General features: G+C 32.7%; 4 protein-coding genes and 1 long non-coding RNA gene across 6 annotated transcripts in view; all 5 read left to right on the plus strand.

The window, feature by feature from the left end:
• The first annotated feature begins 44,632 nt into the window (after positions 1-44,632).
• On the plus strand, positions 44,633-48,951 carry LOC132715615 (uncharacterized). Its single transcript, XR_009623708.1, has 4 exons — positions 44,633-44,759; positions 45,885-46,014; positions 46,470-46,554; positions 48,222-48,951. It is a non-coding gene; the product is annotated as an uncharacterized LOC132715615 (long non-coding RNA).
• A 1,793-nt stretch (positions 48,952-50,744) lies between these two features.
• Positions 50,745-90,752, plus strand: LOC132715607 (protein timeless homolog). 2 transcript variants are annotated; one of them, XM_060698639.1, is made up of 36 exons: positions 50,745-50,847; positions 53,346-53,458; positions 53,773-53,926; positions 54,684-54,801; positions 57,072-57,134; positions 57,765-57,866; positions 58,777-58,817; positions 59,076-59,190; positions 59,824-59,888; positions 60,693-60,761; positions 60,985-61,249; positions 61,731-61,843; positions 62,694-62,798; positions 63,329-63,432; positions 64,059-64,137; positions 64,605-64,744; positions 64,931-65,084; positions 65,590-65,670; positions 66,167-66,264; positions 76,663-76,716; positions 76,993-77,062; positions 77,410-77,617; positions 78,251-78,393; positions 78,942-79,021; positions 79,476-79,605; positions 79,987-80,066; positions 80,414-80,593; positions 80,932-81,135; positions 82,288-82,356; positions 83,354-83,472; positions 83,885-84,141; positions 84,771-84,920; positions 85,301-85,477; positions 85,961-86,271; positions 86,640-86,807; positions 89,084-90,752. In XM_060698639.1, exons 2-36 carry the CDS (start codon positions 53,371-53,373, stop codon positions 89,203-89,205), a joined length of 4,476 nt encoding a protein of 1,491 aa, XP_060554622.1. In that variant the 5' UTR covers positions 50,745-50,847; positions 53,346-53,370; the 3' UTR covers positions 89,206-90,752. The 2 variants fall into 2 exon arrangements, with proteins under 2 accessions (XP_060554622.1, XP_060554623.1); XM_060698640.1 differs by having other exon boundaries at positions 50,795-50,926.
• Positions 90,753-96,926: 6,174 nt separating this feature from the next.
• Positions 96,927-131,407, plus strand: LOC132715608 (uncharacterized). The gene is made up of 33 exons (XM_060698641.1): positions 96,927-97,463; positions 99,673-99,696; positions 100,385-100,579; positions 102,024-102,245; positions 102,708-102,908; positions 106,137-106,254; positions 106,677-106,849; positions 107,339-107,566; positions 108,376-108,489; positions 108,912-109,085; positions 109,426-109,662; positions 109,975-110,232; positions 110,618-110,734; positions 110,994-111,161; positions 111,663-111,890; positions 112,657-112,908; positions 113,264-113,371; positions 113,825-113,992; positions 114,529-114,759; positions 114,989-115,252; positions 115,512-115,643; positions 115,888-116,274; positions 116,502-116,771; positions 117,430-117,555; positions 117,990-118,074; positions 118,417-118,526; positions 118,893-118,999; positions 119,732-119,885; positions 120,419-120,544; positions 120,873-121,007; positions 127,163-127,375; positions 128,177-128,353; positions 130,376-131,407. The coding sequence occupies exons 1-33, from the start codon at positions 97,388-97,390 to the stop codon at positions 130,639-130,641; spliced, it is 5,844 nt and encodes a 1,947-aa protein (XP_060554624.1). The 5' UTR covers positions 96,927-97,387; the 3' UTR covers positions 130,642-131,407.
• LOC132715609 (ras-related C3 botulinum toxin substrate 1-like) lies at positions 122,920-125,285 on the plus strand. The gene is made up of 4 exons (XM_060698642.1): positions 122,920-123,422; positions 124,123-124,291; positions 124,612-124,757; positions 125,184-125,285. The coding sequence occupies exons 1-4, from the start codon at positions 123,240-123,242 to the stop codon at positions 125,241-125,243; spliced, it is 558 nt and encodes a 185-aa protein (XP_060554625.1). The 5' UTR covers positions 122,920-123,239; the 3' UTR covers positions 125,244-125,285.
• Positions 131,408-138,775: 7,368 nt separating the features above from the next.
• LOC132715610 (uncharacterized) overlaps positions 138,776-144,179 on the plus strand; it is a 12,706-nt gene continuing 7,302 nt past the window's right edge. Inside the window, exon 1 of the mRNA XM_060698643.1 lies at positions 138,776-138,935. Coding sequence (XP_060554626.1) covers positions 138,881-138,935 — 55 coding nt within the window. The 5' untranslated portion in view covers positions 138,776-138,880. The remainder of the gene's footprint in view (positions 138,936-144,179) is intronic.

Raw genomic sequence — 144,179 nt, forward strand, 5'->3', positions numbered from 1 at the left:
AACAATGGAGATCTATAGGATCAACAGTGGCAGATTTTGATAATGAATTGATTTAAAAAGAGTAAATAATATTATTCAGGCAAAAGTAACATTATATGTAAAAACTGGCAATTTAGTTTTCGTAAGCACGCCTTAAAATAAAATATAATGGAGCATTAAAATTGCTGATCATTGCATAATTTGTCTTGTCTAAGTCGTTCTCTGATAAAGATGTTAAAAATCCATGTCATTGTTTTTGTGGGTGTTAGAAACGCTACATTATATAGAAATGCTGGCCAAAGTAGAAGAAATGGTATTAAATTGAAAAAGGCATAAGATGTTGACAAGCATCATAATGTAAAGTATTTGTGTCGCCATATCATACGTCTGTAGAAGCTAAATTCAGATGTGGGAAATAAGAATAAAACATGATACTTGTAGTAAGACTTGTCACATTTGAATGTGAAACAAATATGTATGATTGTCATGCAATGCATAATTATGAACACATCAAATAAGCTATGTTAGAAGAAGAATATTATCTTATGTTAGGCTTTGTGAAATTATCTGATGAAGACAAACTTATATTTATACTCCCAAACAATGAAACTCAAACCCTATTAAAATATTATTTAACTTGCTTTTTCTCTTATTAAGGTGACAACAGACACTTTCCGTGGTACTCACATAAATGTCATTTAAACCAACTTATTTTAGAAATAATTGTTATTTATTTAATCTTTGTGCATTTAATGTCGTTGATCATCATAAAAAATAACATATTTGAAAAAAAATGCCTTTGTAAATAGTTGATTTTTAATAAAAATCCTAAAATTTTAAATCGTCATATCAAAGTCATTTTTTATTTTTTGTCATCAAACTTTTGGAAAATAAACATACTTATAATATCTGGGGAACCGTGTCTCAAATTTTTTCTATCTTTTCTCAAAAAAATATTACGTAACGTCAAACATTTTATGCGACTTTTTTTCACCATACATATTACGTAATTAAAGATAATTAAGTCGCTGATTGAGCAAACAAAAATCCCTGACACGGTTCCCTCAGTAAATGAATTCCCTTTCATGTGCTTTAAACCGCATGTTAATTGCTTGATTATTAAAAAAAAGTTATGCCGATTCAAAGTTAGTCCGACCCGCATCAAACGAAGTGTCATAAATCGGCTGTTCTCTCGAACCCCTGCGTTTCACGCTAAATAATTGCAAAATATACAAATATCGCACTCGAGAGGGTCACAAGTTGCGGTAACATACTCTAACAACATTTTATGTCCCAGTGGCATCTGACCAATTAAAAAGTTGCTGATAAATATCAGTTTATCACAGAAATTTCATCAAATCTTAACGTGATTTACCGTCCGTCTGGTATCGGTCGCACACGTCACGTGACTCTCGGTAAAATTTGAGGCACTCGGTGGGGGGATGGAATGTATTTGCGCACCGCTAGCGGGGTATTTAATTGTTTCACTTTTGAAGTTTATTATTATTATTATCATCAGCATTGTTATTATATTATACCAGTGTCACTCTGTGTATTCGTTTATGAAATTCCGTTAAAATATAAATTAAAATAACAAAAACTGAGCTTCTGACGGTCTTTTAAAGTCCATGGTAGATGTACAAATAAGAACGGGATATTATATATTTTTTCCTCCAAATTGATATAAATGCTTCATATATTTTAATAGAAGTAAAAGGTATCACTCGATCATTATGATCTGATCTTGACTTCTATTATCATAAATATCGTCTATGCATCTAAGCACGGCATAGAGATCCAGTTTCTACTGGGATATACAATAAATTCCATGCTTTGTCCCAGGTTTATTAGAACTGTGTTCGATTTACTGGCGAACAATTTATTCAAAGCATTCACTGATAATATATTTTATTATCTTTTTTTATTGATTCATAGAGAAATAATCATCCTTAGAAAACCTAAAATGGTTTAGAAATCTGTCAGGGGCACCTTACCACAAGTCATATAGGCGTTCACATAAAAAATGTTGTCTGTTTTTGTTGTTGTTTTACTCGACATTGTTAGAAAACGAGGTTGAATGTAAAGCAAGCCCTTGAATCCGTACAAAAGTCCATAAACTCAATGTAATATCTATCTGATTAACGAGACAGACAAATTATTTTCACACATTATGGGTATTTTAGCAACTATATTTTTAATCAACCCCGTGGTCGTGCGATTTGCCGCTATGCTTAATTATTTATGTTTCATACATTATGTAAATGTTTCATACATTATGTTACGTACATTGGCCGACAATTTCTTATTTTATAAAAAAGGCTAAATAAAAGGTAGACGATATTCGGTATTTGTACGATACATGAATTACGAGTAGTATGGACCACTATGGACCGGTAATTCAGGCATATATGGAACCTCATTGATGCCTCAACAGGGGGCGGAGCGTTATCGATAATTGACAGGTTATGTGAATAGCAGATAAAAATGCTACAGGTACCGTTTTAAAACGTTTAAAAACACATTTTTGGACTAACTGCTTCCAAAATTAAATCACGAATGTGTTCAGAAAAGATGGATAAATCTACTAAGCAAAAAATCTCATTTTCGGTATTTTCAATGATAATTGACTATGTTGTCACCTTAAGGATTTCAATGGTCTTTCAGAAGCTATAGGCTAGGTGAACAATTTAAAAACACATACTTTTTAACTGTGTTTTATGTATGCATAGCAATAATGCATTTGAAAGACACTCAATCTTTTAAAAAATACTACTTTTTTCAAGCAGTTTGTTTAAATCATTGAATAGTGAAACGTTAACAAACAACAATGTTCAAAAACAAATTATTTAGTTCAATAACCTTGTTTCACTAAAAAAATGTTATTTTAGTATGAATAATGATAACTGTTTTTATCTTTGTGAATATGACACATGACCATGAATTGTGACTTTTTATGTAAAAAATCATAGTTATAATTGTTGGTATAAATCTATTTTTTTAATATGCATGGAATTAAGCGGCTATTGCTCCAAATAGTTAATGTCATTTATTATGCTATAAATGATGGGACATTTTCAAAGCTATTGTTATCCGGTGACGGATATAACCTAGTATGCAACAACGACCAATGGTTTTTACACTTTGTTTTTCTTTTTTTTTTTTTAGTTTTTTTAAGTATCTGTTAAATAAAACACTAGCATTTGTATCATTAACTCGTATAGATGAACAACTTAAATAAACTTAGTAGCAGAAGAATTCAATGTATTTAATGTAATCATAACTCTTTTGTAGATGACAATTTCAATACTAGAGATTTGATGTGATATTTGTTTGTTTTTTCCTATTTTTTCTACCTATTAACTTAATAGAAGTCAGTGTTTTTAGATAATGGTTGGCACATTTATTTATCTCAATTATGTATCCGTAGAGATAAACAGATTATTGCATAATTATGATTAACAGATGATTTTATATTTTTATGCTCTTCCCGATGCATAAATGTAATCAACGACGAAAATGTATATGTTTATATGTTGAATGAATAAAATGTATATTGAATTCACTGTAAAAAGATATATCTTTTTTAACTTCAAATATGACTGATTTATAAACAATGAATTCCGATTAATCAATGATTTAGAATAATTTAACGCAATAAGGGTTATTTTTGCATATTTTGACGTCTTTTTGTTTATTAACATTGATTGCAAGTGCCGTTTGCGATGTGTAAATTATTTTCTTTGTTCACTTCACAGTATTTTTCTCTAAGATACATTTTCAAAATTTTCATATATAGGCATGCTGATTTAAAGGTCGCTTATGTAAATAACTTGTTCCTCATCACTGTGGGTTTGCATTCCATTCCGCTCCTGGTGGATTCTTGCATGAGAGCAATTCAGCTAACTAACGTTATGTTGGTGGTTTTTCTAGCGTGCCCAATCATATCTAGATTAATCCATAGATGGTCACCTGAAGTCTTCTTCTACCAGTAAAGCTGGTATGGCACAATATGGCCTTTACCATGCTGGTATTGATACTACTTAGGGATTATCTGAGATGTTGCATTTCTTATTATCTCATGAACAAACCGGATTTAACCGATTTAAAAGTTTCACCTTTTCATTTTTGTTTTCATTGCTCTCGAAGGATTTCACCTTTTCCAACTTTTTATAAAACCCGACACATCTCTTACTTCAATTTTCTATAGGATACTTTTTATTTTTCAGCCCGCCAAAACTTTATAATTGAATAATGTTCATCTGAATATACTTTAATATAGTATAGCTCTGCTCTTTAAATCAAGATCTAGTTGGCGGTCGTTTAATGCTTTTTAAGTGTAAATGTTCATTTACCTTCTCGCAAATGTGTCAAATAAGATAAATGATGGGTATTAAATGATGTCTGTTATTTCAGTTAATGTATTGTTTTACCTCTTATAAATGCTGTTTATAAGTTTGCAATTATCTTATGACATTTGTTCGCGCATGAAATCGTTTATTTTAAATAAAATTAAAAAAAAAACCCACACTATTCACTTGGTAGTTGTTGATGTTTCATAGTGCAACATTTTTCACCTTATTCAATGAATAGCCAGACAAAAAAAATAGATCTAAAATATTGAAATAGGAAAATGAAACAGCCATTTCAGCAACTTTCTATAGATTCCATTATATATACCTATAATCCCTGATCTAATTATAAATTTTTGAAATATTCATTTAGATAAACAAATGTGCAATTTCAATAAACAGTAATATTAAATGCAATATTTCAACAAAGTTATATAAAACATTACAGTATAACTACAAGCTTCTATACCATTTTGACCGTTTTTTTACGCCGCACCAGCACATTAAATGTCAAATGGCGATTTTTCAGCTTTACTGGTGGTGGAAGACCTGAGGTGTCCCTCTGTTCATTATTAAATGCATCTGAGTAGAACCGCCGACGTTCCGTAAGATGGTAAGATAGCTTCATCACATGAAAGAATTGAAAGTTCCTGTCGGGATTCAAACTTAAATAGGTGAAGGGCAACTGATGTAAAGTATATTAAATGTGACAGTATCATAAAGAATTTCTTTAACGAGAGAACTCATTGGAACATATAACTACAAGTTTTCAATAGAACGTATATCAAAATTGACAATATAACTCCAAGATTTAACAATATATTTATAAATCCAGTAAGTATAAACTAAAAATATATTTATATGAAGCATTTTGTCTACATTCATTATATTTAGAGGAGCAATCAAGATATACTACTTAACTTCTGCTAAGCACCATAAGTCAATTTTTATATTATCACAAGTATAAGATAGGTTTCTGAAAATTCTGATTCAGCAATGTTTTGAGATAGTCGAGTAACATGAATCCGTGTTGACTCATCCTTTGCAACTCGTTTTGTATGGTAGCATGGAAAGCATGCACCCCAGAACTTTCATGTTTTGATGGGGTGTACAATCACATGTCTTCCGCTAGGTTAGTGCGGCGCTTGGTGAACACCACATCGTTATCACCAGAGCCTGAGAAAGATACTGGGTACATGGTACACCCAACAGGAGGCATGCTGGAGGCCAGCAAAAGGTCACAACAACAGCTCAGGATCGGTTTTTGGTCGTTCAGGTGCGTCGTACAAGGTTTTTGACAGCAACTTCCCTCGAAATAACCTTGCTTATGCTGCGGGTGTCCGTGTTTCCATGCAGACGGTACGAAGAAGGATGCATGAAAGTACTGTGCGTTGGAGAAGACCATGCATACGTATCCCATTGACACGTCGACATCGCAAGGCCCGTTCGGAATGGACCATGGAGCATACACGGTTGGCCATGCAACACTGGAGACACGTTCTGTTTACTGATGAGTCAAGGTTCTGCCTAGACTTCACAGATAGGCGTGCTAGAGTCTGGAGAAGAGGTGAACGGTTTCAGGCTGTAAATATTGCTGAGCATGATCGCTACGGAGGTGTGTCAGTTATGGTGTGGGGAGGCATCAGCTGGGATGGGCGAACTGACCTGGTTGTGCTAAATAGATGCAATTGACAGGCCAGCGATACATAAACGACATCTGAGACAACCAGGTTAGGTACTATGCTGGAGCAGTCGGCGATCAATTCATTCTAATGAAAGATAATGCTCGCCCCCATAGGGCCAGGGTGGTCCAGGACTACCTAGAGAGGGAGTCTATTTAGCGCATGGACTGGCCAGCTCGCTCACCTAACGTAAATCCAATAGAAAACATGAGGTGTAAGACTTTCAGCTCGTCAGCTGCAACCCAGAACCATCCAGGAGATTGGAACAATGTTGGTCCAACAATGGACAGTCATACCCGTTAAAACGATCAGAAACCTACCTAATAGGGAGTATGAGAAGGCGCTGCCAAACTGTCATTGATAGTCGCAGGTCACACACACATGGAAATAAGTCTAATACTGTAAACTAAAAACAATTTGGAAAACACGCTGCATGTTCTGAAATCTTCAACGAGTGGGGAGTCCTTCAGCTGAATTGATAAATCAGTAAATCAACATTTAAAACCTGTCGCAAGGCGTTAATAAAATTATCCCAAAAAATATTCATACCAAAGCGTATGGTACTAAAGAAAAGTTGAGTAGTACATAATTATGTTGTGATTCATGTTTCGAATTGTAACAAGTAAATCTGTCAGCTGATATCATCTTTATTACCATTATGTATTTAGCAAAACGATAGGAATGTCAAGTTGATTTATCATTTTGTCCAACATGAAAGACAATTCAAAATCGATGCATCTTTCGAGCTGAATCAATGGGCGTAAAATATCTACTTAAATGTCGATAAATTTAGAACAATCATACCTTTTTTTTATCAAATTAAGTAATTCAATTTTTAACTGTGGTGATAGTTTAGTTGTATACATATAAAGTATAAATTTTGTTACTAAACAGCATTGCCATTTCAATATCTTATACAAAAAGTAGCAAAACTAAAGTATACAGCAATATACATGTACTTTTATCATTTCAAACATATTCTTGCCTTTTAACTTCATGTTTTGACATCTTTCGTAAGCATCCACTATGTTTTCTTGTATTTAGCATTACTGTAACAAGTTTAGGAAGTATTATTAGAGAGTTGTGCTAATAAAAGCCTAGAACTTACTTCTTTAATATAAATGTGGAATGACTGATTTGGTTGTAAAACTAAAGCATGCATTGCATTTGCAAGGTTGTACCAATGGACTAGACGTTCAGTATCTTCATCAAAAGTACAAGAGAGTATCCGACTTCTTACAAAATCTTGCCATGCAATATAATATACCTCAAGGGTCATACATTTTACAAAACTCTTAAGAGGATGAGTTAACATTTTTAATATACAGATCGCATACATTTTCTGTTTTGATAAAACATATGTCACAAATGACAAACTATTAGATGTATGGCCAAATGTATCACACACGTGTCATATATTCGATCTGCTACCTTTGCGGTTGGAACGATATGCTTATCTTACTAATATAGAAAATTTCTAATGTTTAACCCTTTATCTACAGTCTGTAAAACAAAAAATATGTTTCAAGGTTGTCATTTATCGTTTTATAATTGAGAGTATAGTTTATTAGGTGCACGCTCTTGCCGCTTATCTGTCAGAAAGATAGATAACTGCTAAAATAAATATGCGGTTAACAAAGGTTTTAAAATCAACTGTTTAAATTTATAATATGTTAGGTTTTTATGACATTTAATGTCATAAATGAAATTTGCATTCTGATCAACAAACAATTAGCAAATGTTTATCATATTCGTTTCATCTTTAAGAGTAACTGCACGAAAAATAACACCCATAATATTAAAAAACATAACAAAGTTACTTGTTTTATTCAGAATGTAATCAGTCAATGGTTGATTTTTAAACTATTTAAAATTATAAACACATCTTCACCTCAAGAGAAACAAAGACATTGTTTAGAAATATGCAAGTGTATAAAAAATAAGATAAAGGAATATGGTTGCATTTCTTTTCAATCCTTAATCTGGTGGATTGAACTATGATTAGCATTAGCCGCCAATAGTAAATAATAAAAAAAAAACCTTTAAAGTCTACATATTACATAATTATGGAACCTCTCAGCAAGCAAGCAAGCCTATTTACGCTACTAAAATGTCTGTAACAAGTAATAAAATGTTAAAAAAACAAGGACACTTAATGTGACAAATATAACAAATTCATTCATATAATTAAACTTCTAGTATGTTAAATATATGTCAAAATGTCGTTTTCACATGAACTATTTCGACACTGTTGGTGGGTATATGTATAAATCAACATGTTATGTATGAAAAAATCTTATCGAGGGGCTTCTGTCCGAATACCAAATTTTATAGTGTTTTAAATCTGATATAATAATTAATTATAATAATTTTGGATAACAAGTCTTTTCCTGCATAAATGCTGAACAGAATAGGGTCATGTATTTTTATCATGGGGATTTTTAGCACATTGTACATCCATAGTCAGCACGACAGCAACAATGGAGATCTATAGGATCAACAGTGGCAGATTTTGATAATGAATGGATTTAAAAAGAGTAAATAATATTATTCAGGCAAAAGTAACATTATATGTAGAAACTGGCAATTTAGTTTTCATAAGCACGCCTTAAAATAAAATATAATGGAGCATTAAAGTTGCTGTTGCATGATTTGTCTTGTCTAAGTCGTTCTCTGATAAAGATGTTAAAGATCCATGTCATTGTTTTTGTGGATGAGTGAAACGCTACATTTTATAGAAATGCTGTCCAAAATAAAAGAAATAGTATTATTTAAAAAGGTATAAGATGTTGACAAGGAATTTGTGTCGCCATATCATAGTAATACGTTTGTGTTAGCTGAATTCAGATGTGGGGAATAAGAATAAAATATCATACTTGTAGATATGGAAATATTGATGTAGACAGTAAGACTTGTCACAAAAAATAATTATCTAATGTTAGGCTTTGTGAAATTATCTGATGAAGACAAACTTATATTAAAATATTATTTAATTGGCTATAATATTTTGTACAATTCATGTTTGTTTTTAACCTTTTCTCTTATTAAGGATTTTAATGGTCTCTCAGAAGGTATATCCTAGGAACACAATACCTTTTTTTACTGTGTTTTATGTATGCATAGCAATTATGCATTTGAAAGACACTCAAACTTTTAAAATGTACCACGTTTTTCAGGAAGTTTGTTAAAATCATTGAATAGTGAAACGTTAACAAACAACAAAGTTCAAAACAAAACATTAAGTTAATTAACCTTGTTTCACTAAAAAAAATAGTATAATAGAGATGATTGATATTTCCAATAAACTGTTTCGTACCACATGTTGTTTCTTTGTGAATATGAAACATGACCATAAATCGTGACTTTTTATGTAAAAAATCATTGTTATGATTGTTGGTAAAAATGTATTTTTTTTTACTATGCATGTTATTAAGCGGCTATTGTTCCAAAAAGTTGATGTCATTTATTATGCTAAATGATTGGATATTTTCAAATCAATTGTTATCCGATGACAGATATAACCTGCCATGCTACAACGACCAATGGTTTTAACACTTTGCACTTTTCTTTTTTTAAGTATCTGTAAAATAAAACACTAACATTTGTATAATTATCTCGTATAGATGAACAACTTAAATAAACTTAGTAGCAGAATAATTCAATGTATTTAATGTTATTATAACTCTTTTGTAGATGACAATTTAAGTACTAGAGATTTGATATGATATTTGTTTTTCCTCTTTTTTCTTCCTATTAACTTATTAGAAGTCAGTGTGTTTAGATAATGGTTGGCGCATTTAACTATCTCAAATATGCATCTGTACAGATTAACAGATTATTGCATATGATAAACAGATGAGTGTATGTTTTTATGCTCTCCCCGATGCATAAATGTAATCAACGACGAAAATGTATATGTCGAATGAATAAAATGTATATTGAATTCAATTTAAAGAGACATCTTTGTTTACTTCAAATATGACTGATTTATAAACAGTGAATTCCATGGTTGTGTACAGAAACTTAATGAAATCTAGAGAAGTTAGTTACAATATATTTTTTGTGTGACACCAAGAGCAATAACTCAAAAGTCATGAACTCAATAGTTATGTTCTTCTGAATGATGTCTATATAACTCTCACTGTTCATATCAATAACTTAAATAGTTCTTGTGTAATCAGTCACATTTAAATGACGCAGACAAGCTTACAAATAACATCTGTTGTTACATGTATATTAGAGTTGCTTAAACAAGTACATTGTACATATAACAAATACTATATTTTTTCTACATACATATTGTAGTTATTTAAACAAACACCAACTATTGTAACGGTTATTAAGTTTATTTATAACATTGTATCTTTACAAAGTACAATTGAACAGGAGCAAAACTATTTCAAGAAAATCAAACTTGAGGAATATTTACTGACAATCAAAGAAAGAAAGGTACAAAGATTTAAGATTCAAGTAACAATTGACATTTTATATGCAATTAATCAATAATGAATAATTTGAATAATTTTTACTGCGTGACTAACGCAATAAGGGTTATTTTTGCATATTTTGACCTCTTTTTGGTTATTTTCATTGATTGCAAGTGCTGTTTGCGATGTGTAAATTATTTTATTTGTTCACTTCACAGTAATTTACTCTTAGATACATTTTCAAAATTTTCATATGTAGGCATGCTGTTAAAAGTCGCTAATATAAAAAACTTGTTCCTCATCACTGTGGGTTTGCATTCCATTTCGCTCCTGGTGGATTCTTGCATGTGAGCAATTCAGCTAACTAACGTTATGTTGGTGGTTCTTCTTGGGTGCCCAATCGTGTCTAGATTAATGCCTAGATGGTCATCTGAAGTCTTCTTCTAACCATAAGGCACAATATGACCTATACCTTGCTGGTATTGATATCCTTAGGGATTATCTGAGATGCTGCATTTCTTATTATCTCATGAACAGACCGGATTAAACCGATTATGCAAGTTTCACATTTTCATTTTTGTTTTTATTGCTCTCGAAGGATTTCACCTTTTCCAACTTTTTATAAACCCGACCCATATTCTTACTTCAATTTTCTATAGGATACGTTTTATTTTTGCCCGCCAAAACTTTATAATTGAATAATGTTCATCTGAATTTACTTTAATATAAAATAGATCTGCTCTTAAAATCAAGATCTAGTTGGCGGTCATTTAATGCTTTTTAAGTGTAAATGTTCATTTACCGTCTCGTAAATGTGTCAAATAAGATAAATGATGGTTATTAAATGATGTCTGTTATTTCAGTTAATGTATTGTTTTACCTCTTATAAATGCTGTTTATAAGTTTTCAATGATCTTATGACATTTGTGCGCGCATTAAGTCGTTAATTATAAATAAAATTTTAAAAAACCCACACTATTCACTTGGTAGTAAAACTGTTGATGCTTCATAGTGTAACCTTTTTCACCTTATTCAATGAATAGCCAGACAAAAATATAGATCTAAAAATATTGAAATAGAAAAATGAATCAGCCATTTCAGCAACTTTCTATAGATTCCATTATATATACCTATAGTCCCTGATCTAATTATAAATTATTTAACATATTCATTAAGATAAACAAATGTGCAATTTAAATAAACAGTAATATTAAATGCAATATTTCAACAAAGTTATATAAAACATTACAGTATAAATACAAGCTTTGATACCATTTTGACCGTTTTCTTTTGCCACACCAACACAGTAAATGTCATATGGCGATTTTCCAGGTTTTCTGGTGGTGGAAGACCTGAGGTGTCCCACCGTTCATTATTTAAGGCATCTGAGTAGAACCGCCGACGTTCCGTAAGATGGTAAGATAGCTTCATCAGATGAAAGAATTGAAAGTTCCTGTCGGTATTCAAACTTACATGGTACACCCACCAGGAGGCTTGCTGGAGGTCAGCAAATGGTCACAACAACAGCTCAGGATCGGTTTTTGGTCGTTCAGCCGCGTCGTACAAGGTTTTCGACAGCTACTTCCCTCGATATGACCTTGCTAATGCTGCCGGGTCCGTATTTCCACGCAGACGATACGTAGAAGGCTGCATGAAGGTACTTTGCGGTGGAGAAGACCTTGCATACGTATCCCATTGACACGCCGACATCGCCAGGCCCGTTCGGAATGGACCATGGAGCATACACGGTGGGCCATGCAACACTGGAGACACGTTCTGTTTACAAGAATGGACAGCCATACCCGTTAAAATGATCAGAAACCTACCTAATAGGGAGTATGAGAAGGCGCTGCCAAACTGCCATTGATAGTCGCGGGTCACACACACACACACACACACACACACACACACACACACACACACACACACACACACACACACGGTATTAAGTCTAAAACTGTAAACTAAAAACAATTTGGAAAACACGCTGCATGTTCTGAAATCTTCAAAGAGTGGGGGTCCTTCAGCTGAATTGATAAATCAGTAAATCAACATTTAAAACCTGTCGCACGGCGTTAATTATCCCAAAAAATATTCACACTCAAGCATATGGTGCTTAGGAAAAGTTGAGTAGTATATATGTTGTGATTCATGTTTCGAATTGTAACAAGTAAATCTGTCAGCTGTTATCATCTTTAAAACCATTATGTAATTATCGAAACGATAGGAATGTCAAGTTGATTTATCATTTTGTCCAACATAAAAGACAATTTAAAACCGATGCATCTTTCTAGCTGAAATAATGGGCGTAAAATATCTACTTTAACGTCGATAAATTTAGAACTATCATACTTGTTTATCAAATTAAGTTATTCAATTTTTAACTGTGGTGATAGTTTAGTTATTTACATATACAGTATAAAATTTATGAATAAACAGCATTGCCATTTCATTACCTTATACAAAAAGTAGCACAACTAAAGTAGCAATATACTCAGATCATTTCAAACATATTCGTGCCTGTTAACAAAATGTGTTGACATCTTTCAAAGGCATCCACTATGTTTTCTTGTATTTAACATTAATGTAACACGTTTAGGAAGTATTATCACGAACAGTCGGTGGGTAATTATGCTAATAAAAGCCTAGAACTTACTTCTTTGGTATAAATGTGGAATGACTGATTTGGTTGTAAAACTGAAGCATGTATTGCATTTGTAAGGTTGGACTGGACCAATGGACTAGATGTTCAGTATCTACATCAAAAGTAAAAGATATTATCCGACTTCTAACAAAATCTTGCCATGCAATATCATATATCTCAAGTGTCATACATTTTGCAAAACTCTAAAGAGTTAGTTAGCATTTTTAATATACAGATCGCATACATTTTCTGTTTTGATTGACCTGAAATAAAGTTATATTTGAGGAAATAACTGCACTTAATGAAAACAATAAAAAAATACAATTAAAAGTTTTATTGAAAACGAATTCTATTCAAAGCGGCTGATAGAAAAAATTAAGTAAAGCAATGCAATTACAATCACACGATTTATGTAGCTTAACGCAAACTGGTTATACATGTAGATGGCTAAGATAAAAGTCGGAAGAGTTTTATTGTATTTTTATTAAAGTCTGCATTTATTAAAAATCGGACGTTGTCCTATCAAATAATATACCGGTGCTCAATGTTGTGTAAGTATTTGAATATGTGGAGGTTCATTACGTGTATTTTTTATAAATCCACCTTTTATGTTATAGACAAGGATCGTTTTTAATTTACTGACCGGATCAATATTTCCAGGTTGCTGATCATAGGCATTATTTTTTTTCCTGTCAAATGTTTGCTTATTCTTTTCCGACTCCAGTTTGGGGTTCCATATATTTTTTTTTCCATTTCTCATTTTCAGACAATTGTTCACAAGACAATATTCTAAGGATTATTAAACAGTATTCAAGTGGATCTTACTGGAACCACCCGACTAGAAAAAGCTAAATAGAAAGGAGTGAATTTCCTCAAACACAACAATAATGTTATTTTGAACGCTCTTTAAGGATCGGAAATTCGAGCGTATAACATCTCTGATTGTATGTACGGAGCGACAATTTACGGCCTCCAAACGGCACAGCTCATGTGGCGATAAAATGGCGAAAAATATTTGACATGAAATGAAAAAAACTCGCGAGTGTTCATACGGGGGGGGGAGAAATTAAAAGAAACTTGTTTTAACCCCATTTCTACTATTAATAAAATTTTCAATGCTTTTGACAGCAAAACCCTTAACACCCCACCCCAACACAAAATCCCACACACTCACAGGGGGGTCAATCCCACCAACAAAACAATCTACACCCTCCCCCCTGCACAGAAACAAGGGGTAACTTTTTTATATTACTGTACAATAAAAAATAAAAAAAAAGTAGAAATATACAAACATCACAAAAAAATTAGGAACAACAATGCTTCAGCGCATTTAAAAAAAAGTGCAAAAAACCCTTTAAAAAAATTTTCACAAAATTTTCAAAGATTCACTTTTTCCAAAATTTAATGGGTACTTTCCAAAATTTTTGGTCCTATCAGCAAAAGCCGTCAGAAAAAAGTCCTCTTCTTTATTAAAAGGAACAACATAACAACCAACAGAGGATTCAGATGATCTTAAGGTTCGTTTTTGACACTTGATGAGACAAAAGCTCTATTAAATATGATGGTGCGTTTTCCTAACGAACAGTTATACATGTATGTCAGTATCTTGAAACTGATTCGTGCTTTAATCGGAAGCCAGTGCAGATCAAATAATGCCTGTTTAGAACATCATACTTGGAACGACCTAACACCAGTTTGGCACACATATTTTTGAATACGTTGAAGTTTGGCTAATTCATTTTGAGATATGCCGTATAGAATGATGTTGCAATAATCTAAATGGGATATTACTAAAGATAAAACAAGTGTTTCAGCGGCTCCCTTTTGTCAGATACTTTCGAATGCTCTTGATCTTGAAATAATTTAACATAGCAGTTCTACACTTTCGTTTTAATGTGAATCTTTGAGCAAATTTAGAGACTCATCCAAAAAAGCAACCCCAAGATACCGTTATACAATGTTTGTGATTCAATAACATTAACCACATATATTGATTTCTTTGGTGTTACAGCTTATTCAGCTGTGGACGACTTCCGAAAAAGATAAACTCTGTGTCTTTTGAATTGTTCATTTTTAACTTGTTGCTGTTTCATCCTAATCATTTATATGCACTGCACAGTCCTGGAGGTCTGAAATTCGCGCTTGCTTCAGCGGTAGGTGATGGTTTTAAAACGCTTATTATGCAACGTGGTCGTCGGCAAATCCGTGCACTGGAAATGGAGGGGTACAATGTCAAAGATAGAATCCTGCGTACGTCCAGTAAAAGCCCAAGGGGCCCAAACAGCTTCCCTTGGGGACACTACAGTCAAGTCCCCGTTCTGATGACACATTCGAGTTAACACTCACTCGACAGCTACGCGGGCCCCAAATAAATCTATCCATTCCAGCGCAGATCCAAAAACGCCAATTTATTTCAAGAAAAAACAAAGGGGGTTTTAAAAACAGCACAAATCAAGCTATCAGGGAGGACCTCTTACTCCCTTGCTCAAAATTCGTTTACGGGTCTAAAAGGGGTGACTCACAGGAAGAAAAGACGATAGGGCCCAGATTTTTGGAAGGAGATCGTTTTCCCTTACAGTTTTTTTGTCGATAAAAGGGGGCTTTTTTAATCAATTTTGGACAAAAAATGGGCAAGTTCTGACGGTCCCATAGTTGGCAAAATTTAAATTCAAGACCAGATTTTTCAACAGAGGGCCGACTATTTCCTTTTTTCCCTTTAGCTGGAAAAAAACCTTGCTCAGAGAAAAATTTACAACGGGAATCGAGCAAAATTTATGAAAATACAAAACAAACCAACCACAAAAGGTAAAAAACAAGCATTTTAATCTCATCCTCTGTAAGACTTTCGAAAGATCCAAACGGTGGTACGTCTTTGACCAAAGGTTTATAGTTTTCAAAAATCTTTCAGAGACTCGCGTATCTTCTTTATCTTGTCCATAAAATGGTTTGCGAATTTATCCGCAAGGGTGTTTTCATCTTCCACGGGTGGCATTGGGTTTTTCTGACTTGCTTCCGGTAAGATCTTTCACAAACTGATAAAGCTTTTTAGAGTTACCTTTTGATTCAATTACCTTCTGACTAAGTGTTAATTTTTTCACATTTCTAAGTTCAAAGTGATATTTGTGAAGTGCGGACTTATAAATTTCATAGTCCTTGGGGTTGCCGATGTTTGCGCCAAAGTCTCTCTGATCGACGCATCACTCGTTTCAGGGACATAATACTTTCACTGAACCAGGGCTTCGGTGCTCTACATATTTGAATTTTCTTTTCATAGGTGCATGTGTATTAAGGAGTTTCTGCGATCTCAGTCTCAAACTGGTCAAAAAATTTTCCACAGAATCAGTACATATTGTCATTTGATTAAGGTCGTTTAGCGAAACCCTCATTGTCCATAATCTTTAAAGTGCCGGAAAGAAATAGATTTGCTCACAATGTTCTCCTTTTTTACCCTCGTGACTACTTTAACAGCACTGTGGTCTGACAAAAACGGACCTGGTTCACATGAGAGTAGATCAACGCCATTTGCGGGTATTATGTATGGAACCTTCAATGTGAACACGTTAGTGCCATTCTTTGTCCCTGTATAAGAGTTTGATAATTTATTAATGTCTTTGCTGATCAACAAAATATTTCAAAAACAATTTATTTATTAATATCATTATGCAACAAATGAGAAGCATAATGTGAATTTTAAAGAGTGCCCCAACAATTAAATATTGAAATATGCATTTTTTGATTTATTTATTTTAATTATTATATTTTTAATTTATTTTATCATTGACTCCAGGAAAACATATTGTATTTTCATTTTAAAAAAAACTTAATTAAAGGGTACACCAAAGAAAAAAAAAGAACATACAATTTTAAAATACAAAATTTTTTAAAGGGTCCTTTTCGGGCCCTTTAAATTTTCCGTCCGTCTAAGGTAGGGCACACGCAATGCGAAGTGAATCCCCGACAAGGGCAAAGCGACGCTCGACAACGCGAAGCAAATATCCCGACAATCCCGAAGCGACGCTCGACAGTTTTCAAACGATTTATGTCGCACTGTCCCCTAGAAATGTCGGGGTTTAAAAAAGGGGACTTTTAAAAATGCGTTTTCGCGTTTTAGTGTCGCTTCGCATTGTCGAGCTTTCCCTTTTCGCTTTTGCCGCGATGTCACTTCGCTTTTGTCGCGATGTAACTTCGCGTGTCGCATTTGTCACTTCGCTTTGTCGAATGTCGAGGTTTGGGTTAGAAGTGCATACCACGACACTGGGACAATGCCGAAACGACAACCCCGGGAAAATGCGATACGACGCTCGAAAATTTGCGAAGTGACCCCTCGACATCGCGAAGCGACTTTTTTTTAAAATGTCGAGTAAATGTCGCTTATTTTTTAAAGATTTTTTCCCACCCGACGCCCCAACCCTTTTCCCGAAGGGGACACTGGGACAATGCGAAGGCCCAATGGGCCCAACGCAAAGCTTACTCGACAACGCGAAGCACATCGACAATCCCAAAAGCGACATTTGGAAAAATTTTGGGTATCGAAATTGTGGGTGGGGTTCTCCCGGGTGTTTTTGGGGTCAAATTTTACTAATTTTCACCAAACAAACGGTGCGATCAGGGGAAGGGGTCGCACTAAAACTGCTGAGGGAATTAGCTCCCGATTTTAGAATTTATATGGGAAAACCCTGTGACCATTTAAAAACAAAAAAGGGATTTTTCGAAAACAAAAGGGTTTAGATAAAGGGGAAAAAAACAATAAAGGGTGTAAAAATTCCTTTTGGTGATTTACGGGCAAAGGTCGAAAAATTTATTTTGATAAAAGGGTTTTTTTTAAAGATGTAAAATATTAAAATGATACATTTAAATTAAAAAAAAATTAAATTTTGATATATATTTATATTCTCAATTTTTTTTTGATTAATATTTTTTTTTAAGTACCTTAATAAATTTTCTTCTATGTGTTATATTTTGGTTTAAAAATTTTTTAAAAATGTATTTAAAAAATATATGTACAAAAAATTATAATTTGTTTTCAAGTATTTTAAAAAAACTAGGACCCAATGGGTTTAAAAAATAAAACATGAAACATATAGGGAAATTTGTATATTTTAACAAAATTTTAATTTTAATTATGTCGTATTTATTTCCAAATAGGGAAATAAAGTGATTTCTTTTTTCCTTATTTTTTTTTCGTATAATTGTATAAGGAAAATATTGAAAAAAAATTTAATAATGGCAAATTTTATAGTTAATAAGCTTTTTACTTTTAAAAACAACATGTTTCCACAGATATCCATTAAAACTGATAATTTACGAGATCGATATTTCCCCAAAGGGCATATTAAAAACGATTTCACACGCGACGTGTCATTCTTGATTTTTTCTTGACAAAAAACCCCAATTTAAAAGTCAAAAAAAATGTTAAATTAAAAAAGCTGACCCCTATTTTAGAATCTGCTGACAGTTTGATAATTAGAGAAAAAAAATTTTTAAAGCTACGAAATTTTTTACTATTATGCAAATTCAAATTTATTTTATAAAATAAAAGTCGACCCTTTAATTAAGTAAAAAACCAATGGACCAAAATTTTAATTTTTAATTCAAATTTTTATTTAAGCCCAAAAAATCTCTTTTTTCTATATGGTCAGAAATTTTAACCCCTCTTTACATTCAGGCCCAGAAAAAAGCTACCAGTTAAAAATATAGTAAATCTGCTGACCCGTTAGAAAATATAGGAACTGCTGACCAGTTAGATATATAAGAAAATATATTTTGCCGTGAAAATTGTTAATTCATTTTATAAAAGTAAAGCAAATTCCCAAAATTTTTTTATTAAAAATTTTTGTCGAAAATTTAATTAAGTAAAAAAATGCTGACCCCTTTTAAAATTATTTCAAAAAATTTATTTAAGCCGAAAAATCTTCTTATTCTAAAATGGTACAAAAATTTTAAAGCTCTTTAAAATCAGGCCCAGGGGAAAAAGCGACCCTTTAAAACATATAGTTGAATCTGGGTGACCCGTTAGATAAAATAGGGAAACCTGACCCGACCAGTTAGAAAAATAGAAAAAAATATAAATTTTTCCGTGAAATGTTTTCTCATTTTTTTAATTTATGCAAATTTTTTTATATTATATTTAAAAACATGTTTGACATTTTAAATTTAAATTAAAAAAAACTTGGGTGACCCAAATTTTAATTTTTAATTTTAAATTGATTTAAGCCGTAAAAACTCTTCTTTTTCTTTTTATGGTCAGCCCAAAATTTAAAGCTCTTTTCCCCCATTCAGGCGAAAAAATGCTGACCCCCTTTAAACCCTTTTAGTAGGGAATTGGGTGACCAGTTTTGATATATTTGGGAAAAATGCTGACCATTAGAAAATATAGAGGAAAAATATATATTGCCGTGAAATTGTTTCTCATTTTTTTAAAGTATGCCAAAAACAAAAAACTTTATAAAAAAATTTTTGTCGACATTTAATTTTTAAATAAAAAAACTTGGGTGACCAATTTAATGTTATTTCCCAAATTTATTTAAACCGTAAAAAAATTTTTTCCTTTTTTTATATGGTCACAAATTTAACCCCTCTTTTCATTCAGGCGAGAAAAAAGCTGCCGGTTTTTAAAAATAAAATAGTAGAATCTGCTGACCCGTTAGATATATAGGGAAATGTTTACCATTAGATTATAGAAAAAAAATTTTATTTTTTCCGTGGGAAAAATTTTAATTCATTTTTATTATGTATGGGAAAAATTTAATTTATTTTTTATAAAATTATTCACATTTAATTAAAATAAAAAAAACTTTCTGACCCAAAATTTTAAAGTTTTTCAAATTGATTTTTAAACCCCTTTAAAAATCTCTTATCTATATGGTTAGCCCAAAATTTTAAAGCTCTTTTTTTCAAAGGGGAAAAGTGACCATTTTTCAATTTGACATTTAGTGAATCTGCTACCCTTTAAAAAAAATGGGGAAAAATGGGTGACCAAATTTTGAAAAATTTGAAAAAATTTTATTTTGTCGGGGAAAAATTTTAATTCATTTTATAATGTACGGGAAAATTTAAAATTTTTGTATAAAAAAATTTCGACATTTTTAATTTTAAATTTAAAAACCCTCTGATTATTTAAAATTTTTTCCCAAAATTTCCCAAATTTTTGCCTTTTGAAAATACTTTTTTTTTTCCCCCTTTCAAAAATTTTTTTATTAAAAATCCCCAAAAGAGATTTTGATAAAAAATCATAACATCATTTAAATTTTTTAAAAAACATTAATTTTAAATTTTTTTCATATCTTTAGAGGTTTTTAAAAAGCTGTTTTTTAATTTTATCTTCTTAAAATCACGGATTTTATTACATTTTAGTAATGTTAAATTCCCCCCTTTTAAAAAGTATTGATATTTGGTACTTTTAAAAGTAAAATATTAATTTAGTTTTTTAAACTAGTATAAAAAATTTCAAAAATTTTAAAAATTTTTAATTAAAAGAATAAAAGTAATTTTCCCAAACTTTTTATTACCCCCCACCCGGCCTTTTTATATAACTTCACCACCCCTTAATGTTTCCCTTCTTTGTTTTTAACTGGTCCATTTTTTTCCCATTTAATTTTTCTTTATTTAAACTGGTCAGCAGTTTCCTAAAAATTTTTCTATATTTGTCAAACTAAAATTGGGCAGCAGTTTAGTGCGACCCCCCTTCCCCTGATTTGCACCGTTGTCCCCTGTAGTTTGTTAAATTCTGAAACCCAAACCGGTAGACGACGGAAAAATGGGGATTTCGATATTATTCCAAAAAGTCGTTTCGCCAATTTTTTCGGGGTGTCGCTTCGCCGTGGCGAGTATCGGGTTCGCGTTGTCGGTGTCGCTTCGCCATTGGGCGAAATGTTTGCTTTCCCAAAGTTTTAAACGTCGCGGGTTTTTTAAAAAACATTTTTAAAAAAAAGCGAATTTACTCGACCCTTTTAAAAATGCGGGTTCCGCGATGTCGGGGTGTCACTTCGCATTGTCGGCGTTTCGTTATATTGGTCGGTCGCCGGTTTTCGTTTCGGGATTTTCGGGGTGTCGTGGTAAAGGGACTTTTTTACCAAAACCCCGGCACTCGAAAAATGCGAAGTGGGCAATGCGACAACCGCGAAGTACATTCCCGGGCAACGCGAAGTGACATCGCGGAAAAAACGCGAAAAGGACGCTCGACAAAGCGAACGGGCACTCGACAACGCCCAAGGACATTTTTTTTAAATGTCGCCCTTTTTTTTCCGCGACATTTCTTTGGGGACAGTTCGACATTTTCGTTTGACACTGTCGGCGGGTTTGCTTTTGCATTGGGCGCATATGCTTCCGGGTTTCCGAGCGTTCGCTTCGCATTGTCGCCGGGTGTCAAATTCGCATTTTCGTGTGTTACCCTTAGGGCGCGACGGACGACATTCTAAATTTGGGAAAGATAAAACACCGGTTTTTTTATGCCCAAAATACACAAAAAAAATTGGGGAATGGTTTAATTTACAAAGAAAATTTTTATTTATACTAAATATTAAAGGAAATTTGGGGAAATTTTCTTTTAAAGACCCTAATCTTTAAAAAAAAAGCTTTTTTAAGGAAAAAAAATAAAAAATTAAAAATTTTGATTTTTTTAAAAATCATTTTGTTTGTGGGAAAAAGCAAAATTTAAAATTAATTTTAAAATTTTTGTTTTCTTCTATTTAAATTTTTTCTCCATTTAATGGGCTTTTTGTTGGGATTTTTTTTGGCCGAAGCCTTTGAGTCAAGGGGATTATCACTTTTTTCAAATGTTTTTGTGTTTAAAAAAAATTGGGTTTTTTTTTCGGGGTTTTTTTTTTTGGTTTTTTGGGGTACGTTATGAATTTTGATTTGGCCGAGTCCTACAAAACGAAAACAAATAAAGAATACTTTTTATGGGCGAGCTTTCGGTATTTAAGGGAAAAAATCTGTTTTCATAACCCTTTTTTATTGTTTATACCCGATTTTTTTCTCAACCCGGGGCCAATCGGCTTTTTCATTTTTTCTTGTTTTTTCATTCGCCTGAGGGAAATTTTTATAAAAAATTATTTTTTTCTTCTTTTCAAACCCTTTTATTACGAATGGGGTTCAAAAATTTTCTTTTTTTGGATTTGGTTTTCCTGACTTCTAACGCTTTTTTAATTTTCTCTTTGTTTTTTGTTTTGTGTGGTGCTTCTGTACTTTCTCTTCAGGTGTTCGTGGGTGACTCTCACAGTTTTCATTTGCCTCTCGAATATTCCTCACCTAGCTTAGTCTGTTTGATCTGTTTAGAAAGTTAGTTCTGACCACCAATCTATTCTGAATGTCTGACTGATTTTTTAGTAGCCAGTTGTACGAGGCTGTTCGACAAAACATGCTTTATATTGTCTTGTTCCTGAATGTGTGCGGACGTTTTCAGTGTTCTTTTGTTTGATTTCTTATTTCAAAGCAAATTTTGTTAACTAGAAAAATAATTATTTGACATTTTTGTTTTTAAATGCTTTTCACGTTATTTTTATGTGTAGGCAGCATTATTATTTAGTCTGTCTGTATGCCTTTTGTACCTCTGCCATTGATTTTCCAGTTCCGAACAAGTAATTGATGTAGCATGATGAGTAAACTGTAACATGATACTCTAGGTGCGTACAGCTCCTTTATAATAGAGAGTTCCCTAGATCTTAATATAGTACCATCGCGGACACTGATATGTAAACACATGTATCATATAATATAGTTTAGAATAATAAACGTAGTTAGAGCACATATATATATTTATTCAGTTCATAAACCCATGACGTAATGGTGTCAGAACTGGAAAGATAATAATTCTTAAAAGAACGGAATATTTTAAATAGTTTAATTAAATCCTAAGGAAAGAATATTATATTAAAAGGAAAATCATTCCTAAGACGGAATATTAATAAATGTGCTAAACATTCCTTATAAAAAAAAAAGGACAGACATAAACTATAATTCCTTCTTGTTGACATATACATTAACATTTCCTTAAGTCTGGAATATTAAAAAAAAAATGAATTTAAGTTGGTAATCCCGCAACCTCAAAATGGACTGGACATTCAATCCAATCTTGTAGAAGAATTCGAAAAAATTTCAAGAAGCACTGGTGAATTAGTATTTTAAAAAGGACCCTTGAAGAGCAAGAAGAAGATGTCCATGTTACAATGCTATTGCTTATATGGGTGCCAAGGGAAGAGAAATATATTAGACGCCGCAATTTATCTAATGCAGATAGAAAAGAAACAAAAAAGATGCTTCCGCAAAAAGTCCGAGAACACATCGCTCCGATAAATAACCCAGTAATTTAAGCCGCTATCAATTCCCAATAATACACACAATGGCGAAAAAAACTATGGAACAATTCATCACAATAATAAAAACAAGGCTACAGAGTGTGATTCTTGGACAATGAAAGATGAATGATCAGAGATAGAATTATATTTTGGCGTGTCATGTTTCGAAGTTAAGAGGAAAGCTTTTGCAAGTAGGGAAAGATCTGAAAATTAGACAGCAACAAAAATTTGCCTATATGTATATGAATATTGCTGCATTCTCAGATAATAAATGTTCATAACGTCCAAGAAAGTCTCCGGTACATGCAGTATCAGACGAAGGGACGGATGCCTAAGCCGTTCATCGGCATCCAAGGTCGTTCGTCTCGGAACCCTCATCGATGAATCCAGGTCGATATAAGAAAACATAAAGCAATCCAGGTCGCATTGGGGAGACGTTCCACAGTACAAAATGTAACAGGTGTGGAAATCAACATACTGACAAAGCAGCGTTGTCCAGCAAAAGGCACACAAGTAACAATTGTAAAAAATGGAAACCAACTGGAGCAAGTTGTAAATCTAGAACAGTGAATGAAATTTCCAAAAATTAAGTTCGAATTATACATTGACTGTGTAGAAAAGTGGACAGTCTTGACTGTGTAACAGTAAAAAATGGACAGATTTTACAGAATAATTGGAAATAGTAAAAAGGCTGTGCTAAATGAAAAGTTAGAGAGACACTGGCTCTCATGGTGAACATTTTGCCATTATCTAACCTTTCAAGGTTTTAGAATTCAAGGCACACTTGAAAAGCACAACATCTAAATTGAAACCGCCTAACAAGTGGCAATTCCTTGCATAGCAAAGAGGCAAATCACTCTCCCTTGTTCTATGCGTTTTAGGTCAAGCAAAAAAATGTCACGTTTCATGTCGTAGACACCGAAATCCCCCCACCAACATTAGGGTTGCGAAGTCGTGCTTGGCTTTAAGCTCATAGAATTCGCTCATTCTGTAATAAAGTTAATAAAGTGTTGTTCTGTTCTGTTCTGTTCTGTACAAAATGATTATAATCAATAGAAACAAAGAGGCATTCTTACTAAAGAAGTCCTTTTGACGGATTATGCCAGGTTTTTGAATGGCACTAGGGTACTCCCTGGGAATGTAAACATTCAAGTTGACTCAAATGCTGAGCACCAGTTGTTCATCCTCCCGTAGGGGATTCCCAGTTTGCTTTACAAGATAAAGTGAAACAGGAACTTACACGAATGGAAAAAAATGGGGGTAGATGCTAAGGATTTCAACACCCACTGAAAATGGTGTAAATAATTTAGTTGTACTGAAAAAAGTAATGGCCGATATACGTCTTTGTTTAGACCCCTCGTTCGCTTTAATAGTTCAATTAAGCGTACCACTCCTACCCGCTCAAAAACACTTGCATGACGTATACATAAGTTTGGTAAGGCAAAGTAATTTCACTATAATTGGACTTAACTAGTGCTTACTGGTCAATAACAATTATCTGAAAGAGTCGTCATATTTGACTGCTTAACAGTCCATTGGGGGTCTTCAGGGTATCTTCGATGTCCATACGGATAAACTATCAGGTGATTTTTGGTTCGCGGCCCTTGAAAAGAGGCACTGATAGGTCTCGAAGGGGTAGCTACAATTGTTGATGATATTTGTGTATTGGGGTTCCCACGAGGGAAAGTCAAATGAACCGAAATTTAGTTAGCTGTCCTTGAAACGTGCTTGAACAAAGCAATTCGATTTCAAATTCCAAAAGTTGGAAAGTAGGTCTCACCGAGATTAGTTATTTTGGTCACGTGTTAACTGCAGAAGGCTTAAAAGGCCGAATCGCCCCCGCCAAAATGAGGCCATGTAAGGATTGAGACCACCCACACTGTCAAAAATGAAACTACAGGTGGTATTTAGGCATGGTTAATTATCTCAGTCGTTATGTCTCTGACCAATTTAGATCAGAGATTACCGGCTCCTATGAGAAAGGAGTTTATTGCAAAGGACACAAATTCACGTGGCAAAAAACTCCAAAGTGATTCCTTTGAAAAAAAAATGAAAGAAGTCATTTGTAAGGACACATGTTTTAGCTTATTATGAAACCCAAAACAAATCCTTGACATTGTCAAGTTGAAATTCTTCTTCCAAATCTTTAGGGGCAGTAATCCTTCAGGAAAACGTCCCATAGCAATTTGCGATCCCCGTAGCTTAACTAGAATCCACAGAGGAATATGGGTCCAAATTTCTAAAGAAATTATTAATCTATTGTCCCTTTGGATTTACGAAATATTGCATCAGTACTGCTATTGGCCGTGATGTCATTGTAGAAAATGACCAATTCTCCTATAACAGGGATTGCTGAAAAAAAGCCTATTGCATTCAATACCTGCTAGTTTGAGCGTTTAGTCTTGAAATTAACTCCAATAATAGTTTTCCAAGTTTTCGTCACATGTCCGGTAAAGAAGAATCCCCATTAGCAGATGGAACTTAGCAGAAACGCCAGTCCGGAAACACAGCCCAGAACTTCAAATGAGGGGTAATTGAGGGCACTAACGTTTGCAATGGTTATCTCATCTTTAACCCGTGTCAGATAGAAAACTTGAGGAAATTCAGGTTACAAACAAAAACAAGATGAACATTATGTACATTTACAACAAACCAATAAAGTTTGGTTGGCCTAAGTACAAAAAGGCTTGTCACATCAGTTAAATTGGCTGCCTTTTGGAACTATAGGGATGAGTTAGTCTGAGGGTTAATGGTTTAATAATGAAAAGGAGAAAAAAATCGTTATGGGCCCAGGTCACTCAGATCTTGAGAATGTTAAAGGTGGCTGCATTCCAGTCACTGGGTGCGCAGAAAATGTCTTAGTAGAGCAAGGTCAATAATGTTTTGGCCGGGAATTTCAAATGATAAATAATTGAAATGGTAAAATCCAATGTCAGATTTTGTCTGGAATACAGGTCATCGCAACAGGAAGGAGCCATTAATCAGCTCTGAAATCCCAGACTAATCCGTTTCAAAATTGCAGGGTGTGACTTGTTCTCACTTAATGAGAAAAATCAATGGTCATGTCCGATTACTATTCTAGGTATCCCATAGTTTCATGGAACTTTCGAACATAAAAAGTTCAACTGATTATTTCCCGCACATGAAAGATATCATGTCACGATTGGGGCATATGTGAAGAAAATAGTCATCTGATGGGGAGTCCAATGTTCTTTTCCGAAGTCAAGAATTGAAGGGAGTTTTCAAGATCATGGGATTTTGTAACATGTAAAATGTAGTCCATATCATAACCAAACAAATGGTTTGGCTGAGGCATGGTTAAAGTTCCAAAGCGTTATACTTGAAAAAGGCAAAAAGATGATAAATTCTGATCCGAGAATAGGATTTTTAGAAATATCGTTCTACTCCTCTCGGCTGATATGAAGGAAATTTCAGTCTCAGCGCAAGTTAGTCCAATCACGACAACTTCGTTCTATCCTTTCCACTGTAAGGGAAAACCTTTATACCACACAGTAACCGGCCCCCTGAGGTTGTCAAAACAAAAAAATCGCAGAATCCAAGGTCAAAATCAAAGCATTACTATGATAAAAATGCTAAACCTCTGTCTCCCCTTAAATGTTGGAGAATTTCCGCTAGAATTCATACGTATAGGACAAAAGTCCTGGAGTCCCGCAATTGTAATAAAAATCACAGCGATAGTCCATATTGTTGAAACAGAAAAACGGAACAACATTATATCGCAGAAAATCGTAAAGATTTGTTGAAATCTAAGAATAAGCCTTTATTGACACATGGTGCTTGAAATTCTGGCCTTGAAAATGTCAAGTTAATGACAGAATGATTAACGTAGGGTCCAGAGCGTACCGATAGCAATAAAACAGCCTGCTGTGGTTTTGAATCCTCCGGATAATGCTAATTTTTATTTCAACTCGCGCAGGCAAGGAAAAGGTGAAAGCCACGTGCTGTAACAGACTTGTAAATAGACAAGTGGAATTGTTATGTAATAGAGAGAAATTTACAGTATTAATCATGGATTAGTTAATGTTGTAAACGACTCATGAATAATGAATCATTATTAATCTATATGTTAACTGCGTAATCATCATCTAATATAAGTCTTTCTTCCCTTGAATTTATTAAGCGGTTATTCCAAATAATCTATGCAGTTATACTTATGATAAAAATTAATGTTTAAATAATAACAGTAAGTTTTTTGTAAAAGAATGGAAAGATGGTAGCATGATAGAAACGTAACATGAATACTCTAGGTGCGTACAGCTCCTTTATAATAAGAGTTCCCTAAGATCTTCATATAGTACCACGCGGACACTGATATGTAAACACATGTATCATATAATATAGTTTAGATAATAAACGTAGTTAGAGCACATATATATATTTATGTCGTTCATAAACCCATGACGTAACAATTGATACATAATTAAAAGATCTAACAATAGGTTATAAAATGTCTAGTATTTTAGTGAAATATTCGTTACCAATAATGTGTGCATGAACTAATTTATTTCTTAAAATTATTAATAAGTACAAAGTGCTTACAAAAAGAGCATTTACAAAACCTCATTTGGCATTTGATAAACCTACACCTAAGATAACATGCAATTTTTAATATGTAACTCTTTAATGAGCACTTATTAAACGAGAAATACTTATAGACAAAAATATTACAAATAAAATATGTTTTAAAGGCACATTATACCACATCAATGGTTTTGTTTTTATTTCTCAAAAGCATTGCCCTGTTTTAAATTTCAAAAAGTTACTGATAGCCAATTAACTGAACCTTCTTTTGCTTCCGTTGCTTATTGACAATGAGTACATTTGTAGTGATTAAGCATTTTGTATTGCAGTCAAAATACTATTTTGTTTACGTTCTATACTACCTTCCTAACAAAGAATTTCACACCCAGTGTTACTTTCTTCAAGCGATAAGCATCTACATGCTCTAAAACTATCATTCCAATGTTATAAACTCATGTTTTCCCTTTCAAATAAATGAAAAATTTATTCTTTCTGAGGCATAATGTGCCTTTAAAGCATTTTTTCTAAAGCAAAAGCTAATATTAATATGAAATGTATGTTGCCGTATTGTTACTAACTTGTCTTTCTTGTAAGTTTACTCAAAGTGCTTACAGGAGCTATTGATGTCTCTTGCATGTGAATGATAAATTATAGAAATTGACCATATAAAGGGTTTGACAAAAGTATCTTATCTGTCTAGAGTGTTAGACTTTTGTTTGTTTCATGTCAGGCTGTAAATTTCGCCATTTTTCTACACGTCATCAATGTCAATGACGTCATGAGCAAACATGTAAAGCTAGTCACCACTTTCTGTTAGTTTAGATTGTCATATAAAGAACATGTTAGTTACAGAACCTTTAATTCATTTTTTTGTAATACAAACGCAATACATTTATTAGTATTCTAAGCATATACTATGTAACCAGGGTCTTTCAAATAGATATTTGAAAGACCCTGATGTAACGAACATTAAGTTAAAGTGAAGTTGAACATTTCAGTGTGTATAGTGTAATATGTTAAGGAATTGTCTCAATAGAACCATGATATATAATGAGTTGATTTAATTCCTTCACTTGAATGATGTAGTTGTACATGTTTATCTCAATTAAGGGCATGATAGAGTAGTTACTCTGTTCTCCAAAAATAGCTGAAATAAGAACTATCAATCACAACAGGCATGTTTTTCTAACTGATTTATATGAAATTAAAACAGTACTTACATCCTACATGTTGTTACATGCTTGCTGTTTAGAAGTAGATCATTCCGTTCTAGATAATACAGTATTCCTAGCGGCGACAGTAACGAACATATCAAATATGGCAAAAAAGAATAAATTGATGAAAAATGTCCCAAAAGATTAATTGAATGAACAAAAAGTGTGTCAAATTACAGCATATCATAATTTCAATAGAATAATGTCATATTTTTAATAAGCATTCAAACACCATTTGGTAGAGACCCATGTACACCAACCTATTGAGAATGTGTGAGAATGTGCTTTATTGTGTAGTGCCGTCACTATTAGTATTAAGGGGCAAGTTGTTTTAAGCATCTCAGATGAAATGCTGTCAAAACTGGCAGCTTTTGTATATTTATGTGTAGTCTTTTATAGCTCTGTCTCAGCCCGACTTTAGCCTTGGTCTCAGATATCTTAAAATATTTTTAAAAGTTTTTTTATTTTTAAAATTTTAAAATATCATTAATTTTACGATCTATTTCTTTGAATTCAGACTTTAAATTGAACTAAACTGTGAAATGGTTAATCTATATTTTTGACGAAATTCTATGACAAAAATCTAAGATTTGCTACCCTTTTGTCTTTCACATGTTTTTCTTACTTCCAAGTTTGTGAGGGTGATTCAAATATTAGCTACTAGTTTAGTTAGTCTAACTTGACAATAATTGCTTTCTTAGGCTTTCTAAAGCGTAAATAATTTTTTCCGTCTTTTGACATAAAGTCAATTTATTAGCATCTTTGTCAAACCATTTTTGGTGATGTAATTTTTTAAAAATTGACTCTACCACACATTTCTCAATTAAGCATAAGAGGCATCATACATGTATAAGTTATTTACCCAAGTTAATTTGAACTCTGAAAAAAGTATTTTCAATTTGCCTGTTTAACATACTATTTAGCATAAAAATTCATAAGCTTCGTGTGTATTTTTTCCACTACCAAGTACAGTGTTTTTCCATCTTCAAATGTCAATGAGTGTAAAATCAAAAGCATAAAATCATTTTTTAAATATTTGGTTTTGATGGACGCTTTTTTTGTGTCTTTTCATATGAAGGGTATTGAAATAAAACATTTAAAAATAGTATTACAGCAAAAACCAGGTACATATAATATGTTTTGATTAGTATCAGAATCATGTCATATATAGAAAAAATGAACAAGCTTCGGTTATCTTGTGTCTGGAGGGTCATATCATTATTTTATAACCCAAATTACATTCATTATGTAACGATTTTTGTGCATAAAATGAAGATCACTCTTTGTATTTACTAATTTACCATCTGAAAATGCATCGTACATTGCATGTTGTTTGCCTCAACTATAATTGATTTAAGATATTGGTAAATATATAGTGATCTCGGAGATATATGCCAAATATATACAGAAAATGATGTGTAAGGTACAAAAAAAAACGTTATTACAATTTCGTTAATCTGCTATTTTATCTCTTTTTTTCATTTTAAAACGAGTGTACCTTTGAGGGATTGCTATTACAATACAACATGTTTTCAATATCAAATAGTGGTTATTGTATTATTAGTTGTCATTTTCAATAAAAAGGTTTTTTTCAATTTGTTATGATAAATATAAATAATGTATTAACCAAATACTGTATGAGCATTTTGTGAAAAATGGCTGTTTTCATTGAAAAGCCTATTGTTACAAGTTCAAATTGCTATGAAACTATATAAAAAAAGGCTTCAATAACGTTAAAACTTGGCACCACACATGTTGACTGGACCATATCCCGTGTAACGGCATACTTACGACATTTTTAACCTCTCACAAGTGCACTATTTACTTCGCAACCCCTTTACACGGGGAGGAACTGTCACACGAAGGATTGAGTTTTATGATAACTTGTCTGGAGTTATTTTGATAACTGTAAATGAGTTCGTCGGAAAACATGTGTCTATACTACAAAATACTCGTCAAAAATGTTAATTTACATTTTTAAAAAGTGAGTTTTAGGTGCTATATTAAATTTTAATGATAAAGCTTGCCTTACATCTTGTATTATGTGTCAAAAACCAAATCATAGTCCATTTTTCATCGCCTCTTGCTTAAAGTCTGGTAGTTTTGAGTAAAATTTTCAAAATATTTGCCAATTCGCAAGTATTTAGTACTTCACAACAGCAGGTGTCAAGTGCCGTGTGGCAGCCGTTAAAAGTTGCCCCGTACTTCACTTCAGTGTTGTTATATTTTCTGGTCCTTCGGGATCATTGATGCCAACACTATAAAGTGTTGAGAATTGAGTACCGCTCAAGCCGGTGCTAGGGGCGTGAGGGATGTTGCACTTATTCATTATCCATCATGTACAGACTCAATCAAACCGAGTCTGCAATTCTTATGTTATTTTGTTGTGATTAATGCTTCCGAGGGATCACTTTGCTTCCAGAATTTTATACTTCACAACAGCAGGTGTCAAGTGCCGTGTGGCAGCCGTAAAAAGTTGCCCCGTACTTCACTTCAGTGTTGTTATATTTTCTGGTCCTTCGGGATCATTGATGCCAACACTATAAAGTGTTGAGAATTGAGTACCGCTCAAGCCGGTGCTAGGGGGCGTGAGGGATGTTGCACTTATTCATTATCCATCATGTACAGACTCAATCAAACCGAGTCTGCAATTCTTATGTTATTTTGTTGTGATTAATGCTTCCGAGGGATCACTTTGCTTCCAGAATTTTGTACTTCACAACAGCAGGTGTCAAGTGGCGTGTAGCAGCCGTAAAAAGTTGCCCCGTACTTCACTTCAGGGTTGTTATATTTTCTGGTCCTTCGGGATCATTGATGCCAACACTATTAAGTGTTGAGAATTGAGTACCGCTCAAGCCGGTGCTAGGGGGCGTGTGGGATGTTGCACTTATTCATTATCCCTCATGTACAGACTCAATCAAACCGAGTCTGCAATTCTTATGTTATTTTGTTGTGATTAATGCTTCCGAGGGATCACTTTGTTTCCTCAGAATTTTGTACTTCACAACAGCAGGTGTCAAGTGCCGTGTGGCAGCCGTAAAAAGTTGCCCCGTACTTCACTTCAGTGTTGTTATATTTTCTGGTCCTGGACGGTACTGGAAAGTGTAAATTACCGTCCACGCCCCCTAGCACCGGCTTAAGCAGAATTTAACATTTAAACGTGAAATAGTACAATTTTGAATTTAGAAACATCAGCAGATGTGTTCATACGGCGGTTATCATGGAACCTTCAATGTGACACGTAAGTGCCATTCCATGAAAAGCGGCGTATGGTCCCCAAGTAATAAAAAACGTGTGCCATAAACGAAGTTGCCCCGTACTTCACTTCAGTGTTGTTATATTTTCTGGTCCTTCGGGATCATTGATGCCAACACTATAAAGTGTTGAGAATTGAGTACCGCCCAAGCCGGTGCTAGGGGGCGTGAGGGATGTTGCACTTATTCATTATCCCTCATGTACAGACTCAATCAAACCGAGTCTGCAATTCTTATGTTATTTTGTTGTGATTAATGCTTCCGAGGGATCACTTTGCTTCCAGAATTTTGTACTTCACAACAGCAGGTGTCAAGTTCCGTGTGGCAGCCGTAAAAAGTTGCCCCGTACTTCACTTCAGTGTTGTTATATTTTCTGGTCCTTCGGGATCATTGATGCCAACACTATAAAGTGTTGAGAATTGAGTACCGCTCAAGCCGGTGCTAGGGGGCGTGAGGGTTGTTGCACTTATTCATTATCCCTCATGTACAGACTCAATCAAACCGAGTCTGCAATTCTTATGTTATTTTGTTGTGATTAATGCTTCCGAGGGATCACTTTGCTTCCAGAATTTTGTACTTCACAACAGCAGGTGTCAAGTGCCGTGTAGCAGCCGTAAAAAGTTGCCCCGTACTTCACTTCAGTGTTGTTATATTTTCTGGTCCTTCGGGATCATTGATGCCAACACTATAAAGTGTTGAGAATTGAGTACCGCTCAAGCCGGTGCTAGGGGGCGTGAGGGATGTTGCACTTTTTCATTATCCCTCATGTACAGGCTCAATCAAACCGAGTCTGCAATTCTTATGTTATTTTGTTGTGATTAATGCTTCCGAGGGATCACTTTGCTTCCAGAATTTTGTACTTCACAACAAGCAGGTGTCAAGTTGCCGTGTGGCAGCCGTAAAAAGTTGCCCCGTACTTCACTTCAGTGTTGTTATATTTTTCTGGTCCTTCGGGATCATTGATGCCAACACTATAAAGTGTTGAGAATTGAGTACCGCTCAAGCCGGTGCTAGGGGGCGTGAGGGATGTTGCACTTATTCATTATCCATCATGTACAGACTCAATCAAACCGAGTCTGCAATTCTTATGTTATTTTGTTGTGATTAATGCTTCCGAGGGATCACTTTGCTTCCAGAATTTTGTACTTCACAACAGCAGGTGTCAAGTGCCGTGTGGCAGCCGTAAAAAGTTGCCCCGTACTTCACTTCAGTGTTGTTATATTTTCTGGTCCTTCGGGATCATTGATGCCAACACTATAAAGTGTTGAGAATTGAGTACCGCTCAAGCCGGTGCTAGGGGGCGTGAGGGATGTTGCACTTATTCATTATCCATCATGTACAGACTCAATCAAACCGAGTCTGCAATTCTTATGTTATTTTGTTGTGATTAATGCTTCCGAGGGATCACTTTGCTTCCAGAATTTTGTACTTCACAACAGCAGGTGTCAAGTTCCGTGTGGCAGCCGTAAAAAGTTGCCCCGTACTTCACTTCAGTGTTGTTATATTTTCTGGTCCTTCGGGATCATTGATGCCAACACTATAAAGTGTTGAGAATTGAGTACCGCTCAAGCCGGTGCTAGGGGGCGTGAGGGATGTTGCACTTATTCATTATCCCTCATGTACAGACTCAATCAAACCGAGTCTGCAATTCTTATGTTATTTTTGTTGTGATTTATGCTTCCGAGGGATCACTTTGCTTCCAGAATTTTGTACTTCACAACAGCAGGTGTCAAGTGCCGTGTGGCAGCCGTAAAAAGTTGCCCCGTACTTCACTTCAGTGTTGTTATATTTTCTGGTCCTTCGGGATCATTGATGCCAACACTATATAAAGTGTTGAGAATTGAGTACCGCTCAAGCCGGTGCTAGGGGCGTGAGGGATGTTGCACTTATTCATTATCATCCTCATGTACAGACTCAATCAAACCGAGTCTGCAATTCTTATGTTATTTTGTTGTGATTAATGCTTCCGAGGGATCACTTTTTCCAGAATTTTGTACTTCACAACAGCAGGTGTCAAGTGCCGTGTGGCAGCCGTAAAAAGTTGCCACCGTACTTCACTTCAGTGTTGTTTTTATATTTTCTTGTCCTTCGGGATCATTGATGCCAACACTATAAAGTGTTGAGAATTGAGTACCGCTCAAGCCGGTTCTAGGGGCGTGAGGGATGTTGCACTTATTCGTTATCCCTCATGTACAGACTCAATCAAACCGCGGTCTGCAATTCTTATGTTATTTTGTTGTGATTAATGCTTCCGAGGGATCACTTTGCTTCCAGAATCCTTGCCATACATAATTACCTAAGAATAATTCAAAATTGCAAACATAAAGCCCCAAATAACAAATGAATACCCGATTTCTCAAACGTCCTGGAGTTCTTGTGATAACTCTGAAGATGTCTAGGTATGATATTTTTTGTTACTGCCAGTATGTTTCTTGCACTAAATCACGGCACGTTTTGGCGTTTTTTTTTATTATTCAATATGGTTCACAAGGACTCTTGACAAGTTTTCATTAGAACTCCATCCCTCGTGTAACAGTTCTTACCCCGTGCTTGATGTATCGTTTTGATACGGGATGGCGACAAAAAAAGTGATCACTTTTTAAACAACATTGCTCAAACAAAATCAAGTGATTGTGTTCTAAATAGGGCTTTTTTTCACTATTTGGACTTCAAAATTGGCGTGAAAAGACGTCTATATTATGAAGTACATTGGTTAAGATATTTATCAATATGAGCAAAGAGCATGAGAGAACATAGTAAGCACGACAGTCAGATAGAAAATTCCAGGACTAGTAATTTTTTGTTCTGACCAAATCCAAAAAAGTTACTATGGTCGTTGCGTGTAAATTTTTCGCGAAAAAGATATTAATAATGGAATACATGCTTGCATAACAGCTTCATTATCAACACGATGCACCGTTTAAGGACAGGTCGCAGATCTCCAAAAAGGAAAATTAGCTGATCTTTACTGTAAATGAAAAAGAAAATGTTGTTTTCTTTATAACGTTTATGTAAAATATATTGTATGTTATTTTTCATTGTGTATTCCTTGTAGATGTGTTTACAATTACAGTAATTGGTGTATTATAATAAAATGTATTTCGCGACGAATTCTATTTTGTGTTCGGGTCAGCAGTGACGATCTTAATTGTTTCCGGCTGGACAGGTCTAAATTTTCGTAGATATTTAATGACAGTCTCTTTAATATGTGTAAACAAACATGATAAGAAATTTACAGACATGTAGAGCAAAATAATATTACAAGATCCATTTAATCTATCAGAGAAAGCTTATAGGATACATAGAGGAATGAGAGAGCACTAACAGTAAACATAGATTAACTAGTAATTGCTATATCTTTACGGTTTAATGTATGTTCGAGATATTACGGCTGTTGAATAATTGGACTAAATGGGAAAAGATCTACAAGATATTGTCATTAAGATTTTTAAGAGCAATTAATATAAATATAATAAGAAAAGATTTAAGAAAAATTTAAAGCCATTGAGTTAAGTGGAAATGCTGTATTCACAGTAAAAGCTCAAGAAATTTTTGCTCTTTCCGCTTTCCTCATTGCAGACACTTTTCACGATGAGTGGAAAATCGCAGGGGGTATACTATAGTCCAGATTACAGTGGCAAAATCACTAGGCCAAACTGGTTTAAAATAAATACATCGGCAATCCCCAGTGGAAAATCACAGAGACTCGACAAATGTTAAAAAATATCACAATCAAAATGCACTTACGGTTAATAATCATGATCAATAATTGAACATACGATAGTTATCACACAAACTTTTTTTTCTTTTGAGCAATTAAATATGTGTAATCATTTCTTGACATAAAAGAGATGACAGTTTTTTTTGATATATATAAAAGGGTTGGAAGTCAATTGATTGTCGTGCACTTCTTTGATGAACGGTCACATGATATGTTGTAAACATGCAAAAGCTGTGTACAGCATCTTGACTAGTCATTTATGGATTTAGTATTTTTCGTATGGTCATTCTCTCACTGTGTAAATTTTGTGTATATTATATAAAACAAGTAATGGAAATACCTATATTTCATTGTTGACTTTATGGCTAGCTACTTTATGCGCGAGTGTTTTTTGTTGTAATCATTAAAACAGCCTACCGGGCCCTATGGGGATGGGGCAATTGCTATTCCCAATATAATAATCGGTGGACGATGATTTTGTTAACATACATTCTTAACTATACAATATAAATATTTATTAACATTACTGATGTCCCCTTCAAAAAGAAGAGGAACGTATATTGTTTCTGCTAAATGTCTGTCGGTCTTTCGCGTTCGGTAGACGCACATGGTGTCTCGCGTGTATTATCTAAAAAAAAAACTATTTATCAACATTGTGTGTTACATAATTTCATCATAGTTTATTTGATATCTTAATCTAGTAGTATGACAGCCGTTTATTGATTTTTGGGTCACTCAGCTCAAAAGGTCAAGAGACAACAGGGCCTTAAATGTCAAAATGGTTTCTGCTGAATTATCTTTGAACAGTATTGCCATCACTAATAGTCTTCAATATTATTTTTCACTCATATGTGATTGGTCTATAAACTAGGTAGATTGAGCCCGCTATTGATTTTGGGGTCACGATGGTTAAAAGGTTTTAAGGTCACAGGGACCTTTAATATGTGCAGAATGGTTTCTGCTGATTAACTTGAAAAGATATTCATCACAAAGCTCATCATATTATTCACATAGTGATTGGTCATTAAATTGTAGGGCTATTGATTTTATGGGTCATTAGGTTCAAAAGTCACAGGGGCCTTGAATGGTAATATGATTTCCGCTTATTATCTTGGTAACTATTTATCATAAAGTCATCATATTTCACAAAGTTATTTGGGGTCACTAGGTCAAGGTCACAAGGTTCTTAAATGTGAATGGTTTCCGCTGATTATCTTGAAAAGTACTCTGTCGCATTAGTCGTAACATAATATTCAGCATATTACAATTGGTCTATAAAATTAGTCGAGATGACCCCTATTGATTTTGATGGTCACTAGGTCAATACGTCAAGGTCACAGGGGCCTTAAATGATACAGATAATGGTTTTGCCTCATTATTTATGGTCAACAATTGATCACAAGTCCTTCATATTTCACGTATTTGATGATCATAACTTAGTAGATGACCCCTTTTGTCTTTGGGGTCACGCAGGTCAAAGGTTCAAAGTTTCGAAGCCTTGAATGGTAATATGATTTTCTGCCTTATTAATCTTGGTTACTTTTATTCACAAAGTCTTCATATTTCACATCTGATTGGTTTATAACTACGTAAAATGAGCTCCTATTGATTTTGGTTTAAAGGTCAAGGTCAGAGGTTTTTCTTGAATGTTTAGTAATGGTCATTGCCACTCAATCAGTATTTGAAAGGTATTCATCAAGCAAAGCCTTAATAATTTCTAATATGAATTCGGTCATAACTATTAAATGCACCCTATTGTTTTTGGTAACTAGTTCTAGGTCTAGGTCACAGGGGCCCTTAATGTCTGCATTATCTTGAAAACTATATATACAAAATCTTCAATATTTTCTTTTTGCAATAAAGTTGATCATTATCCATTGTAGCCCTTTTATGGGCAAGATATACTATAACAAAAATTCGCCAATTTGTGACGTGAAGGGGGAAGAAGGGGAGCATCATGGTGTTCGTTCGAAAATAATTCAGAAATTATTAGAAGGCATATGTTTGCGTCTGTTTTTTTTACAGAACAAGCATAATTATGTAAAAAATGATAAATGGTCAGCACATGCTGACAGAAGAGAGGAGAAATGCTTTCCTTGCTCAGGATAACTTTCAGTTGATCCACGTGACTGAGTTATCCTGCAGCAAAATTTTTCACCATGATTCGAGGCTCGATAAGAACGGAAAAAGTTTCTACTAATTCATACGTCACAGGGGATGTCGACAGTGATCATAATAACCAGCAAGGAAACAGTAATAAAAAATACATACCGGAGCGATCGGAGTTAGAGACTTTATTGAGAAAAAATTTGATATATAAGAAGGCTGTACTGTAGAAAGAAGAGTCAATGCCTATCGAGAAACAGTGAAGTCATCTGACAAACTCCTTGCTTTAACGAGTGCAACATGGACTGGAACTTACATGAAATAGCAAGGGTTTTAGACAGGTTAGACCTTGATATAATAGGGCATATACACTCCTAATGAAGTGACTGTAGTTATAGACAGGGTTGCCTGTATTAGCAGGACAGTGCAGATATGACTGGAGACTAGGCGACACATTTAATGTTTATATTGTTCCAGATCTCTTACACTATTTTTGTTATGCCAATCTCTATTTAGATATCATTCTTGATCATATCAATATATACAAGCTGAAATATACTTTGGATCTTGCCTCATATAAAGTTCTATATAATATACAGTGTATTGTATGACTCCAAAATTTCTTTGGCCACATTAAGATGATAATATTATTTATTGTTAAAAAGTATTTTCATACAGTCAAAGATAGTCGTAGTGATTATTCATTATAATTGTTTATATGTGATACTAAATAGTTCATTCTCAACAATTCAGGTGAACATGCTCGTAGAAATTCACTCATGGAGAACGAATAGTTCAACACATTCTCCAGCAAGGGATAATGCTCTATTCAATTTAATTCTACTAATTTAAATTTCCAGGGGGATAAGGTGTAAAATAGTTGCGCAAGCGGACTTATGGATTCTATTTAGATAGATGAGGATAGCTATCACAGTTTGCAGCTTTAGAGTAATGGTTTTGGTGGTTTCATACTGCAGATTCGATATAGATAGGATATATAGAGATAGATAGATTAAATTTTAAAACATATACGCTCTTAGAAGACTACTGCATATTTAGCTACATAATCTTCTATTTATCTTTTCTTTCCTTTTCTTAGATGTACATGATACAGTCTATCATCGATGAACTATGCTGATTACAGATGTAAGAAATTCCACTCTACAAGTCTCGATGTACAGTGTGTGAATATGCTTGTTATGGTAAATTTAGAAAATATTCCATAATGAGGGTATAGCTGGATATCGTTTAAATCATTATGGGTTTGGAACATATCTGGTTTTGTTGTTGATAAAATTTCGAGCTCCTAGAGCCATTGTGATATCGCTAGGAAAGCAGTTAGGCATTTTGCATAAGGAATCTAAAGAGCAGAGTAAAGAATTGAAAAGGGACACACAATTGGAAAAAGAAGAGCGTTACCAAAAAATGCTAGAAAATTTAAGAGCTGAATCCTATCAACCTAGATTGATGTTGGAAAATATTTTAGAATTAATAGTTAAACAAGCTGGGAAGAAATATGCTTGGAAGAAAAATGAGGTGAAAGTTCCAGAGGTTGAAGTAACTAAGTTTCATGTGGATTTTGACACGCAGCGTTTACCACGCGAAGCACATTTGTATTTCAGCCAAATACACAGCTTCTGCTACGAACTTTAGGCGTGTAGTTGGTGACTAACGCAGGAGATTTTCGAGGAGGATATAATTCAGCATTCGTCATATATTTCAATGTCATATTTTCGTCTGTGTTTACAGTTAAAAGTTCCTTATCAATTAGGCGTAGGATTTGACGGACACATGGCATTACTGAAACTGTGTTCAGCAACTAAACCAGGTGGAAGTATATACAACTATTGTGATGATTCTCCAGCAATTAATGAATTGTTTAAGGTTGTTGCACAAAATGTCAATGTAGTGGATAAGAAAGATTTGATGACTTTATTACATTTCAGGTATATTGTTAAAGATTTTTCAAAAGAATGTTACTGTAAACTGTTCACAATGTTTGTTCATATGATGAGTGATGGAAGAATTGACGCTAGTGATTTATTTAACTTCCTCAGACGCCTTCAGAAGTGTGACATAAGCAAATTTTCTAAAGCAGATAAAAAAGATTTTGATGCTGTAATAAAAGGCATAGGTTACGGCCTTGCTGATGCGTCCGGTAGAAAGTTAAGCTTGTTAAAACAGGTATACGCTTTATTCTCCTCTCCCTATGGAAGCATTGTTTTAGCTTTAAACAAAGTGCTCATGAACAATATTCATAATCTAACGATATGTGAAGCTTTACTGATACATAAAGAGATTTATAAAAGAACAGAATGTGCTGTCGTTGCTAAAAAATTGTTATCGAAGATCGAAAATAAAAACCTTAAAAAAGTCACATTGACTGAAATCGAGCAAATGATTCCTAGTTTGATAGAAAGTCATTATGTGAATCAAAGGCTAGTAGATTTATTTGAGCGATGTGCTGAATCAAAATACCAACTGAGTCAATATATCCACTGGGTAAACCTGAGATACATGATGCTTCTCATAGGTTACATTGCTCATTTTTATATAGACTCAAGTTCTTGATAAGGCTTGCAATATTATATTGAAGACAAAATTAGGTTACAGTTCTCAGCAGCATATACAACATCTCTTCTTGACGCTCGATTGGAACACTAAATATTATTCCAAACGCGAGTAGTAACTTTTTTTATCACAAAGGTAGTATCACTTTGTACTTTTTAAAAACTGATATTTTAATGTTTTATAGCAGAATTTATTTAGTTGCGCTATAGTTAGAGAAGCATAAAAAGCATAAAAGACAACTTTCAACTCATTTGCTGAAACCAACCAGTGCTGAGCGTTGAGTGTATTTGCAATGTGCTCAAGAAAACAAGGACTTCCCCCTGAAGGGTTTTGAACCCACATAGCCAGTAATCCGTAGTTTACTATTCTAATGTGTTTTACCACTCAGCCATGCTGACACTTAATATATAAACTGATATTTGGTTATTTGTAGCACCCACATTTTGTATGATGTTACTTAAACTTATAGCAATAAGGAGTTATAATAAATCTTGTGTGGCGATCATTAGTCCAGTTGGGATCAAAATCGGCTTGTCTCCTTAAAATTTAAAATATGTGCTCTTTTCCTGTGATAGAAAATTTATGTTTTGATTTTCTGACATAATAATTTACATTTCATTCTTGTACTCATGTCCTTCTTTAGATGTCTCTTTATTTTTTTTAAACATTGTGCACTCTCGAATTTAAAATTTTCATATTTTAAGACCACCTCAATGAACTCAGGGTCTACATAGTCCTTCGGTTGTAAAATTAAGATGGATAATTTAATTACATGTGTCTCAATTGTACGAGAGTGAAAATTTCATGCATGAGTTTTAAGATATGTTTATGTGTTTTATTCTGCAGGTTGAGTTGCAGTTGATGAACAACTTCCACAACATCAACGTTCTGCTTCATCTTGAGATGATAGTATATCTGATATATCTAGACAGATTTCCTGTCAAATTAATGGACCATATATTAACAGATCAATTTATAGGCTCCATCTCAAGTTAGTTTGAAATTTTCAGGTTTTCTTTATTGTAAAATTGATAGGGAGGTATTGTTGTTTTTTTTTATCTGTCCTTTTGGCTGGTCATGATTCCATATTTTGCATAGTATGATTGTCGCATTTTATACTGATACTGTTAATGTACATTGACAGTTGGAATGTGTAATTTTCAATAGGAAAAAATGAGACACTGGCTTCCTTGATGTATCTAAAATATGTGTTATTTGTAGTATAAGCTTAAATACTTTAAATGTAGCCTAATGAACTTATTAATTTCTTAAACATAGATGTCTGTAAATAATATTTTAATGTTATTTATAACTGAGAAACATGTATCATAGGATTTTCTTTATTAAAGCAACTACCATATAGGAATTTCGCGCATATTAATGAACTATTTTGCTTACATGAGCTACTTTTTGTGAAGATTGTTGCCAACAAGATTTCATTTTCTTTATATTAAATCTGAAGTTCTGCTGAGAGCTTCAATGCAAACGATTAATACTATAACAGTGTATAAGAGCGCTAAATCAATTCGCTTACTATTGCACTTATTTGCTGTTTGATTTATTACAGGGTAGGTTTGGCACAAATACTTGTCTTTGTTGTAACGTGTAAAGATGATAGCGCAACACTTCAAACTTCTTGATTAAAATTTCATATTGACCGAGCGCAATAATATCCCTGAAGCTGACGGTCTCACTTCTCTCCTCTATGTAGGTTGTTCTAACATGCCTAATTGCCATAAGTAAGTATAGTTTGATGTTAATAAATTGGCAAAAAACATGTTTGTTGTAAAGAGTTTTCAACTGTTAGAAATAATCAATTCATGTTTCTGAAACTGACAGTGTTTTGTGAAAAATAAGTATATATTGCATATTGCAATCCAGATATTTATAACCTCTGATTGGCTAAGTCTTAAATACATACAGATCACAGGTTTTCAGATCTCACAGTACTATTGGATTTTATTGTCGCTATCGTTTTTGCCTTTCTATGTAACTGAAGAATGAGAAAACTACAAGGAGAGAGATGTGTAGGATTAATCCTATGAGAATTGTCTTCAGGTGGCAGATCTCTGAGTCAATTATTTTGCTTGTGGATAGAGGTCCTAGATACTCTTGGGAAAATATGATAAAGTAATTTAATCATATGTTAATAGATCTATTGTAACTTAAGTCATTAAATAAAATCTCATTTTTAAATAGTAAGAATTTTTATGTGATTAAGCATTGATATTCATTCTGTTTGTCGCATCAGTAATTCCTAAATCACTGCATTGAGTACTGAGAAGACACTTCACGGCTAAGTTCTTATACTTTATGTATTGAAATAGCGGATAAATCTCTAATGGCATACTTTTACTATTCAATGCTTGCGCTAGACAATTAACAGTCATAAGCAATTGTTGACATTTTCATAGGACGGAAATTTTTTGATACATTTTTATTGGCATTACTGCACGACCTGAAAGAAAACTGTCACATTTGTATCTCAAAGGTCAAGGTCATTCTAAGAGTTCAAGGGAGACAATAATAGATATTAGCTATAGGAAATTATTGACGTAACAAGAAATGTTCTTATTTTGATGGTTTGTTTGCTGGAGTTTAATTGTTGTATCTCACAAGCAGTAAGGATTTGGATAATTGTTAAACAAATTTTTATAGCGATCAACTAAGAGTGATACAACACTAGAAGCACAGTATTTAGTTTGCAGACTGATTTTTGTATTTTTCCAGTCAAAAATGATTGCATTTACACCAGAAAACTTATGGATACAATCATAATAAAATATAGTATTTTAAGGTTATGCAGACCCTGAATATTCTAATTTTTAGATTCTTTGTGTCAAACATGGCAGGCTTGGTGACAGTGGGATTAAATGTATTTGTGTCACCATATGACTGATGTTTACAGTGTAAGTGTGATATTAATAAAACATGTTCTGTAAATGTGAGCATTTAGAGTCATTTAACATGTTGTGTGATGTATATATATTGGTTTTCTATCATTAGGCATATGAAACAATACTGCAGTGTTTGACCAAAAATCTGTGAAAGGAAGGGAATGTTTTAGATTAAGGTGATAATGTTAAGCCACTGGTTGCTGAGAACATGATAAAGTTGCTAGTTAATATTGAGTAGTGGTTTCACATCGTAGGGTTCATTTAAAAATTTTTGTTTTTCTATTTTTTTTAATAAAATTCATACTAAACTAGTGGCTGTATACAGTGCCAGCACATTGAGAATCATAATCAGACTATAATCTCTTGGAATTTGCTTGCCTGGGGTATTCTACTGGATTTGATATAGGGGTGTTAGGACTGTCTTTGAAATTATCATAATACTTTATTTATTGCATGAAATTGTAGATTTATGAGAGTTTTTGTTAGATGATACTGTATGAGTCTTAATTATTGTTAGATAATATGCTAAAACATAAGGCTTAGTGGTATTATTTAATGATCATTTCTGTAAAACATATACACAGTGTGAGAACGTAGTTTGTTTTATAGATATTTATAGAAGTATTTTATATAATAATTATATAGGAGGAGGGTGGAATGGCTTCTCAAAGTTGTTAAAACAATTTTATTATGTTGAAAATTTTGGTTCCACATGTGGTTCAACCAATTAATGAAGATGGATGATATAGATAGACAATTTTAATAAACACTCGCTTTCATCCATCTAGAACTATAATACTCTTGAGCACAAGGCTTTGTTCTGTGGAACTTACTACCAAAGATTGTTAAAAGATTTTAGCGCCTCGCTGATGGGTGCATGGATATTGGGTGCCTGCCTCCATATGTAAGTGTTTTTTCTTGATTATACTGTAATGTATTATACTGGAAGTAAATTTTTTAAAATCTTTTTCTCCAAAACTCAGATACTCTTGTATTAATTACGTTATTGATTTGCAGATCTTGAAATACCATTTAACTTGTTGGCAAAAAGTTTAAACAAGGAACAAAAATATCCAAAGTAAGTATTTATTTAGATGATTATAATATGTATGTAGATTCTAGTAATAATTACAGTAGATACATTGTAACAAAGGGATATATTTTGTGCACATGAAATAAGTGTCTTTGTCCTTTGTCAACATGGAATATCTTAAAGTAAACTGAAGTATATGGTGTCCTATTTGGACCAGTTAAAATGTTGCCTGCTGACATTCCAGAGATATATTAAATCACCTCGCTGTGTTGTACCTATTGAAAGTAGGTGTTGTGTGATATAGTTTGAGGTAAAATATATAGTGTGCCTCTTCCTCAATATGCATTATAATATTTTATTGCTATGTCCTATAAGTGTATATTCTCACGCAAAATATCAAAATGTGTCCACTACTCAGGTCTGGTTTCACGTCACAAGTTGCCTATAGTTAAAGTAGATATATGAATGATGGTAGATAATAGTAAATTAAAGTATAGGTTTATCCCATAGATTTTGTCATCTTGACCATGGTCATTGTTACCAAGATTACAAGTGTTATTGGTGTTGTAAAGCTAAGCTTAATTCTGCAAATGGTGGTGTCTATGGGTGATTTGAATTGCGTAATAGTCTATCTCCACTTCAAACTGAAGCCATTCAATCATTTTATGCGTTTAGTTATAGGTCTCTTTGTGTGTTCTTTAAATAAATGTAAGAGGAAAACTGACAGACATTCTCATATGAATATTTTCTATGGAATGAAGAAGTCTAATAAAGTATATCTATAAGCAGTTTTATCAGTAAGGTATTGGCATCTGCATCAAGGGGGGGGGGGGGGGGGGGGACGCAAAAAGATCCATTCCCCTGAAGTGCTGTTTGTAGACTGACCAAACAATCAAATGTGGGGGCATTCCTGTCGTATAGACACATTTCTAGTTTCTCTAGATTGGAGCATGTGTAATGTGTTTTTCACTATTAAAGATTTCAATGATAGTTCAGTACATCTTTATCTTTTATATTCAGTTTTCTAAAGATATTGCCCATACATTTTGTATCTAATAGTATTAATTTTTCCCCATTTACAAATAGACTCACGCAGTGATAAACATTCATTGTCATTTAATATCTCATTTAAAATGATGTTTTTATGTTACACTGATATCAATATTTTAGTGACAAGTTGGCATTTTTGGTAATGACAGAGGCTTCATTTTGTAAGAACAAGGATTCCACAAACCATATGCTTGGTGAAGAAATGGCAAACATTAGACTTCTACAAGAGGATGGATTAACAGTTGTATGGGTAAATAAGTTTGAGCTAACTTTCAGATTAAAGCTTTCAGTAACTGACCAATATCAAAGATATTTAGTATATTATTTCCCTGTATAGAACTCTTCCTTTAAATCGGATTTGTGATCATCAGGCTAATAAGATCAGATCACCAAGGCAAGAAGTACATTCTTATTCTACTTAATGTTATAATGTATAGGTCATGTGATCAATATTAGGACCATGGTGGTTTACATTATGAAAAAATATTAAATATTCTGTTTATATACAAGCTCTACTGTTGTGAAAGTAAAGTGATTGGACAATAGCAACCCAAAGCTACATTAAATAACATTTAAAAGAAGTACTATTTCTATGTTAACATACAGAAGATCTAACTTAAATAATTGCCTTTTAAAAAATACGTTTTTGGCCATTTTGTCTTCAGGCCAATATGACTACCGTGTAATTCATTATTTGTTTTTCAGACTGGCATTGATAAAGTCAGAGACCTTAAAAAGAAGAAGTCACTGAGTGCTTTTGCACGCCAGTTATTTTTAGAGCTGTTGACAGGTGAGGACAATCTATTTCAAATGTCATAGTCTCACATAAATCTCGAACAAAAACTTACATGTAAACATATGAAAAGGCTGTAATAGCTGTTTAATGAGTTGTTGAAATGCAAAGTTAGATGTAGATAGGAGATATCTCTGTTTATCCTGTCACTTGTATCAATTTCGGCCCGATAACAAGGTGCCGTATATTTTTACTAATCTACAGCACTTGATCACGTGGTATGCATGTTTGCCGGACTACTTTTCAAGAAAAATATAAAAACTGTTGTTAAATCTTGTGTGTAGAATAACGAATTTTGGAAACGTTGATAAAACTTTGTTTGTTTATTTTATTTCACTCTATAATTTTTCAAGCAAAATAAAAATTATTAAAAGTGAAATAAATGTAAAACTTTAACTTGTTTGCGACATTAAAATAGCGTACTGGATTTATTTGTTTTGCACGTGCTGTTTGGCGCGACATTGTGACGTCACGTTAACAATACTTTAATTAATACGACTGAATAAAAGATATTGGTGTTCGAATTCATTTTCTTAGTTAGACCATTTTCTTTCATTCTAGATAGTTTTCACAACAAAATTCGACAAAAAATTGTTTTTATTTATCACATTTTTCAAACAAAATGGCGCCCTCAATGTGAAAATACACAGGGAGATAATAAGAACGGCGAGTGCATTGTTGTAGAATAATGCAAGCTTCGGGCCTTCTTCCTTTATATAGAAACATTTCCAATAGTGTGATAAAAAGTAGTTTGCCTAATAAAATTCCTTAAAAAAACGGTGACAGGATAAATAGAATAATAGATTGGTGCTGTGGATGAAGAAAGTTTATCTGGCTCTGCTCCGGAATTTATTGGATTCGCCTTCGGCTCACCCAATAAATTCCTCCGCCTCGCCAGATAAACTTTCTCCATCCACAGCACCAACCTATTATTCTCTATAAATATTGATGAAAGTGAGCTTAGACCAAAGAAAAATAATGAACATTCCACTTAGATATTCTGATAATTGATACATAGAGTGTGTAAAACTGACTGTGTTATCTGTTTGAAATTTCATGGGCTAGTGATTCATCTTGTTAGCTCAACTATTCAAAGAAAAGGGAGAGCTAATGTACTCACACAGGTATTGGCATCACCATGGCACTTCAGTTAAGTTTTTGCATGCAAGTTGGTATCTCCAAAACTACTGTAGGAAATGAGTTGAAACTTCAAGTATTGTGTTGGGAGTGTTTACAAAACATTTACTGGTGGATATTTTTGTTAAATGTTGACAATTGCGTATCCAAAAATGACATTATGTAGCAAAATTTTTAATAATGTGTGTAACAGCCACGACTCCTCGTTCTACCAGGAAGTCATCTAATGTGATTTTGAGCTAAATTTTGCAATTCTTGCTGCAGAGTTTGTTCCAGTTGATGCAGGTTGACTACTGGTGGTTCATATCTTTGCCCAAATAAAATTTAAAATTCTAGTTGTGCTCATGTCAAAATTGAGGCAAAATGTGGGGTGTGCATAACTTATTTCCAGGTGTACAACTTATTTTCAGGTGTATATAATGATATAAAATGTGCTTAATTCAGGATTTTTCCATTATTTACAGCATTGATTTATCCAACTTTGTGATGATTATAAACTTACAAAACATCTTTTTTTTATATTTTAGGTTGAAGTCAAAGAACATCAAATAAAGAAAAGATTTAGTAGTGTCTGTGTTTTCTGCCATACATGAAGGTTACAAGTGATACAACTGTTTCCAGATAGATAATACATGTACTGTTTCCAGATAAATAATGAATGTACTGTTCCCAGATAGATTATACATGTACTGTTTTAGATAGATAATACATGTACTGTTTTTAGATACATAATACATGTACTGTTTCCAGATAGATAATACCTGTACTGTTCCCAGATAGATAATGAATGTACTGTTTCGGGGTGGTTTATACATGTACTGTTTCCAGATAGATTATACATGTACTGTTCCCAGATAGATAATGAATGTACTGTTCCCAGATAGATAATGAATGTACTGTTCCCAGATGAATTATACATGTACTGTTTCCAGATAGATTATACATGTACTGTTCCCAGATAGATTATACATGTACTGTTCCCAGATAGATAATGAATGTACTGTTCCCAGATGAATTATACATGTACTGTTTCCAGATAGATAATGAATATACTGTTTCAATCAATGGTGATAGAAAAATAATTCAAATATTTTCTCACAATATGTATTTCTCACATTTTGTTGTTAATTTTGTTGTTCAAAAGTGTTATGAAAACATTTTTATAAAACATATAATGATATTATGCATGAAAGTTTATATTTTTAGTAATAAAATGTTTCTTTTGTTAAAGAAAGTAAATGTCACTGTAGTAATTTTCATTGAAATGAGGTTCTCATTTAACATATTTAGCTCACCTTTTCTTGTCCAGGACATAACTCTGAAACAACAAGAGGTATCAACAGGAAACTTTGTAGGTAGATAGATCTCATTATGTAAAAGTGCAATGCAAAAGAACTATAACTGTCTTGCCTAATTTTTGAGTTATTGCCCTTTGTTCATTTTTACACTTTGATTTTTGTCTGGGACATCATTGAAGTGCAGTGCAAAAAAACATAACTGCCTTGCATAATTTTGGAGTTAGTGCCCTTTGTTCATTTTTATACTTTGAACTTTGTCCAGGACAAGTTCTGAAAGTATAATAGATATGAACAAGACACTGTAGGTAGATGGATCTCATTGAGTAGACCTGCAGTGCACAAGAACAAACTCTGTCTTGCATACGTTTGGAATTGTTGAACTTTGTCTGGGACATAACTCTGAAACTACAAAAGGTATACTTTTCTGTGCCCAAAATCTATTCAGGGAACATCACCTGGTTCAACCGGTTCTTGTATGTTATTTACTTTCAATTGAAATATGAAAAATGCCAAAGAGAAGATTGTCGAGTAATACTTTCTTAATATATTTCAAATTAGTAATAAAAAGCATTTTAAACAAATTGCAACCAGTTCCATATAACTAACAGATATAATTAAACACACACCTGTTTTAGATGTATTACTTTCTAACTCTGATATAGAAGATGCCTTTAGTCCATACAATTGTGTTGTATTTCCAGCCAAACCAGTCATAGAGTCTGCACTTTACTCTAAATGTACTCCAATGAGATGAGCAAATAAATACACATGATATAGTAGACATTTTGAAAATAATGAAACTTGTAGAAAAAAGGTTTTTGCACACAATAGTAGCACCTGATTTGAAGCAAAGAACCACTACTGTAACTGTATGCTTAAGGTGTGTGTTGAGTGCAAAGTTTGTGTTCTTCATATGCATGATCGTGTTCTATCAATACCTTTTACAAGTTAACATCTACTCTATCAATACCTGCTATCTGCATTATCAATATCAAATACAGATAAACTCTTTCGACAACTAGTACAAGTTAAAGTGAATTGGTCTTTAATGAAAGATTGTGATACCATCAATAATTATGTTGATAGGATTAAGTATCATACAAGACAACAGACTGAAGTAATTAGATAAGAGTGTTTTGAGTGAGATGCACGATCCAGTACCATGTATCTATATATAGCAGATAACAATTGTTCTAGAACAAAATATAATTACTCAATTTATCATGGTCATATTGAATCACTTGGAACTCTTATCAACATTTTGATCTGAAAATATTTAATAAGAATATCCAAATGATATATTGCCATTGTTTTATCAATATTTGAAGTTAAGTATGAAAACTAATTTAGAAATTCTTTCTTAACAAGAATAATTTGTGACTTGAATTTAAGCCTTTAGAAAAATGTATGTCAGTTCTGTCACAGATATATAAACAATATTATTATATTTAGCTCCATGGTTCTGTGATCAGCAGAAAATAAAATGAAAATGGGGTAATCCTCTTTTGAAATAATTTTGCAAAAAATTGTTGGCTGCCCCTATAAAACAAGATCATTTTTATGTGTCAGGCATTTTATTCTCCTGGAGAAATTATCTCTTAAGCATATCAACTCAATTTAATGAAGGGTTAGGGACCATTTCACATAAGGTAAGTCTAAAGGGGGAAAAATAAACATTTAGATAGTCTGACCTAAAGCCTTTTCGTATCAATCATCGCTGTTCGCCTTTCTTTTCGCTTTATCTGTTCTCATTTCATTTAAATTCTATAATGCACCGTTTAAATTTGCGGGAAATGTGAATTTTAACAAAAGCGGAAAAAAGTTAAAAGAATAGATCTAGATCTACATCAAAATAGTAATTAAAAGTTAACTTTTTAAATTTTGAGCAGTGATATCTATATACCTGCATTTAATTTTTAACCACTGTCAAGATTGTAAGTTAGTGATGTTCTAAATAAATAAAGAAGTAAAATGTTTATGCATACAAGCGCGAAAGCCGAAAATAGGCGAAATTAAAAAATTCTTACTGCCACCACAGTGTTTTTCTGTGTGCAGTAGATTTTTTTATGTTTCTGTAGTTAATATCAATTATATTATAGAATTTCTAGTTACTGTGATGTCACCAAATTAATGAATATACATTGACTTGGATACTCTAACTCTGTATTATCGGCGCAACTCTACATTCTCTCTGTATTTTGTCATTTGTGGTTATAAATACATTGAAGTAAAAAATCTTGGACATCATTCAATTAAAAATGTAATGACTAGTTGAATTTGTTCTGCTTCACACAAAATATTCATTAATATGAAATCAGGCAAAGCCTTTGAAACAGGGAAGTCGGTTAAAAAAAGTTAATTTTTCCGTTTTGAAGGTGCCATTCGGTATTATATGCACTGCTTCGGTTTTCCCTCGGAATACTCTACGTTCATTATTTATCCAAAAAGGTTGCGATAGTCTGTGATTTGAATATCCCGCCTATTATCATTCAGGGTTCTCACTAGGACTTTAAAACATGGAGTCCATGGACTCCCAACCCTGAAAAAGTTGGAGTCCAAAAGCGCGTCGCAATTAATATGTTTACAGATTAGTTATCTAATGCTCACAATAGCATTGCTGATATTTTGAATCTTCAAGAGACTTTCAAAGTTTATAGTTATTCACAACAAACTCTGAACTACATAGTAAATTTATTGTTTTGTTATTAATATTTATTTTGAAATTATTTTATTATAATGCATCAACACATGGAACTCGTTTTTTATTTTTCACTTTCATACCAAATCCAATTTTATTCTGGTAAAATAAGTCCACTCTAAAGACAAAAAGTTTATATTTGTAAAAAAAAACGTAAATGTATATAGGAAGCGTTTAGCAGAATGAATAGGAAAATCGTGTACAGCTTCACACAGTGTGTACTGTAAGAGATTCATCCGATCGATAATTATATTTTAGCAAATATCTTCAAAAGGGGGCAAATTGAAGATCGATATTTAAAGATTTAATGTTGATTGAATAATAAAGGAACAATTCATTCACATGTTTGGCTTGGAAACTGAGAATTTTTGCGAAATTTTAGGGTTTCTGGCGAAGTGAAATTGCCGATGTTCGGGATCAATTTTCTGATAAAATCTAAATATCAAAGAAAAAAGCGTATGTGTGTTTTGGTTTGTTGCCCTGGAATTTCGGCACAATATCTCAAATTCTGAATACTCTTATAGAACGTTTTTGCAGGCATGAAACGAAAGCAAAATTTTGCCTAGAAAATGCCGAAAATATTCGACAATAATTCAAAATTACACTCATTTGTTATTTGAGAAAACAGTCTTTAAACTTGCGGCGTAAATAGTCAATATTTTTATCCTTTTGTCGGTAAAATTTGCTAATTTCCAATTAACTGTTGATCAAATATATCTCGTGTTATATCTGTTAATTAGACCTACAGCGCGTGTACATACATTAGTCTGATCTCTATTGCGTGATAATGATTGAAAGCGTTATCGCTGATTGGCTAATCGCTTCACGGGTCGATGTGCATAGGACCGCCTACCTATAGACTGACACGCGCTGACGAATTTGTGTATTAGTGGTTGTAAACAATCGGCAATGTTTAAGCGTCCCCAGGCAAAATTAAGCGTACGTGGAATCCTTGCTCTGAAATATTTGCGTCCAGCTGTAATAAACATGCGTACCGGGACGCCGAAATAAGCGTCCCCGAGAACCCTGATCATTGAATTACATTGAAAATGGCGCCGCCCGACTAGAACTGACACTGAAAATTTCATTGATAGGTATAGAATTATATGCATTCTTTGTTTTTTATTTGATTTTCTTTTAAATATACGCATCATGTAGTCTACAGCCAGGCAAGCCAAAGCCTGGGCCCGCTTCGTGGACCCGGCCTTTGACTTCCCCGCATTAAAAACATCAATAAAATTGACTGCAAACATACAGAAAACGTTAAGTATGCCGATAATACCGAGTTCCATGCTACCTCAGAAGGAATTGGCAAGTCATACGGGGTCACGTACGTGAGTCACATAAGGCTAGACGGGACACACTATTATTTTGCTGTACAGCACTTTTCAAAATTATATGAATGCCAAAATGCAAATGTTATTTTATGTTTTTAAAGAGGTATTTTAACCAAGAACCCGCATTTGTCCATGTATGTTTACTTTAATATGAAATTAGGCAAAGAATTTATTTCATATCATTTTAGGATTATTTGAAATCTTGCATTTCTTAATTTCAAGCTATTTTTTATGTTTCTATGATGAATTGGAAATTTGTTGTGACATAATACCATATTTAAGCAAATTTTGAATGTTGCTTTGTTTTCATATTTTCAGTCATTCAGGTTCATAAGGAATCATAATGGTGATGCATGTGGAGTTACAAGCTTCTTGTAGTGCTCTAGGATACCAGGAAGGGAAGTCATATGTTAAAGAGCCAGACTGTATAGGTAAGATGTAATTGTCAACTCTTGCAATGCTCATAATAGCTTAATGGCAGATCTATTCCAGTGAAGAGAACAAATCTTGAAAAAAAATAGTAATCAATAAAATTAGATCATTCAGTGCAAATTACAAACAATAAATTTGGACATTACACATTTTGTATTTGTTTTTGATGTAGTATTTTTTATATCATTAAAAAGAAAACATAAATTAGTAAAGGGACAAAGACATGTACTAACTACTGTGTACCCCAAATTTATTAAGTAATTTAATTGATTTAGGAATGCATCATGAGTTTAATTTTTTCATTTATTTACAGAAACTGTAAAGGATTTAATTCGGTTTTTGAAGCGTGAAGATGAGACATGTGATATACGTCGTCAGCTTGGTCACGCCCAGATTGTGCAGAATGACCTTCTACCTATACTGATACAGTATAGTAACGAGGAAACTTTATGGGAGACAGTCATACGGTATTAAGTTATATACGGTATTAAGTTATATATGGTATTAAGTTATAGCATGTTTGTCATATTGCTTCTTAGATTTTAATGTGATTTTATGAGTTCAAGAAGTATATGTCATAAAGTTATGACATAAAGTATGTAGAGCTCTATGCCATAAAGTTATGACATAGTTTTACTTAATTTTTGTACTGTGCACTGTTTCGGTTGACTTTTAACAAGTAATGGGGCTATACTACTCACACATAAGTTAGTGTCATTTATAAAACCTAGGTTAAGTTTAGCTTTCTATTTCATGTGCAACTTCAAACTACAGAAAGTATATGCTCGAAACTGCAAAAATGTCTTTTAGTTCATAATGATAATTAAAAGAATGCATATTCCAGGCCCAGTATTGTCATTATTGTTGTGCAAAAACTTTAATGTAGCCTTATGTGCTTTAAATGGTATCAGCTTAAGACTTCACATGCTTTCTTATCATGATTATCAGAAAGCACAATTTTTCAGACAAAGGCCATTATTCTAAAATCTATATTTTTGGATGATTGCCCTCGTTAAAGATAGAAATTGTGTGAGTTAATAATATTCTTAAATTTTTCTCAATTACTAAAAATTTTAAGCTTCAGTCTTTAAATATGGACCCCTGGTTCACTTTTGTGTTTGAAATCAACATTTGACCTTGAACAACCGCGCCCTTCATTAAAAAATGTCCTTGTCCAGCAATGGTTATAAAGTGAGTGATTTAATAGTCTTGTTTGTGTCTTAGATTACTGGTGAACCTTACTCAGCCAGCAATTCTATGTTTCAACGGCCAAATCCCAGAAGAGAAGTCAATGAGAAACTATTTCTTGGAAGTTGAGTCACACTTGCAGTTGATTAAAGAGGTATGAATTTTCTTTATAGATATAAAATTATGGATTGTGTCTTTTTGCGACGGACGCGCCCTCAGGCGCGTTCAGAGCTAAGTCATCTACACATGGGATTTCGTTGGCTACTATCGCGCAATGTGTCCTAAACCAATTAACAGACCAAGAAATAGTACATGAATTTGATCCTTCAAAACTCCCATACTTTGTCTGGATATCTTAATGTCTTCCATATTAAGCATTTTCAATTTCAAATTAAGTTATCCAAGTAAAAATATGAACGTATATTATTGATAAAAACGTTGTAGTCCCGTAGTATTATTGCGCAATATGCAAATTACTGCTGAAACGATTTACCGCTGTCGAAAAAGTAGGACAGCAAATTATACTACAATAAAGGTGTAACCTCTGAGTTCCAAAACATTATTAGTAGGAAATAAATATTTCTACATTATACAAAACATTATTATTAACAAATCAAAAGTTTTTCGTGACTCTAGGATAACTCGCGCATTCATAAAAGAAGAACTATTTTCGTGACTCATACCGCGGGTTTAGCTGAATATTCAGCAGTTATTAATATATTAGAAACAGTACAATGGTTAGTATAAATATCTATTTTTGAAAATGCATGTAAGACACTTTACCGCCATGTAGTCTTTCATGGTAAGGAAGTTATAATATCAGTTCTACTTCCGATTCCTGTGGTTTGTTTACATCTTTTACTAGGTCATGATATGAGTTAACCTTCGCTATTCTAAAAATAGATTCTGCTTCACCTGTTCTGATTTTTGGACAGGCGATTAGGAAGTACACATTAAACATGTAATTAATAAACCAGCGGATTGTAATGCAATACTTTTAGAAATGCTATACAATTGTAAGAAGCAAACTAGTTGAAAATGAATTTTAGTGTGAAGTTGAAAAGGACAACTAAACACTGTAGTGCTTAAGTGACATTTAAATTAAAATAAAAACGATGTGCTCTGGCCTCTACATCTTTACCTTGTAAATAAAAAAATCTAAGAAATACACTATTAATTGCTGATGATTTTAACCAATTTTTTTAATGAGACATATTCAAGAGAAATAAAAATACAAATGACTTATATTTTATTGTCTGTATGCCCACTATGATATAACACGAAGCAATTCTAAATAGCATTCTCAAATGTATAATGTATTATGTTTGAAGTTTATTTGCCTGGATTTATTCTAGAAATATTTCGTTGATAGTTTTTTTTCTATTTACATATCATTTCTTAGAATAAATCGATAAGGACACTGATTTACAAGTTTGACCAGAGTTTTTAGGCATACATTTCATTCTGTATTTAAGTGCTTGAAATCGAAAATCTGAATTATATCAATTTGGGACACAAAATATATTGCTCTACAAATCTCGAACTTGTATGGAAAAATTTTTCTCTGTTATATATTTTGTGTTTTGTTTTTGTTTTGTTTTTTTTTTTTTTTCTAAAAGAAGCCTTAATGTCTCTCCGGTTGCATGTCCGTCGCATTCAGTGCTGCAGCACTTTGATTAGTTGAGTGTTTTCTCCTGCTTCTCTTATAAGGTTGGAACCCATTCTGAATTTTTTTTATCATTTTGATATTCTATATTTAGGTGACAAATACTAAATTTAAAAGGTATACATAAAGAAAGATACAAAGGATTTGGTTCTTCCATAATAATATCAAGATAGTTGCTATGATCTAATTAAAGTTGATGTGATTGAAAATCTAAGATAGTTTTTTTACACTTAATTCAGAATTTAATAAGGCTGGTAAAATCTTAGCAATGTAAGACTAGCTTGAGGTTTACTTTACCATAATATGTATCAGTTTTTTTTTACATAACACTGCATTAAATTCAAAGACTAGTGTGTCTATCCTTCTCTGCCCAGCATGAGGGCTGTCATTGAAAATCACGATATTGATATGTCATAGATATTCAACAATCTATACAATATTGTCGTTATTTGGCTTTCAGTATATCGATAAAACGAATTCCAACAGTGACAGACCTACCCAGCATTGTCATAATACCTGGTTACGGTTTCGCATGCAGCTTCATATTTCATTAAAGAGAGATGGATCAAGACCTTTAACTCTAGCATCGAATTTTACTACATTAATCTAATTTGGCGCTGGCTTGTTATATTTTTTTGCTCTCTATATATTTTGTGCTAATTATAAAATGATTTGATTTGAGGGATCAAGGCAACATTGTGCTTAATTTATCTTGTGAAAGAACAAGGTATATGTTGATTATGTTTTCTATATTTCAGGCTTTTATCAATGAGGAAGTTTTTGCTGTAATAACTGGCAAGCTTGGAGATATGTTAAAATTGGTAATCTTGTTTTTACTTTAAAAACTATAAGTATAATTGTTAAAATAGTATAAATGCCACCACCTATTAAATCAGTAAAAGTTTTGAGAAGGAATGCATTTAGGGGCTGAAAAAATTAAATGACCATACATTGAAGCTTGCAGGGAATACTTACATATATGAATCAATTTAGGATCTGACTATGCATGAGATTGACTTACATATATTTGATAAGGAGGGCTGTTGCTATGGTTGTTATAACTTTGTGAATATTTTTGTATTATTCATGTAACCTTACATGTATTTATGTATAGAAAAGTTGCAATAGAATATTAAGAATAGAAGTATTAAACTAAATTGTATAAATATATACATAGCTGACAACTATGAAAAGTGTGATGTCAAAGATTTATTTTTCTTACTAGTTCCATTCTTATCTTATATACCTATACTAATAGTTAGGCCTGGAATCAATGTTGCCTTAAAATATTGATATCTTTAAAAAAAAAAGTTTTGCAAGCATAGTCATAGATGCAGGCACTTTCAACTTGTAACAGGTTTATAGCAATAACTCTAGTTTGGATTTTGTGGTGTAATATTTTATATATAATCAGATTAAAGTCATAAATGTGTTTAAATGATAAATTTCAGGATTGGGAACACAGACATGAGGAACATAGGTTATTGATAGAGCGTTTACTGATCCTGATCAGGAACATTTTACATGTTCCTACTAACCCTGATGATGAAATGGTAAATATTTTTTGAGTGAGACTAAAAAAAAGTTTGGAGCACCACACTAAATACCGTATTCCGGTATATACCGGACACGGCGCTTGGATGATAAAATGCTAAAATCATGTCTTTTTACCCAACGGAATGAACTTTAAAAGGTCTATTTCATCTTTTCACACTGATTTATGTACGATAATGAATGAAAAATTTAAAAATCGACAAAAAAACGATATTTGTCTATTTTTCTGATAATGATTTCTGCAAGCGTCTAGAAGTACTGCTCCAATCCTGTATTGAGTTAAATCCAATATTTTTAAATATTGGCAATTTCTCTTTAAATACTAGTGTTACTAGTACGCTTGACTCGGTTCACCACCATCAAATTTGTAATGTAAATAGATAGTATTATGGAAATCATGCATGTTATTTTGATTTAACCTTAGCTCACAAAGCTCCCACATTTTCCTTTACAGTTTAATTAAATGATTTAAATAGTATTATGCCAAGATATAGAAGAAATTAGGTGTTGCTGTATTTATGGTAGTCCCAAAAAGCATGAAATTTTACTGTCCAAGGCTTAAGGTAGAAGATTAATGTAATGCATGCATCACCTGTGATTTGCTAAGTACATGTAAAGCATTATAGATCAGAAAAAGGTTAAATATGAGCCACGTCACAACGAAACCAACATAATGGGTTTGCGACCAGCATGGATCCAGACCAGCCTGCGCATCCCTGCAGTCTGATCAGGATCCATACTGTTCGCTTCCAGTTTCTTTACTTTGAGTAGGGTTGGTAAGCGAACAGCATGGATCCTGATCAGACTGTGCGGATGCGCAGGCTGGCCTGGATCCATGCTGGTCGCAAACGCACTGTTGGTTTTGTCATGACGCGGCTCATATAAGTTGATAATTGTTTTATATTACAGAGAACAGATGATGATGCTAGTGTTCATGATCAAGTTCTTTGGTAAGCTTTCACTTGCCACAATGATTTTCTTATATTTTGTTCTTATAAATTTTAGTCTTAATCAAATGAAAACACCTATAATACATGTAAATATACTTTAAATGGGTTACATTTTGTTTGAAGAAAAGTTAAATTTTTGTTTGAAGTACTTATTTATTTTTACATCAGGAATAATTTTTTACATAATTTTAATTTGTTCATAACCCTGATACGGTATTGGTCCTATTGACAGATATGTGTACTTTTGTTTTCCTCTAGGGCTCTACATGTTAGTGGATTAGAAGACATTTTATTATATATTGGAAGTTCTGAGGAGGAAAGGAATTTGTCCATGCACATACTTGAAATTGTCTCCCTTATGTTCAGAGAACAGGTAAGAAATGTTATTTATTGTTTTAGTATTTAGCTCACCTGACCACAAGGTCCTTCAGGTGAGCTATTGTGGCCAGATTTTATGTTATTAATTTGTTTATCAACGTAGAACAACTTGAACTAATTCCTTTTCAGGACCAACCAAATTAAAATTGTTTTGGTTTGTGGTACAAAGAGGTTTGTCCTCTTACCTTGTTTCACTCGGGTCGTTGATTGAGGGTCATTATAGTTTGAAGATTGTTAAAGCTAATGCCCTGACCTAAGGGCTATCACTGTAAAGAAAAACATGTCAGAAACTACAAGAAAAAAAGCTTGAAAGCATGTTGCATTGTCTGATGCTCCTCTACAAAGATTGAAAATATGTCACTTTGATCAAAGTTTGCCCCCATTGACCATTTATTTCGTGTCAAGCAAAGAGACTTGCTTACATTTTTGTAATTATCTAGATGACTCAAAAAGTCACACAAAGTTTTTTTGAAAATGGTTTATCCTGTTTCTATCCATCAGAATTTAAAAATGTCTTTAGTTCACTGTATTTTGATTTGTTTGATGACAAAACTTCTTTGACTGGATAGATAGGAGAAAAGCAGCTGAAGTTGTACAGTAGATAAAATGTTGAATTGACTTATTTCAGGATGCTGATACACTGGCTGCAGCAGGAGTACAAAAATCAGAAAGTGAGAAAGTCAAGGATGAAAGGTATTCATATATAACTATGGAAACTGATTTTATAAACATGGTCCTAAAATCTGGCTGCAACTTGGCATTTACTACAGATTTAAGAATATCCTCTCATGAATTGTATTTTAATTGTTGATACCAGAGTGTATCATTATGTAATGCTTTGTTCTTTAAAAACACAAAACACAAGGTTTGGCAAGTAAAGGGTGTTGCTTACAGAAGTAACAGTTTGCTAATTAGTGGTTGCTGATCATGTTCAGCCAAACACATTAAAAGTATAGTGGTATTAGGACTTAAGGAATTCAAAGTTGTCATGATTGCTTGATACTTTGATAAATACATGTATATGAAAGAAGGGTAATCACATTTTACCTGTCTGTCTAAGGGTTTTAGTACCAACAAAAAAGTTAATTCCTTGTCTATCCTTATAACATTTATTTAATTTTATGATCATTGATTCGTTATAACAATATCCTGCCTTACAAAGAGATGTCTATGAATGGGTAAAAGTTGTTGACTTCAGACTGCTTGTCCTACACTGCTTTTGGTTCAAATGCAACCAGGAACTTTAGTTTCTTTTATGTTAGAAAACTATCCAGCAAACTTATGGAACTTTAATATTTCTATACCAGTGCCCACTTGTGCCTGAAATATTTCATTCAGGGCCTCCATTATTGTGACTTAAAACCAAACCAGTTTATCATTTTTTACTATATTTGTCCTTCAAAACATTCTGAATTCCTATAGAAATGTAACATTTGAGAAGTTTCTAGTACAGGTTAGTTAGTACTGGATAGTTTTAAGTGCATTTTATATTTTCAGAGAATTACAAATGGTGAGAGAACAAGAAAAGTTGCAAAAGAAGGCCAACCAGATGAAATTCAGTTCAAGGTATATATTATTGGAAAAGTCTTGTTTAGGTATTAGTTATATCACTCAAGCATTAAAGACTCATCATGATTTCACATATTTTTTGGTTTATGTCTCCACTGTGTATAACCCTCCCAACCCCCAACCCCCCAAAAAACAAACCTGCAAGCTTTTATAGAAAATAAAATATTAGCATTATTTGGGCTTAATGACTACTATTATACAAGGGTTTAATCTCTTTCAGACACTCGCGTTTTGGTGGGACTTTTGTTGTCAAAAATTTCAAGTCAATCAGTGATAATGACCTGATTTACCACAAATCACATGGAGATGTATCAAGAATTAATCTGGACACAAACAAGAAACCGAAAAAGAAGGCAAAGAATCGTAAGCCTATAATTGATAGAGATGTGAAGAGAAGGTCTACATTAAGCATACGTCTGGGATTAAAGGAGTTCTGCATACAGTTCTTAGAAAATTGCTACAATCCATTGATGTATGCTGTCAAGGTAAGGATACTAATATGGGAACTCTGCATTAAGTTTTACCACAATAATATGCATTTGTTTTCACTGGTTGAGATAGTCACTAACTGCAATTTACTGACATATTTATCATACTGGTACTATTTGGTTAGTAGTCTCAGTTGAGACTTGTATGTGAGGAGCTAATCATCATGCAACCTCTGCAATTCAACACATTTTCTGATTGTTGCTGAGGGATGTTGCTCTAAACAAGTTAAGTTTATTATTTTCTTACTTCCTATGCTGTTGTTGTAAATAGATTATGCAGGTCTACAGAGAGCTCCAGTGTAAAGATTGATTTGTATCTAGCTAGCTTACAGAAGTAAGTACCAATGGAATAATATTCATCCATCCATCTTTGGTCTTCCTCTATCAGCAGAAGCTGAAAAGTTTTAATGACCTTGTCAGATTTATTTAAACTCTAACTAACCGCTAAGAAAACATATTTTACAATTTTATTATATAGGACATTCTGAATCGTGAGAAGTCACAAGAACATGATGAGACGTATTATCTCTGGGCAATGAGATTCTTCATGGAGTTTTGTAGACTACACAGTGGTCAGGTTGATCTTGTCAGGTAAACATTTATATTTTAACTTTCTGCCATCATCTGGTATTTCTATATCTCATCACCATTTTACAGGACCGGCAAAATCTGATTTTAACTTGTCCCGTTTTATCTAAGGCATTTCTTAACTTGTCCATATGATATTTATAAAGTCTATTCTTGAAAAAATTCTCTTGTCTGTACAGGCTGTGGGACAACCTGGGCAATACATCTCTGTACTCCCACTACAACCATCACCCAACCTAATTATTTGAAGGGGTTATTATTCAACAGGCACATTGTGGTCAGTTTCATGTGGGTCAGTTGCATTTTAACTTCAGATTGAAACCTTGACTGAAGTGTTTGTCATGAAGCCCAGTTTTGCATATTGCTTTCATCATTCCATTAGATTAAAACTTGGAGTTACGGCCCTTTGAATGTAGCAGTGCCTGTCTGCCATTCTCTTTCCACATGTACTTATCAGTTTTAAATGAAATTTTCACTGAAGTGTTTGCCATCAATTCTTGCTTTGTATATCGTTTTTGCATGCTTTATTTTTAATTTAAATATTTGCAGTTATGGTCCTTTGAATTTTCATGTGTATCTTGCACCTATGGTATTGTTTTCAACCTTCTCATTCAGAGAAATCTCAATAAAGGAATCATAACTGAATGGTTTTCCTTCAAAATTTACTGTGTTACTTATTCAATATTGCCCTTGGCCAGAACATATTTAATTAGATTTATGTATGCCAAACCTAACAGTTTGTGGGCATGTCAAATTACAGTCACATCTCCTGTGGTATAGATCAACTGAGTTGATTCTGATATAATCACTATTGTCTAACACTTTATTTGAAAGGTGTTATGTTATATTTCAGTGAGACGATGTCAGTTCAGGCATTCCACTATATCCAGGTACAACTGTTCCAGTATTATGAGATGCAGCAAATGGAGAAGAAAGAAGCTATTGTATGGGGAAAAAGGTAATTTCAGGTGTCATTCTTTCCCAGAAAACAGATTTGTTGTAATGACCAGTACATAGACATCTAACATGCATGTAGTCTGACCAGACGATACACTATTGGCAGCTTATCATTTATTCTTCGATATCCATGGTTAAAAAATGAGTTATTTTAATTAAGAGTTAAAGAGGTGTTGTAAAAATACAGTTGATCCTTGACTAAAGGACCTGGTATGATAAACAGAAGCTAGATTTACCTTTTTTATCTGTCCACAGTAAGGAAAGAAGTGTGTTTTATGTAAATTTGGTTGAAAAATTGTATAAAGAATGGGCAATAATTATTGTTGTAAAATACATAAACCTTCCATAGATGTCCTAATAAGTTTTATACTCTTCTGTCATATTTCCATATATGGAAAGCATATATAAAAGTATCTACAGCTCTTTTTTAATAAAAGTTTTTTACTCATCTTTCCATATAAGGAAAGATTATTAAAAAAAAGTATTAAGTTGTATATTTGAAGTAAAATGCCTACATATTGTGTGTTCCAGAACTCATCTTGCTCTGAAGGCGTACCAGGAGTTATTGTTAACACTGGATTCTATGGACCGGTCGGGAAATTCCACTTTAATGGAGAGCTCTAAAGTCATTAAGAGTGAGTACTGTTTGTACTGGAACTATATTGTTGAAGTATATTTTTTTAATTTGATGAGTAAAACATTAATCATTGAGGTTAATGAACATTAACCATAATGCACAAAGGAACACTAGAGGTCTCCCTTCACCAGTATAGCTGGAAAGTTGCCATTACAATGTTGGTGCAGCATAAAATCAGAATAAACTAATACACTGTTTTCTGTTTGATTTTGTAGCTAATTGGTGTAATTTTATTAATTTCTTGGTGAGATTTGTAATAAATCATTGAATTTGTAAGATGACTTTTTCTATAGTAGAGTAATACCTTAATGCGACTCTTACAAATTATGGTACGATAAGTTACACTGAAGGTTAGTCTTGTAAAAGAAGTGCCTCTATGAAAGTATGATTACTTATAACTATTATTTGTTGTAATAGTGTGATTAATAGAATATTGCATTCATATAGTTTTATTACTAATTTTATTGAACTTTTTGAATCTGAATGAAAACCAGTTATGCTGGTTAGGGACTGGCATTATAAATTTAATTTAAATGTGATCAATAAATTCAGTACAGAACCTACAGTCATTCAATATTCTCTCTAAATGTGATATCATGTAATAACTAATATATATTGATACAGGTAACATATTCTACACAATGGAATTCCGAGATATATTCCTAACATTACTGCGGCACTTTGATCAGAGCAGACAATCAAGGTAAGTGTAGTTAATGTAGCTGTTAGTGTGCTAGAGGTGATAGTTACTTGACCTTTCCTTACTTGACCTTTCCTCTAGTTTTGAGTCTGGCCAGTCTGTTCTGTGATTCTACTCACATGCCCCTTCATGCCTGAAATAATGCACAGAGAACCACCTTAGGTCTTCCTCCATCAGTAAAGCAGCAAAGCTGGAAGGTTGCCTTGTGACCTATACTGTGCTGATGCATCATAAAACCTTATTTAAAAAAATTGTTCATTCTGACCAAACTCTACTGGCAATTTTAGAATTTTTATTCAGAATTTATTTAGATTTTAATTAATTCCAAATTCAAAGCAAGGCAAATTCATTTTTTTCAAACTTTCACAATTTTCTATGCACTGACATATGTTAGAATACACGTTAGTAGACTTAGTGCTGGGGTAGCTGATATTTCCCCATATAACTTGAACCATGTTTTATATACATAGGTCATATTTGAAAGATCTTATAGAAACTACACACTTGTTCCTGAAAATGCTGGAAAACTTCTCTAAAAGGACAGGTCATCTTGTTGTACAGAAGAAAAAGAAAAAAGTGGTTGGAAGAAAGAAAAAACCTAGGAAAACAGGTACTTCACTCCCTTTTTTTCAGGGACTTACTTCAATGTTTCAAACAATATACATATATTGAATATACTTTTTCATTGTACACAAGGCATATGGCAAGGTTCATGCTTTTTCTCCAGTTTGTTCAAAGTGAATTCTACCACAGAATGACTGCTCTAAATAAAACATTTGCTTATATTTCTCCAAAGGTCAAGGTCATGTTGAACCAAGTGAGCAAGAGTTAGAGGATTTATGGGACGACATTTCAAGTGAATTATCGGCCATATTCCAGGGTCGCAGTGATATTCCCGACGACATTGCTCCTTTTGATGCTGCATCAGAAATAGACGTTGATCAACAAAGGTATTTACTAATGCATTTTATTATCTTAATAAGAAATATATCTGCTTCAGTATTAACACACATTATAACATACCTGTGTAATTTTATGACTCAGTAAAGTTAGTTTTGCACGGTCGTGTATATATTTTATGGTGACATCATTTGCTTTATATAGACATAGCATTAAAAATGGCCCTTTTTCACTTCAAATGGTCTATATTTTTGGTATTTGATAAAAGAATATTTAATTTGTGTAAGTTCATTACTGAATTTATTGAATTGGTCGATTAAAATAATATTATGCTCGCCAGAGACTCGCATAATTTTTGATATTCGACTTGTTCAATAAATTCAGTATTAAACTTACACTCATTCAATATCCTTTATTTCTGTCCAATTAACTGACTAAGGTCAAAGAAGATTTAAGAATATTTCATTAAAGGATAAGTTTGTTTGGATAAAACTCTTCCAACTGCTTGATTTTGTATGTAGTGTGCTATTTTTCAATTGGTGTTAACAATTTTAGGGTTGATGCAATGATTCAGATCCAGAACTGTATGAGAGAGAAGAAGGCAGGGGAAGCAGTAGCTATCTTCAGGGCAGCAAGGTACACTATGATTAATTTGATTATCTCCCTTGCTTTTAGTTTTGAGGTTATCAATTAAATGTAAAAATTGTGAATAGGACTGTCTTGAAGCTTTAGATAAAGATAGATATGTGTAGCAAGTAGAAGGGCAGTTTTGGCCAGTCTTTTTTTTCTTTGATGAATAAATGTGTTTGGGTATTTTATCCCTAATCACCATTTGTTCAAATCCCCTCAGGAATTTCGGATTTTGGTGGTGAGGAAATTATCAAGGTAGAAAATGGAAGGTTGGTAGCTCTGCTCAGGTATACACTTGTGCCTTAAACTATGCATCAAGATGGGGGGGGGGGTGCATAAGGAAATCCTTCACCGGTAAAGCTGAAAAATTGCCATATGACCTTAAAATGTTGGTATGACTTTATACCCAACAAAGCGAACAAACAAAATCTGTTGTAGTTTATGTTATAATTAACAAATCATACTGTATTGAATGGACATATCATAATTTATGACATTTCAGGGAGGTATGGCCTGATCGTAATGAATTTGGTTCAGCAGATATTGCCCCAGAAGATGAATTCATGGCTTTGAGAGAAATTTTCATGACAAATTTACCAAGTAAGTAGTTATGATATGTGAATAAGCTTAAATTCTTCAATTGCTTATATAAGCTGATGTCATGCTTTGGATTGAGCACTAAGGATTGGTCAGTTGCTCATTGTCCACAAGGACTTAAACACTCCAAACATCACAGATTTGATATGATCATCTACCTTTAACAGATTGTTTTAATGATATGTTAGATAATGTTAAGCATTTGAAACTTGGTTACCTGATCAAATCAGTGATTATACTATAATTATATTCATGGGTATTTAGGAACAGTTTGTGTATAATACATGATATGAATAATAAAAATACCTTGTGATTGTATAATAATCTTACACATGCTGAAATATCTGTCAGAAATGTAATTGCAAGTATGTGATCCATTTTCTTGCATATTACCTGTTAAATATACCAGTAGTTCTGAAAAAAATACCAAAAGCTGAACACTACTCCATTATGGTAGCACCTGAATTTGTAACTAATTCAAAACAGTTGGAAAATGTCATCTTCGACAGATTACTCATTTATGGGGATATCAGACTGATTTCATTTAAAACATGAAGAGGTATATCATTGTAAACATTTGAAAATCTTGTCCGATATGCAGAAAATATAGATATTCATATATTGTAAAATAGGTGATACAAAAAAACAATGTTACAAATAACACATTCTTTATTGGTCTACTGTAATCTATTCACACCTTTTACTACATAAATTTATATACAAAAATGAAAACTATAAAGTATGAAGAAATGATGTCTATAACAAAATAAATGAAAATATGACTAGTATTAGATATGCATAAAATAGCATATATATCCAGCAAATACAATGTTTATATTTTATGTTAAATTATTATTTCTACAATTCATAGGGTATAATACATTAAATGTTTATACAGTGTAACCTCTGTATAGCAATAACCTCTACTCAACAAACAGTATCAGTCCTTCCCAGAGTAAGACTTTACAATAAAGTAAACCTCTCTACAGCAATACCTCTTAGCTCCCACCAATATGTTTGTATCTCAGAGGGTGTTTCTCTGTAGAGGTTACATCATCAAATGACAGCAAGTTAAAATAGTATTATGTTGTTAAAGCATTTACAGATAAAGTATGAGTGAAAAGGGGGTTTCTTGTTATTACAAAAATTGTGTAAAGAGACATGCTCATTCTTTAGCTGTCAAAATAAATAGGTAGTATACTGTGCTCCTCTTAGTTTGCGGTACTTAACGATTTGAAACATGAAATAAAGTAACAAATGAAACTTATGGTACAAAAGTTATCAGAAACTGGAGCATATAGGTATTTTCTGCTGTATGACACAAAGAAACAACAATATATTCAGTCATAGTCAATTTTAATTGACCAAACATAGACCGTATGTCGGCCATTTTGAAAACAGTATGTCATCATTTAAATCCCGGTAATAGTGTTACATTTCAGTTTTTTCAACAAACAAGAACATTTAGAAAATGATGATTGTTTCAGACGTATGCACAAACTTAATGGACTATTGTTGCTTTTTGCAGAAATTTGTAAAATGTTGTTCTGTTTTACGTAAAAATCTAGAGATTTGAAATATTTTGCACAAAAACTTTGTTGTTTAGGTGTATGAATAAAATAAGTCAATTCTGGCCAATTTTTACACTGGTCACATGAAAATATGCCATTACCGTGAAATAAGTGATGACGCGGAATTAGTGATGTTGAGTATATATTTCAAAAGATTGGCTATTATAATGGTATTTGACCAATAAAATATTTGATGAAAAATATTACGTTGTCAATTCAGTTTTAACTTATCAAGCATTTACATGTTGTACTTTTTCATATATGTTTTTTATCTTGCTATATAAACATTGTTATCTTTACATGATGAACATTTGTTATTTACAAATTAATTTACAAATAATATTGTGTACAGAAAAAAAGCTATTTTGAAATCATCTACATCAACTGCTTGAAACTTATTAGGCTTTGTGTAGATAATGTAAATGCACAAAAAATACAGACTTAAATCTCATCAGCAACCTATACAACTGATTATATACCATGTTAAAGAAATAACACCACATTAAAAGTTTTCACTACTTATTACTTTACATTATCCAAGTATTAGCAGTTACTTACAACTAAAATGACATTTGAGCACTTTGCCCTGTGTAAAAATTGAATATCAGTACAATTTCTATAGCACACTTGTATTGGTAGAGTTCTTATTAAAGACATTATGCCTTTGATATTCATATTGCAATAGTTCACACTCTAAGATGCTATCCTACAATACCTATCACCTGCTATATTTGTGTAATGAATATGTACGGACATACGGACTGGCCTGGCTCTATTATGTTGGCAAAGGCTCATCATTTCTAGTTGTAACAGATGCAGTGTTAATAACTAAACAGTCTTGCGATGATTTGAATTTTTTTTATAAGTGTACAATATCTATTCTTATGAAAAAACTTTGCATTTTTTTTGTGCGAGATGTCTATGACACATATTCACATGCAGTAAAAGTTTACGCATCTACATCCAATATATAGACTTTCATGTCCGTGTCTGTTTGATTTGTTATATCCTCACTGGCACGAGATGTTGTTGACCCCCTCTCAGCACGTGACATTTTCCTGTGAACTTTTGGTTCAGTTCTGCCATTTGTCTCCGCAATAAAGACATAATCCTGACCTTCACTTTGATGACGACTTATCTCCATTGCAGTATTTCTCTTCCTTTGCCATAGTTTATAGATAAGAAAAGCACCTAACAGCATTACAGCAATCACTGCAGTAGCCATACCAACAGCTATTCCAACAGTTTTCAGACTTGATGAACGACCCCCATTCTTTGTTTTCGGTTGTTTGTGTTCATTGTCTATGCTGTTGTTGTTGTTGTTGTCATGGCTGTCAGTTGTAGCATTCTTTTCTTGTGTTTGTTCCTCCTTTGATTGTATTGTTGTTGTTATATCACCAATTGTGGTCTGTGGTGTTGTTTGTGTATTGTGTAACAGTTGCTTAGTTGATGTTGGTAAATCACTAGTAACAGGCAGATTGGCAGATATACCTTTGATAGTAGATCCATCCATATAGTCATAGTGATAGAAGGGGTCATCATAGTCAATGCCATGATAGTAGTCTATTGGTGGTGTAGTTACTTCAAAATATGCATCATAATCAATGGTGTGATTTGGGACCAAAGTTGATGCACGATCTGTAATGGAACTGTCATTACTATGGGGATCAGTCTTCTCATAGAACTGCCATATTTTTATATCTTGAACTCTTTCACCTTGAAGATGGTGTGGTAGGAAACAACGTACATGATCAAACTTGTGGAATTTTTCTGGTTCAATACTATGCCATGTTCGCAACCATAACAGATTAGCATCGCAATGGAATTTGTTTCCTTTTAATGACAGTTTTTTAATGTTTGGCAGGTATGTTGCTATGTCAGAACTCAGTGATTCAAGTCCATTGTCTTCAAGATTCAACTTTGTTATTGTTTTGATCTTTTTTCTTTCAATGATAAGATTGGTAATGAAAAGTTCTGCTAATGTTGGACTCTCCTGAAGCACAAGTTCTTCCAGGTTTGGTAAATTACGGAAAATATTCCCGTGTACTTGATCCTTTGAGATGTGAACAAACGACATTTCCAGTTTTGTCAGTGAATTCAAATGGGAGAAGCAGTCTTGATAGATGGCTGTCAACGTTAGACGATTTAGATTTAAGTATTCCAGCCCAATAGCGTATTTAAATGTGTTATCTTGTAAAACAGACAGTTTATTTCTTTCAAGATTTAGTTCTATAATTGACTCTAAATTAAGGAAGACGTTTGCTTGGATTGAGGTGATGTTGTTGATACGAAGAGACAGAACGTTTAATCGAGTACCATTCTGAAACATGTTTGAAGGAATAGAGTTGATTCTATTGTTGTCAAGATGAATGCTTTTGATATTGGCGGGAAATGGACCTGGCACTTTCTCGAGATGATTAACAAACAGGAAAAGGTCAGAGAGGGATGTCATGTCCTGGAACGATCCCGGTTCAATGTGAACTGCACCATTGTTCTCTAAAATCAATGCATTTAAATGGCTATATATCTGTGTATCTGACCTTGAAATTCTTTGTATTTTGTTTTTCGTTAGTTTAAGATATTTCAATGATGAAGGAAGGTCATTAGGAAATGTTGATAAGTTACAAGCTGTTAGATTTAAATACTGAAGCGTCATGTCGGTAGGAAAAAGATTGGCAACTGATGTTAGAGGGTTAGCACCAATTTCTAGAAGCATCAACATTTTCATATTCCGGAATGCTTGTGGATGAATGTATTTAATTTTGTTGTTGTTAAGTTCAAGATGATGAAGGTGACTCAGATCTTTAAACGTGTCTGCAGAGATAACGCAATTTGATTATCCATTAAACTGAGTCTTTCCAAATGTCCTAGACCATCAAAAAGCCCATCGACTGAACCTAACAAGTTATCTCCAAGCCGAAGCTGCTTCAGTTTTGTTAGGTTGCTAAAGATGCCGTATGGTAGAGATGTTAAATTATTTCCTTTCAGTGAAATTGTTCTAAGGAATTTCAGTTTGGTGAAAGCATATTGATCAACGTCTGTAATTCCACTGTTTTCCGCATTTAATTCATGAAGATGATGCGCTCTACTGAATGTAGATGTATTCAGTGTATCAATGTTGGCATTTTGAATATTGATTACAGTAGTGTCTACTTGTAAATTGTTAAGGAACTCACTGATGTTCGGTCCCGAACATGTCAAAATTGTTGCAGTATAGTCACAACCAGGTGTTATACAGCTTATGTAAGATAAATAGCAAACTAATATCCAACAGTTACACAGAATATTTCCAGAAAACATTGTCATCTTTTTAAAAATCCTTTTCCACTGAATTGTCTTTTATGGTATAAATGCCCATTACCTAATGAAAAGCTTTGATATAATTGCTTTAGTTGGAACAAAAGCTATTGTCTCAAACAGGAATAATCTGGATGTAAAACACACCAGCATACTTGAAGGGAAATGTTACTTCCGAACTACTTAATTTGTTCTTATACATGTCAGATCTAAGAAAGGATGTAAACTCTGTGTTGTAAAGTGTTTTTTTAGCCTCTTGAAACAATTTCATATAATAAATAAATGAAAAGAATGAAAAGATTGCTTAACTGATTCTGTGATTTATGATTGATGATTTTAAGTTTGAAAATGATAAAATATCCCTCAGTTAAATCAGTTACTGTTTTGACAAATTTTTTAGTATCTAATAAAGAAATATGTTTGTTTGGTTCATATTTCAGTAAACCAACCTTTCCTATCCCCCCCCAACCCCCAAAGAGGTTTAAACCAAGGTGGTTCACTCCCTAATTTCATAAGAAAATACTACTAGTATATTATTTATGGTTAACTACAATGTATTCTTTTAGTTGTACACCTGTCATTTGTTTCTTTTAGGTTTTAAAATTAAAGCTGTATAACTTAGTTTAAAAAGTGTTTTATTTCAAAACTGATCATGACTGAATTATTCTTTGATATTTACAAGTTTGACCAGCTTTTTTCAATTTTGAAATTATTTCAAATTGAAGTAAAACAATCTATGGTTTTCTTTAATCTATGAAAATTATATTATTTATTTGACTTATTCCTTTGATTAATACCACACTTGTCATCAAAATACTTCTATACCATTAGACAAAATGCATGACATAAACAAAAAGCAAGGGCTGATAAATCAAACTGTTTCTGCCTCTTTGTTTAATTTTGAAATCTATTTAATGTTTAATGTTAAAGTCATTTGGAAACATTGCAAGAATGGCCATGCCTTTGGTAAAATTGCAAGAATGGCCATGCCTTTGGTAAAATTGCAAGTGTCATGGTTCAGAACTGTTCACTATTTAAGGGAGATGATGTGTAAGCAGCTGGATAGCTCAGGTGGTAGAGCCAGGGTACGGTATTGCAAGGGTCCCGGGTTTGAGTCCCTTAAGGGTCAAAAACGGTTTTTCACAGGGTCACTCGTCAGTCCTGTTACATTGACTTCTAAAAAACCTCCTTATCTAAAACAACATCTGAAACAACAAGGCCCCGAGCTATGATATTTGGTATACTGTAAAACATTGAGGTTATCTACATATTTTGATAAGGTCATAATTGGCCCGACCATTGGGCCATATAGTTTATGTACACTTATTTAGGAAAACTCATTTTAATATTGTAAGAAGCTTTATGTCCTGACTGTATCTTACAGTAACGGCCTGTATTATTATCTGGTGGACTTTTACAAAATTTATATTAATGGTGTCACTGGTTTAACATGGCCCAATCCCCAGTATCTCCTATTTTGCTTAGATTATTACTGAAAAAAAAAACACATTTGATTAATTGAATCTTCTTTCCCTCAGAAATGCGGAAAATATGTGAATAATTATGCTTAACCTAATAAGATATTAATCTATTGGTGTTAATTAATAATATCCTGTATTTGAACTATGAAGTTTTTGTGTTACATAATTAAAGTTTGAGCAACTACATGTCATTTGTGAACAAGGAAACCAAGTATGTATATCATGTGACCACAAGCAAAGTCATGCAAATATTATAAATATAGAGCTAGTCTCTGATTAAATACTTACAGAAACTTGAAATAAAAAATGAAAAAAATACTGTTACAGGAAGTACGTACTTACACTGGTACTAATTGATACAAAATGTTTGCCCTTGTTATATCCCACACTTGTGATTTACATCAAGTTTCTAGTTTTATTCATATGCATGTAATAAATGTAAGTTCTTTGTTTAATGTACTCTTTTGTAAAGTACTTTTTCATATTTGATTTATAATTAATTCTGATCTGTTTGTCAGAGTACAAAATGACTCAGTAAAAACAACTTCTTGTGCATTTATTACTGTTTTAAAGCAATTTATTGTCACGATTTTAAGATTTGAATGATAAATATAACAGGATCATGTAAGTGTTTATTGTAAATTGATTTTTAGGGCTCAATTTTGGCACCATCACCCCAAATTTATATAAATTTTATCCTTATTTAAAAAAACAAAAACATCCTTATTTTATTTAATTTTTTTTTATTTTATCTGCCTGTAACAATATCTTCTTGAAGTTTTTTTTTTTTTTTTCAAAATGAAATGATGTCAATGTGTACTAAACATGAGTTAAATTATTGACAGACAAAATTTCCCTTTTTCTTCAAAACCATGTGAACCAGTCCTCTATAAGGTTATTAGTGCCCTGTAAGTATTAATTACTGCATTTCAATTGTATCATGTGTTCAATCTATATAGATCCTATATACAATGGACACTGTGGTTTTCCATTTATAAAACAGCTGTTTGGTCCAATATAAAATATTGTTTCGACAGTTTGTTTTCTCACCCGCTACCTACCCACAAAAAATCACTGCTACCCCCAAAACATCTATTGTCAAAACAAAACAAAATCCCCCCCCCACTAAACATGGAAGCAGAGTTACATCTGTACAGGATATTGAAACATTGGTTTTAATCTGAACAGACACAACACATTCTTTGAAATTTACATAATATTATTCAGCAATACAATATATGTTCAATAACAAATTATAATCTACATTTTGGAAAAAAAAAAAAATTGTTTTACTTCCCAAACTGGAAACAATATTAAAATTGAAATTAAAACAATATATAAGGCTGCCCATATTGATATAGGTATCTAAATGATATCTGAGAAGAACTATATTATTTTGTCAGGGTACACAAGAGTATCGTCATGTAAGTGCATCTGGTGCACTGAATATTACTGTCATGTAAGTGCATCTGGTGCACCGAATATTACCGTCATGTAAGTGTATCTGGGGCACCCAATATCACCGTCATGTTAGTGTATCTGGGGCACGAAATATTACCGTCATGTAAGTGCATCTGGTGCACCGAATATTACTGTCATGTAAGTGCATCTGGTGCACCGAATATTACCGTCATGTAAGTGTATCTGGGGCACCCAATATCACCGTCATGTCATGTTAGTGTATCTGGGGCACGGAATATTACCGTCATGTAAGTGCATCTGGGGCACCGAATATCTCTGTCATGTTAGTGTATCTGAGGCACCGAATATTACTGTCATGTAAGTGCATCTGGTGCACCGAATATTACCGTCATGTTAGTGTATCTGGGGCACCGAATATCACAGCATGTTAGTGTATCTGGGGCACCGAATATCACGGTCATGTTAGGGTATCTGAGGCACCATATATTACTGTCATGTAAGTGCATCTGGTGCACGGAATATCACCGTCATGTTAGTGTATCTGGGGCACCAAATATTACTGTCATGTAAGTGTATCTGGGGCACCAAATATCATTGTCTTGTTAGTGTATCTGGGGCACCAAATATCACTGTCATGTAAGTGTATCTGGGGCACCAAATATTACTGTCATGTAAGTGCATGTGGTGCACCGAATATCACCGTCAAGTTAGTGTATCTGGGGCACCAAATATCACCGTCATGTTAGTGTATCTGGTGCACCGAATATTACTGTCATGTAAGTGCATCTGGTGCACCGAAGATTACGGTCATGTAAATGTATCTGGTGCTCTGAACATAACCGTCATGCGATCCGTATTTATTGCTTGCCATGTCTAAAACTGAGAAAACCACATAATTATGATAATTTGAGTCAGAGTAGGAAACAACTTTTAATTCCACTCAACATGGTACATTTAGGCCAGAGAAAGTTGATCTGTGCAGTATGAAACAATAGTTATAACATTAGCGTAAAGTTAAACATCTTGAAAAACTAATATGAAGTACCAATTGTAATAAATTATATACTTATGATTGTTCTGTTGTACAATTCATGATAGATTTGAACTCGTACAAAGTATAATCATATAACATTTCATTGTACAATATGTTTTCTCCAGATGTGTACATGTACTTGTCTATTGTACTGTACACAACATCACGAATTTCGCGTCATCACTTATTTCATGGTAATGGCATATTTTCATGTGACCAGTGTTAAAATTGGTCAGAATTGACATATTTCATTCATATATCTATACAACAAAGTTTTTGTGCAAAATATTATAAATCTCTAGATTTTTACGTAAAACAGAACAACATTTATAAATTTCTGCAAAAAGCAAAAACAGTCCATTAAATTTGTGCGTATGTCAGAATTGAAATATTTTGTTCATACATCTATACAACAAAGTTTTTGTGCAAAATATTTAAAATCTCTAGATTTTTACGTAAAACAGAACAACATTTTACAAATTTCTGCAAAAAGCTAATCCATTAAATTTGTGCGTATGCTGGAAACAATCATCATTTTCTAAATGTTCTTGTTTGTTGAAAAAATTAATTTTGAGTAACAAAGTAAGGATAATTTTAATATTTAAAATCAAGCAAAATAACATGTAGAAATTTTAACCCAAATTTGAAAAAACTGAAATGTAACACCATTACCGCGATTTAAATAATGACATACTGTTTTCAAAATGGCCAACATATGGTCTACGTTTGGTCCATTAAAATTAACTTTGACTGAATATATTGTTGTTATTGTGCAATACAGCAGAAAATACCTATATGTTACAGCTTATGACAATTTTTGTACCATAAGTTTCATTTGTTGTTTTCTTTCTGGTTTCAAAGCGTTAAGTACCGTGAACTTAGATGAGCACAGTATACTACTTTACAGAACATTTCAATGTTAACCTTTTACCCCATGAGCATATTGCGAAAAATGGCTGTTTTCATTGAAAAGCCTCCTGTAACAAGTTCAAACTGCTATGAAACTATGAAAAATGCTTCAATACTGATGAAACTTGGCACAAATGTTGACTAGACCATAGCCTCTGTTACAGCATGCTCTATCGTAAATTTCCTGTTACCATGGCAACAGGGGACGTCTCAAAATTGCCAAAAATCACTATTTTGCATTGTTTTTTCCCATCAAAACTGATTTCAAAGTGCTGCAACTTCTGAATGAATTGATATAGAGTCAAAGGCTTTTCAGTGTTGGTTACTAGTTACCCTAAGATCAACATGAGGCCATTTTTAGCCTGTCACATGTCCAAAATTTTCTTGGCGATGAGGGGGCCTACTGTCCCCCCTTCAACCAACACACACACACCCTTCTGGCAACCCCCTGATGTAACATTGTAACATTTGCATGGGGGGCGGCACCGAAAAAGTGGTCGCTTTTTTTAACAACATTTCTCAAACGAAAAACAGTGTTTGGGGCCTAAATAGGACATTTTTCACTGTTTGAGGCCTCATAAAAGGGGGGGACAAAAAGCCGTCAAAACACGTCTTTATCAGGGAAAAGGTTAAATAACCTGTTAATGTTGAAAACTATTATGAATAATTTTCTGTCATGTATTTGTAGGACCCACGTCAGAGATTCCAGGTGAACCAGATTATGAACAAGATGAAATGGAAGGTAATTAAAGCAGCAGGTTATTTTTCTGTCGTGATTAATATATATTTTCACTTTTTTATGCCCCTGATAACTAGTTGTCAGATAGGAAGAATTGTTTAATATGTTGACAGTAAGATAAAAAGTAATAACGCCTGCTCAGGTGATCACTATACAGTTTGTGGAACTGTAAATGTTTTGTAGATGATATTATTTAAGGGCCAGTTTTCACTTACATGTGTTACAAGGCAGATTTATGTATGGTAAAATATATTGAAATATTCTATTTTTGTTTTACAGGAGAAGAGGAGGAGATGGTTACTATGGAAACATCAGAACAAGAGTTTATTTTTAGAGACTTTGTTGTCAAGTATGTTTGTTCATCTGAACTTTTAAATACTTCTCAAATATTGAATGTTAATAGAAAGTTTGCAATGTCAATGGGAAATATGCGATGTCAGTGGCAAACATGTCATGATAGTATTTCATACAAGAATACTGTCTAGTTAACTTACAGGTTGGTTGTTATACTAAGACAACCACTCCTGATATAAAGCACTAGAGGTCTTCCTCCATTCACCATATATGGGCCTTTAAAGTGTCTGTATGACTTAAAACCAAAACCAAACAAGTATGTTGAAATGTTGATACAAATCTAAAAGTTGGCATTATTCTTACTGTATAACTTGATTTCTACTAAACCCCGAATTCTTTCAGATTTGCCAAGCCAGAGGTATTGAAGGCCTATGTGCTGTTGACAGCAGACTTTCAGAAGAATTCTACACACACTAACCATTGTTGTATTAAAATGTTACACCGTGTAGCTTTTGATTTGGGATACATTGGGATGCTGTTTCAAATTTCTTTATTTCGAGTGTTCCAGAAAATTATGCTCACTCCTCTAGCAAAAGCTGAGAGGTATAAGGTAAGCTCTGTTTGTTTATTTTGAAGTTTGGTTAATGCATTATTTTGACAGAAACCCATACCATGAGACTAGCAGCATAGTGTCTCCATACAAGACATGGTTTCTGTATGGAAAGAAGAGTGACAGCAGTGTTATATTGAATCTGTCTTAGGACTCTGCAAATTTTTTGTATCTCTCTAGTGTTAGATTTAACAACAATCCTTATTAATTTACTCTGAGATGGTAATATTAGGTGTTCAGACGTGTTACAGATTTGTGATATTCACTCATGTGTGAGCCAAATTTATTTTATATAATGGTTTGTTTGATCACATGTCAAATACTATTACTCCATCATCACTGTTTAGAATTATGTGGAGTAGTTTGCAGTTCTTTGCAGAAAAAAATGGTTAGCTCTGTTACAAATTCAATGGAAGCTTAGTAAATGACAGTGAGTTGTCGTACCTGACACAGGTTTGTTTGAAAAGATGTTATGTTCATTTTGAGACAAGTAATTTATTTAGAGTTAATCAAGGTATTCTATGCAGAACTCATACAGAATGCCAGAAAGTTCCTTTAGTAAACAAGAAAGCTTAATTTAGACTTAACACGATTGTTAGATTTTAGGTTTTATTATGTCATTCTTTATTACAGGAAATATATAAATTTGCCACACACATAGTGCGTAGGTTTGTAGAGGTTGCAGAGAACAATAATAAAATATTTATGGAGATTTTGTTCTGGAAGACTAGCAAAGATGCTATAGAACTTGTAGAGGGATATGGGTCATATCAAAGGTAAGATACACTGATAGTCACTGGAAATAATGATAGTCTTATAGCAAAGTGAGCCTGTAGTGGTCAATCATAGCTAAGATATTTCAAATCTAGTGTCCTTGATGTTTACCATGAAGTTAAACTTTTATATCCAATCTGCCTCAACAAGTAATATAAGTTGTGCACCAGTAGAATAGCCTAGCCTTTGAAAATGTTTTTTTGAATGTTGTCATTGTAGCAATGTGTTTAAAAATATCAAAACAGTCAATAAGCATCCACTGGTTTTACAAACTGAAATTTCACAAACCTAGACGAATAATTTTTGCAAGACAGGTTCAATAACACCCTGATGGCAGCAACTTAATATCACCATTCCACTAGTGTAGACCCATGCATGCCCATGCAATTTTATCATAATCTCGAACTGTTTGATATTCAGCCTGTAGTTATTTTGAAATTTTACCTAAAAATGATAAATGGTTTTGTATGCATTGAAAGAAGATATTAAGCTTGGTTAGGTTTAATCAAATACAGGAGGGCAAAGGTCACATTATATATTGTTATTTCAGTAAAGGTAAAGTGTTATGGTCAGAAGATGCTGAGATGGAAGTAAGAAGGTTATTTGAAGACTACAAGGAGAATGATGAAGGTAAAGGTTATGATTACCATACATGTTGCATGTTTTTATACTCAGCTTTATAGCTCATATAGTAAAATATTTGTTGATTGTTTTGAATTAAGCAGTATGATTTAATGTCCATGTCTGGTACTTGTTCTCCTTGCTTATTTCATTACATGATAAAAGTTGATTGGAACAATATCACAGGTGATCTTTAGTTAAAACAACATCCATTGATTTCAAGTAAAGTTGTAGCTTATTTAAATTACTCTCAAGTCCACTTCCTGGACTAACCAGTACTGTTAATTAATTTGTGACCCCATTAGGTGCTTGAACCCACAGTTCCTGGATTGAGAAACTAGGCAAAGTATCAAAATTTAGGAAATTTAATATGTTTATAATTATATTATATTAACATACTTGTTACATGAGCATTTTTTGTTTTCAAAGATTATTTATGTTTAAAATGTTGGCTTTATTATAGAAGGAAAAGATACTGTAGATTGCATCATGGAAAGAATCACAGATCCCACTAAAACCAGGGGACAAATTATCCGAGAACTGAAACGACAAGAATTGATTGAAAGTGCTAAGGAGTTGAAAAAAGCAAAAAGGTTAGTATCATATGATATGTTAAGCAGTCAATGGTGATCCAATTTAACCCTTTAGTTGTGTTATCCGTCACTCATGTTTCCAGCATAGTCACATCCACCTGCACTTACTTTCTATCTGACTAGACAGTTTTACCATTCATTGATTATAATTATTTGTATTTTGATAACCTCCTGAAAATAATTAAAAAGGATTAACAAATTTTATGCAGGAATATATCGAGGTTTAGTGTCAGTGTAAGATTTTTTGGTACAGTATTGTGTCAGTATTTCTGTAGTAAGATATTTCATTCTGACAGTATTGAATTGTACTTACTGCTACAAATAGGTGCCATCAGTCAATTAGGTGAAATATTATAGAGTGACACACATATATTATTTCAGTGGAACACGAGCTGGACCATGGAGAGAAGAAGATGAACTTGAGCTGGGAGAACTGTTTGATAGATACAAAGATGCTCCAGGTATGATGTCATTTTGGTTTAATGCAACATCAAAATTTCAGAACTTACGTAATGTTATATGATGTGAAGAAACCTAACTGGATTTAATTTGTTAGCAAATGATACGAAAAATATACCTAGTTTTTTATGTGCATTGCTTGTATGTTAATATTCTAGAATATTCTGCAACAAATGTATATCTTTTAGGTTTATTTAGATTTATGGTTACTGATCTAGCTTAGTTGTGCCATGCTATTTAGAGAAAACTATTTTTTTGCCAAACCTCTTGTAACATACTCTGTTCTATTCACTTCACAACATTAAAAAAAAATTTAAAATAATTTAAAATCAAATAAACTATTTTTCAGACCCGGTTGGTGCTATTATACCTGAGATGTGTAAGAGACGAAGTCGACAAAAGATAATAGAAAAACTGCTCAGTATGGGGCTAGTGTCTGACAGGAAAGAGTTGTTTAAGAAGCGAGGAAAGTCCGGGGCGAGGTCAAGGGGTCACTGGAATAGGTCAGATGATGAAAGTGGTGATGAAGGTTAATATATTTGTTATATCTTGTATTGTTACATACATTCACTTTGTTGTAAATTATTGTCTTTAATAATACCAAAATATGATGTTTGTTACAAAAACTGTAAAGCTATATGGGTAACTATACAGATTTTCTTGAAGAGAATAAGTTTGGATATCCCTCATTGAGGAAGGAGCAGAGACTTTGGTACAACAAATTATTCTTTGTTAATTAGCTTCATTGTTTACTTAAAAATATGTTTGTTTAAAAGATAAATGAGAGACATCAATATAGCATTCCTTGAAAAGCATGAGAAAATGTTAAACATGCAGTAGATACATGTACATGTTTTCTTAATTAAGGTATGCGAGAACTACCATCTGACATTGATGAGGGTCACAGTGACAACAATAGTGATGTAAGCAGTGTCAGTGGTAGCAGCTCTGATAGTGGGGATGAAAGTAGGCGTGGCTCTGATGATGACAGTGATGATAATGATTCTAAAAATAGATCATCTGACTTAGCAGACAATATGACAGCAATTATTACAGGCTTAGTTGAAAAAGGTATGACAATAGATTTAGAAATTCAAACTTTTCTTATTATTTCACATTGATTGTGGTATGAGATCAATCAGTTTGCTTTTTCCCAATTTTACAAAATTAATGCTTTTGATCCAAAATAATTTTCAGTTTCCTTTCATTATCTCCCCAATGGTATTACACTTTCAACTCAAATTTAACATATGGATATGTCAAAGGAATACTCAGCTCAAGTCCGAATTTGTTCATGGTTCGATGATTTTTGGCAGAGTTATGCCCCTTTCACTTTGAAAATAATATGAAATTTTCAGTTTCCGTTCGTTATCTCCCCAACAGTATTACACATTCAACTCAAATTCAACATATGGATATGTTAAAGAAATGCGCAGGTCAAGTTTGAATTTGGTTATGGTTCAATGATTTTTGGCAGAGTTATGTCCCTTTCACTTTGAAAAAAAGGAAATTTTCAATTTCGTTCATTATCTCACCAAAAGTTGTACATTTGTACAACTCAAATTAAACATATGGATATGTCATAAGAAAACACTGGACAAGTTCGAATTTGGTCATGGTTTGATGATAGCTGACAGAGTTATCCCTCTTGAACTGAGACAAAAATCAGAATTTTTTAGTTTCCGTTCATTATCTCCCCAATGGTTTTACACATGGATCTCAAATTTGACATATAGGTACATCTTAGGAATAAGCAGTTCAAGTTAGAATTTGGTCGTGGTTCAATGATTTTAGACAAAGTTATCTCTCTAGAATGTTGGAAAAAATTTGAATTTTCAGTTTCAGCACTCATACTTTTGTGGAAATGTATGTATTCATTATTTTGGCTACAAATATGCAATATGCAATTTACAAAAGGTTAACACTTAATAGTTTCAGTACCTTGAACTTTGTATAAAAATGGTTTGTGTTTACATTGAAAAGTTTTAAGGGCTTTGAACTTAAAATGAAAAAAAATAGTTTGTACAAACAAATTTGGAACTAAATATTGTAACATCTGAAATTTTGGCTGCATGCGGGGGCATCCGTGGCGTGATGACACATTTCTAGTTTTATTCTGCCTTTTGTTAAACCTTAAACATGTTTTAGCAAAACTTAGCTTTCATTTTTCTTGGTTTAAAAATCTTGTTAAGATAATGAAGGTTTCTTCATATTTTATGATAGGTTATAAGGATCAGATAGCTTGGATACAAAGGGGACTTAATCGCACTGCAGATGATCGCGAGGAGGAAGGTAAGAGTTCATCCCCTTTCATTCTAAAGCAAAGTTATAAAACTTTACTCATGCTGAAGTACACACTTAGAGCAGAATGATTGTATTAATACATATTTCTCTTTTTTTTAAATGCTTTTTGTTTTTAGAGAATGTTGAATCCTCATGTTCACTCTAAATATCAAATTTTAAGATCCATATTATACAATTTTTTTTTTGTTTAAATGAAAGACTATATAGAGGATATTGAATGAGTGTAGTTTAATACTAAATTTATTGAACAAGTTGAATAAAATCATATTATGCGAGCCTCTGGCGAGCATAATATTGTTTTATTCAACGAGTTCAATAAATTTAGTATTGAATGTACACGAATATGATATTCTATTTATCACATATGTAAAATAAGAACAGTAAACTGTTAAAATGAGTAATTTTTCAACGAGCACCCATAGTGTAACGCTAACATTAGCGCGCTTTAACGCTTTGTTTCCATATAGCGCAAATGACGTCACGTCAGTGTTATTACACTAGTGTAATATCGTTATTATTAAATGGCTTTATTACACTCCTGCGCCGCGGTTTATGTGATAAGTCCATTTAAAGTAATGATTTTAAAGAAATGACAGATGTATGCTTGATGGTCCCAAACAGATCAAACATGTTTGCTACTGTTATATCTGTCTTACAGCAGTCCTTTTATATACTCCCAGTAGATGGTTAAGATAACTTTAAAAAGTACATAATATTTTTATGCTCAACTTTGAAAAATGTGGGGTTTTATTGACTAAACACCTTTGTTTTTGGAGATGATAGGTCATTTTTGGAGATGATAGGTCAATGGTTTTAGAATTTACTGTCCTTGAACCGATAAAAATTGCAGGAAATTATTTAAGCTGAGTATTTAAATTAGTCAAATTTACATGTTTAAATTAAGGATTTTTATAATAATTCAGTACATAATGGCAAGATGATATACCAAATAAGTGAAGATAAAATGAATATTATATAATTATAGATGAGGATGTAGGAGTGCCGATAGTTCCTCTAACGGAGGAGAACGAGACTGCCATGGAGGACAAAATGTTTCTATCTTTCCTTAGTAAAATTGGTCTAGCTCCACCGGCTAATGAACAGGTTCACTTTTAGTTCCAATTTATTCTATGATCAGCAAAAAATACAGATTTTTCAGACACTTTTTTATTGAAAATATTTTTTTTATTGTAAAACATGAATCATTTTCTATAATCTTTGAATAAATATTGTATGTGAGAGGAACTGTAAGATTTTCAACATTTATAAATATATAAGTGGCTTTGAAGTGGTCTTCATGGACTTGCTGGTACTGATGTCACATGGGTAAACAAAGTCAAGGTCACAAACGTCTCAAATCCATGACCATTGTCATTCTTGTAAATTAGTAACAGAAATGGTTTCGCATTATCAAGCACTTAATCAAATTTTATTCTACTATAGATATACGGATAAAATTTTGTTAGTGATACATGTGTTATCATTTTATATATTAATAGTTTTTATTTATTGCTAGGAGGCATTTTGGAGAATCCCTGCAGAATTAAGAGTGGCTGAGCTTCGTAATATTGCCACAGGTTTAGTGTTAGATGAAAATAACCATCCTGTTAATGCAGACAGAATTCAAATAAAAAAAGTGGAGAGAAAAAAGAAACAAAAGAAAGAACGAAAGAGAAAAAAGGAAAAGGTACCAAAACAGAAGAAGAATGCCAGCAAGTTTGCTGCTTTAAAAGAATTGGTGAAAAAGAAATCAGAGGCTAAGAAAACAAAAAGGTAAGTGTCTAATATTGATGAAGTTATTTGTATATTGTGTATATGAATCTAAATATTTAAGAGGTGTTGTAGTGAAAAAAGATTACATGATGGTGAGTCAGCTTCGCTGATTCAACTTCTACATAACTTGCAGAAATACAACTGTTACAATTTCGAGGTACACTCTGTAGATACACTCTGTGGCTAAATCAAAGTCATAACTCAACATATTTCTTTGCAGCCAATGTCACATTCTTTCCTTTTACATGCAGGTGTCAATTTATGTGCATGTTTGTATATGTGTATATCTGTAAACCAAATGAAGTCCTGTAAAATACATAAATGTCAATCCTTTAGAGAAATTTAAACCTTACTGTATTGCCCAAGGCCCATATGTAAAATTTACACATATAGGTCAATGTTTAAAAGATTGAAAAATACTAATGGTGTCAAATTTTGAATGATTTTTTTAGAATTTATTTTGCCTGATAAGTTGATACATTATGCACAAATTCAGATCTATAGCTGCAAGGTAAAGTCTAGCATAGTCATTCACGAAAAATACATTATTTCGATCCATGTCATTAGCAAATATATCCCTATATGTCAATATTAATTGATGGAAAATGTTTAAATACTGAAATTTGCAGGATAAGAAAAAAGCCTGCTTCTGATGAAACTGGTTCCTTGAATGACAGGGTAGATTCACCGGTAAGAGAGAATAATACTGAGAACCAGTCCAGAAATTCTTCAAGTAAAAAGAAGAGAGTAAAGATGGTGTCATCCTCTGATAGTGATAGGTAATTTATATGATATACTATTATACTTGTAATTTTTATTATTGTATCTTTAAACAGTTTTACTGCACTAACAAGGAAGACATTTATTAAACATATATTGTATTTACAATAGAATTGAGGATTTTGTGTTAAAGGAACTCAATTGGAGGTCCAAAATATATATTTATATAAAATTTCATGTCATGTTGTAAGCTACCTTACATGAAATAATCTAAAGTTAACATTTGTGAACAGTTACTGTCTTAGACTACTATCAATAGATAGTTATCATATGACAGCAGTGTCGGTGTTACTGAAACCCAATCAAAAAGCTAGATTTTTGTGTCTATGCAATATTTATGGCATATTTACACTGTAGTATTTTTTCATTATTGTTTTAGTGATGATGATAAGTCTGTGACCAGTCAGAGATCAGGAGTCCAGTCTACAGTTACAGGAACACAGTCTGATAGTGAAGCCAGGACACAGTCACCAGAGAGAAGTATGGCTGGTTCCCAGATATCTCATTCATCACAGAAAAAGAGACTGAAGAAGATCGTTTCATCTGATAGTGAGAGGTGTGTATCCTTATCTTCTATCATAAAATTTAAAACTGAATAAAAAGTCGTCTTTATTTATTAGAGACATGTATTGGGTTTTCTGTTGAGCCTGCTTGCGGAGAGCTCAACATAGTTGTCACAATTGCGGTTTAGTGTATGTACGTTAAGCCATCAGTCTGGATTATGCATGTCTGCAGCATAACTTTGTCATTAGTCGGCAGAATTTCAAATAACTTGGCACAAATGTTCACAATAATGAGACAGTGTGTCGTAGGCAAGAAACATGTGGCTAGGTTAAAGGTCAAGGTCATATTTGAAGGTCGAATGCAAAAAAAATGGTCTCAAACAGCATGTGATGAAATGTTCCCACAAAGGATGTTAATGAATTGTTCCCTTTTCAAATTCTTAAAAATAAAAATCATCATATTTAATTTACATTTAGATACTTTGTTTCCATATCTATCAAAGAATTTCATAGTAACAATTTGTGTACATTTTCAGTGATAATGATGAGCCATTGAAAAACTTAGCAACGGAGACACAGTCTAATTCTGACTCAGATGATGATGTTCCATTGAAAAATTTAGCAACAGAGACACAGTCTAATTCTGACTCTGATGATGATGTACCGTTGAAAAATTTAGCAACAGAGACACAGTCTAATTCTGACTCTGACGATGATGTTCCATTGAAAAATTTAGCAACAGGGACACAGTCTGATTCTGATGAAGATAAGGAAAACCAGTCACAGGATTCTAAGAGTCAGCCATTATCATTTTCATCAAGCAGTGATGAGAGTGACCAAGAAAATGGTAAATCCCCCTGTGATTCTGTTTGCATCATGTGAAGTTTACATTTCAGATCATTCATCTAAACTCTTATGTAATCTGAGACATGATAACTCTCTTGTCTAATTGAGGTTTGATAGCTGATTCCTACTTCCTCTTCTTCAGCTCGCTACTGATAATGTTTTGCATAAACAAGTTGTAAAATCTGAAATGAGAGGCAATTATAAATGTTTAAAAAAAATTTAGAAACAAGTGTTGAAAAAGTATTACTAAAAAGAAATGCAAATATTTAAAAGCATGGAACATTACATAGCATTATTTTAAAAGTCTCTACACTTAAGAGAGAGATAACTTTCTGTCTCTATTTTGAACATTCTGTCTCTATTTTGAAGGTTCTACAAAAGGACGAGACACCCCTTCAAGCAAGTCAGCTAGTCAGTCAAGCAAGAGGTCAAGGTCAAGTGATTCTGAGTCAGAGGTCAGCCAAGGTCAAGCTAAAAAAGCAAGAATAATGGATAGTGATAGTGATGATGATAAACCAGTTCCCTCAGCCACTGAAGGTAATTCTGTTTCTATAATAATTTATGGATTGTAGCTGACATCATAGTTTCTAAAACTGAGATTTTGTCATTTTTTTAAAAAAAAAACATCTTCAGGAACTTTTATCTTCTTTTTCATTTATTCTTTGAGTTATTAAAACCATCTTTTCATTCTTTTCATATATTTATTTATACCACATTTTGATTAAACATTTTCAAAATTAAACATATACCATGCAATGTTATAAATTTGTTTTATTTTTAGTTTACCTGTCACAAAGTGACAATTTTGTGAGTGCTTTTCGTCCCTCGTCCCTCTGTAAACTTTTACTTTAAACAACATCTCCTCATAAACTGCTGAGCCAATTTAATCCAAACTTCACAGGAAAAATGTTCAAAGAATTTAATTTAATTTAATTCCATGCAGAACTCTGGTTGCCAAGTTAACCGAAAGAAAAAACTTAAAATATCTTCTTTTAGAAAACCAAAAGAGCTAGAGCTTAAATCTTTGGCATGAAACATCATCTAGTCAGTGTCTACCAAGTTTGTTCAAATAAATGCCCTGGGGTCAAAATTGGCCCCGCCCCGGGAGTCATTGATTTTCCTTATTTGTATATAGTAAAATCTTAAAAAATCTTATTTTTAAAGATCTAAGATATTAAGCATGAAACATCTTCTAGTGTGTGTCTACCAAGTTTGTTCAAATAAAAGCTCTGGGGTAAAAATTGGCCCCACCCCGGGGGGTCATTGGTTTTCCTTATTTGTATATAGTAAAAACTTAAAAAATCTAATTTCAAAAAACCAAAATAGCTAGAGCTTAGATATAAAGCATGAAACATCTTCTAGTGGGTGTCTACCAAGTTTGTTTAAATAAAAGCCATGGGGTAAAAATTGGCCCCGCCCCCGGGGGTCATTGTTTTTCCCTTTATGTATATACTCTGGTAGTAAAAACTTAAAAAATATTCTTTTTAAATCCCCAAAGAGCTAGAGCTAAGATATTTAGCATGAAACATCTTCTAGTGGGGGTCTACCAAGTTTGTTCAAATAAGGGCCATTGGGTTATAATTGGCCCTGCTCCAGGGGTCATTGATTTTTCTTATATGTGTATAGTAAAAACTTAAAAAATCTTCTTATAAAAAACCCAAAGAGCTAGAGTTTAGATACTAAGCATGAAATATCTTCTAGTGAGTGTCTACCAAGTTTGTTCAAATAAAAATAAAAGCCCTGGTGTCAAAATTGGCCCACTCCCAGGGGGGGGGGGGGTCATTGTTTTTACTATATGTATATAGTAAAAACTTTAAAATCTTCTTATAAAAAACCCCAAAGAGCTAGAGCTTATATATTTATCATGAAACATCTTCTAATGGGTGTCTACCAAGTTTGTTCAAATAAAAGTCCCTGGTTTAAAATTGGTCTTGGCTCGGGGGCCTATATACAGGTGAGCGATTTCAGGGCCATCATGGCCCTCTTGTTTAAGTGCATGCAATTTGTTGCTGAAAAACATTTGAAACTTTACTTTTTCAAGTTATTTATTTCTTAATAATACAATATACCATTCCAAAACTATTGCCATAATAAATTTGATAATATTGTTTACTTTCTGACAGTTTCTAAACATTTTTAGTCTAACCACAAATTTACTGTTTGACTCTGATTCTTTGGATTATTCTTAAGATAATCAGTATTAAGATAATTATACTGTGCAACTTTGGCAGAGTAGTCTGTTGTTGATCAGTAAATTCTTTTGCAATTCTTTTCAATTGCTATCATTTCTTCCAAAAGTAAAATTTCACAAAAGATTTGATCTCTCTGGATTAACTCCACTCATTATCAACCAGAATCTGTGATTGATGTTTTGCAGAGGGTTTACCGTATATGTTATATGTTTTCAGGTAGTTTCCCAGCAACACTTTACCGTATATGTTATATGTTTTCAGGTAGTTTCCCAGCAACACTTTACCGTATATATTATATGTTTTCAGGTAGTTTCCCAGCAACACTTTACCGTATATGTTGTGTGTTTTCAGGTAGTTTCCCAGCAACACTTTACCGTATATGTTGTGTGTTTTCAGGTAGTTTTCCAGCAACACTTTACCGTATATGTTATATGTTTTCAGGTAGTTTCCCAGCAACACTTTACCGTATATGTTGTGTGTTTTCAGGTAGTTTTCCAGCAACACTTTACCGTATATATTATATGTTTTCAGGTAGTTTCCCAGCAACACTTTACCGTATATGTTATATGTTTTCAGGTAGTTTCCCAGCAACACTTTACCGTATATGTTGTGTGTTTTCAGGTAGTTTTCCAGCAACACTATATACACAGGGGCAAGAGTCAGATTCTGATCTAGATGATCATGTACCTTTGAGAAAAGTTATACAGAAAAGGAAAATTATAGAAAGTGATGATGATGAATAAAGTATTGTCTACACCCATAAAACTCTTACTTACTTTGACATGTGCAAGTCTTGAAAACTGTAAATATATGTAAACTTATGAACACTATATATATTATAAACAAGAGTTAATTTATTTATGAACGCTTGATATATAGACATGTGTTTACTTACACACACTGAAATATATTGACCTGTGAACATTGAAGTGTGTTAAGTTATGAACATTGAAAAGATGACCTATTGCAACTGTAGAGATGGAAATAATTATTAATGTCATTAACAATACAATATATTGATGAAAGGTGACATTATCACAATAACGGTACAATTTATAAAAACTTATTTGTAGGCGCACATATTGATTTCACTTCCCTAGACAGTGTAATATTTTGAACTAAAGAAAACATTATCAGAAAAGTTAACTTACTTGCTATTCTTTACCAATATTAATATTAACTTAATTGCTATGGTAACATGATTATTAAGGGGTAAATAATAACGTTGTTTACAAAAATTTTCTTTAAGGTTTCTTTTTTAGCTCACCTGTCACAAAGTGACAGGGTGAGCTTTTGTGATCGCTTTTCGTCCAGCGTCCGTCCGGCGTCCGTCCGTAAACTTTTACTTTAAATGACATCTCCTCATAAACCACTAAGCCAATTTCATCCAAACTTCACAGGAATGTTCCTTTGGTGGTCACCTTTAAAAATTGTTCAAAGAATTTAATTCCATGCAGAACTCTGGTTGCCATGGCAACCGAAAGAAAAAACTTTAAATATCTTCTTTTAAAAAACCATAAGAGCTAGAGCTTAGATATTTGGCATGAAACATCTTCTAGTGAGTGTCTACCAAGTTTGTTCAAATAAAAGCCCTGGGGTCAAAATTGGCCCCGCCCCGGGGGTCATTGATTTTCTTTATATGTGTATAGCAAAAACTTAAAATCTTCTTTGAAAAAAACCCAAATAGCTAGAGTTTAGATATTAAGCATGAAACATCTTCTAGTAAGTGTCTACAAAGTTTGTTCAAATAAAAGCCCTGGGGTCAAAACTGGCCCGGCCCCAGGGGTGTCATTGTTTTTAACTATATGTGTATAGTAAAAACTTAAAAAAAATCTTCTTTTAAAAAGCCCAATGAGCTAGAGCTTAGATGTTTAGCATGAAACATCTTCTTATGGGTGTCTACCAAGTTTGTGCAAATAAAAGCCCTTCGGTTAAATTGACCCTGCAACGTTGGGGGGGGGGGGCCTATATACAGGTGAGCGACCTCAGGGCCATCATGGCCCTCTTGTTTAAAAAAACAACATATTGCTTTCTGCTTGAAATTGTGGGAAATTGAAATATTTGATGTCTTTTCTGAGATTTTTTTTTGAATATATACATAGATGTTACCGGAATGTGTTTATTTGTATTATCACAATATATACATTGGTATTACCAGAATGTGTTTATTTGTATTATCACAATATATACATTTGGGTTCAGAATGTGTTTATTTGTATTATCACAATATATACATTTGTATTACCAGATTGTGTTCATATTTATATAAGAATAAAGGTGTCTACCAATATTTTACTGTGTGTTTTAAACTTGTGGTTCATTAATTTTTCTTGCCTCAACCAAAGGTAATGGTTTGTGAAAAATTAAATAACACACTCCTGATAAATGTATGTTTAAATCCTACCACGGAAGTGTCAGAGAAGGAATCCGCATTAGTTGATGTAACAAGACAAAGTTTTTAAACCTGGGATGATTGCCCATGGCCAGTGTTCCCCTAGTCATTTGATCAATGGTCACAATGACGCTTTCAATCCATGTAAAGTTCTTGTTTATATCTTGAGAAGTACATGCAATATGACTTAGTTTATGAAACTTTAGAGGGAACATTGCCCATGGTCTCTAGGAGACTCAAATTGATTTTTGGTCATGGTCGCTGACTAATAAAATACTTGTCATATATGAACAAGTTTCCTACTGGTTTCAAATTGAATACAGTTTTATGTTACCAGTATATGCCTGTTAAGGACAAAATGGTCGTTCAAGTTTCTAAAAATGAAATGTATATTATAAAGACATATCAGTAGGCAATAAATTTTTCAATTCTGAGAAAATAATTTTAAAGAAAAGTTGTTTGTCGAATTGCCACTTTCGTTCTCTTATTTAAGACCCTTTAAGTTTCCAATACTTTTATTTTTTAAAAGCTTCTTATTCTTAACGTTACAGTTTCCTTAACGGTATTCACTGGACATATTTATACATGTATATGTCCACCCAAACAAAAAATGGAAAACAAAATCGTGCCAAAATTAGGGTTTTCCTGATTTGTTAGATTATTTGTGTATGATAAATGAATCGCAAATAAATCGGGTTTTAGAATAAAATTATAGCCAATTAATCACCGATTTATTGCAAAATATCTCATAAGTAGATTCTATTTCGAGTTTTTATGAACATAATTTGTAAGCGATTGATTGGTCTTTATATTCGAAATTCCTGATATGTAACTGATTCATTAAAAATATAATCATTTATTACAGATTAATCACACTTAAAGTTTTATCAAAGAAGTAGATTCTACTCCTCCATTATTCTAATATGCTATTTTTTTTTTTTTTGTAATCCCGTACGAAAATTCCAACGTAAAGTCACTTTTTCGAGGCGTAAAACACAATGGTTTAAGAGCAAGGAAAAAAACAGAAAAGTATGGGCGTTAATTTCCATAATAACTGGTGGGCGTGTATATTGTCAAAAATGCCCAATTTACGCCCGTAAAATTAAAATTACGGCTGTAAAAGTGTATATTTAGTTTTCTTTTGATCATTAATAAAGCTTTAAGGACAAACGAGCCCTTAAAAGCAATTGTGACCATAATTTTTTTACAAATTGCTGCTTTTATAAACTCAGTTTTCAATTAATACAGAAATAGGTGCACTGCAGAAGTTGTGTAAAAAAGCGTCCCTGTTTAAAGCTCTTTCTCAGATAACGTACCTTACCTAATTTTATTTTGTATCTTCCGAAATGTGGTTGCTATGGTAACAGTAATAGTAAAGCTTCAATGAAATTCGATATTTACATACACAATATGTCGCATTTGTTCAATCAAAACCAAATATAAAATATGGACCAATATTAGTGCAATCGAATCAATATTGAAACCTTGTTTTTAACGATGAAAGTAATAAGGGATTGTTTAATTGTAAATATTTATGTAGAAATTCAAAGATGATGTGACAAGGAATAGGTCATGTAAGGATTTCGTGATGTAATTATTAAATAGCTACGGATAATTGTCAATATTTTTTGCCAGTCGTTATAGTAATAATTGCTCCAGAGAAATTAGACAATCTGACTAACACTTGACTTTCAGTTGTATTCAGTAAACATTAGCCATACACAGTTATTAGCTGAAAGACATACAATTTTAATGTACATAACTAGAGCTACATGATTCACAACAAGTTCAAATTTCTGCAATAGTCGAACTAAATCTAGATTTTTATTAGCCAAGTAAATGCAAATTAACAATGATGATAATTCTATAACGAAGGTAGCTTATTAAGACAACACATCAAGGCACCAAAGATGACACATATAATGCAACATTTTATTTTCAATAAAGCCTTTAAATAATTAAAACATTTAGAAATTACCCTTGTGACTGAGGGGTTGATTTTAAAGGTTGAGGCATCCGAATTGCAGGGCAGATTTATCCCTGCGCGACTAAAAGGGTTCGAATTTCTTGTGACAGAATTTCTTATCTCCTGCAGGTGAGTTGGTTTTGACCCCTGCTTTTGCTTCAAGTTTGTGACACCTATATAGATTAGCCAAAATGATATGTCTTGTTTCGGCGCTTAAGTTGTATTGTAAGCAAGAACATTGTTGTTAGCAAGTAAATTGTTTACATATTACCATTCTTGATAATTCTGACAGTTCTTGTTTGCAGTTTCCTAATCACTTTAAGGTCTGATTCTTTTCTTTGGGACTTTTCTTTACAACCATAATAAAATATGGGGCTTTTAATCATTGTAATCATTTTTTCATTTTAGGTGTAAGAGAAGGCTGAATTCTTTTCAATAAGGATATTTCGAAACAAGCTCAGTGCAAGTTAGTTAAAGTTTAATAAATATATGTTTTCCAAGCTAGATATCTTTTTCTGATTTCGTAGTTACGGACAATCATTTACACATAGAAGAAACAGTATTGAACATGAGATTGACCCTTGTGGTACGCCTGATGTAAGGGATAATCTTTAAGATGTATAACAATTTGCTCTCTGTCATAGAGATATCATTGGGAAGAAATGTAGATTGTTTCAGAAAGATGATGATAAAGTTTTGGCTTATGGATCAGTATTCAAAATTTGCTAAGGATCACCTTTTTGACATTGCATATTTCAGTCCTATTAAAATCAAATTTCCGCTAACGATACACCTGTACAGGGACCTCATAATCCTGTACTTAAGTTATCGATTTGTCATATACACCTTGCACGATAAGCACGTGCAAAAGCATACCCATGGAAATTTGGTGTTTTGCTTTCACTTAAACGTGTATAAGCAGCAAGACTTCTCTCGTTTTATTAAAAAACTGTGTTCGAAATTAACGAACAATGGCAAATCGACAAGTTAGACGTCGTCTTAGTGAAGATGAGATGAACAGGCGTATTGGAATGTTGGAGACTGGCCGTTCACAAAGGCACGTTGCCCATGTCCTTGGGGTATCCCAGAGTGTTGTCTCCAGGATGTGGAACCGATTCCAAATGACTGGAAATGTCTTGCAGGGCCACGCCGGAGGTGAGGAACGTTAAACGACTAAAGCCCAGGACCGATTTATTGTCCCTCAGGCAAGCCGCCAACGGTTCTCGAACGCTACGACCTTACGTAACGACTCCCAGAATGCAGCTGGTGTGCGTGTAAGCACACGCACACATACTGTTAGAAACTGGTTGCATGATGCTGGGTTGAGGTCACGGAGGCCAGCAATTCGCATTCCTTTGACACAAAGCCATATTCAAGAGCGTTTGCAATGGGCGCAGACTCATGTCACATAGACAGTTACGATTGGACTCTGATGAGTCAAGGTTTTGTGTGGACTTCACGGACAGACGGGCTAGGGTTTGGAGAAGTCCAAATGAACGCTTAGCTCCAGCATGCGTTACAGAACACGACCGTTTTGGCGGGTGTTCAGTCATGGTGTTGGCGGGATCAAGCGCTTAGGGGAAAACGGACCTACACATCATTGAAAACGGTAAACTGACGGCAGTAAAGTACGTCAATGAAATCTTAGATGTCCATGTACACACGTATGCTAGCGCAGTCGGTCCTGATTTCATTCGTATGGATGACAACGCCCGTGCACACAGAGCCCACATCACAAACCGATATCTTGAAGAGGCAATTATAGTCCGCATGGATTGGCCAGCGAGGTCCCCGGATTTAAATCCAATAGAGCACGCTTGGGATATGCTGCAGAAAGCCCGTCCAACCAAATACAGTTCAGGAGCTAAGACATGCAATAATAGAGGGATGGGCTCAGATATCTCATTACAAAGTCCGCAGGCTCATCAGACCGTAATACTCGGTATTAATTACCTGACGCCAACCATTTACTCATTTGCAAGATTTTTTTATTCCACTATGTGATCTCCAAAATGTTGATTTTCGTCCAGCACACTCTTTACGCAACAGGCACATGTCAAGGAAGATTTCCATTGTCATTATTTTTATAAAAAATCAATTCCTAACTTATTATATTTAAATCCTTTTAATCAATTTTGACATTTATTACAATTGCACAAAAGTAACGCACTGTAGAAAAAGTGATCCTTAGCAAATTTTGAGTAGTATTTTTCCATAATCAATATTTATGAAAAAGGAATCTATAATGCAGATCAAAGTCCCATGACAAGTATGATAACGGGTGCTCTTTTATGGTGATAACTGTTAAGTTTTTTGCAATGTGACTTATAAATATTTTTGAAAATGTTGGAAGAATAGGAGCGTCCGATAATTTTTTGTGTTTGACTTTATGTAGAGGTATAACACTTTCTAGTTTTAGTTTAACTGGGAATATTCCTCATGAAATAATATTATTTTTATACTCTCATTTTTATATTTATTTACGATTGTTATATAAGTCAATTAAATATAAAACAAGTCAATGAATGCCAAAGATATAGACTGGGCATGGCAACGTTTCAAGTGTGGCGTAAGCTGAACGTTAAGCTGGATACCCGATTCTTGCTCACGACACATCGTCATCATGTCCAACACGCATAGTTATTTTAGAATCCTTATATAGTAATGACATAATGTCCGGATATTATCATTAGTGTACTTTTATAAAAAAAAGAATTCTTATCTTAACAATGGCGTACAAATATGACAATTGCATTTTAGCTGAAGGCGCCACGCGTTGTCATTATGTACAACAAATTAAAACTTGTATACATATATATAGGTGCTTTAAAAAACCACCTAAAATAAGAGCATTGTTTACCGGACACGGACATCATTGCAATTTTATTAAATTGTCAGTGTGACATAGAGACCTTGGTCTTGCGCACGACACAACGGACAGAAGATAGCGCGGATAAATGGACGAAAGGCGATTAAAAAAATTTCAATGATGAATGAATGAATATGTTGCGACAATCCATATCAACAGTTTTATAAGAACTGTTATGTAAATTTCAGACTTCCTTGGACACTTCTTTTACACAGAAAACTTTCCTCCATAACTATCTGTTCTGTGAACTGTGAAGCCACATTGCTTCGCTATCGATTATTGACATTAAAAGAAATTTATTGAAAATCCATTTGTTATAATTTGTTGTTTTAAGAAAATTCTTTCATCCAACTATTACAATATCCTCTTATTATAAAAACAATACATCACACACTTTGATCAGTTGTTTTTTTTCTCACTCTAAAACGTTTGAGTATTGGCTCTGAGAGACAAAAAGAGAAAAGCAAAAAAAGAACAATATACATAAGTCCTTAATTTAAAATGGTATGTTTGTCAAGAAAAAAACATTGGGTATATTACGTTCAGAGATAACCGACTAAATTGAAATACAAGGAATTTCACATGGCACTTATTTTTATATAATTGAGATGGAATACAAAATCATTTTAGATCTATCCAATAATTTCTGAAAGTATTTTATGATATCTGTAACAGTGCTGGTATTGTAGTAAAACTGTAAAGCACCTTGTTCGTCGCCCGTATAATTTATTTAAAGCTTGTGATAATATTTAGTGTGTAATGTTTATCTTTTCTCAACATGGTTAGTCAATAGTATATTTAGAACATTCATTGGGCACCAGTAAATGACAACACTTGCTGAATACTTAACAAAGGCCAGATTGTTTTCTTATTTCCCTTCAGCATTTTCGATTGGTTTACCTCCTTCTGCATGGACTTTGTGTTAAGTTACTAAACACTTTGCATCACTTTGTTTGAAACAGAATTATGTGACCGGCCAAGATTTATAGAAAAATGATACCAATAGCATACTTTTTCCAATGAATTTTAATCTTAGTATTTATTATGCGTAATATTGTTTGAATAACTTATATAAATATTTTCTTTGTTAATGAAACTACAAATATTTCCATCATCTGGTTCCAATAATTTAATGATTAGGCGCAACAAACATATTTATTTGTGTCGTCAGAAAATCTTTATTGGAAAAATGATTTGATGGCAAGTGGTTAACAATATAGTCTTGTACGTAACCCCCGGTGGCACCGCATCTGTCGCAGTGATATAAACAAACGATGTTAATCGCATACTAATTCTTACACAAACGGTTCACGTCATTGTGGATTACCTGAGGAAATCAAAGACACACACTGCACTCGCTGTCGTAACAAAATACCATTTTCCGGTCAAATTTTATTTAACTAGGAGTTATAGCGGAAACAAATTTGATAGTTACAAATCTGTATTATTGAGATGTAGAATTTTTCTGCCGCTCTTTTACTGTAAAATCCATATTTATTAGACTGAAGTGCGTTGAGGTAAATCAACTTTAACCGTCGCCTGGCAGGTGACAGATTCCCGATTTTTCTTTTTACAGAGACTTTAAAGTGTGAAAAAAATTGTCGAGTTTTTTGTTTCATTGAAACTTTCCTTACATAGAACTGATTTCGTAATTTATAACGGACGAAACAAAATGTAGACACTGATAAACCACGGTAAATGTCGGATGAGATGACTGACGAAATAAAAATGATGCAGAAAGAAATTGTAAGGACTATTGTACTTCTGTATGCAGGTAACTTATTATTTCTTACTTAGGTAAAATATTATTTCACATCTACATGTAGGGAAAATAATCTAAATAAATCATTTTTTTTTCATTTTAATTATTGTTTCACTTTGATATAAAGAGAAGTTAGTGTTTCACTTTATGTTGCAAGTAAATCATTATACTATCTGCTGGTAAATTGCAATTTCTTTTCTTTCTTTTTTTTTTGTTTGAAAATGAGAACTTCTTTAATTTTTATTTTCATAAATGAAAATAAGGACTTTTTTGTAATTAAATCTTGGCTAAACTATGAATTTTTTTTTATTCGTGAACATTTCGACTCATTTATTTATTATCTTGAGTAGAGTATTATTTTTTCGTTTTGATGGTTAGGACTTTCTTTGGAAACTATTGTGTATAAACTATTGTGTATAAACTATTGTGTATAAACTATTGTGTATTATCTTTTCTTTTTAAAAATTGCGATTTTTCTTATTTTTTATATATAGTAAACTATAATTCCTCTACTTTATGTAGGTTTGTTATTATTTCTCATCTCAGTGCAGGATAACTATTTTTATATGTTCCCTATGCAAGAAGATGTGTATTTTTCTGTATCATCATTTCAAGTAAACTAATTGCTTCACTATGCTGGTTTGCATTACATAATAATTTCAAATAAATTTCTATTTATTGATCTTCACTACGCATTTTTTCTTAACTTTAGTAAACTTTTATTTCTCTTCTTTTTGCATGTAAATTATTATTTCTCTTTTCTGTGACTGGATTGTTATTTTTATTAACAAGATAATAAAGTATTTTTATATCATATTTTGAAAAATAATTTATATTGGACCTCACATGATATTGTTAAAAAAAACGAGTCTACCAACGAGTTCAAGAAATTTAGTAGTGAAGCTGTTTGGAATAAAAAAATGTTCTTTTCTTTCACTGACTCGCTCATAGTTTAACTCAATCATTTAGCGCGTCTTTACATTAAGTTTGTATAACGGAAATGACATCACGTCAAAATAATAAATGCACGTGCATATATTTCGAAGGTTCAACATATTCCTTATACTAAGTAAAATATGAGAATAAAGATCGCCAAGGAAAGGCAGACTGGGTCGGCTGAATTTCTTTTACCATGAACCTTTTACTCGATACCAATTTCCGTCATTCCATTTGCTAATTGTTAGCGTTAGTGAAAAATTTTTTTGTCTGTATAAACTGTCCTATCATGTAAATGTAAGTAAATGGAATCAGCATCATCATCATCATCATCATCATCATCATCATTATTATTATTATTATTATTATTATTATTATTATTATTATTATTATTATTATTACATTGTATTATGCAAAGTGAATGTGTAATGGCATTTGATAACGGCGATTTTCCCGATTTAGCTCTCTGTTTAACCCTTTTTATAGCCCTGTGAAATGGCAACTTCTTATATCAATATTTTGTTTGTTAGAATAATGAATAATAAAGCTCTATATAGGAAACATATAACATGAAACATATACAGTACTATATCTTTTATGGTTCCAGTATTTTTGATAGATTTACATATTTGTAGTTTTCACTACACGTCACATTTTTAAGCGATATGATTTTATGTCACACTGATAAAATCTATAGTATTTATCTAATCATTTTACAAAAGAAAAATGAATTATTCATGAAACTTTAATGCCACCTGCGTTTGTATTCGTCCATTCATATAGTACATGGAAAATGTACAATAGAAATTAGCATGCTTTCCAAACACTGTGATAAATTGAAGCAAATAAGCATACGTCTTAAATTGATCAATATGAAAATAAGGTATGGGGTCCTGATGAAAATTTCTTACTCAATAAATTAAGCTTGTTTATATGACACCAGGAAACATCAACATTTGATTATGATTAACGAAGGATACTGTAAAGTGACTTGATGCAAGTGTAAAAAAGAACATTCATTTTAATTGTCTTGTTTTACCTTTGAATACATTGCAGTTGTATGATTGTTTAAATTACACTTTTTTACAACCAAAAATGAATATGAAATTGAAAAGCAAGTATTCGTTGAAATTTGTCAATTGTCATTTATATTCAAAAACGTATGGCAGGCATGACCGGTATAATATGTAAATTAACGTGTATATATTTACAATTCATATAATTTAATTTAATGTATATTATGTATATTATTGTTTTAGATTTGAATTTTGCTTTTTATTTTTAGTTGGCATTTTGGCGAATGCTGAAGGTAAGTCAAGAATGCCCTTTTTTAAATGGCCTTTGTTTTTTTTATTATACAGTCACATTGTCTTTCCATAATTGTGTTTTGGTAGGGATGTTGTAACGTATTATTCAATTCCAGTAAAAGAAACATCTATATTTGGCATCTAATGTTTTATCCATAATTGCGTTTATTACAGAAGATTCTGTTAAAATTGATGGCACAGACACCAGAATTAATACAGGCAACTAATATGAGCCGCGCCACGACAAAACAACATAGTCTATCAGTTTCTTTACTTGTTATAGGATCTGTAAGCGAACAGCATGGATCCTGATCAGACTGCGCGGAAGCGCAGGCTGGTCTGGATCCATGCTGGTCGCAAACGCACTATGTTGGTTTTGTCGTGACGCGTTTCATATGTTTCATAATCTTGTATTTATTTGTACTAAATACAAGAATAAAAAACCATGAAAAAAAAAGAAAAAAGAAATAGATAAAAATAAACAAAATCATTGCTTTGTAAGCTACATTTGTAAAATTATTTATTTGTAATTGAAAATACTCATATTGAAAATGTGATTAGTCTTCGTTTACTCTTCATTTTAATCTTGCTTTTATGATGCTTCTTTGGTATACCTTTAATATAGTGAAATCTATCTAGCCAATGAAATATACAATTTATAGATTTTGCTTTTGTTATATCATTTATAAGAAAACAAATGCCCTGATCTGGTAGCGGTATCGAACATGAAACTGTCGGAGACTGTTGGCTGGGTAGGAGACAACCCTGTGACCATCTCATGTGCAACAGGTTATGTATTGGACACAGCAACACTGCAGAAGAATATCACATGTGTGGCCGGGGGTAGTGTAGCAATCTGGAATGATACACTTGGTGTATGTCAAAGTGAGTATCACAGTCATTATTTAAAGACAAAATCATTTACTTTGGTAGTTAAAATACCTTAACTTTAAATAAATTATCAATACATTATTATCTAGTAATGATTATTTATTAGATGTTCTTAATGAGGAAAATGTTATAAAGAAAAAATATGGTTCATACCAAAGAAACAGGGTTTTTTGTTTTTGTTTTTATTTGGACGTTTAAATACTCTATCGATCAGTACATTTTATTATTTATATGATGACCATAGTAATTATGTTCTCAATTGTCAAATAAAGCAATAAAATCATGTGAGTATTCAACATTAAAGTACGATGGACATATTACAAAAGAACACTTTTTATTATTCCCTAGACGAACAAGGATATTTACCGCCCGAGCAAACTTAACTACCATACTGGGATGTTTCTGGACATTGTACATCAATGTTGTAAAGAAAATCAATTTATATCATTTAATTGTTTTTGTCACATAAGAGAATTATTCCTAGATAGTTATGTATTGATATTCTAGAATGCATTAAATAAACTAGTCCTCGAGATACCTCTTATAGATTTTAGAGTAATTGAAACAATTAGCGAAACTATGGGAAATGGTTATAATAGCAGTGCTTCCAAGTATTGGACATTTAAGCAAGAATAAGTAAAAAAGAGAAAAATACAACAAAAACATTGAATATATGTTAATTCACTTTTAGTTTTTTACCCGTTCAATTATTTATACAAACGCTATGACATATTTACAAATATTTCTTTCTAATAATATAGTTTATAAGTCTAACACTGGTTTCAAACAGATTTACAGATCTCCAGAAATCGGTATAAAATTGCTATAAAAGGAACAAAACATATACATGTAATAATCAAATCATTGTGACTTGTAACTATATCAACTGTCATCAATTGTTTTATATGTTATCAAATTAAAAAATATTCTATACAATAATTAATGTTGGCTTCTGTGGCAGGTGAATATATCATTGTCATAAGAATTACATGACCCTTACCGTGGCAGGTCCGCCAAAGACTTTAAATTATTTCATTTCGGTTGGTGGTACTTCACAGGCGCAAAAGCGTCACGTGAGATCTGCCACCATTGATTGGATTTTAGAATATTTAGAAGATGTTCACTATGATCTAAAATATCCCGGTGATTATTTAGAAAGGGCCCGCCGGATAGAGGTCCAATGATGTCTCGCATACGTTTTATTTAAGTATAAAAGACGTAGAAAGAATATTCGTGGAAATTTATATAATATGTATTATCACTTATAGCGTTTTGTCTTATTAATTCGTCTTTAAATTTACGTTATACGTATACTTAAGTTTCTTAATGTAAGAAACAGCTCGTACACATGCTACCTATAGAGCACATTAAAAGAACTCCGGTTAAATAACATTTTAGATTATGACTGATGTTAATGCAGTATTTCACAATATTTCAGAAAAAGCTTGTACAGACATCGACGCCGTTATTGGCTCCACCATGACAGTTGTTGATGGCGTCAGTAATGAATATTTATATGGCAATAATGTGACATTAGAATGTGTAGAAGGGTATGCATTCAGTGTCAACAATGATGTAGTCACCACACAGAAAATAATCTACTGCGATGAAAATGTTAGTTCAGAAAATGGAAGCTGGACAGACATTGGAACCTGTGAATGTATGTATCATTTAATGTTTCATTTCTGAAAACCACATACCCAATGGTGTTAAGAGAGCGTATTATCGCAGTTTAAAAAGTTTCTTTGTTTTCTGATTTTTTTTTTTTTTGGGGGGGGGGGGGTTGGTTTAAGTATTGTTTTTTATTGATTTTTTTTTACTCTTGCTTCGAATCACTTGCACCGATACTTTATACTTTATTATGCAAGGGAGCTATCCAGCTAGCTTGTAGAAGGTACGTGGTTGTACTCGAGTCTGAAATAGTAATGTTTCGTAAATGATGGTTCGCGTGTCACCTGACGTATTCCTCCACACGACTCCTGCATTGTCGATGCCACTTAAGCTTAGCCAAAACATAACACGTCTACAGCCTTTGAAAAATCCCTGACTCAGAAAAATCTTCTATGGCATTTCTGGAATGTCAGCTAAATTGTTTGACTTAAACTATTTATAAATATTACAGTGATATCGTGTGAAACTCCCCCTTCTCTTGACAACTCGGTGAAGGTATATAACAGTACAACATTCAACTCTACAACTGTGTACCAATGTGTATCAGGTCATGGATTCTCAGACACCCGGTTCCATTTTACAGCCTATTGTAATAGTACCGCACAATGGAGTACGCCTCTCAAACCAAATCTTGAAAACTTTCGTTGTTCAAGTAAGTTACTTTTTATATTCTTTACCAAATAAACAGATTGACAAAAATTGTCAGCTCAAACGAGTAATCATTTTATATATCTTGAAAACGAGTAATCATTTTATATATCTTGAGAATAATTGTGAACAGAGTTTCAACTACAAGGGTAGAAGTAATTGGTTAATGCATAATACTAGTACTTTATTTGTAATTTATCAAACAAACTAGCGTCGTTGATGACGCTTTTCGTTTTTCTTTTTCATTCAGCTGAAGTGTTCAAATACTGAAATCAATCAGACCTGTAGAATAAATCGTTTGTGATATTTTTAAAACAACAAACACTCCCCTCTTCACATCATGTTGTGTTAGTAATGAATTATCTCTGCGTGTTCATTATTGTTTTAACTAAATGGCTGCAACGTGCATTTTAAATTTATCAGGTATTGACTAACTGATGTGCAAACAAATGTCACTACTTCTTTCAGATATTTTATTAAATGATCTTTGCAAACAGGCGCTGTCTGAAGATTTTATCTATTTTCAATATTTGCTTGTAAATGGGGGATATTGTTCAATCTGTTCTTTATACCGTGCCACTTATTTCATCTATAATGTGCTTAACTTGATTAAGGTAAAGAGAAATCTAATTGAATCTTTCAATTTAAGAATATTTACATAAATGTGCGAAAGAGTGTTTCGCATTATTGATTTAGTAAATAAATAATCGGCATTTTGCTATAATTTGTACAATAAAGAGAATAAAAATATTTACTAAACCACGATAAACGTAGTGCATTTTATTAATTTTAGAGGAATGATATTTTTAGCTCGACTATTCGATAAGAAAAAGTAGAGCTATTGTAGTCACCTGAGCGTCAACGTAACCACTTATGTTTAAGTTTTTGTAATACCTCAAATATTTTCAAAGTCCATTGACATATGGCTTTGAAACTTTGCACACTTGTTCACCATCATGACCCCAATCTGTAGACAGGAGGAGGTAACTCTATCAAGCATTTTGACAGAATTATGCCCATTTTCGACTCAGAATTTACATTAAAGTTTTTGTTATACCTCAAATATTTTCAAAGTCCATTGACATATGGCTTTGAAACTTTGCACACTTGTTCACCATCATGATCCCAACCTGTAAACAGGAGGAGGTAACTCTATCAAGCATTTTGACAGAATTATGCCCCTTTTTCGGCTTAGAATTTACGTTACAGTTTTTGAAATACCTCAAATATTTTCATAGTCCATTGACATATGGCCTTAAAACTTTGCATGTACTCGTTGACCATCATGACCCCAACCTGAAAACAGGAGGAGGTAACTCTATCAAGCATTTTAAAATATTCAAATATTTTCAAAGTTCATTGACATAAGGCTTTGAAACATGTTGAAATTTATACTCTTCTTTGAGAGCATAATAGGACTCTCTGCAATGCCTATAACTGTAATATGGATTTAAAGAAAAAATTTGCCTTTTTCTTAACTGAGAAAATTTTACCTTTAAATATAGGCTTTTTTACTATCAAGCACTAAGAATAGTCGAGCGTTGCTGTCCTACCGACAGCTCTTGTTATATTTAAGACTATCAATCATTTGAAACATTGATTTAAGTTAATTAAGTATTTACAAATATATGATTGATAAAACAAACGTTTGTAAACATAACAATATAACTCGGCACTATGTATTGATAAAACAATTTATGTGCAAACAAAAGAAATGACAGCATCATAGGGTTTGCCGTTAACCCTGTCTGAACCTCTGTCAGTAAGCGGAATAACGAGTAAGCACGCGCGCTGACCTACGTCAGTCAGTCGAATAACGAGTAAGCACGTGCGTAAACCTACGTCAGTCAGTCGAATAACGAGTAAGCACGCGCGTTAACCTACGTCAGTCAGTCGAATAACGAGTAAGCACGCGCATGAACCTACGTCAGGAAGCAGAATTAAGAGTAAACACGCGCATAAACTAACGCCAGACAGTCGAATAAGGAGTAAGCACGCGTATAAACTTTCGTCAGTCAGTCGGATTACCAGTTAGCTGGGCATGAAACTACACAAGTTTGCCCAGGAACGAGTAAGGACGTGTATGAAATAACATTAGTCAGCCGAGGAACTAGAAAGCACGCGCCTGATGTTTGTAGTTAACACACATTCTAGTCTATCAGATTTCTTTGTAAATCAAAATTTCGATAACTACGTGCATGCGGGATACAAAATGTCTATGTTACTTCGATAAGTCACCAGCTGTATTCCCCTAAGCATAAAGTGTTAAAAAAAAACCTGTGCAATAGACAAAGAAAAGACGAATACAGACAGAGATAGCATTGCACTGCAGGGTCCAATGTAAACCTGGAAGTTGAGTGTCTTGAGACTATTATCAATAACGCTTAAAAATAAAACAACGCTGTTACGGCAATACCGAGTTGACCACATTCAGACTGTCTCTACCGTTGAGGATTCACGCACCTTATTGTCCTTCATCGTCGTCCCAAACGCTTTTGTGAGCCTATCCCTGTCTGAAGAAACATAAAACCAACGGTGGGTTATTTTCAGGATAAGTTGTTTGGAGTATTGAAAGCGGAATATAGATGTAAATGCAATCTTAAATGTGCAGCCTGTCATTTCGCTCCGAAGAAAAAAAGGATTGGTATAGATGTAGCGTACATGAATTTGATTATTCGGCCTTAGTGCAAACGACTTTTTTTAAGATCTGCTTTAGATTCACGTGACTAGTGCATTGATACCAATGAACACTCCATCACAAACAATAACGATATCATGTTTCGTCGAAAAGTATGCATTATTTTGCCGGTCTCGAAATTCGAATACAAATACGACATTGATGTTAAGCTAGGTTAAGGTTATAACGAGTGTCCGTGTGTAAATGGTACAAGTTCTCGGCAAATCCACAACATTTTCTTATGCTACTTTACTGTAATATATAACGTGACATTATTCTTTAACAAGTTTTTCTTTAAACAATGTCATGGACTATTAAAGAGTTTTATAAGGTCATTTCGGTAAAACTCATTAGTTGAATATCAGTGTAAATAAATTGGTATTGCACTCGACGCTTACAAATATCCGATTTAACAAAATATAGTGTTGCAATGCCACTTAATTGAAATGTTTATTCTAAGTGTCTGTTAATTTCACGAGTTCTTTATTTGCTTTAAGAATAGATTTTCGATAGTCATGATCAAGTAGCTGATTTGTTTATCAATGTTTCTTTAAGAATTACGGAAGTACCTTGGCTGTTATCAGAATAGAGGTATGGTTGTGTTGTCGGAGACGGAAGCTATAAATAGTGGCGTAATGTTCTGTGTAGACTACTGTAAGAGCGATAATAAAAGGTTAATTTTAGAGATGCTTTATATAAACTGTTGTTCAAAGTTAAAGTCCGTAGTAAATCAACTTTTCAATAATAATAAACAACTTGTGAAATATATTTCTAATGGCAAAGTGAACAAGATGCTTGAATTAAATACTTAGATAAATTTTGTTGATATTGAACGAGCGACTTTGATCTCGATAAAAAAATAGTTATGTAAAATGCAAAATAGCTATTATTTGTTTTGTGCTTTTAGAAATAATTTATGAAATGAATATAAAATATATTCTTTGTCAAAGATAGTCCTCTATCGTGCATTTGATGTATTTGACTTTAAAAAGAAAACCTAAATTAATCAATAAAATGGTAAGTCGCAGAATATAAGATAGTCAGCCTCTATGTATAAAGTTTGTTGGGGTTTGTATAAAAACGCTATGTTGATAGGTTTGCTGCTGTTTATAACTCGACTTGCTCATGTGGAAACGAGCTTATCGAGAGCAATTCATCACAAACTGTAGAGTGTGATAATATATGTCCCGGATATGACGTCACAGTGCCATCACAAGAGGCTTTCTGTGGAGGTTCTTCTGGGGAGATAGCCGTGTATGCTACACTGGGTAAGAAAGTTTTTTTTTTCATATTGTCAATGACTTATGGAAATCGATTGAGGTAGTACTAAAATAATAGAATATTTACTTCAAGAAGGTAGTATACAAGAAAGTAGCATACAAAAGAAAGTGTCAAAGAAAGATAAAATACAAAATATTTTATAACGTTTTCCAAAACAATATTTATTTATCACAATAATAACATTATAATATATAATATAATAAATAAAACTTCAAAACAAAATAATAACAACAATAATAATGATAAAATTAATAACAAACGGTAAAGGTATATACTAAAGGTAAAGCAAGTAATAATAGTAGTAGAACATCACATTTTATATAATGGACATTTTAATAGATACTCCTATAATAATAGATATATCATGTCACAATAAAGCCGTCTCTGTGCAGACCAAAGCAAAGCAAACCTGCATCAGTACAATATGACATTTTATTGATGGTGTTTTACAAGATATATTCCATTTTCTCTAACAGATGGATGTTACAGTTCAGTAAATCTTGCAAATGGACCAGAAATTGTCACAGAAGACGTAGAGCTGACTTGCAGAGAACGTTGTCGAGGGAAAGGTTTCTCCCATGCTGTAATCCAGGGGGACAGCGAATGTTTCTGCCTTAATACAACAAACATATCAGGTCTTGAAACTGACAACAATAAATGTCTAAATAGAACCTTCTACAGCACTACCCAGATATATGATCTAGGTGAGACGTGATTTCTTGTACTTTGTGTTTTGTATTATGTTTAAAGGCAAGTATACAAGAAAGTGCCCAATTGAGCTCTGTATCTCTACAAAAATAGCATCAATAGAATGAAAAATGGCAATGTTAATGGTATTCATGGTTTATTGTCTTTGCGTTCGTTTCTTGTATTTTAATAAAGGCTTGGAAAGAAAACATGATATTACGGCTCATTGAGTTCTTCTTCTTTAGTGACATTCCTTTCTGTACTAGCTTTATATAAAGAATGAAATGGCACGAACATGTCATATAGAAGGTCCCATGATCACCGCTGTATGAATATACCGGAATCTTCAGATGTTTCTCTATTCCATATTTCAACATTTTCTTGTTTGAATGCTGACTTCTGCTTAAGCAAGTATTAGGGGGCGTGAACGATAGCTTACAATTTGCAGTACCTTCCATGAACAGGCTTAATCAAACCAAGCCTGCAACATATTCAATATTTTGCCGTTTTGGACGTTCTTTAGGGTTTCCGTCTTTACATGAGCCAAGTCAGCAACCATCATAACTTGGACATGCTGACCTCATACTGTAAATTTGTTAAATGATGCTTAGTTCCAGGTATTCATAATAATAAATTTGAAGGGCATACTATGTTCCTTTGTTATAATATTTTGCTCCAATATTCATTTATTCAAGTTTAAATAAAGAGAGAGAGAGGAATGTATCGTGGAAATCTAGTTATCATTTATATCATTAAGTTAGTGGACTGGAGGAAATATGTCTTGTATTTTAAGAAAAGATATATTATTCTTAATGAACATATTCAGCGAGAAAAGCACCATACCTGAAAACGTGTCAAGAAATGTACACTGAAGGAATACGGATGAATGGGCAATACTACCTGGAAGAAACGGACCAAATAGAAACTTGCATATTCAAAGGTAAAAATGATATTTGTTTTCCTTTATATAACAACAATTCTATATAGATTTGAGTGAATGTACAAATGATTAAGGAATAATAGATTAAAAGATATCATATAATTTATAACGTTTGTGTTTTAATAAGATTTATTTTGAGATATATTGTTGGCTTTTCCTATAACATTCATGGGCAACATTTCTATTACTTGCTTAAAAATCTTTCACATAACTGGCCGCAACCTATTTTGTGAAACAGAGGACTTTGAACAAGCCACTTAAAACATATTAAAACAGACAAAATGGAGTGATAACGTTCAAAACAACAAATTGTTATATAACTTGAAGTTCGTGTAGTGTTACGTTAGCGTCAGGGGATAAGATTATCATACAATTTCTGTTTGATGCATTCTCGACTCATATTTACATTTTTTGCAATCTAGATGGAACAGTTTGTGATGATGAATGGATTGGTTTTGATGGTTACTGTTATCATTTTAACAACAATATTAGTATGAATTTTGACGGTGCCCGAGCTTATTGTGTTTCTCTTGACGCTGATTTGGTTTCAATCACATCTTCCGCGGAGTTTGACTTTCTCAAAGAGACAAGAGATAGTAAGTATCTTATTCTTTTCGAATTATAGTAAACAGAATCCTTGAAAGGTGAATCTTTTATTAGCATCATTGTTTTATTTTTAATATGCCGCATTGCATTCTACATTCAATTGCATGCATACTGTTCGTGTTCTACTCGTTATTAGAGCCAGTATTTCAGGTAAATATTGTTGATACATGTATGTGGATTCTGTATAATTATAGAACGACGTTTTTGGTCCAAACATAAATATGTATTAAATAGTGATATAAATAATAATGTAGATCACTGACAAGACGTTCTTGCACACAACAGTAGGAACTAGCGAAATACTAAACTAATGAGAATTGTATTGTATAGCTTTCAGTGATTTGTGGGCAGATGAGTCGGACCCTGCATGGTGGTTAGGATTTGTAGATGTTCATAACACATCACTATATATGTGGGTGGACGGGAGCTTAGGAACGTTCTCTAATTTCAAATATGAACCGAGTGACATAGACAAGTATTTAGCAGGAGATGATAAAGATAAAGGATATCAATGGACGGAGATGGATGACGTCGACCATCATAACGTGATGTGTAAGAAACCAAGTGGTAGGTCTATGAAGCTTCGTCATTATTTGATAACTTCGATGTTTAAGAATTTTATATTTTCTGTCCATTCAGCATTCTTACGTAACTTAGTGTCATATAGACATGGATTTGACAAACTTTGGAATTTGGTGCATAACCTCTTTTAATCATTTATATCATTATTCTTACATTATTATGTTCGATAAATAAATATATAATCATCAGTAAAATCGGTCATATTACATTTTTTGTAGTTTTAATTCAGTTGAACAATACTATGTTTGTGCAGAGACAAAATTGCAATAATTGATAATATTAACATTGTCAATTCAGGAGGACCACATTGCGCCGACATCGCATCTATAACACCAGGTTACAGTCTAGTTGATGACTCAATGTCTTTGACATACTGTATACAACTCTGTAAAGGCCAGCAGTTAGAATTTGCTATTGTACAAAAATTCACTTGCAACTGTGTGGATATATTACCAACATTTAATATCGCTCCGAAGAATGAGTGTTTATCGGAATGTCCCGGTAACAGATTTCAGTACTGTGGTGGAGACGCAAACAAATTCTCTGTATTCAATGGTAATTATCATGCTCTTTTTATATTGCAAGCTCCTTTTTGGAGCGTTGTATCTTTTCATTTTTGTAAATCAAGTTTAGATTTTCGAAATATATGTACTTAAAAGCTAACTTGAGTGAATTTAATTTATCATATAAGGTAAAGTTCCGCCACTTGAATTTACTGGAAATAGATTGTTTCGAAAGTCAATGATAAGGTTATGCTTGAAAATTGAAAATAAATCGTTTGCCTTTTTCATTTTTTTCTAACCTTCTTTCCTTACCTCGCACACATGAATTAATTGTTTACGATGTTGCGTTTTCACATGTGCAAAAGTGTTATTCGAAGACTAAAAGGCTTGCTGTGCACTTAATGCGGGCGTTAAATTTTGTTATTTCTCTATTACAGTCAGCAAAAAACTCGCTTCAATGTCGTGTGAGGAACTTCAACTGTTCGGATTTGATAATAACACCTTTCTCCTCCAGTCAACCAACGAAACACAGATACAACATTGCGGGGCTACAGGTAAAATATCTCTTAAATAGATAAAAGAAATAATAAATTAATGATTTTTTTATGAATACCGTTAATACGGTAGCTTTTTTATGAGTTGTTGAGACATTTTATTAAATACACTTGTATCTAAAAATAATTATAAAAAATTCTGATAAAGTAAGATCATACTAATAAAAAATTAAAATACAATGTATAACGTTTTAAATACATAAAAATAGCACATTCTAGATCACAAATATTAAATGCGTTAATCAAATTTCTTTTAAAGCATGTCCATTCTCTTGGATATTCCTAAATGGTTCATGTTACAAGTACATTTTGTACGAAAAGAATATCAAAGAGGCAATAGAAATGTGTGCAGTAGAAGATGCCTATATGGTTACTATAGAAACGAGTACAGAAATTCAAGAAGTTATAAATGCTGCGAATAATATAGGCAAGTTTCCATAGTTTACTTATAGATTTCTGATTCAATTTTAGGGTTCATGTTTGATTGAGCATGTGTCTTGTAATTTTCGAATCGTTAATACAAATAAAAAAAAAACAGAAATCGTTTTGGGAGAACTTTATTGAAGAAGATATTGTTCCTAGAACGGATTATTTTAAATATTAATAATAATGAGATGATCATGATAAAAATAATAGTATAGTTTCGTACATGTACTAAATCCTGTAAAACTTCATAGCTCGTTTAGTGAAGTCCTGTCTAGAAGATGAAATTCTTCATAAAGCAATTATCTTCTCAAGTTTGCATTGTTTCCACTTTTATCAATTATTCGGCTGTATTTCATGTTTAACTTCCATGCATGTGTTTGTCTCAATCTGATTAAAATCAGCTTAAAATAACGCCCCTCATTCAGCAAGAGATAAGTAGATCTGAAGTTAAGGTGTGATTGATGTTTGTCTATGACAATTCATATATTTATGATTATTAAAGGTTTATATAGCACAGTAAGTTCGTGGCGAGTGGGACTTCTTGCATTGTCTCTTAATGGCGGTGTGTTCAGATGGTCTAATGGAAAAACTTTCAAGTCTGATTACTGGAATGATGAAGCGCTCGGTGTTGAAGGACCTGTTGTGACAGTCTTGTCGTCTAACTTTACACTGTGGTACGCTAAAAGTGCCGTTAATGATAACACACGGTTCATTTGTGAGAAAGGGAATGGTAAGTTATTAAAACAGCAACAACAACAAAAGACATTTAAAAAAAATGTCAGTCAATATTGTTGCTGCCAATGTAAGCGCCATGTCTCATTTGAAAGATAAATTATACAAGTTTGCCTTTCAGATCAAGACACGATTAAAAAATATGGTTTAAGTTCTTACATTTGCCCTTCATCACAATAGAAATATTTAGTATTATTCGAATCCTTATTTTAATTAACATGTTCAAGTCAAAATTATGAAGATATCTGACAGTTCTATTCCAAACGAACATTTATTTTTCAAAAAGAACGCTTGATGATGTATATCATTCAATGTCTGGAACTGTACAAATGTATTACGTTATTTTTGCTAGAATGTGGTATTGTTGTTGGGTTTGAAAAATCTTCACAAATAGGAAGTCAAATGACTGGGAGGATAGACAATTAAGATATAAAAATCTTTTTTATAGGTCAGGCTGGTCATAGAGTAAGGAGACGCAATTGATAATTAATAAGATAATATGGAATGTATGTAAGGAAAACTCATAGCAGGAAATACATATAAAGCTAAGCTGCGAAGTCTTTTTCTGATTACTCCTCCCGGGTGAAGTAAAAATTATTGTGACAACTCAAATTCTTAAACACACGAGAGGCACTTATTAAATCATTCAATATTGCGATTCTCGCGTAAAATGAAATTAAATAAAACCTGACGATTTAATTGTATAACAAATATAAATTATGTTCACATTTATCTTTCTAATATCTTATTTTAATATTTTATAGATTACAAGGGATGTTATGATACAACTGGTATGGCCTGGGATATTATTATTACCGACTATTCTAGTATGACTATACAACAATGTGTAGAGATGTGCAGAGTAAACGCTCGAAAATATGCATTTCTGAATAGCACGAGTTGCTCGTGTGAATCAAGCGTCACCTCTGAAAATAAAGGTCAATGCACAAGCGTGTGCAGCGGCCAAAACAACCAAGTATGTGGTGGGGTGGACGTAATGTCCGTGTATGACGTGGGTGAGTGTTTGATGCCTTTTCAATTTCTAAAATAGACTTGTGTAGTTTCTATTTTGGGAACTTTCCAACTTTTGAGATATCAATTTGAAAATAAAAATGAGTCATCCAACAGGATAGAGATTAGTCAAGACTGCAAGGATACTAGTGGCAAAGGCTGGACAACTTTTGTTTAAAACAGGACAAGGGTTAAATCTTATAAAATGAATTATCATATATGCAAAGGTTTCCTTAATTTCCAGCTAACGATGTCACACGTTGTCAGTAATGGCAGATATTTTCATTTGTTTGTTATGATTTCAACAGGCAAAGAAACGTATAGATAATAAATATTTCTTGTTTGCTTGTTTTTTTCCAGACGAGTTTCCATCGTTTGCTAACAGCTGCATAGACTTGTTTAATGCGGGAATATTCATATCAGGAAGGTATTTAGTATCCGGAACAGAACAATTTTGTAATTTTACAGGTAATCTAATGCCTTCATTTAAATTTTACGGTAATGATACTCTTTTCTTTGGTAACAGCATGAAACTAGATTAGCCTACACTTCCATATAGTCTGACCATACTCTATATTGATGTCTGATTTATTAACATAATCAAAATCCATGAAAATTAACTACACGCACACACGTATATTTACAAGTTCAAGCAGGGGATGTGTGAATACATGATAAAGATTATTTATCAAAAACATATATTAACAAATCATACACACACGCGCGAGCATGCACACACACATACACACACGCACGCACACACACACACGTGCGCGCGCGCATAGCAAACACTATTTGGAAACATTTTTCAACTTGTCCAAAAGTTCATACAAGTTTTATAACATATTCTTTTTTTTAATCATTTAAAAGTTTCTGTCTAAGTGTTGCAAGCTATGTTAACAAAACATGCATTTCTTGTAGATGGAACTATCTGCAGTGGTGATGGATGGATTGGTTTTAATGGGAACTGTTATAAATTCTTCCTGAAAAGACAGACGTCGCATCACGAAACATGCCGGGATAATGATGCTGTGCAGACGTCACTGACAACTGTAGATGAATACAATACAATTGTGGAGTATATCAGAAGTATGCCATTCTTGTCTCTAACGAATTCTTCCATCTCTTGTTCTTTGCTCTTAAACATTTAGATCTATGACTTATTGTATATAATGAAGCTATCTTGGTTGCTTATATCGAGGTAACGTTAGTTTAGATGAGTGTCTGGTATATTCCTTCATTATTCAATGTTTAATTCTTTACTTAACAAGTGACCTTGTGATCAGAAATAATAATTCAACCGTGTTTATCTTGTTATGAAGCCGTTAAATGGTCATGTTGTTCACCTCTTTACAAGAAAACACAATTATAACACTGTTGGCAGTTATCATAGTGTTATGCAGAAAGAGAATTTAGAAATTAATAAAATCCATCAATGACAATATACTTGTAAATAATTACATTTTGTACTTGTCTTTGTTGTACATGTATTGTCTTATTTGTAGCTCATAATCTGTTCCATAACGCAGAATGATTCGTGACAACTTATTTTTCTATCCTTTTCTATTTAGTTCTATTTAGTTTACTGGATATCTACTTATTTTTGTCATATAAACTTATTTCAGGACTCAATTTTGAAGGCGGCAATGTGCGTGTTTTCACAGGAATAACTCACGGAGGTTATAGTTTGGATGTGTACATGAGTGACGATGGTTTTCTCACTGACTACAGTCTTATTGTTAATAACCATTTAGTTAACACGGACCTTTACGATGCTAATGGTCACGTCTCGTTTTACATTGACCACTCTCACAAGCATACAACTGACTGGGGCGTCCTTTGTAAAGAAAACAAGTGTATGTTAATTTTTTAAATTTACAGAACAATGTAACGTTAAGAGTCTTTTGATGATACTTGGCAAAGATCATGCTTAATTTGTATTTATATTTTAATCGTGTATTGTTTTAATTGTTTTTGAACGGTTTTAAGAAAATGATATTTTAAAGAACAAACTATATCCATTAAATCATCATCACCGTCATAATCATTCCTGTATTATCATTGTTATTATGAATCTGATTTTAGATATGATTGGCTGTTATATAAAGCCATCAAATCTGGTGCCGATTCTTGAAAACTATGATTCCGTAGAGTTGTCATTATGTCGTCAGTTGTGTATTGCAATTGGGAAGAACATAACCCTGATTGGGTTAGATTTTTGCGCATGCGCAACAGAGGCAGAGTTAACTACCTTGACGTCAACATCTGGAGCAGGGTGTAACTTTCACTGTTCGATTCCTAAAAATCAGTTATGTGGAAACGGATCAACGATGTGGGCTTACCATTCTGGTATGATGAAAACTAACATTTTACCATCTCTGTTAAGATTTGGACAATCAAGATAAAAAATAATTAAAAAGTCTGCTACGAATTATCACTTTAGTGCAATTTTTATGAAAATGGTATATGATATTATGGTAAATTAGTCCCAGTAAATTTTACCGATCAAAGAAAAGAAGCTGTGATTTAACATTTCTTTTATATTATTATTATTATTAATGGTTTTTTAAAGGTAACATTTCTAAAAAGTGTTGTTTACTTGTTTTAGGAATTGGAGATTTACCATATGGTGAAAGTTGCCATCATCTGTACAAGAGTGGTATTTTCTATAATAGCACTTACAGAATACAATCTAACGAGTCGTCAGTTTCATTTACAGAAGCACGTTGTGGTTTTACCGGTAAGTCATTAGAGTAATATAAATGTATAATGTTTTTCAAAAACTTTTCTTTTCATGTGTAAATAAAATATATATTAAAATGAAAAAAAAAATCACCAATACTTGAATTAGAACGACTGATAATAGTACAATTATGGCAATATTATTGACGATTTATATATTGCATCTGTGCTTTGCTCTGTCATCAACATATACACTTACGAACAATAATTGTCATTTAAAATGATACTGATATTTTTTACAGATAACACTGAATGTCCAGCAAATTGGTTAGGACACAACAATATGTGTTACATGTTCATCAAAACCAAAACAACTTTTGAAAATGCTGTAAAACATTGCGCAGATATAAATGCGTACGTGTTGATTCCGTCCAGCAGCAGTTCAGTGGAATTTGTGAGGTCGTTTACCAACATGTCCGGATTATTTGTGGACAATATCTGGTGGAGTGGCATCATGCCCATTCTCTATAATATTTCTTATATATCATCAAATGGAAGACTTGTCGACGTTGATCATTTGATCAGCAGCAACAATCTCCCGCAGACGCATTCTGTACTGAATACTGACACATTGACACTGAGAGCAAATGTTCACAATAAACAACAATTCATATGTCAAAAGGACAAAGGTACATTGCCAATAACCTTGCTAGATAAACATTTATTTGTATAATTTGTATACAACTACACATGTATCAAATTGTGTATTTAAAAACTATTTATGTTTAACATCAATCAATTATCTATCCGGTAAAAGAATAAAGACATTTTATATTTCTTGTACTGAAGGAAATTAGTCTGTTCATTAAAGCAAGAGGGACTTATAGAATATATCTGAATGTTTTACATTATTTAGATTTTCTTGGCTGCTACCGGACCAGTGACGTCCCAGATGCGCAATATAAAAATCTGTCAGGAAATTCTCTTACACAGTGCATATATTGGTGCAGTGGTCAACATTTCAACTATGCGGCAGTATTTTCACATGACTGTATGTGTTTTCATAACGAACCGGCTTTAACAACTGCACCTGGTATGTGTAACATAATTTGTGAAGGTGGTACATCACAGATGTGTGGCGGAGTGAAATCGGATAATACTGTGTACTATTCCGTCTTGAATATCAGTAAGTGATTATTTACCTTCCTTATGTCATATTACTAGAGTAATTAGTTTCACAAAACGAAATGCATAGTAAATTAGATAACTCTGTCAAAACTAAATTAACGTATTGTAAAGTATATTCAAGAATTTTATTTTGCATGATGAACCATAGTTACTTTCAAAGCAAACAAGCGAAGGCAAAAAAATTATATCATTTATGTACATTTTGATAGGTTACATGGCCCTGTATCCATTTCTTTTTGTCAAATTAAAATCCTTTATGAGTATTGTAAAGAAAGAAAGATATATGTAATATTAATAATGTCTCTTATGAAATATTTTTATAAATTCTATGAACAGCAAAATTATATTGTTTCAAAATTTTATCGTCGATTCTCGAAATAGTTGTAACAAAATGACAAAATGTTATTTAACACGCATTAATTTGATTCAAATGTTTCGGAACGGAATATTATTCTGCTATTTTAGGTAGAGTTTTATCAGTTTTGCTATGATTTCGCGCATGCGCCATTGTCTTTAAAGGCAATATACTACCATATGTTTTCATAAAAGCATTTAGAAAATTCATACAATATCTTTTAAAGCATTTTTATTCTTATACACATTAAAGTTATAATATGGAAGTAAGAAATAATATAAGAAATACTGTATTCCTTTAGCAAACATTTCTGGCATCACTGGTTCCTGTCTGGATTTGTTTAAACTTGGAATATGGAAACATGGGCAGTATACGAAGAGAATTGATGAGGTGGAGCCATTTTTTGATAGTTATTGTTACCTTAACCGTAAGTGTTTCCATGCTTGTAATAGATATACATTGTTGAAATATTACATAAGGCAATGTAAACTCTTTATGAAAGGATAATAGTCAATATCAACATCTGATAGAACAGCTTATTTTATAAGACTGATTTTGGTTCATTTTTCAAACCATCCAAATTTAATTCTCGAGAAACCAACATGTATACGTAGAGTGCCAAGCTTAGTCAAGATTATTAGTATCTTAAAGTTCGCTGTCATTTTGGCTTTCCGGCCCTTGTGGCGGTTGGACCTAAAGTGATGACTTTATTTGGGTTTTTTTTGTTTGTTTTTGTTTTGCTGTCATGCTGACACTTTTTTGCTGTCATGCTGACACAGCCACTTCACCATTGACAAAATTAGCTACTTTTTCTACTTTTTAAACAGTAAATTGTTTGATTTAAAACTCTTGTTTTTCCAGCTGCACCATTAGGCAATATTTTGAACAACTTGAAATCATTGTCGGCATCTTCAACACTAGACGGCCACGATGTTAAAGATATCAAGTATGTCATTTGTTGTGCTTCCATATAAATTGAATGGTCTGATGCTAAGTTGGACGAGTTATGCTTTTGAATTATCTACTTAAGTAACATATGCATATTTGGCTATCTAGATGATTTTTGTCTGTTAATAGATATTTCACCGTAAAAATGTACCACAAACGCGCTTAAATAGCTTAAAAATATAATAAAAGCTTTGGAATAGAGAATAGGAAAATGGACAATTTGCAAATGAAATCAGCATATTAATTTCTGGCACTTCTCTATAAATATGAGCATTGTGTTCGGTCGGCTGCCTGACTCATTTTCAGGTGTATGTTATGTACATGTATATTTCTTTTCTAGTTTGACATTCCCCTTTACGAAAGCATGGAAACCAAGTAAAGACGAAAATACCGAGTACATCAAAATAATCTTAGCAGACGAACATCTCATAACTGGAATTGAAATATCAGGTAGGGAAACATTTGGACGAAACAAAGATTACAATAAAAGACCATGAATTATATAACTAACTAACCAAACCCTTTAAAAAAGCTCAGTCTACTGATCTTAAAAATATATATAACTGATTATCACGTAAAGATCACCTTGACACGGCTTTATCTGAAAAGACTGCCTTTGCCGTCAAAAGTGTGCACATGCGCAAAGTATCATTTTCCTAACTGGTCTGACAAAATTAACGCCACATGGGGATTAAAGATGTAGCCGACCAACATTTTAAATTCTTAACAAATACTATTAGTTCAATTGGTAATACTCTTCAAAATTGTGTTGTTGCTGATGTTGTTAATGCTAGCTATAACTTTTTACGTTTATAGGTCTTCACACACATGCTGAGCAGTCATATGTAAAGTCTTACACAATTTATTATCGTGATTTACTGACCGGAGTCCTTGAAAAATATTTGTATAATGGCAGTGCTGAGGTGAGTTTTAACATAAGACAAAAAAAAGATAAAACTTTAGGTGACAAACTTTAACATCTGTCACACCAGTTATAATGCAGAATTATAGATGACGATAAACCACCGCATCGATGTGCAAATGTATTAAATAATTATACGGCAGTGTATAATGTAAATGTATTGTAGTGAGTGTGTAGATGTATTTAAGAAATGCACGGCACTCAGTGTTTATTGTGTTGACAAAGATAAATTTTTTCACGTTTGTATTTTTTTAGATTACATGTATTATTAACATGGTAATGTCTTACAACTAAATCATATACGTTCTACGAAAGCAATGGGGAGAAAAAAAAGTTATGTGAAAGACATCATTGACATTGACCTCCTTCGAAGTATGAGAAAATGATTTCCTTTACAGATACTATTGTCCTTTAGGTATGACCCTGACCTTCATAGGGGCTAGTTTTGCGCGCGAGAAATCATTTTTAGGTTGCTTGCGAACAACTATTTCTGCCGAGTACACCCGTTTGTGACTTGACAAAGCAGTACAGAATGTTGCTATGCACGCGACACGTCTCATTACTTGCCTTTTTCAAAGTAAAGGAAGACCGAGCTCGATTTTAGTAACACGCACACAAATATGGTAAACCGTCATTTGTGGGGAAAATCTTAGAGTAAGAGATCAAACGTAAAGTTTTTACTTGTTTAATCCATTATAAAGTATGTTTTATCAATCCGAATTTGTGTTATCAGATACCAAGTGGTTGTAGCGAGAGGAACGTGCTATGTTTCCACTATTTCTTATCGCCAATGGTAACCAATGAGATACGATTGTTTCCAGAGAGTTGGCACAACTCCATATCTCTACAAATATCTCTTCTTGGACAACTGTACTCGGACTTTAATCGTAAATATTGTTCTTTGGTTTTTGTCCTTTTAGCAATACAAATATGTTATTGTGAATTCAATATTTGATATATTAGAACCTAACATGTATTATATAGGCATGCTACTAGAAGTTTTTTCTCTAGATTGTTTAAATTTTGTAATATAATAGATAAGAAAGCTGGTCTTCGAACCGACAGTAAGGAAATGGAAATACAGTTCGTATATTCAAAATTAAGCTAAGAACAAATTGTTTGGGTTTTTTTTGTTTAGTTTTAGCGTCGATTTTAACACATGTTCGTCATATTTCGGCGGTGGGTCTACCTAACCAGCTTTCCTGGATAACTAACCAGTAATTACAAATAACTCCGACAGTGACGGTTAGACGGAGGCACCTTCATTTTAGATATGAAAATCACAGTATATATTTGCTAAGAGGAGAAACGATCGGCAAAAAGATGTGCCATTGCGCACGTGTTTCAAAAAATGTATAATTGTGACCACTAAAAGACAATTGAACAAAATAAGTAACTAACACAACTAATATACATTTAGATACAGCGACGTTTATAGGGTGTGCGGCAGATCCTGTCTCTACTTTTTCTGATTACGGCTATGATATGGACATTGGGGCGTGTAAAAAATTGTGCCGTGACAATCTCTTCCCATTTGCTAGTGCTAGTAAGTCTTTATGCTTTCAATTTAACTCTACAAGTTTAACTGCAAAACCTGATGCCTTGTTACATAAACACTTTCAAAGTTTTACCTTTATCTAATAAAATATAACAGAGTATGACAAAACAGAGAATATAGAAATTAAAAAGCGATTACATATCGACCGGAAGTACAATTATATATCTTTATTATACCTTATACTACATAATACTTTTACATACTAACTGTGGGTCATGTTCCAAAAGAAAAATAGGTAGCGAGTTCACAGTGGTTATATTGCCTATTTTTGTTGTGAACGGTGATTTTATATCGCAGTTGATGTCTAAATTTTCAGACAGTAATGGGACATGTTCTTGTGGACATGGGAACTTTGATAACGGTTTTGTTGAAGAATCATCTTGCCCCTTGAATACAAGTGGTCTTTTACGGACAAGCAACGGTATAAACAGGGCCGTGTATAGAACATTCTGTAAGTACAACCTTTACCAAATAAGACCACATGACTTAGATTTGTCAGTAAAGAACACCATTTAAGTGAGTTTCCCTTTTCGTTAATAAAGTGAGTTTTCCTTTTCGTTAATGAAGTGAGTTTCCTTTTTCGTAAATGAAGTGAGTTTCCCTTTTCGTTAATGAAGTGAGTTTCCCTTATCGTTAATGTAGTGAATTTCCCTTTTCATTAATGAAGTGAGTTTCCCTTATCGTTAATAAAGTGAGTTTCCCTTTTCATTAATTTTATCGTTAATAAAGTGAGTTTCCCTTATCTTTAATGAAGTGAGTTTCCCTTATCGTTGATGAAGTGAGTTTCCCTTATCGTTAATGAAGTGAGTTTCCCTTATCGTTAATGAAGTGAGTTTCCCTTTTCATTAATGAAGTGAGTTTCCCTTATCGTTAATGAAGTGAGTTTCCCTTTTCATTAATGAAGTGAGTTTCCCTTATCGTAAATAAAGTGAGTTTCCCTTATCGTTGATGAAGTGAGTGTTCCTCTTCATTAATTAATGGTTTCTTTTCATATACTGGTTTGATTGCTAGTGTTTGTTTAGATTATATGATATGAATTAATATAATATAATATGCGATATTTGTTTTAATTATAAAATATGCAATATTTGTTTTAATTATAAAATAAGCAATATTTGTTAGTATACCTTTGTTTAGATAAGAAATATATGTTCAGATTATATTAAATCTGTACAGATTACTATTAATATTTCACTAGATACAGCTTTTTATGATATTATGATATTGACAATTTATGTTTTGAAAAATTTATTCTAAACATTTGACTAACACTTAAAAATTATAGTTTAAACATAGAAAGATTTATGATCATTATGGCTATTAACCATGAATGATTAAATCAATATTAAGGTAGGTAATTTTGTGTAAACAAACATGATAAGATAGTGGAAATAAAAATAAAGTACACTTGTAAGAGAAGAAGATAACTCATCATCTAAACATCTAAATCTTTGACTAATTAAGATAATTATAAATATCTAAGATATTTGTGAAAGATTTGATATTTCGCCAATATAAAAGGGCTAATAACCGAATTCGTTATTTTAATTACCCCAATTTATATATTATAAAGTTGAGTTCAAGTTCTTGAGTACATATTTACATGTACAACTTTTCGTCGTAGTACAATGGAGCTCTGTCAATAAAAGTGTGGGTGTAATACAAAAATCAGTGTAAAAACGATGCCATTATGTTAACAAATTTAAATGGAACAAATTATTGTTGATTGCAGACTTTGTATCAGGTAAGAAAATCAAATCAAATAATGGTAGAAAAGATGTCTGCCTGTCGACGTAGGGATACCGACCATGTTTCAAATTTTTAAATAGCACATCTACTGGTTCCAGAAGTGGACTTGAAAGTGGTTTGAATATGCCTCAAGCTTTCTTTACGAAATAGATGTATTTAAACTATACTAAACTCAAACTAAACTAATCTAAACTAGACTGACAAGCATGTGTAAGTTATCATATAGTAAATTTGTAAAACAAACATAAAATCGGGTATACCATGGTGCTGGTTGTTGTTAGTTCTTATAGTAAAACTTGTTATATGTCTTAAATTTTAGCTTCGAATATTTCCCATAGACTGTTTAAAATATACCTGTATGTAATGGTTCACTTTAGGTTATAATTATTAACAAAAAGTAAGACATTGACACACCCGTATTGTAAACACATGTACAATATAATTATACATGAACATAAACATGTATATTTACTTTACTATCATTCAATTTTCGTGTCGAAATTTTACAATGATTGACACTTTATCTTGTTTAAAGTGATTATGTTTCTTGACTTCACTTAAAACAAGAAAAGCAAACAAGGTCAGGTTAAATAAACAATGGTATCCATTACAGTATTTGGGTGGTATAGTGTAGTGTAATAATGATGTGGGGTTTCATGACATAAAGTCAAGAGTAAGGGTTACAATACACTCGGAAGTATTTGAAATATTTGAGTCAGTTTGATAATTTCCTATTTCGTGATAAACATCTTAAGAATGTGTCCGGAAGTAAATTGTTTACAATAAACGGTCAAACGTTCAGATTTTAGTTATAATGATATAATTAGAAACTTTATTGAATATGGTATAACAAAAATACAATAGATTCATGGTTTCAGTTATTAAGCTAAAACAGAGTAGAGAAAAGTTCGTGTATTTAGTTTTATGGATTTGAATGGAAGCAGTAACACTTGCGGTGGTTGGCGATCCATTTGTCGGCAAGACGTTACTGTGTGTCTCCTATACAGCTAATTATGTTTACAAAGATTATAGACCGACAGTTTTGAATCAACACTGGACAAACGTTATTGTTGATAATCACGTGATCGACCTTACGCTCTGGGACACACCCGGATCGGTATGTACATCAAATTATTATTGTTATTATTTATCATTATTATTATTATTATTATTATTATTATTATTATTATTATACCCCAACAAACGCAGTTTAGAGTCAGCTTGTCTGGTTAGCTCTGAATTCCCATGTTGATCTGGTTAACTCTTAATTCCTATGTGGATCTGGTAAACTCTGAATTCCTATGTGGATCTGGTTAACTCTGAATTCCTATGTGGATCTGGTTAATTCTGATTCCTATGTGGATCTGGCTATTTAAAGGAAGAACCAAGACCTTTTGATAGACCTTTTTTCATAACTATAATAAAATCACTACCATCAGGGCAAAGAACACAAGTTACATGTATGTGCAAGTTTGGTCAAAATTAAAATGTTTTCGTTTAGGCAAACATAATTGGACTTAGTACGAACGGAAAATTGACAGCTGTTGATCCTAAAAAGAAAACAAATCATAAAGATAAATACAAATCTTGTGAGTAAAAGAAGTATAAATAACATTGATTTGTAGAAGATTCGATAAGTATGTGAAAATCCGTGAGCAAAGTATGTCACCTACCGTACAACTTTATGTTCGTACATATTCGCTGTATTCTGTCATTTATCACCATTCAGTATATCCCGTCACTTACCATTTACACTTTAAATGTACTAGATAAATACTCTTATCAACTTACAAACTAATTGAGAGGTTTTGTTTCAGGAAGAATATGATGACTTGCGTCCACTCTGTTATCCAAAGGTCGATGCCTTTCTTGTATGTTTCTCGTTGAAGTGCCCTGAATCGTTTCAGAATGTACAAACGAAATGGATACCGGAAATTGAAGAGTACTGCGATAATGTACCAGTGATTCTTGTTGGATGCAAAAGAGGTATTTAAAACGAACATTCCTCAATGAAAAATATTTGATTGTGAAGCCTTGATGTTAAGTATTTAAGCGCCAGTGCTGGCAGCAAATAACGTAAATAGCAAAAAGTCTATTATTATTTCTGCTGTTACTTTACACAATTAAGACATGTTGCGTTTCAAATTTGAAATCTATTCGATAGATAGAATAAATGTCAGGATAAACGAAGAGACGGTATTTTGTAATTATGTGTTACTAGTATATTGTTAGGCGGACGGACTATCGAACATGGTGACTGGTATAAATGGGATTATATAAACTATAGCATGATGTGTATGTTTCAGATGATTGTTTAAAGTCTAGTCAAGACAGTATAGATACTATAGATACAGAAGAGGGCGAGGAGATGGCACGTGCAATTGGAGCGAGGCAATATGTAGAGACAAGTGCAGTGGAGCAGTCAGGATTTACCTCTGTATTTCATACAGCTGTATGTACTTTAATAAAACATTCATGTCACCGTTGCCCAATTCATAAGGTTATTTTACAGTTTTACAAAATTTTCCGGCCCTGTTGAGACTCTTTTAAAAGCTTCATTGATAAAGGAAGACCACACGTACAGCCCCTTCATATAATTTCATATGCAGCGGGCACCTTGTAGGAAACCATTTACCTTCCGTAAGCTACCTAAGATAATTGTCCCACGCAAAATAAACCAATAACTTAGCTTTTAGCAATAAATTACGACTTTATAATATGTTAAAATATTTTTTGCCAATTTCTTAATCTTATTTTTACGTTAATCTTTTATATAATCATAAAAAGTACTTCCTTACCTTTATAAACTTAAAATGGTTTTCATGATTTACATCTTAGTGTATCTAATGACCCATTGATTATTATACTTTAATTTCAGATCATTGCCGCCTTAGAACGGAAGAAAATTTTACCGATTGAAAGAGAAATCCATCGTTGACAAATTGTTAAATTTGAAATAAAAACCTTTTAGTGTCAAATATGTCTGTGTTGATTTCATAGTAGTACTTGTTGTTTTATTTCTGTTTTGTTTTATATTATTAAATAATCCTGAAATGCAAATATAAACTTTTATTTCTTTTTACATTAATGGCGCATTAAAATAATGAATATAACATCAATAGTTGTTTCATTAAAACATTGTCTGTGTGTGTGTGCGTGTGTGTGCGTGCGTGCACGCGCTCTTTCACATACTGTTACAGATAAATTGTAAAACTACCAAAAAGTAAAACATATGTTAAGTGTTCGTAAATTAGCATTTACAAAATTAGCAAAGACTAATCACTCCTGGCACAATTAGGGTAATGATGAAGCTGTATAAAATGTTGCAATAGTATAAAATGTTTCAATATACATCGGGATAACATGGCACACCATATAAAATAAAATATAATATATGTACTTACAATTAAGGATTGCACAAAAAGTTTTAAAACAAATTCATATTTCCATTGTGGTCCTTAAGATACATGTATACTATTGTGTGACATCAAGATACCAATTATCACAAATTTTAATAAAGATAGACTATATTTATAGAAAGCCAGATATTGTATATTAATAATATAACCGTTTTTTAATAAACACATCAATGACGTTGTATAAACATGATATAATAGATCTATTAAAAAGAATGTTTTAACTCATAATAACCGATTTACATGATACAGTGAGAGGACATGGTTACAGTTGGTGCAAAAAAAAAAAAAAAATAAAACATCGCTAGATTTTAAAGTGTCCACACATTTTCAGACATAAGGTCTCCTTCAAAAATATTTCTCATATGCAATAGTATAATATCTCATTAGAATGAGAAATTTAATTCATCATCCAGGGTTTTACATAGTCTACATTTTCTTTGAACAAATGATATTCCTAGAGGCTTAAGGCTTATTCCATCTACCGGCTTGTAAAAATTGTTATTGAATTAAGCAAAATAATACTTTAGTTTTATATTGTTTTCAACGCCTGGTCCGCCAATGCCGCGTTTGTTACACTAAAAAACCATCATCGGTGGTAAACGTAATATCTGAATACAAGTCTACACTCACTTATTTCGAGATAAAGACAATTTATTTGCTGCTCTTCGTTCACTACAAATGAAACTGAAAAACAAAATGATGATCTATGTATTTTTTTCAATGTTCTTACTTAATATCATTATTTTTTGTCTCTTTTACCATATAAAGCGGGGTGGATAATTCTCCTTATAAAAACAAGGATCGTATTGTCGTATTTCGGCCCTAGCTTTATAGAAATACCCGAATGAAAAAAATAGATACAACAAATTATTGGTTGGCCGATTGTTGTTTTTTTCTCTCCACCTTATATAAGAGCCGTAAACATGCAAAACGATCGAAACTGTATATTATGCATATTTTAACATACATTTTTTTTCTTCACAATTCACATTTCATTGCTTTATCAAACCGAGTCAGTAATGAGTGGAAGACAATGGGTAATTCTGTAATAAATATTTGCTAATTTACCAAGAATCATGCTTGTATAATTTTTTGTCCATTCCCATAAAATGCTTTCACATTCCCATACCTACAAAATAATGTTTTTTTTGCAAATACTAATATCTTTTACTTATTTATTTCTTATTATTTGTAATAAATTACATTGAATAAGTTCTGAATTATAGAACGGTAAATGTTACGTTTTTAACACCATCATTTTGTTACTCTTCTACTATTTTATACATTTATAGCGTAATCAAGTTGGTCAGAATTTGTTTAAACATTTATAGTACCGTCATTAACTGGGCAGAGTTTGTAGTATTCATTTGAGCTTCTCGAATTCTTACTTACAATCGCATTTATTCAGGATTTTATGTGTGTATTTTAACAATTACAGACAAGCATTGTGACGCTCCAGATTTTGATGCTGTTCTTCATGGTAACATCTCCTCTATAAGTCCAATACCTGACCAGCCAAACATATATGGCTACAAGACAAAATTGGTGTATAGTTGTCAGGTGGGGTACGAGTTTCCTGGTGGAGAAACAGACATAGAGTCGTATTGTTTACAGTCAAACACATGGAGCAAAATAGATAAGAACTGTTCAAGTAAGAACAAAACACCATTGTTGCTTATTCTAGGAAAACATCTATCAAAAGGCCAAACAATTTTTAACATTGTTCAAAAATTTCAGTTTCTATAAAATGACTGGTTACTTGGACCTACTGGTCTTAACTGGTGTCTTTGACCTACTGGTCTTAACTGGTGACTTTGACCTATTTGTCTTAACTGGTGACTTTGGCCTTTTGGTTTTAACTGGTGACTTTGACCTACTGGTCTTAACTGGTGACATTAACCTCTTGGTCTTAACTGGTGACTTTGACCTGGTGGTCTTAACTGGTGACTTTGACCTACTGGTCTTAAAACCAAAAGGACTGGTCTTAACTGGTGACTTTGACCTACTGGTCTTAAAACCAATAGGGATCGTATACTAGTCATGATTGGCATCAACATAAAATTTTAGGATTGCCAAAAAGGACTCAAGTTATTGATTGCATAATGCGTTTGTGCCTCACGGTCACGGTGACCTTCTTACCAAAAAAGCAAAAGGGGTCATTTACTAGTCATGACCGACCTCCACACTAAAGGGCAAAACATTATGCCATAATAATGCCATACCCAGTTTAACAAACTTTAAATAGCGCATTTATACTCAAGTACTAGTAATCGATCGGACAATAACAACAGGGCGCACACAATATATTTGTGTTGACACCTTTGGGTCAATCTCAAGTACCAGATAAAGATATACGGCAATCCTTCAAGCAATAAATGAAATAATATGATATCTTTAAAGCACAATATATATTTATGTTAAGTGACAATGTTTTATGTTAATTTTGTTTCAGTTGTATCTTGTCCGTCGTTTAATGTGGCAAACGGTGTCGTCAATTTTACATCATTAGAGTATGGCGGTTCAGCAACAGTCATATGTAATGCTAGTTACTATGCACCTAATGGTATGCCACAGATGACGGTGTTTTGTGGACATAATAAAAAGTGGTCTACCGTCCCAAACTGTGCAGGTACCTTTTTTAATAAGAAAAAAAACTTCTTATAATTATATTGTGTGTTAATTTGTTCTTCCAAAACAGTGTTCTGTATTCAAAAATTAGGAAATAGATTTCAAGACTATACAGTTGTAATTTAAAGAAAGCAAGTATTTCTTTCTACTGTGCTAGTTTTCAACCTTATGATTTTTACTGTCTAATAACTTGGGTCAATGTTCCCTTAAATGTATCAATGAAAGGGTTGTTCAGATATCTAAAATACATAATCTTGTAAATCATAACGAAAAACTATGACATCTTTTGATAGGGAAGATATAGTAAAAAATAAAATCAATAAAATGTGTGTGGTAATTTTGATTTTGAAGGGCAATGACTTTTGATTGAAGAGTTTATTGACATATGTATATGTAAATATAGATGACTAAAACCTTTAGGTAGTACAAGGAATAATTAGCTGATATATCTACAAACTATAACCCTCATTATATATATTAAATTAGATTATATCATCATACTGTACAGGATGTCATCACATAACATCCTGGCTTTTTATGACTTCGTAAAACTGATCTATACTAGATATGATTATCCGGTATTTTCATATTTTTACAAATAAGTAGTTTAAATTGTTTCCGTTTTTTGAGTGTCCTAAACTTTCAAGCGTTATTCAAAATATCATACAATAGAATATGTAGGGGTTGTATAAGTTTGTGGAACAAGCAGTAACTTTACAGTTTTTATTAAATAGAGGATATTGAATGAGTGTAAGTTTAATACTGAATTTATTGAACGAGATGGATAAATTTATATTATGCGAGCCTCTGGCGAGCAACGAGTTTAATAAATTCTGTAATGAACTTTCATGAATTTAATATTCTTTTTATCACATACCAAAATAAGACCGTTTGAAGTGAAAAAAAACCCTTTTTCATTTTGGCGCGTTTTAAATTACAAAATTTTGTGCCGTCTTTTAAAGCTAATGTTTTGTATAAACCCAAAAGACATCACATCAAAAAAATATGGGCCCGGGCCCCTGCAAAAAACGGCATTTGGGATGTGGATTAACATAAAAAAACAAACAAAAAAGGAATTTTTTTTCAAAAGTGGAAAACAAACATTCTTTAAAAATTATTGACAATGTTTTTTTCTCAAACCCATAAAAACGGAAGTTTCCCAGTAAACGGGCGATCCACAGGCCCCACCCCATTTCACTTCAAATTCAAAAAAGTTCGCTCCCATGATGTTAATGAAAGATTTTTAGGTACCTTTAACATCATCCGCAATAGCCGGTTTGGTAACGTTGAGATCGATGTCCTCGATGAAAGGTTTCGGTGTCTTCCGCATCCATGCTGCCTCGTCAATAATCTCTTAAATACTAGCGGTCTGATTTTCTATTGATTTACAATGCACTTTTTATTAAGCAAAATAATGCAATTTTATGGACTGCACCGTGCTCCGTACCCATGGTGTCAATTTTGTTTGAAGAAATATTGTTCTGAAATAATTTCGGCAACTATCTTCATAATATTTTGCAAACATTGAAGGGGTGACATTCTGACAATTTTATGAAATCTTCATGAATAAATTGGCAATTTTATAGAAAACAGTTCACAAATTTAACATACAACCCGCGTACATTTATTATTTCAGACTTTAACAAAACTTTATCGTATTCATAACGCATTTTTATAAAATAATTTGATATCCGTTAATGTAAACTGCTTATAAATAAAATAATTGTTTAGTTCTGTTCAGATATATGATATCTATTTCCATTCTGTCATTTTATTTATAACAACACAAGATAAATGATATTTATTTCCATTTTGTCATATTACCCTAAATAAAAGCGAGTTCAAATGTTCATCAGTAAAATAGTTTTAATACTTTAGTAATATGACTAGCTAGCTGATTCACCTCCCCTGCAAGTAGTGCTATTTCTTCAACGTATATGACAGTGTCAAGGTGATCTAAGTTGTATCAATATGGAAAGAAAAGTTTATCCTCTAAGAACTTTTCTAATTATCATATTTTCAGTCGACAACTTGAGCTTCAAACAGCAGCAGTTTACCGTTACACATGGCACTATTCGAGACACCTCTGTTACTATGCAAGAGCTACGAGTACGCAGCAAGATGGACTGTTTAGTGCGGTGTACAGAATTGTATTACTGTAAAGCGACGAATTTCAAGAGTGATGGCGTGGGTAACGCTGGTGGAACATGTAGACTATTTTTTGACAATCCTATAAGCGGCGATCTTTCTGCTGACCCAGACTGGAACTATATGGTAGTCATACCATGAGTGTTGTCAAACATAAAACATGGCTGTCTATACTGGCTAGCGATGTGTTCCAATTAGAGGAATCATTCAACATTGTTCAGTATATAATAAACTGTGTTTAGTTATGATTACCCTACTTTGTGCGAGAAAAAAAAATGATGTATAACAACAAAACAGCATCCAGAAATGAAAATAAGCGCGAAAAAAAAAACAACAACAAAAAATAAAAATTCCCTTCAAATCCCATTTTTTCTATAAAATATGACTTTCCCGTATTTTGATGAAACAAAAACTGCTTGTTGAATATGTTTTTAACATTCTTTAAGATATAATTCAGGGTAATTGGGTTTAATTTATCAATGGTGAAATTTTGTAAACATTTATAACACTTAAGAACATCTGTATACATAGACTGTGGGTTATCTTCTCCTGCCCAGGAAGAGAAAGAATTACAATGCTTATTATTGTCCTAAAGAGTGTTTGTTTGCTTGTTTTTATGTCGAATTTAATACAATTTTGGTCATATCTCATCTGTCGGTAAACCTAGCCGGCTTTCCTGGATAACTTATCAGTAATAATTACTAATTTCTCTGAAATGGACCATTTACTAGTCCAACGTGATTTTTGAATCAACGATGAGAAACAAATATAACCATTGTACTCAGAGATCTATTTAACTCATGATAGTTACTATAAATGAAATAATAATATCACAGAATGTCTAGTATCATACTTTGCATTATTCTTCATCTGTCTGTATGTTTATATACATTGTAATAAATCTGCCGCATCATAAATTTGTTCCTTATCATTTGAGAAAGGTATAAACATGACAACTAGCTCAATAGGTAGAGCATTGGACTGTGAATCGGGCGACCGGGGTTCGATTCCCGGACAGCGCAGGTCACTATCGTTGCGATTGATCATGAAATCTTTTCTACGGTCATTCGCACTGTACTTCTGCTCTGGTATGTACAGAAGTTTCTGTTTCTTGCGGAAGTGAATGGTAAAACTGCTGAGCGATGCGGTGGTTGAACTGTGCTCTGGCGTATTCAGTGCTTACTGCCGTGATCCGGAGTGAAAACTGCCAACACCACCACCAAGTTTTTGTACCTGCTATCTTTAAGTTATTGTGCTCGTTAGATATTTTACTCGATGCTTATTTCAAGTTTAATAGGTTTTCTCCTCTCCAGTATGAATTGACCAAAAAACGAAATCGTGTTTTTCCTTAGTTAAAATTATAAGCAATTTAAAAAAAAATTTATGTGGTATGTAAATATAGAATAAGAATAAATATATGTTATCATCAAAAACTATGCTGTCGTGATTATGTGAATACATGTTTTCGGTATTTCCACGTTCAATGGTCAGTTACTCTCAGTAAAACGTAAACCATCGTGAGCTACCACGTAAATATACAGAAACCATGTTTTAAAACAGTGTACAACAGTCATATTGTTTATGCTTCATGCATCTTTACTATATATGCTACTTGGGCCTTCTGTGGCCGAGTGGTTAATGTTTTTTTTACTTCAAACCACTTGCCCATCACCACTAAAGGTTCGAATCCCGCCAGAGACTATTGATTCTTTAATGCGAGGAAGCTATCCAGCTAGCTTACGAGAACGTTGATGTTCCTTCTCGGGTGCCCGTTCCAGTCTGAAATAATTCACGGAGGGGTACATAACATCTTCCTTTACCAGTAAAGCTATAAATCGTCATATGACCTCAAGTGTGTTGGTTCAACTTAAATCCAACAAATGTTACTTGCTTACTTTATATTGTTATGATCGCCTTTCTTTTTTACTATTGCAAAATGGCCGACATCTGAAGGTACTCAATTTTTTTCTTTCTTTTTTATTTTAATTAAAGAATATCTTGTGTCAAAATAAACTTAAGATGGCGCACTACACATAAACTTCCGCACATCGACAAAAGTGCACGCTCTTAACCAAATGTTATAGAATGTGTCATTACTCTTCGGCCCAACACAATCTAGTGACCGGATATGGTTCTCCGTTTAACCTACCCAATCTGCAAACAATACATAATTTTCTTTAACTTTGTTATATTAAAGAGAATCATGATCAAAACTGGGGGCTGGCTCCTATTTTTTAGTTATCTGCGCCTGAAAGTGAGGTTTTTTTATTGCTTTAGATCATTTTCATGATCAGATATTTAAAAAAAAACTGTAAAGGGGCAAGCAACACCTTACTTAATTTCTTATTCGCTTCTCAAAATTTGCTAAAGTAATATGCAACTGGTTTTATTCATGTGAAATGACATTTTCTCTCAGTTATGTCCCTTTTTAATGAAAATTGCTGTCGGTTTACTCATTGAATCATAGCAAAATATATTTTGTATAGAATTGTTTTTAACTTTGCATAATAATTATTTAGAAAAAATAAGAAAAAATAATTTGAAATGAATACGATGCCAGTATAGTTGGTTTTGAATTATCTGTCCATGAAAAACTACTTTCAGGGGCAGATTACTCAAAAAGTGGGAACGTTTCCCCATTTTTTTTTCCGTAAAGTTAAAAAATGATACTCGTCAGGTTATTTTTTTCCTTCTTTGTCTATTTTAGAAAATGATGAAATTACAGGAAATGTGTTTAAATAAATAAACGATTAAATGAACGCTGCTGAAGTTTATGGGAAATAAAAACATTAGACATTCTAAATAGATGAAAGTATACGGCAACGACTTTATTTGAATATACCATCTTCAAGCATTTATCAAGGTCAAATTATAATATGCAAATTTCTAACCGATTTATCTATGTTAAATTACCCTTTATATGGGTCTTGCCAATAAAATGTTCACGCATCAAACAATGTTAAGTATATCTGTGTCTGCTTTAAAGTTCGACAAAAATGTTGAGGTATTTGATAATGTAACACACTTAGTGTAAAATGTGTATAGAATAACGTACCAATTATCGGACATTCTGTACAAGAATGAACTCTTAGACTTATTTGCAGAATGTCTTAATTTTATTATAACTTGTTGACCCATTATGGTAACATAATTATATTGCACATAAAATGTCACTTTTTTGCTGATTTAACAAAATACTTATCAAACATTATACGGGTATTAATTCTGCATCTTAAACCCGTCTTCCTAACAAATTAAACATTAACACAAATAAACTGAGTTCATATCCTTATTGTTATTATTCTTCTAATTGTAAATCTCCGATAAAACCTGTTATTGTAAATATTTAATTTTCTTTTATTTCGAAAGCCCCCGTGTTAACATTAAATATCTAAAACTAAGACAGCAAACATATTAACTATGTGACATACATGTACATGTAGTTATAACCTAGGTTAATGAGTTAATGTCCTAAAAATACAAAACTTCTAACCTCTGGATAACCATTACAAATATCAATCGAACAAACTGGTATAAGAACTAGGTGTTACATTGCTAAATTTTGAGTTTTTGGTTTGATTACTTTGCCCAAAAATCCGTCTCTTCGCCTTTAACTGTTTTTTTCTACGTCGTAATCTTGCAACAGTTTAATAAAATGATTTGATTTAATTTGAGTTGTTAAATTAGAACTATATATAGATAATTATATTCATATACATGTGAAGGTGCACATTTTATTTATTTATTTATTTTTATAACTAAAGGGTAGTTATCTTCATCCATTCTGCTAAAAACTCCCGTGCACGAGTTCTCGTGTATGTATAATGATACTGAGAACATGTTTAAAATGGTAAGATTAAATTTCTGTCTGCAGACAGTTTGTAAGGAGATAACGATTTTAATTCGATGTATGCTTACAATTTGTTTACATTTATCATCCTGACACAATGTTGTGCAAGAAAGTAAATAAACACATTATATTGTCGGTCCTCTATCATGTGACCTTTGATACATTAAATCACTGATTTTATCATGTGTATGAAAGATATGTAATCGCTTCAACTTTGATTCATCTAGTAAATTTAGAAGTCTGATAGAGGGTTTTATTAGCGTATTTGTGACGGACCTATTGAAGCCCGGGGCAATATGATATTTATCGCCTTCAATGGAATCACAGATAATCAACCAGGCATTGTCAAGTAAAGTATAATGTTAGATACTAACGGTAAGAACGCAGAAGATTATAATGTTTTATTACATTGTTCTGAACTGACATTTATGGTGTATGATAATTGTGCTCAAACAATATAGTTACCTATATTATATTATGTAAGAGCAATTTGGATGGTACATCGATAAATGTTCTTGACACGCACCTGTAGCTCGGAGATCTGTTTTGGCTATTTCATATCATTTAAGTGCGCTGATTTCATTCGACAATAGATTTATTATTTTCTATATTAATTTTTAAGATTTCGTGGATTTTTTATGATTTCATCTGCACGATTTTGCTATTCTTTTTTTTTTCAATGACTTTATTTTAAGCCACTGAACATCACGTTTTCATAAATCTTATTGATTAAATAAAACAAATTTGCCTCGCTGAAGACTCCTTCAAACTTTTTAGAATATAATAAAAACAAACACTTGATGTAGGAAGGATACAATATACAATACATATTGATTCATAGACAATATGTGACACACACACACATATACTTCGACTGTAAACAAAATTGGCTAGCTTGTCCTTAGACATGCATTGGTAACGCTCAAAACAGCATTTACAAACGGTTTCATTCGTAATACGTTTATTCAACTGGCTCATTGTGGAAATTTCCTTTGCATATTTTCGCGTCAGTCATATAAATTGTCATAGGAGAAATTGTAAACATAGCCGGTAGGGGTCCGTGCTCGACAGCGAAAAGTGCATTTAGTGCCCTTACGGTCGGATTGAACCTAATTAAGCATAGACTACATACAAACATGTAAACAAAGCAAGCGTACTTTTGCTTTAAATTATATTTCTAAAAGTGAAGAATATTAATAATTAAACTTCCCCTTGCAGAATTTTAAGGAATAAGAAAATATAGTTGGATACACAGTTGTTCAACGTTATAACATACTATATTCTACAAGTATTAAGTGTCTGTCAAAATAAAGCTCAAATAATTTCACAATTAAAATATTAAATTTCTCAAAAACTTTTTTTATTTTTGGTATACTATCATAGTTTCCAAAAAGTAACTAAATGACCAATTACCTGATTACCTGAACCATCTTCTGCTTCTGTTGCTTTTTTAGCAATTAATAATGTTATATTTTGTATGGAAGTCAAAAACAACTTTGTTTTTGTTACTTTTATGATAAGTTTTTTTTTGATTTAAGCACTTCTGTCTTCAGGTGATAATCATGTAACATGCTGTTAAACCATTTTTAAACATTATAAAATTAATGTATGCCATTTCTAAAGAAATAAAAAAAACTTATTTGTTTCTGGGGGCATAACGTGCATTTAAAGCGGCATTCTTCCAGATGTTTACTAATCTTGGTGATTTTTTTAACTGTATTAAACAATATTGTCAAGTGAACAAAGAAAATAATTGGTTGCTAAAAACACTTAAAATCTACGAAAATACAGGCCAAAACAGGTCAGAATAATAAAAAAATAACCCTTACTGCGTAAACACTCCTTAATTGCATATAACATGCATATAATTTCTTAAATTGTGGAAATTTTACTTTTCTTAAAATCTCAGTACATTTTTCTCAAGATATATTTTATTAAAATGTTTTGGCTAATCTGGGGGCATGCTGCTTTAATGGTTTATGCGAGTTTATCAAATTTGTTATGCTATCCTTTTCCTAATCTGATTCGATCGATGAATTCTAATTTCGGTCAATTGATCCTGATTTTGATAGAATTATCCCGTTGTTTTTTATCAAATGATTCTGATTTTGATTGAACTTGTAACCTGTTTTTGCGGTCATAGGAAGTAGGCGTGTTTCTATAAAGTGTAATTATGTACTTTAATTCACGTTTCATTAAACACGGAATTTCTTAGTTTCTATTGACCCTGGCTTTTGATAATTTGGCATATTTAAAGGTAATTATATGATATAATTCTTTATTAGCTTTTCGTAAATACTGCGTATATATAATATTTAACTAGTTATCACATGGGCAGGGTTGTGGTTCTTAGTAATCACGTTTGGCAAGTTGTTGATTCACTCATACGTAAAACATAATAAAAACTTAAGTTCTAATTGGTTCTTAATATATGATTATATCGTTAAAATATAAACTAATATACAAGATAAAAACTGCATGCTCGATAAACTGTCCATGTAACACTTTCTGCAATTCTTGCTTTATTCTTTCTCTTTTTTTTCAGCGATACAAGAATAATTTGTCAATGCAGTCAAACCTACAATGAAGGCCACATAAATAACATTTTTACAGTGGAATTTTTTAAGAAACCTTATGTCTTCAAGTGCTATCTATCAATTTTTATACATAATTAAATATATGTATTATGATCATGAACATAGACAACTATTTTTAAAGCGGACAATTCCGTTACTTGTGCCGTTATTAACGTTTCACTTTTAAAATAGGTAGGATTTAGAAGGAAAAACATGCATATTTTCACTGTAATAAACTAATTCTATTGTAGAATATGTTAAAAAATCGGCTTTTCTATACATTTTCATTCTTAAAATGACACGCTAGTACGCCGTCTCAACATTTTAAGCTTTCTTAAAATTAGTTCAAAATGCCATAACCTCATTACCTCTGTTCAAAAAGTATGTTTAAAGATATACAACGCTCAAGTTACTATTTAGTTCACATGTCCTTAATTCTTTAGTAAGGCCGTCTCATATTTCACGACAATAGATCACGTATTGTTACATGACCCTTAACCTGACAAATTTTAGTAATGTTTTCGAATTACTTTGAATATAGAACAGTTAATTCAAAGTTCAAGGGATTTCTATATCAAAATGCAATTAAAATGAGCTACCAACAGAAAGCCTGATCAGACCTCCCGGATGTGCACGCTCACCTGGGTCTTATACCTGGGTCTATACTTGTTGCAGATGCTGATTGCTTTCGGTCCAGGGAGATCAAGGGCTAAAAGCTACTATACATGCATATATATAAACCCTGTGATGTGCACTGTTCAGCATAATATAATGTACGTACAAGTGTACCTGTTATTGGCTGAAATATAGGTTACTGGCGAGTCATGAATAAGTATATTTTACAACCCCTATACTAATTAGTGATAAACTTACACAAGTGGACTATTCATATAAATTTAGAAAATGTACATCTGATTTATGGCAGACTTCCTTATCATTGACGGTTATCCGTTATACTTAGCCATCTTACAAGAGTAAAAATAATTATTAAAACCATTAGAGACTGACAGATAAAAACCTTACGTCTGGGAAAGATTATCGTGATTAAAGTACTTGTTGGTCTTCAAAGTTTCATGTAAAAATATCAAAAAGATAATTTTCGTAGAAATTTGGCTATTAAAGTCATAATAATCAGTATAAAAATGGTTAATGGAAACTTTGAAGTTTTGGAAAGCCATAACAGAACATAGTTTTTCATACATCGTTATAATTACATGTATACAGTACGGAAAAAATCAGTTTATATTTCGGACAATTACAGTAAAATTGCTACGTTTTTTACAGCCTTGGTGTTATGTGAAATTCCAAATCAAATACGCAAATTCATGAAGGAATTTGTTCTTAAATTACAAATGTTTCCCAATTGAAGACTTTTTTCAGAAAGAAAAGGAAAATAATGTTAACAGGAAAAACGAAGATATTTTAATATGGGAAAAGTGAGCTATTAGTTGAGTTTTGAACCCACGCCCCATGATGATAATACAATACTGTTCAGGTTCTGCGTTAGGCATCTAATGCCTTAACATTACGTGTGATATAATAGATTTATCTGTTACGAAACATCATTCTAACCTTTACAGATCTTGTTGCACGTTTTTTTCCACGGTAAATTGGCACACAAATAGATAATTTATTGAAAATTAAATCTACCAGACAGAAATGCTTTTGGCAATTTGTATCAATGCAGTCTGGTGCGTCTGGTAATGTAATCGGAGAGCAATTGGCTTTTTTTTTCAGCTTGAAATTTACAGCGCAATTAACATATAAAATATTACAATGAATTATATAATGTTTTAAATTACTGGGAGACTATCTGTACGTAATTAAACGAGAACGAGTCAGTACCCAAGTAATAATCAATGAAGCGTATCCATCGCCTTAACTTCTAACCGCCGAATGTTAAACTTCACTTTAAACTTAAACACGACCGTGATAACGTCACTTTAATAGCAAAATGTTGATTTGTGTATTTACCGTGATAATTGTGGGATACCTCAGTACATCTATAGGTAATTCTAAATTTTCTAAATCATTTTCTTTTTTTTTCTTTTAATTTATCAACTTTTTCTCAGTTACACCAGCTGGTATATTGTTTTTCATCGTAACTTTACAGCTTTAAAACTTGTGCGAGTACAATTTATAAAATTAGTATGCACCCATTATTTTATAAAATTTATAACGTGAAACTTAATAGCGAGATAACTTTTTAAGAATAAGTATTTATAAAGTAACTGTTTTATTTATAAAGTTTATAAGCTGGAAGAAATAATATGGAAGTAAGTACAAATGTACTTAAAAGACAAAACGTACAATTGTGCTTATCGGAAAGTTAGATCTCTATCATTTTCTAGATATAACGTAAAATTAAAAAAGAAAATATTTATGACACTTTTCGACTGGTTTTTGTGTGTGTTTTGATCACTCGATATGTTTTCTTATTAAAAACAAATAAAACCACACACCAACAAAAAGTAACAACAACAATTTACAGCACATAGCGTTAACTAATTTGAATTAATTTACATATATTCTTAATGCATGCATGGCAGTTGCTAAGTAACGCCAATATATTGTTCAACATTGTACTTATTTTTTGCATCGATTTTCCTTTCTCAGCAAATTTCAAGCACTTAACTACCATTCATTAGTTATCAGGTTCATCAAAGGCAGTTATATAATGTATCTAAAATTGCAACAGCTGGCCGACACGCGTGAAAATGTTAAATTCACTGGCACTTAAATTCAATTGCAATATCTGTATTATATAATCTGTTTGAAATATCAAATTTTCAAACACATTCAAACAGAATTTAAAAAGTGTAACATGTCTTCTTTGTTTGTTTGTTTGTTTGTTTGTTTGTTTGTTTGTTTGTTTGTTTGTTTGTTTGTTTGTTTGTTTGTTTCTTTCTTTCTTTCTTTCTTTCTAATAGATAAGAAAAATATTATTTTAAAAACCTTTTAACCCCATTTAAATACATTTTTATGAGTTTATCCGCAAATTGAATACATTTGGCTGAGTTAAGTTTTCATTTCGCTTCTTTTATGCATTTGCGTACACTGTAAATGTAAATGTTCAAGAATAGAACACATCTTAAACGCCTATTTGCAACAGATATTGAACGCCTTGACGCGTCCCATTTCTTAATACTAGTGTTCAATTTTTGTCTCCAACTATTGAAGTTCAAAGTTAGGTATGTTAAAATTTAGAACACTGATGAACACTTATGTTTACAATTGAACACTAGTCTTGATAATACAACAGATCTAAGTCATAAAACGAAGAAATTATATTGAAATTTTTTTATTATTCTTCAGTTATCCACAATCACAAAATGAATAATGTTATCCAAAATTTCTTATTTTTTCTAACTCTAAGCATATTTTACAGTTATTAAGAAAAAAAATCTAAAAGACTTTAACAATTATGATCAGAATACAATAATATAAATACTGTTTTCAAAGTCCTTACAGTAATTTTAGTACATGTTAAATTGTGAGAGTCATGAAAACATAAACAATAAACAATGTTCTGTTGATTTCAAGTAACTGAATTTTAAACACAAACAAACTCTCTCCAAAAGCAATTGTCCTCTCCTCTGAATATCATCAGTTTTGGGGTGTTTTCTTTTGTCTCAAATTAAGCAGGAAAATCGTATTCTTCATTATTCTGGAAAATATAAATGAAATTTATTTACATGTACATAATCTATATTTCCAACACTTGCTAAGGTTTTGATTGTTCTACCCACATAGGTATTCATAGATATTTCAAGGGATCAACAGAACCTTAAATGTTAATGCCAGTACTTATATTAGACCAATGTTGGAATTTTAATATTGTCGAACCTATTGTATTGTATTGTTTAATTAAGGAAACAAACCTCAACGATCTGTATGGAAGTCCTTTAATTACATTCGCTTCTTATTTCTGTACATATTTTGCTCCAGTTTCTTTAGATCTATACAGCAGTTCACTGCTTGTTCAACTACAGTACTTACTTATTCGCTATCCTATTAAAATATAAAGCAACAAAATACATAGTTTAAAGATCAACAAATTTCAATAATTCATTAATCTTAGCATCTAAATAACCCCGACTGCTCAGTAAAATCTACAATCTTACATAAATCTACATGTATATGGCTATAACTTGTAAAAATATTAGAGAGACACGTTATGCCATTGTGAACTATAACATCATGTCGACTTAGTTCTACTGTATCCATAAACCCATTTAATAAAAATAAAATTTATGGATAAAAAAGATGCTAATGAAGTGTATGTTACTTATTAAAAGTTTATACCGTATTTTTCTTCAATTTTAGTGCTTCAGCTTGCGTTTGTTGTTGTTGTTGTAGCTATATAGATTACCGACAATTGCAGACTTAGCTTCATTGAGTCTGTACATGAGGGGTAATGAAAAACATATAAAGTTTTCAAATCTTGAAGAACGAACCTTAAATGTTAATGCCAGTACTTATATTAGACCAATGTTGGAATTTTAATATTGTCGAACCTATTGTATTGTATTGTTTAATTAAGGAAACAAACCTCAACGATCTGTATGGAAGTCCTTTAATTACATTCGCTTCTTATTTCTGTACATATTTTGCTCCAGTTTCTTTAGATCTATACAGCAGTTCACTGCTTGTTCAACTACAGTACTTACTTATTCGCTATCCTATTAAAATATAAAGCAACAAAATACATAGTTTAAAGATCAACAAATTTCAATAATTCATTAATCTTAGCATCTAAATAACCCCGACTGCTCAGTAAAATCTACAATCTTACATAAATCTACATGTATATGGCTATAACTTGTAAAAATATTAGAGAGACACGTTATGCCATTGTGAACTATAACATCATGTCGACTTAGTTCTACTGTATCCATAAACCCATTTAATAAAAATAAAATTTATGGATAAAAAAGATGCTAATGAAGTGTATGTTACTTATTAAAAGTTTATACCGTATTTTTCTTCAATTTTAGTGCTTCAGCTTGCGTTTGTTGTTGTTGTTGTAGCTATATAGATTACCGACAATTGCAGACTTAGCTTCATTGAGTCTGTACATGAGGGGTAATGAAAAACATATAAAGTTTTCAAATCTTGAAGAACGAAATGTTCAATAATAAAACACGCCTTTCTTGTAATGTGTTTAATGACATAAATAGAGGATTGCCAAAAACATGTAGTTCTTACTGACAAAACAGTTATATCATGATACTTTATAAACTTAAACGTTATTATAAGTTATAACAAAACACTTCAAAAAGTAAAAGTTAATAAAGTATCTATATTATGTCCTATACGGTTTTCAGGGATAAAGATGAAAATAGTAATGTTGTAAAGCTGGACATTTCTGAAAAGATCTCGTGACTGGCATTATTTCATTGTCAGAATCCATTTATAATACACAGAGACATAAATTTTTGAAATGTGCTAGTCTTAATTAATATATTATACTGTGATATGGGACTCTGTAAACTGAAAGTATGAATGTCAATGCCATGGGGGAGAGGGTTGTTGCAAAGAACACGATGATCTGATCAATATTTTTGTTATACATATTTAAATCATATATATGATATATGATTTAGTCAAAAATATTTTTACACACCTATTTCTTTACCAAGCTGATGACGTAATGTCGATAAACAGTGACGGATATATTTTCGTTTGGCTTATTGAAGTAATATTTTGACTTGTTAGTATCGAAATGATCTTTAGATTTCATCACTGATTATAATATAAACTAGTCACTCGGATCAACGAACAATAATAACTCGGCAACGCAATCTAAAATTTAATGTTCTTTATCACCAAAATCTGTCAATATTTGAAAAATTGATAAAACTGAAATTCATATTTATGACTTTACCTAACTTCGATGTCCAAGACAGAAAAATGCTGAAAGGGGCCTAACAGTTTCAGCGTAAATAATTAATAATGTACTTCATACTAGGGGCAAAGACTAGTCCCTTTAGGTTCCAGCAGGTTAAAGGGACTACACTAAAATGACGGGACTGGAAATAGTTTCTGAGATTTTTGTACCAATTGATGAAGGTCTGTTCCAATAACTTATGTGCATATTTCCAAATATTTCCTCCCCTGTTTTTCCAAAATACTCATTGGCATTGTGCAAAATGACCCGTAAATGATTAGCGTTACAACTGCTTTTCACTCAAATCGCACAAAAATAGATTTGAGCCGCGTCACGACATAATGGGTTTGCGACCAGCATGGATCCAGACCAGCCTGCGCATCCGCGCAGTCTGATCAGGATTCATGCTTTTCGTTTACAAACCGTATAACAAGTAGAGAAACTCATAGCGAACAACACGGATCCTGATCAGACTGCGCGGATGCGTAGGCTGGTCTGGATCCATGCTGGTCGCAAACCCATTATGTTGGTTTTGTTGTGACACGGTCCATTTTCAATTTAATACTGTGTATATTTCTTCTCCTTTGCAGATTTGTACTTGATAATTGTAAGATTTCCAAAAATTATTTTTAGACCTTTGGACCTCAGCAGAGTTCCTTTTAGTGTGGAAAACAAGTTTGGAATAGGATTTCAAGTAATTTGACGTTCAAATGAAATTTTAGTACGATTCATATGTCAAAGCATGAACGAAATATAACGCCTACGATAGTTGAAATATCGCACAAAGCTGATTTTAAGAATGAAATAGATGTAAATTTAACATGAATGAATAAAATGATATATATTGCAAGATGTAGGACAACTTGGCTCTGATTATAATACTCTTTTTCTGATGATTAAGATACTTGATTTTTGTTTTGCAGTCCGAAATATGAATATATCAGATTTCATCTTCTTTTTTCATGCTCTTCTGTTTTAGAACGTTGTAAAAACAATTATAAAGTTCTATCGTACAGTTTAAGATCGCAACAAAGCCGTTATGTTCATTCTGATACAATATGACGCGACCAGAAACAACTCTGTGAAATTTAAAAGAGAAGTTACTGAAACAAGTCATTATCAATTGACAAACACGTGGAAACCTGGTAAAATTTGCGACCAAATACGTATATATGATACACGGCAACAGTTTAGTCGAATGGCTATTTTCCAAGTAATTAATTCGTCGATGATTTAATGATCATTCTATCGAATTAAACTTCTTTACAAAAATGAACACTAAGTATTTCATGCCTAGAGTCATGTGTGCACGAGCATAAAGAAATAAGTTAATAAACATAGATAATAAAAATGTCCCTCCAAG

Source organism: Ruditapes philippinarum, unplaced genomic scaffold (assembly GCF_026571515.1).
Source record: "Ruditapes philippinarum isolate M1 unplaced genomic scaffold, ASM2657151v2 ctg1115_1_1_1_1, whole genome shotgun sequence".
Lineage (NCBI taxonomy): Eukaryota > Metazoa > Mollusca > Bivalvia > Venerida > Veneridae > Ruditapes > Ruditapes philippinarum.

Excerpts from the sequence above, each read along its gene's own strand:
- LOC132715608 (XM_060698641.1), top strand. The coding sequence starts at position 97,388 with ATGTCGGATGAGATGACTGACGAAATAAAAATGATGCAGAAAGAAATT. Across the intron at positions 106,255-106,676 it reads TGTAAGAGCGATAATAAAAG|GTTTGCTGCTGTTTATAACT; the intron begins GTTAATTTTAGA and ends CTATGTTGATAG. Across the intron at positions 120,545-120,872 it reads CTTCCCATTTGCTAGTGCTA|ACAGTAATGGGACATGTTCT; the intron begins GTAAGTCTTTAT and ends CTAAATTTTCAG.
- LOC132715607 (XM_060698639.1), top strand. The coding sequence starts at position 53,371 with ATGGTGATGCATGTGGAGTTACAAGCTTCTTGTAGTGCTCTAGGATAC. Across the intron at positions 61,844-62,693 it reads GGTCAGGTTGATCTTGTCAG|TGAGACGATGTCAGTTCAGG; the intron begins GTAAACATTTAT and ends GTTATATTTCAG. Across the intron at positions 66,265-76,662 it reads TTTCATGACAAATTTACCAA|GACCCACGTCAGAGATTCCA; the intron begins GTAAGTAGTTAT and ends ATGTATTTGTAG.
- LOC132715609 (XM_060698642.1), top strand. The coding sequence starts at position 123,240 with ATGGAAGCAGTAACACTTGCGGTGGTTGGCGATCCATTTGTCGGCAAG. Across the intron at positions 124,292-124,611 it reads TCTTGTTGGATGCAAAAGAG|ATGATTGTTTAAAGTCTAGT; the intron begins GTATTTAAAACG and ends TGTATGTTTCAG. Across the intron at positions 124,758-125,183 it reads CCTCTGTATTTCATACAGCT|ATCATTGCCGCCTTAGAACG; the intron begins GTATGTACTTTA and ends CTTTAATTTCAG.